The sequence below is a fragment of the Bufo bufo genome, chromosome 5, assembly GCF_905171765.1.
Source record: "Bufo bufo chromosome 5, aBufBuf1.1, whole genome shotgun sequence".
NCBI classification, from domain to species: domain Eukaryota; kingdom Metazoa; phylum Chordata; class Amphibia; order Anura; family Bufonidae; genus Bufo; species Bufo bufo.
Genome location: NC_053393.1, coordinates 117,560,791 through 117,691,395, shown reverse-complemented (window position 1 = coordinate 117,691,395; position 130,605 = coordinate 117,560,791). Strand labels below are relative to the sequence as shown.

The following is a 130,605-nucleotide window of genomic DNA, read 5'->3' as shown; positions in this document are numbered from 1 at the left end:
ACACACCGGATCTCAGTCCCGGGACCGCGCTCCCAGCCCGCATGCGCAATAAAGGGCTGCTGTAGCCTGTAGCGCGATCCCGGCTACGCATGCACCCGCCAGCCTTACATACTAGCGCAGTTACAGAAGATGCCGGGCGCATGCGCAGTAGCGAAACTGAAGCCGGCTGAGTGTACGAGCCGGAGCCGGGATCGCGCTACAGGCTACAGCAGCCCTTTACTGCGCATGCGGGCTGGGAGCGCGGTCCCGGCACTGAGATCCGGCTTGTCAATAAAGGCGGCGGGAGGCGTGGAGAGCAGCATTGGAGACACCTAGGCCGCTGCCCCCTTGACTTCAAACCTGACTTGAAGCACGGGGCAGCGACTGAATAAAACATCGATTTCTCAAGGAGGCTAAATGCGGCTAAACGAAGAAAAAGTGCATTAGGAAACTACTATGCAGCACTATAAGGTACTACATACTAGTACATACTTTGCACAAGTTTATTATTTACAACTTAAAGGGAACCTGTCACCAAAAAAATCGCTTATTAAGCTGTTAATATTTTTAACAGCTTAATAAGCGATTTCTTTGGTGACAGGTTCCCTTTAAGTTGTAAATAATAAACTTGTGCAAAGTATGTACTAGTATGTATACTACTATCTAATAATCCTTATCTATCACTTGACACTTCACTAACTTACTGGGGAGTCGGGGACAGTCAGGACTCCTCTCCACTCCAGACTTTTTCTTTTTACTGTGGCAGACTGCTGGCAGTGCAGAAAAGAATCCATTCACTTCTGGCCTACTGGGCATGGGCAGTTAGGCACACTGGGCACGGGTGGGCAGGCAGGCTCCCGCTCTTCACATTCAAAATAGGCAGCGGGCGGCAGCGTGACGTCACTCACTCCGTCACGCCGCACGCACATGCTCCTCCCACTTTAGAAGCAGGCGGAGCAGGCGAGTGACGTCGGGAGAGGTGAGTGACGTCGGGAGACAAGGAGGCGGAGCACATGACCTGACTACTCCTTGGCTTCCCAATCCCCAGCCAGGCCCGAGCCGCGGACCGCCCGCCCACGCCCCGCCCACTACACCAGGCGGGCGGGCGGGCCTGGCTGCCAGTGCCTTAGTGTGTAAAAAAAAAAAAAAAAAAAAAAAAAAATTTATGCGGTCCGGACGGGCCCCCAGTGGCGTAGGGCCCCATAGCCACTGCTATGGTTGCTATGGCGATCCCTACGCCACTGGTTCATTGTGTAAACCCTAAACATATAAATTACACTTTTAAATTACATTTGCAGACTAATTCAATAAGTATTATGCATTTTTGTACTTCCCACCTTTTATGCAAATTAAAATAAGAGAGTCATATCTTACTTGTGTGACCAGAGAAGAGTCATATTTTCAAGCTCTGACTCATCTCAGGTTAATTTGCATATGTATCAAACCGTTTTTGTTTTTTTTTACACAATAAAAGCACACAGAGCTATGGGGACTGGGTATTGCAGATGTGCTAGTGGCCATCTAGCAACCCATGACCTCAGATCTATACACAAAATCCCAGTGACAGGTTCCCTTTAAGGGGTTAATCCCCATTTGTTTGAATAGGCATGAGTTTGTCAGTTCTATCAGACATCAGTTATTTTTGACATGATAAAAAAATCCTACATGCTAAAAAATCTGATCACAACTGACAGATAATAATAATAAATTAAAAAAAAACTACAGAGTTTGACATGTACAGCACTGACTGGATAATGGTTGTGTGAATACTCCCAATTTAAATGGTAACCCCCAGCTGTCCATTAATTCATATTTCCAGGATAAACAGTTTAAAGATGATCTAGATTTTATGAAGAATGAAAAAAACAGACATGTTAGGTGATTCAAAAGGTCCTCCTCGACATACATCCTGAAGACCACTGGGTGGCAGTCTCAAGCTGCTGGGAGTATCTGCACAGATGTCAATGCATTGCAATTTTACCTTATTCTTGGAATGTTGGATATAAAAATAAAAAAATCTATGTTAAGATATACACGCAGATCCGGAGGCTGCACTACTGAGGTATTAAGATGCCACCAGGTTCAGTAGTGTCATCAAAACCTTGTGTGAATTCTAAGCACCAACTGGCTTAAGCCTTAGGGCTCATGCACACGAACGTGGTTTGGTTCTGCAGCAGAGCCGCATTTTTTGTGGCTCAGATGCGGATCCATTCACTTCAATGGGCCCGCAAAAGATGTGGACAGCACTCAGTGTTCTGTCCGCATCAGTTGCTCCATTCCATGGCCCCGCAAAAAAAATATAACATGTCCTATTTTTGTCCGCGCTTTGTGGACAAGAAGAGGCAGTTAAATTTAAGGCTGTCCGTGCTGTTCCGCAAACTGCGGAACACCATCCGTGTTTTGCTGATCCGCGATTTACGGACCGCAAAACACACAACGGCCCCATTGAAATGAATGTGTCCACATTCAATCTGCAAAAAATGCAGATCGGATGTGGACCAGAAATACGATTGTGTGAATGGAGCCTTAGGGGGGTCATTTATTAAGACCAGCATTTTAGACACTGGGGTTAATAAGCCCTGCGTTAGATACGCCAAAGTTATGTAGAGGTGCCAGCCTCTACATAACTTTGGCGGATCCACCGCCGGTCTAAAATCTACACCAGCTTCGTTGCTGGCGTAGATATAGAATATTTTCTACACCTAAGCAAGGTGTAGAAAATGATAAATGACACAGGCCTGGCAGGGACCAAGCCACGCCCCTTTCCACACCATCTCTCCCCCCCACCTTTTTTTTTTTGACCTGTCATGTGCGGGGGGGAAAGACTCAGATTGTGGTGCAAATAACCTTTGTGCTGCAATCTGCGACAGATATATATGGTGTATATCCGTTAGTAAATTACCCCCTTAGTGTGTATCCGGTTCAATATATCATTCATATAAGCCTGCAAAAGTTCAGAAGTCCTTTTACTTCTAAAATATTCATGGCAAGAGCAGGAAAATCATCATGATTATAAATTATACAGTCGGGTCCATAAATATTGGGACATCGACACAATTCTAAATTTTTTGGCTCTATACACCACCACAAAGGATTTGAAATGAAACGAACAAGATGTTTTAACTGCAGACTGTCAGCTTCAATTTGAGGGTATTTACATCCAAATCAGGTGAACGGTGTAGGAATTACAACAGTTTGCATATGTGCCTCCCACTTGTTAAGGGACCAAAAGTAATGGGACCATTGGCTTCTCAGCTGTTCCATGGCCAGGTGTGTGTTATTCCCTTATCATCCCAATTACAATGAGCAGATAAAAGGTCCAGAGTTCATTTCAAGTGTGCTATTTGCATTTGGAATCTGTTGCTGTCAACTCTCAAGATGAGATCCAAAAGGCTGTCACTATCAGTGAATCAAGCCATCATTAGGCTGAAAAAACAAAACAAACCTATCAGAGAGATAGCAAAAACATTAGGCGTGGCCAAAACAACTGTTTGGAACATTCTTAAAAAGAAGGAACGCACCGGTGAGCTCAGCAACACTAAAAGACCCGGAAGACCACGGAAAAAAACTGTGGTGGATGACCGAAGAATTCTTTCCCTGGTGAAGAAAACACCCTTCACAACAGTTGGCCAGATCAAGAACACTCTCCAGGAGGTAGGTGTATGTGTGTCAAAGTCAACAATCAAGTGAAGACTTCACCAGAGTGAATACAGAGGGTTCACCACAAGATGTAAACCATTGGTGAGACTCAAAAACAAGAAGGCCAGATTAGTTTGCCAAACGACATCGAACAAAAGAATTGTGGGTGGCCACTGAGGAAGAAACTAGTTGTTTCGAAACACGTTTGGTGTGGATATATGCTGTAGGAATTACCAAGCTGTACACAGTCAATGGAATTTGTTTGAGGAAATTTTCCAGCTGGAGCAGCAATATAGCCGAAACCAACACTGCAAACTATCGTGAGACTGGTGCATGAAAATCGACCAGCTGAACAGCGATTGCAGTCTGCTCCCCCGCCACCACTGATAAGTGAAACTGCTGAACTTTTGGAGGAGAGGGTGGTAGCTTCCAATATCTAATACACGGACATAGAGGTGAGTCCACTGTACCGCTGATGCGGGACGCCGCACAGGAAGATATCGGTACGTAACACTCCCTCTTATATCTACCTACATATAGGCTGGTTATTTGATCCATACAGGATTTCATCCAGAAGGAATTCCTTTGATGTCTGTTTAGCCTTGCACATATTACCAGAGACATTGGGTCATAGTATACCACTGCTGAACTCTATGACATTGGGATATCATTTACTAAGATTGGTCCTCACTGACTGTTTGGATGTCTCAAGCAACCTAATCTTCACATTGCTATATTGTTGCAGGTCCTAGTACACACATTGCGATCTGCATTGCCTGCAACTTTAGGATTGTACATGTTGCAGGTCTCGCTATACATTTTGCATTGCCTAGCATACTAGGCCTTTATATGTAATATACATGCTATTTGCCCATCAATACTAGGACCGTTTAGGTTTGTATTTTATTGTAACATTTTATATTTTATTGACCACATAATAAATTGCTTTCTGCCTAGTCCATAGTTTGAGTGCCCACTCACAATTCTTTTGTTCTCAATTCTATTTATACTGGCAGGGTGAGCCAGGTCAGTTGGTTGCACCTATATCCATATATTGTCAGACCTTGAGTCGGCCCTTTTTTTGGATCCACGACATCTTAAAAAAAAAAAAAAGCCTTCACAGTTCTGGAACAACATCCTATGGACAGATGAGACCAAGATCAACTTGTACCAGAGTGATGGGAAGAGAAGAGTATGGCGAAGGAAAGGAACTGCTCATGATCCTAAGCATACCACCTCATCAGTGAAGCATGGCGGTGGTAGTGTCATGGCGTGGGCATGTATGGCTGCCAATGGAACTGGTTCTCTTGTATTTATTGATGATGTGACTGCTGACAAAAGCAGCAGGATGAATTCTGAAGTGTTTCGGGCAATATTATCTGCTCATATTCAGCCAAATGCTTCAGAACTCATTGTCCATCTGCACTGTGAAGCGCCGTCCAATGACCCAAAGCATACTGCAAAAGCAACCAAAGAGTTTAAGGCTGCGTTCACACGGGCGAGATTTCCGCGCGGGTGCAATGCGGTAGGTGAACGTATTGCCCCCGCACTGAATCCCAACCCATTCATTTCAATGGGGCTGTTCAGATGAGCAGTGATTTTCACGCATCACTTGTGCGTTGCGTGAAAATCACAGCATTCTCTATATTCTGCGTTTTTCACACAACGCAGGCCCCTTAGAATTGAATGGGGTTGCGTGAAAATCGCAAGCATCCCAAAGCAAGTGCGGATGCGGTGCGATTTTCACACACGGTTGCTAGGAGACGATCGGGATGGAGACCCGATCATTATTATTTTCCCTTATAACATGGTTATAAGGGAAAATAGCAGCATTCTGAATACAGAATGCATAGTAAAACAGCGCTGGAGGGGTTAAAAAAATTAAATAATTTAACTCGCCTTAGTCCACTTGATTGCGCAGACTAGCATCTCCTTCTGTCTCCTTTGCTGAACAGGACCTGTGGTGAGCATTCATTACATGAACAGGACCTTTGGTGACGTCACTATGGTCATCACATGATCTTTTACCATGGTGATAGATCATGTGATGACCAGAGTGACGTCACCAAAGGTCCTCTTCATGTAATGAATGCTCACCACAGGTCCTGTTCAGCAAAGGAGACAGAAGGAGATGCCGGTCTGCGTGATCAAGTGGACTAAGGCGAGTTAAATTTTTTTTATATTTTTTGTAACCCCTCTAGGGTTGTTTTACTATGCATTCTGTATTCAGAATGCTATTATTTTCCCTTATAATCATGTTATAAGGGAAAATAATACAATCTACACAACACTGATCCCAAACCCGAACTTCTGTGAAGAAGTTCGGGTTTGGGTAGCAAACATGTGAGATTTTTCTCACGCGAGTGCAAAACGCATTACAATGTTTTGCACTCGCGTGGAAAAATTGCCGGTGTTCCCGCAACGCTCGTGTGAACCCAGCCTAAGGGAAAGAAGTGGAATGTTATGCAATGGCCAAGTCAATCACCTGACCTGAATCCGATTGAGCATGCATTTCACTTGCTGAAGACAAAACTGAAAGGAAAATACCCCAAGAACAAGCAGGAACTGAAGACAGTTGCAGTAGAGGCCTGGCCGAGCATCACCAGGGATAAAACCCAGCGTCTGGTGATGTCTATGCGTTCCAGACTTCAGGCTGTAATTGACTGCAAAGGATTTGCAACCAAGTATTAAAAGTAAAAGTTTGATTTATTATTATTATTCTGTCCCATTACTTTTGGTCCCTTAACAAGTAGGATGCATATATGCAAACTGTTGTAATTCCTACACCGTTCACCTGATTTGGATGTAAATACCCTCAAATTAAAGCTGACAGTCTGCAGTTAAAGCACATCTTGTTCGTTTCATTTCAAATCCATTCTGGTGGTGTATAGAGCCAAAAATACATATGTATATAGTTCTATGAATTTAGAAGTATGGACGAATGTCCCATCTGCTTTACTACAAGATCACTACGCCAGCACTCATGGGAAAGTACGGAGCAGGTTAGTCCCCCACTGAATGCAGGGGAAGGTGGACCAGAAGGATAAACAGCAGGGGGCGCTACCATTGTGGTGGTGTATAGAGCCAAAAATGTTAGAATTGTGTCCATGTCCCAATATTTATGGACCTGACTATAAATAACGCTATTCATGACACTAGCATTTCTGTAGGAATTTTTCCTTTTTACTTTCATGCAATATAAAAGTCGATTTACATGCTGACATTCTCTATAAACACAACCTCTTCATGCAATGTTTCTGAAGGACACACCCCCTTCCTTAATGAAAAGTTATTTTAGTGTATTTTTCTGATCCCTTTATTTTATGGGTGAATTCTTACATCGGTTTTGTAAATTAGTACTACAATTGAAGAAAGGCGGTGTGTCCTCACGAAACATTGCGTGACGAGGGTGCGTTAATTCTTAAAGAAATGCCAGTGTCGCGAGTAGCCGAATTCACAACTAAGGCTACATTCACACGACCTTATGTGTTTTGGCATCCGTATTGCATCTGTTTGGTTTTTTTTTTGCGGATCCATTGTAACAACGCCTATCCTTTTCCGCAAAACGGACAAGAATAGGACATGTTCTATTTTTTTGCGGGGCTACGGTGTGCTGTCTGCATTTTTTGAGGACTCATTGAAATGAATGGGTCCGCATCCTATCTGCAAAAAACACGGAATGGAAATTAAGTTTGTGTGCATGTAGCCGAATGATGATTATTTGCCTGATTTGGCCATGATCGATTCAAATCTCTTCACACAATGCTCATCATATAAGATCTCCATGCACCTGACAGATGCTGAGGCACGGTATTAGACATCCTCTGTGGTGTAGCCTCGGCATGAAATAGATTTAAAAAAAATTATAAAAAAAATGTATTGCAAAAGGCCGAGATCTGATCACTTCAGTTAGGGACACAATCTAAGGACTCCACACGACCATTGTCACTTTGCAGGATGCACACGGACTGCATACGTATTCTGGGGATCAGCAATTTTCAAAAGGACCTATTGTAAAAATGCCTTTTGTCTGCAAAACGGATAAGAATAGGTCTGCCACATGCCACATGCTTGCAGGCGGCACATGGACGACATCCGTGCACTGTCAGACCCTTAGTAGAAATGAATGGATCGGTGTGTGATCCGTAAAAAATGCGGATTGGACACGGACCCAAAATACGGTTGTGTGCTTGAGGCCTAATACAGAGGGAGCAGTGGCATGTAAGTTACCCTCCACCGGTAACTTCAATGGGATAAACGGCTGTAATTACACTGCACCACTGCTACAATGGAGATGACGTGCGGGTAAAGATCTAAACGCATGCAGTGCTCACATGAAGGTAGTTTACAGCCCCTTATAATAGCTGAACGGCGGGGGTGCTGGGAGTAAGGCTGGGTTCACACGGGCGTTGCGGGAAAATGTGCGGGTGCGTTGTCTGAACACCCGCGATTTTTCCGCGCGAGTGCAAAACATTGTAATGCGTTTTGCACTTGCGTGAGAAAAATCGCGCATGTTTGGTACCCGGTGTTCTGTAGATTGTATTATTTTCCCTTATAACTATGTTATAAGGGGAAATAATACATTCTGAATACAGAATGCATAGTAAACTAGCGCTGGAGGGGTTAAAAAAAAAAAATTCAAAATTTAACTCCGCTTAGTCCACTTGATCGCGATGCCGGCATCTCGTCTGTCTTCATCTTAGCTCTGTGGAGCAACAGGACCTGTGGTGACGTCATTCCGGTCATCACATGATCCATCACCATGGTAAAAGATCATGTGATGGATCATGTGATGACCGGAGTGACGTCACCAAAGGTCCTTTACCTGTAATTAATGCTCACCACAGGTCCTGTTCAGCAAAGGAGACAGAAGGAGATGCCGACATCGCGATCAAGTGGACTAAGGCGAGTTAAATAATTTTTTTTTTTTTTTTAACCCCTCCAGCGCTAGTTTACTAGGCATTCTGTATTCAGAATGCTATTTTTTTCCCTTATAACCATGTTATAAGGGAAAATAATAATGATCGGGTCTCCATCCCGATAGTCTCCTAGCAACAGTGCGTGAAAATCGCACCGCATCCGCACTTGCTTGCGGATGCTTGCGATTTTCACACAACCCCATTCACTTCTATGGGGCCTGTGTTGCGTGGAAAACGCAGAATATAGAGCATGCTGCGATTTTCACGCAACGCACAAGTGATGTGTGAAAATCACAGCTCATCTGAACAGCCCCATTGAAATGAATGGGTCGGGATTCAGTGCGGGTGCAATACGTTCACCTACCGCATTGCACCCGCGCGGAAATCTCGCCCGTGTGAGCGCAGCCTAAAGCCCGCAATTATCTGATATTGATAATCTATTCTGAGGATGTCATCAATATCTAGCCTGGACAGTAAAACGTAAGAAATGACATTTTGAAAGCTAAAAAAAACACAATTTTTGAAATTTTTTTTTATTCATCAAAACTGAACAGCAACAGGCACGTATTAAAATGAGTATGGCAAAGCCGTGTACAAATGGCTTTACGCTTAAGCCGTCTCCCAAAAAATGTCTGTTGCAACAAACTGTAAACAGATGATAAACAGTCTTTAACAGCAATACCAAGGAAAATACAAATCAGCTAAAAAAGCACCAGATTTTTTTCATTTTTTTTTTTTTCTCTAGATAACAGTTGTGCTCACTATACTTAAAACAAATTACAAAATAATGGAATGTTTAAAGTTTAAAATTAGTCCTGCAACTGGTCCTAAAAACAACTTATACAACTAAATCCCACAAAACTAGTTCACAAAATAAACAAAACCCAGAGGGGAAATAAAGAAAAACTAAAAACATGACACGTTTGGTCACTTAGCTTTGTGCATAGATTAAGGCATTTTAGCAATTCATTACATTTCACTCATCCTTTATCTGTGACAAGTAGATGGACTGGTGAGCTGGGCACATCTTTGCTTTTGCTGACCTACAACTCCCACTATCTGTACAGGCCTGTTAGGCTAGGTCTACACGACGACAGGTGTCGCGCGACACATAGGGCACAACTACACTGCGACATGGGTCGCGCAACATTTTTTATAATGGTAGTCTATGGTTTTGCACTGCGACGCGACAGTCGCAGAAAAATCCATCTTGAATGTTTTTTTTGCAACTGTCGTGTAGCAGTCGCAGCGCAACACCATAGACTACCATTATAAAAAATGTGCCGTGCGACAAATGTCGTCGTGTAGACCTAGCCTTAAACGTCAGGAAATTTGTCGTCCAGCGAAAGGTTTGGTGTGCGGCTTTCCAAACCCATGGTATAGTCCGGTAACCAATCGCATGCACACACTCACACGCGGTTCATTCCAGTCACTCACACGCACACTGCAGCAAAAAAGGCATTTGTACCCTTGTCCGAACCAAAAAAAAATAAAAAAATTCCCTTCCCTCTTTTATTTCAGACTGGCAAATACCCTGAGCTGAATATGGTGTTTACATTAATTCCACCTTTTTCCGTGCAGTTCAAGTGTTCAGTAGTGGAAAATGGTAATTAAAAAAACAAAAAAACAGCATGCAAAGCATTTCACTATAGCTTAGCAGAACAAATCGGGACAGTGTCCTTGCATTCTGCCTTAAAAAAAAAAAAAAAAAAAAATTGCTGCCAAATCTTCCAGCCATTAAGGAGTTGGAGTCTTGGCTGTATGCTACTGAAAATATTGCAAAACGTGGAAAGTTCCCAAACGAAGTTATGTGGTGGTGTGAGGGAGAGGAAGGATTGCAGTCAACATTTGTTCTTCTTAAATAACCATACAAAAAAAATTAAAATAAATAAAAAAGATCCAGTTAGTGGCTCCTTCACAACCATGCTTAAAGGCAAGTGTCAGTCAGTATATTCAGTGGATTTGTAAACAGCATTTCTTGCCGAGGCAGCAGAGCAGTGCGGGCACTTCACATTTCCAAACGAGAAGTCAACACAAAGTCCTTTAATCTGGCAAATTCCCACCAGTAGCTGGAAAAAATATCTTCCAATTAGAATAAATTTTGAGACGGAGAAGTTTCCTTTAACAGAAAAAATAAAATTAAAATAAAAATGTAAAAAAAAAAAAAACACCAAACCTGTGGCACATGAAAAGCTTCCTGCAGTTTTCAGTCAGTCGTTGCTGTGCTTTGCATATTCAAGCTTTCATTGAAAAGAACAAAACCAACTGAGGTATGTGCATATTGCTCTATGTTCAGGCTGGGTATAAAAAAAATGAAAAGAAAAAAAAAGAAGAAAATAAAAAAATTGGAGCAAGTTAAAGGAGAATTGGAGAGAAATAATGCTGGCATTAGTTTTTTTTTTTTTTTACGTAACCTTGGCAATCAGGAGAAATTCTGGCACCAAGACCCTTTTCTGATCACTTGCTAAAAAATACCACTAATGAGCCGTTGTGATGCATACTCTAGGTTCATGGTGTGCAGTCTTCCTGAGGTTAAAAAAAAATAAAAATACATGTATAGGTCAGTCATCAAAGGCAGGGTCGGCCTCTTCACTACTGGACCGCTCCTGCAGCATTCCCTTCCAGCTGGCTTTATTCAGTCCCACGTGGCCCAGCATGGTCTGCGACAGCCTTGTGTTGCTGAATCGGGCCCACTCCACAAACAACGGCTCCACCAGGTAGGTGATGAACCCTGAAGAGACAAGGAAGCGCCATGAGAAACACTGGAGGAAATGCAGTTGTAGTGTAGACACCAGAGATTCTGGGTTCCTTCAGCTACATTTATAGGAACCTGTCGGCATCTTTTGTCATGTTAAACTACAGTGAAACCAAACATGTTCCCCATGAAACTCAGCAGTCCCGTTTTGGTGATACATAACTTTTGCAAATGTGGTCCATGGACACTGTGAACCCACCAATATTTGTTTGATTGACATCTCCCTTCCCAAAAATGATTTTGGCGCTAGGAGAATTCAAGCTAAGATGGGTGCCTTCACAATGTTGACTTTGCTCTGAGATGCCCTAATAACTCCATAGATCAGGGATCAGCAACCTCCGTCACTCCAGCTGTTATAAAAACTACACCTCCCAGCGTGCTCCATTCACTTTTATGGGAGATTAATGAACAGCCAAGCAAGTGTGCATTTTGGGAGTTGTAGTCTCACAGCAGCTGGAGTGCCGAAGGTTGTTGACCCCTGCCATAGACCATATCTACATAAAGAGAGGTACCTTTTCGTTACTGTTTGATTACACGTAACAAGACCTACAGCACAGTGTTAGGCCGAGTTCACACGAACGTGTGTGACCCGTGCCTGTGCTGCGGCCCGCAAATAGCGGGCCGCAATGCACGATCGCCGGCCGTAGGTCAGCCGCATCGGATCGCGGACCCATTCACTTTAATGGGTCCGCGATCCGGCCGTTCCGCTAAAAGATAGGACTTGTTCTATCTTTTAGAGGAACGGAAGTACGGGACGTAACCCCACGGAGGCACTCCTTAGTGCTTCCAAGGGGTCCCGTCCCGTGCGGCCGTTCCGCGATTCCGGATTAGCGGACCCATTGAAGTGAATGGGTCCGCATCCGTGATGCGGAATTCACACGGAACTGTGGCCGTGTATTGCGGCCCGCGATTTGCGGGCCGCAATACGGCCACAGATCACACACGTTCGTGGGAACTTAGCCTTATTACGGTAACATGGTTGCCGACATGTTCCCTTTAACAAATTAAGTGAAGGCGGCATCATCTACACAACGAGATTACTGATGAGGGCTAGAGCCATACGGCGACAAAAAGAGTACAACTATATTGTGACATGTGTCGCGTGACATTTTTTGCAATGATAGTAAATGGTGTCGCACTGCGACAGGCGACAGTTGCACAAAAATCCAACTTGTGGCGCGACTTTTGTGCAACAAGAAGTCGCACAACACCTGTCGCCGTGAAGCCCTAGCCTAAGGCCTCATGCATACAACTGTGTCTGTATTACAGTCCACAAACCAAGGATCTGCAAAATATGGACACCTTCCATGTGCATTCCTCATTCCTATCGCCAGAAAAAGCTATTCTCAACGGCAATACGGACAAGAACAGAACATGTTCTACAACTTGTGGAGCAGACATATGGATGCGGACAGCACACGGATGACATTCGTGTGTGTTTTTTTTTCTTGTGTGGATCCATAAAAATGAACGGGTCTGTGTGCGATCCGCAAAAAATGCAGATGACACAGAGATGGAAAACATGGTCGTGTGCATGACGCTATAGTCAACAACATGGAAAGTTACTACAACAGAGAGAAGATAAACATAGAGGAGACAGATGTGCCAATATTATCACGGTGGCGAATGCTAGATAGAACTTTCCTCCAATTTACACCGCCTCATGGTTGGCTTTTTTTTATTTTTTATACAAGTATACAACTAGCAGTGATGAGCAACATCATGACCCTGGCTCATCCTTACCAATCTGGATGTTGGAGATGTTTGATGTGTTCCGATCGCACAGAGGACTGATCTCCAGATTACATTTCCTCTCCACATCCCCTAAGAAAGAAAGACAAAAATCTTTTATAATTTCTCATTCATCCACACAGTAACATAACAGATCAGAAAATACACATTGCTGAGCAGTCATGTACTTGGTGAGATCACCAACCAAGCATTGTTAGGGGGAAGGAGTCCTGTCTGAAACTATCCACTTAATGCCACCTAGGTATTCATGGCAGGTCATGGAGTTTGGAACTACTTTCTGGCATGGGAATGGAGACAAACATACTATTGCCAAGGATTAGATACACAGTCCTGTTGCAGGTGACAGTCCTATCCTCCATGTTTTCCTGCAGACATTATCCACTAGCAAGTCAATATGTGTGGACCAATGCTCATCAAACATTACAGCTCAAATCATATATGTACTAGATGGTCTAGGCAGGGTGCTGAATCTCCTTCAAGAGACCAGTCCTGTATGGAGACTTACTGGCAAAGCTCCATGGGAAACAAATATGCCAAGAGGTCTCTCCCAAGTTAGAGAATCATCTTGCTAGTGCCACCTCTGGGAAGTTGCCCCCTATTAGTCAAAATCCAACTTTTCAAAAAGCATTGGGATTTGACAAAGGGATACAGCCAGGCCAGATATCTATCCATAGACAGCTGTTTTGGGTGCTTGCCCCTCGTCAGTACAGAGCGGGATTCTGGCTGCCTCAGTGCAATGCCTTGAATGTGGCTTAGGCAAGGTACTGAATCTCCTTAAAAAGAGACCAGTCCTGTATGGAGACTTACTGGAAGTGCTCCATGGTATGAAGATGAATTGGCAATGCTCCATGGGAAACCAATATGCAAAGAGATATCTCCCAAGGAAGAGAACCATCTCACTAGTGCCACCTCTTTGAAGTGGCTCCCTATGAGTGGGATCGTACCCAGCCGACCAGAATCCTACTCTGTACTGACAAACTGACACCCCTAAACAGCTGTCTACAGCTTGGCTATATTCCCTTGTCAAATCCCAAGGTTTGTTGGAAAGTTGGATTTTGACTTATAGGGAGCCACTTACAAGTGGCGCTAGCGAGATGGTTCTCTTTGTATACTAGACAGTCTGAAAGACTTTCATGGAAAATTACACTGGTAAGCTTGTTTTGTCATTGGACTCTCCCACTGGAGTACAACTTTAACTTTGCAAAACAAACGCATTGAGGGACATTTACCAAGACCTTTACACCACTACTGTGGTGTAAAAATGCACCATAATTTGTGACTTTTTGAGCTTCTCTGCACTTTTCTGAAAGGCGGAGAAAAGAAGGCGGGGCTTTGTGCCACCCGCCGTATTTACTACAACTTTCACCAGAAGATGGCGGACGTTAAAGCTGAAGTCTACGCCAGCCTGTAGCTAACGTAGACTTCAGTTTTTGGTGCATCTGCCTCTTAATAAAGTAGGCACATCTCACACCAGTGCACGGGGATCAAGATCAAGACTGGGGTATGGGTATGTCTTGATAAATGTCCATCACTGTCTCTGGACCATCTGACTAAAATGAGGACCACTTCTAATTATACAGCTACTGGACACTGAGGCAGGAGGTGCTGGGGATGTGGAGAAGGGAGGACAAAAAGGAGCTTCACAACAAGAAGCTGTTACACCTAATCTGTGGGGTACATGGTAGCAATCAATTCCGCTCTCACTGAAATCAAAGCTCTGTCCCTGAAATATATTGACAATACTAAGTCCTCCCGAGAGAAAGATGTTCTTTATATCCACTTTCTGCTCTGGATAATAGACAAGTCCTGACCTGGGACCTATCTTCCCCTATAAGCCGAGCAGGATATTTGTAAATTGTTTTTCAAAACCTCTTTATGTCATATTTTGCTTTAACCCTTGGCTTACCTTGGTAGAAGAATTCTTCTGTCACTTTCTCACTCCATTGCTTGCTGAGCTCCCAAGTCCGGCACGGGTTACAGATGTCTGCACACTTTAAAGCCATCTACGATAAAGAAAGCGTCATTAAAATGCGCCACGCGTACCCGGTCGGTATATAATAACGTGAGGATTCTATGCTGGTAAAGAGAGTGAACGTGTCATGTGTGGTCATACCTGCAGAATAAAATGGCGATGCCCAGCATTTTCCAGACATAAGTCGCCCCGATCCAGGTGGGTTCTGAACTGCGACAGGTATTCATTTTGTCGACTGATGTCTGTAGCAAGAATAATAGATCCTAACTGGCTTTCCATGTGTAGCCTAAAACACAAAAAAAAAAAACTGCTTCATATACAGTGTATATAGAAAAGGAATCATTCAATGGATGAGCAAGACTATGACCACATTGCATTATTCGGGTATCTATCCTGGAAACCCAACCATTCACAGCCTAATCCGGCACAGAGATGTCGTATGTGTGTGCTTCTGGTACTGCAGCTTAGCCATAGAAACCTGTGCACCTACCACTACAGACATGGCTGAGACTGGATATGCGGTGCAGGGGTGTCCTTCCTTGTACTGTGGTAAATGAAGGATAAGCAGCACTACATATCCCAGCATGGGAACAAGAAAGGTACCATTAATGAGGGTGGTGGTATTCGTAGATAGAGATCCTGGCCATGGGTCCCGTCATGAGGGAAGCATATAGAAATCCGGTCTTTTATTAAACCAGCCGCATAACTACAGCGACGTTTCGACCACCTCTGGTCTTTATCAAGCAGTGATGATAAAGACCAGAGGTGGTCGAAACGTCGCTGTAGTTATGCTGCTGGTTTAATAAAAGACCAGATTTTTTTCACTTTTGGGAGGAGTGCTGCGGATTTCTATATGCTTCCTTGTACTGTGGATAGTACAGTTACAATTTAGAGGTTCTAAGGGGGTCATTTATCACTCAATCACTCAGAAATACGCCTATACGGTTAGTTGCGCTGCAATCTGCAACTTCTTCCCGGTTGCGCTAGGTCTAAAATAGCGGGTGTAGCATGGGCGGGGAGGGAGACCAGCCAGTAGGCCCGTCTCAGTTACCATTTTCTACGACTGTTTTAAGGATGCTGGCTTACAATTAGACTGGCGCTGGATACGCCAAAGTTATGCAGAGGCCGGCTCCTTTACACAAGTCTAGCGGATCCACCGCCAGATATAGGGGTTATTAAGGCCGGCATCTAAAACGCCAGTCTTAATAAATTACCTCCTAAGTATCTATATTACAGTTCCAAGCACTCACAAGATACACATCATCGAGGTAGATGGAGAAATTCCTATCCTATCTCCGCAGAAAAAACGAGGGGAAAAAAAATAAAATAAAAATCTTCCATCCAAACAGATGCAGCATCCGACACTGTGAAAACATCACTTCCTTATTGTTTCCTATGGGAGCATGTGTAACAGCTTTGCAAATATTTCTGCAGGGAGGAGATCCGTGAAAGTAACACAACATAGTCAGACTAGATCTTCCATCCAAGCAGATGATGTGTCTGGTCGGCACCGAGAGAAAACATCATATCCCTACTGATTCCTATGGTAGGCGGCATGCTATAATGTAAACAGCCTAGTAGACCAACGCACTGCAGTAGCACTGAGAAATATACAATTCTGAAACGTGTTCACTAAAGGGAATCTGTCACCATGGGCGGACTGGTAACTTAAAGTGGCCTTGGAAAAAAACTAAAAAGTGGTCCCATAATGTAAGCAGGTCCAAACGGATAGAAGCAGGGAAGTAGGCAGTGCCAACGCAAGCAGGGGAGGTCAGCAGTACCATTGTGCAGCACAAAATACCGCCCCAGCAGAACTAAATACCACACTGCAGCACAAAATACTGCCGCAGAAGCTGTCCCTCTGTGGTGGCCATCAACGGCTACACGTTCTGTCCTAAGATATGGAGCCATCGGCAACCATGCCCCACTTCAGGATTCAACTGTATTACCATCCTGAAGACAACCATGCAATTCAATTTAGGAGGACATCTGCAGCTGCCGACCGGGTACACAAGTAGCTGATACTCCCAGTGTTAATTACCACTGAAAGCATCAGATCAACATGTACTTGGCCAGCGGCAGTAATGACATCGGCCTGCCGGGGAATTTCCCTGTATGGTCTGGCCAGTCCACCTCCCTCTGTCACCACGATTTTGGACTATTATCTGAGGTAATACATGTGGAGTACGGATACCCATTTTTTATATTTTCCTATTGCCCCTCCTTCCCTTGCGGTCAGCACTAAAATACAGTCCGGACTGCTGTGCTAACATCAAGGAGAGGATTCGTATGCACATGCACAGCAGTCCTGACCATGTATTCCAGCGCAGCTCTGAGCGCTGACAGCAGTGGAACGAGGGGACAGTAGGAAAAGAAGAAACAATGATCTGGGCTCCTTATCTGTAGTACTACTTATTTATTCCAGTAGATAATAGAGCGAGAACATAGCGACAGATTCCCTGTTATACACACACAATAATGCAAGCCTACAAAATAGGAGGCATTTCTAGATATAACATACCTTTCCTCCAAAGCCAAGTGTGCAAACAAACCAGACTCTCGCAATAAGCCCACTGCCGACCTCCAGTGGTGGTTTTCTAATACTGAGGTATTCTAAACAGACGAGAGCGGAAAAAATGTAAGCGGAGCTGGCGACAGATCACCATGAGAGTATATATACCGTATAGTATATCCACCAGCACTAACTAAGAAATGTCCACATGATCTCAGGTACACCGGATGCTTCCAAACATGGGGTTGTATTACTATACAATGAATAGGGCGTTTTAAATGAAGTATTACTGCAATAAAACTGATTTTTTTTTGTGTGTGTTTTGTATTTCATGTACATTTCACATTCCTCTCTGGTAGTGCCCCCTGCTGTTTATACTTCTGCATTCAGAGGTGGACTAACATGTTGAAGTAGATGAGATGCTCTAGGCACCTTTCATTCTTTCACCCCTACATCTAAATTCCTAGAACTGTACAGCTAAGCTTGTCTTCAGACACTGGAGAAGGATATTGTGGGGGCATTATATACCATATGTATCTCTGGGGCTATATGTGAGGAACTATGCTGTATGCGGGGGATGAAGGTGTTAACAAGAGCCAATTGCTTGATGAGCTGCTGCCCACCTACAGAAAAGGAAGAAAGTACTTCATGAATCCCCCTCCTGGCTCATAAAAAAAGGCATGAAAACACTGCAGTGAAATGCTGTGTGTGACCCAAGCTAAGGTTTAAGGTTTCATTCACAAACAAAATTTGCTCTGGTGTTTATTTCCCATATCACATTCGTTTATGGCTTGTTTTCAGACCAATCTGCAAAAATCTCCAGTAGTCAAAAAAGCTGGTGTGCCCTGCACTGCATATTTACCATAGACTTTCCACCAACATCTGGAGCTGACGTTTAGGCTACTTTCACACTTGCGTTCAGAGAGGATCCGTCTGCTATCTGCTCAGACGGATCCGCTCCTATAATGCAGACGTTTGGATCCGTTCAGAACGGATCCGTCTGCATTATAGTTTAGAAAAAGTGTGAAAGTAGTTCAGACGGATCCGTCCTGACTTTACATTGAAAGTCAATGGGGGACGGATCAGTTTGAAAATTGAGCCATATTGTGTCAACTTCAAACGGATCCGTCCCCATTGACTTACATTGTAAGTCTGGACGGATCCGTTTGCCTCCGCACGGCCAGGCGGACACCCGAACGCTGCAAGCAGCGTTCGGGTGTCCGCTTGCTGAGCGGAGCGGAGGCTGAACGCTGCCAGACTGATGCATTCTGAGCGGATCCGCATCCACTCAGAATGCATTAGGGCTGGACGGATGCGTTCGGGGCCGCTTGCGAGAGCCTTCAAACGGAACTCACAAGTGGAGCCCCGAACGTTAGTGTGAAAGTAGCCTTATTCTGAGAACCCCCACCCAAAATAAAAATCACAAAAAAGGGTGCAGAAAAACACCACTATAAATCCACTCTAAGACTGGTGTTGCAGCCCCAGACGTTGCATGGAAGTCTGAGAAAAATTTAATGCAGGAAAAACAGGCTTTTTTGTGTTGCCTTTTTTACCCTTAATGGTGTTTTTAATGGCGTGGTAGCATACTCTGGGTCTAGCGTTTTTCTCCCATAGATGTCCCTTTTTTATTGTGGCTTAAAAAAATAAATCCTGTGCACTGGCATTTTTTTTTTATTGTTTTTGCATGACAGATTATGACTATGTTGTGCCATTCCTTTATTATTCCTACTAGGTATTACTAATGAATTGCTAGCGGTTTGCACTTAAGTTCCAGCTGGTTGTTACCAGTTACGAGTCTGCGACTATTCAATCAGGTCAGTGCTGCCACCGCCAGACTGTCAGGGACACATCCCCAACCGGTAACACCCATTTGGAACTTTATTGCAAACTGCCAGAAATTCATTTATAACTTCTAGCAGGAATAATAAAAGGAATGGCACATGAAAAAGTCATAAGAATAAATGCACCAGAATTGTTATTACATGGGGGATGCAAGTAGTGACTAAGACATGTCAGGAGAGGTGACCGGTCCAATTTAACCCCTGTGTTTTCTTTCACGAACATACATTGGAGGCAAAAATCTACCTACTGCCTATTTTTACCATTTGTTTCTAGGTTTAGTTTTTCTTGTTTTAAGTTCAAATTGCCACCAATTTTTTCAAAAATCAAGGTTTATCAATCAAGTAGAAATGTGTCTACGTACCTTGTATAAAGTTGCTAAGTAGTGGTTTGTTTTTATTAAAAAAGACTGATTCACACCGGGATGGTCCAGATCATGTGTTGCAGCTGCGAGTAAACCCAACAGGACATCCCATGGAGTGAGAGACTTGGCAAGCTGGAAAAGAAGTCATGACAGATATAACATACAGGTGCTGGGGGACAGGAGAGGGCACCAACGTTGTGCTGACATCTCCAGAGCAAGAACAGGTACTGTATTTTCTCCATTCGGTCATTACCTAAGGGAAAGCAAATTACAAGAGACCCTGCAACTATTCTAGAATTTCCAACTGTCTTAGTCGTGGTATAGTCTCTGCCTTAGGCCTCTTTCAGACGGGCGTTGTGGGAAAATGTGCGGGTGCGTTACGGGAACACCCACGATTTTTCCGCGCGAGTGCAAAACATTGTAATGCGTTTTGCACCCGCGTGAGAAAAATCACGCATGTTTGGGTCACAGAAGTTCGGGCTTGGGATCGGTGTTCTGTAGATTGAATTATTTTCCCTTATAACATGGTTATAAGGGAAAATAATAGCATTCTGAATACAGAATGCATAGTAAAACAGCGCTGGAGGGGTTAAAAAAAATAAAATATTAACTCACCTTAGTCCACTTGATCGCGTAGCCCGGCATCTTCTTCTGTCTTCATCTTAGCTGAACAGGACCTGTGGTGACGTCATTCCGGTCATCACATGATCCATCACCATGGTAAAAGATCATGTGATGACCGGAGTGCCGTCACCACAGGTCCTATTGCTGCACAGAGATCAGATGAAGACAGAAGGAGATGCCGGGCTACGCGATCAAGTGGACTAAGGTGAGTTAATTTTATTTTTTATTTTTTTAACCCCTCCAGCGCTGTTTTACTATGCATTCTGTATTCAGAATGCTATTATTTTCCCTTATAACCATGTTATAAGGGAAAATAATAATGATCGGGTCTCCATCCCAATAGGCTCCTAGCAACCGTGCGTGAAAATCGCACCGCATCCGCACTTGCTTGCGGATGCTTGCGATTTTCACGCAACCCCATTCACTTCTATGGGGTCTGCGTTGCATGAATAACGCAGAATATAGAGCATGCTGCGATTTTCACGCAACGCACAAGTGATGCGTGAAAATCACCGCTCGTGTGCACAGCCCCATAGAAATGAATGGGTCGGTATTCAGTGCGGGTGCAATGCGTTCAACTCACGCATCGCATCTGCGCGGAATACTCGCCCGTGTAAAAGGGGCCTATGGGCTCGTTCACACGACCGTTTGTGTCCCGTGCCCGTGCTGTGAACCGCAAATTGCGGTCCGCAATGCACGGGCAACTTCTGTGGGGCAGCAGGCGCATGGGGATCGCAGACCCATTCACTTGAATGGGTCCGCGGTCCCTCCGTTCCGCGAAAAGATAGAGCACGTTCTATCTTTTTGCGGTGTGGAGGCACGGAACGGAACCCCAGAACCTCCGTAGTGTTCCGTTCCGCATCTCTGGATTTGCAGACTCATGAAAATAAATGGGTCCGCATCCATGATGCGGAATGACAACGGAACAAAGCCTGTGTATTGCGGATTTGCAAATGTGGTCCGCAATACGGGAATGGGACACCAACGGTGGGGGATTTTTTGGCAAGCCCCATTCTACAAAAATGAAGCATACTTACCCGTTCCCTGCTCTTAGGTCCCAGATCCTTCGCTTAGGTCTCCCGCTCTCCACATCAGCTTAGATACCGCTGCAGCCAATTACTAGCTGCAGCAGCGACCAGCCCCCCTTGTGTCACGTAAACTGTTGACAAGTTGCTGCCAGTGATTCGCTGCAGCGGCATCAAAGCGGACGGGGAGATCGGTGGGCCTAAGCAAGGCAGGACCCATCAGCGGACTTGCCAACGCCCCCCCCCCCCCCCCCCCCCTCTAACCCCTTTAAACAACACAAGCCTGTTTTAGTTTCCCCCTTCCCTTTGGTTGTGATTATCTAATTTCCATAGAGAGCACAAGAGCCCATTCCAAGATAGGAACAGTCATGAATGAACACCTAATAGTTTTAATGGAGAAATGGTCCTGAATGAAAGGTCTTAACCCTATAGGAGCTGGTAACCCTGCGAATGACCTAATGTGAATGGTTCCCACAATCCCTGCGATTTCAGTACAGTGGTGACCATTTATTAAGGGCATGAGCGGGGACAACAGCTCCTAAACCCCATAAGAGAGGTCAGAGGATGAATAAACCAGAAACCTGCTTTTATTATGTAGTGGCTGAAAACCAATTCCTCTAAAGCAATGAACCATCTCCAAGAAGCAGACATTGCTCCAGGTGCACCACACGCTCCTTACCTTGGGTTCTTTTAAATAACAGTACATGGCCTGAGTCACATCAGCAGCGTGCACTGCATTGTGATATGGGTTCTGACTGTGGTAGTCTTCTTGAACCATAACTAGGGAGAAAGTGGGAAAAGAAATCATAAAAAACACTATCATTTGCTTTCCGTACAGTCTAAGTACATTACAATTCCCTTAATCCAGCATTCACAGAACCGCTTCAATTTCTAGACTATTGAAGGTTTCATAAATGTCAAAGGACAGCACATGGCCTCATTGAATTCTATACGTGTATTCAGACTTCTGCAGGAAAACAGGAGCGTGCACCACTTTGGCCCATTCTCTACAATGGATCTGTGAAAACAGTGGGCTGCACACAGATGCAATCAATATGTGGTCAGTTTTTCACAGATCCACTGCATAGAAAATTTCTAAAAAGTTTATTACATTCTCTCCCCCCCCCCCCCCCATGAACAGACACATAAAAAAAAAAAAAATAAAAAAAAAAAATCAACCACAACCATCTCTGACCTTTGCAAAACCACTAAAACTGATGCAATACAGTTTTTGGTCAATGGGCAGTCTTTGGCATCCAGTACACAAAAAAAGTTTCATATTGCTCATCTAAAAGGACCCAAATGGGGTAAGAAGTTCCAATTACCTTAAGACCAGAGACTGGCTGCACGGTCACGTGATAGAGGCGGGATTGTATGTAGGTGACTAGAAACACTGGCTGCGGGCATTTTTATAATATCAAAGTAATAAATAGGCCGCGCTGACTAGACAGTGTCAACTGGTAGATGTCGCATCAAATGATATCCCCAACTGTATATCTGCCGCTATTAGTTAGAACCTCGTCCGGTGTCAATCCAGACTGATCAACCTGGTAATTGATCAGCTTACCTAGATGTATTACAAGGGATGGTGACTTGCCGGTAGCGGACCAGGTCAGTCCGCTACCGGCAAGTCACCATCCCTTGTAATACATCTAGGTAAGCTGATCAATTACCAGGTTGATCAGTCTGGATTGACACCGGACGAGGTTCTAACTAATAGCGGCAGATATACAGTTGGGGATATAATTTAATGCGACATCTACCAGTTGACACTGTCTAGTCAGCGCGGCCTATTTATTACTTTGGTTTCTTTGATTCGTTTTTTCCAGGGTTTAGGCAATTTATTCCCTGTCATAGACCAGCAGCGACACACTCATCTGAGTGTTATTCAGTGCATTTAACACTACACTCTGTTCTATTTAACAAGGCAGCGCGGGTTTCCCTTGATTGTTTGTTCAATTTTTATAATATCTCCTGTTAGTTTAAGCTTTTTGAAGCCTCCTGCCCCACTGTATGAAAGCTTGGACAGTGTCACAAGATGTGTAATATAACATAACGGACAGCCACCGGATAACCATATGGTATCCACTGTGAGCTCTGTAACTTACCTAAAAACCTACGCAGTTTCACCATATCCAAGTGGAAGTGATCTATTAGACCATTATGACTCAACAGGTGAAAGGTGAGGGTAACCAGACTGTTTCCTGGAAGGAAAAACAACCAGATTATTGTGTGGATCTGAGTTTAATGGCTCATATGTTAACCCCCAAAAAAACTCTGAAACCGATATCTTACCATTCGTCAATCTATCAAAAAGAAATATATCAAAGTTCCAGTTCCCAACTTTTTCCAGCATACACTGAAAAGAAGAAAATAAAAGTTATCCTTCTGAGAGGCAGAACATCAGCAGAAAGACATCACTGGAAGAGGAGTGAGGAAGAGCACTCAGTGGAGGAGGGATGAAGGGCAGCCAGCACAAGGTAGAGGAGGGATGAAGAGCCCCCAGTGGGGGGGGGAGATGAAGAGCAGCCAGAAGAGAGTGGAGGAAGAGGGATGAAGAGCAGCTAGCAGGGAGTGGAGGAGGAGGGATGAAGAGCACCCAGTGGAGGGAGGAGGAGGGATGAAGAGAACCCAGTGGAGGGAGGAGGAGGGATGAAGAGAACCCAGTGGAGGGAGGAGGAGGGATGAAGAGAACCCAGTGGAGGGAGGAGGAGGGATGAAGAGAACCCAGTGGAGGGAGGAGGAGGGATGAAGAGAACCCAGTGGAGAGTGAACAAGGGATGAAGAGCAGCAGGCAGAGAGTGGAGGAGGGATGAAGGGCACCTAGCAGAGAATGGAGGTGGGATGAAGAGCAGCCAGTGGAGTGTGGAGGAGGGATGAAGAGCAGCCAGTGGAGAGTGGAGGAGGGATGAAGGGCAGCCAGCGGAGAGTGCAGGAGGGATGAAGAGCAGCCAGTGGAGAGTAACATATAATTCAGCTAGCAGCAGGGGCAGGGATGTGACTACTATGTGCAGGAATTGTATATCTTTGGTGGAGGCTGTGTGTACATACCTTGGCTTGTCCATTGTAATCATCATCCAAGATGTACAATGAATTCTGTGCAGCGACACCCCGGAAAAATCGGGAAGACCTTAGGTACCGTTGAAAACTTAACAGCCTCCGGATGTTTCTTGCAGACAAGGAGATTTCAATTTCTGAATGTGCTACGAATAAGAACGTTATAAGGTCAGATCAGACACAGGCATCAGGAATACAATCCATTTAGACCGTTTGAGCACCACTCCTTTCAGTTCATGGGCTAGCAAATTTCAATTGCCAATAAAACGTACTTATCCATCTATATGTGCTATTAGTAATGACGGCGTGTGCCAAGACATTTACACCCGGCATCAACCCTTTTGGGTTATTTTGATCTCAGATGCGTTCCTATCAGTTATGTGCCCGGTCCAGCACTTCAATTATTTTCGTTGTTCTGCTGAACAACAGAAATAAATATCGGTGGTGTGAACGTGCCCTACCGTCAGCTTCTCCAACATACAGTTAAGGAGTAAAATGGCCTGAACAGGCATCTATGACACTTGTACAGGCGTTAATGCGATCTCGGCCTGCACCTATAGGGTGGTGGCACTTTCTCCTCTTGTCCTGGTGCCCAACTTGTCATCAAAGATATTCTGGAGAAGTAAGAGTTCTTCGCTATTCCTGATATTGCTATAGTACTCTTAATGGTCTAGAAATCTCCTGGCCAGGTGGACACCAAGACAGTAGGAGGAAAGGTCTCAATAGGCGCAGCATCTGCAGGGTTAGTAGTATATTTTGTAAAAAGCTGACGATAGAACTACAATTCTGACTGACCTACCTCGCCTTAGCTGTGCCACGAAGTAAGGGTGCTGTAACATGGGCAAGTTAAATTTCCTCTAGGGTTTATTGAGGAAACAGGTACCTGGGATTTACATACAAATGCATAGTCATATGAGTGTAAGTGCTAGGTACCAGCATTATCTGCAACTCACAAGACTGTGGGTATGTGGGATTATAACCATGGGTTGTCCTCTCTGTGTAAGCCCAACCGACATTCACAACTGACAAGTCTGAGCATGGCACTGCCAAGTAATGTACCACACCATGGTCAGGAGTCACGCTGATGGACTCCCCTAAACTGAAATAGGGCTGGGTGATGACAGAATAAAATAATCTTAATTATTCACGTCTGCAGACTGGAGCCTGCACTGCACCAGATGGGTCTTATTAATACAGGGTCCATCTGCAGACACGATGGTACAATACAGGGTCCATCTACAGACATGATAGCATAGTATAGGGTCCATATGTGGAAATGATAGTAAAGTGTAATGGTCGTCAGCACACTATACATGTACACACAAAGCTCATTAACCGGTAGTCACACTAGGATACATGACCAGACACTGGTAGGCACCCATCAGATCCTCTGCAGTGAGCCGTGCTTAATAGAGAAAGTGTGAGATCCCTATATATTATATACAGGACCACTGACCGTACATTCCAGCTGAGAACAGTGATTGGCTGCTGTGGTCATATGCCATATCCAGGCACATCACTGACTATTGTGACATGCTGAGATTTCGCACTTCACCGCTACTAGAGTGTTTTAATAGGATAGGAAACCTTTCAATAGCTATTTGTACTCCCAAAATACAACTGTTAAGATATGGATATGATATTAAAATGCGTCTTTCATTTTATGTTTAGCTGTTAACATAATTTCACATATAGAATTAAAAAGGGCAGTCTCGCTAAGGCTAGGTTCACACCACCGTTTAGTTTTCTGTTCTTTTGATCTGTCAGACCAAAGAATGAGATATGTATTTTTTTTTATGGGAGAAAGTCCTCGACAAAGAACTTTTTTCCCCGCTCAAAAATAACTAATCAGCTGTTCCCTGCAGTCTATGGAGCCAGAACTAGAACTCTGGATGTAACAGGGAGCCGGAGGCTGCAGGAACAGCTAATTGGTGGGGGACAGGTCCTCAATATCAGGGAAAACCCCATTAAAATATAAGATAAGACAACAAGAGATAAGTCTAAGCAAACTTTTAATGTTTGTTAGATTTTCCTCTAAAGGGGAATCTGCCAGCAGTTTTGACTGGGTGAAATGCTGACAGCACTAGTTGGGGCCAGTGAGAGCAGTACATACAATCTGTGGAGCTTTTATTATTTTTAGTAGGAATATGAAGTTTTATGAATACGAATTTTTGCTATATACGGCTCCGACATGTGCCCAGGAAGGGGAGCCTCACTATAAAGCTGCTTTACAACCCTACCCTCTTCTGAGTGACCTCCCAGTTGGATGCTACAGCCATCACTCAGGGCAGAAGGAAGGGATTTTACACTGAAACTCCCCTTCTTGGGCACCTGCAAGAACATAGTCTGGCAGAATAAAACCTCATATTCTCTCTACTCCTGTGTTTGTTCTGTTCTCCCTACCTAATGCTGTCAGCAGTTTAGTATTGTCAAAACTGCTGACAGATGAGACATGACATCAAAAATACTTACAGTGCAAAATACGAAAATCAATGTAAGGATGAGAGCCTCGTCTTTCTGATTCAAACCCAGCTCTGCTTCTTACTCTGACATCTCCTGCAATAAAGATAATAAACGGTCACTGGGGTACCACATCATGCCGGTTAATACAAGACACCCACCCATCAGCATCTTATACAATTCCAAAGTTTCCAAACATGCAACTGCATGCTCTTATAGAGTCAGAGTAAAACTATAGCCTGCGCAAACCAGGTCAAAGCATGTGCTAAGCATTCAGATGAGCCTGAGCTACATGTCCCCACAGTATAATGGTACAGGGTGCCAAAACAGATTCACTTCCATTCATTATCACTAGTGCCTGCAGGAATGCTGACAAACAGGAGAGTCTGCAGAGTGTACAAGGAATGGCCGCTTTCAGCAGGTCAGCTTACGTTCCCACTTAAAAAAAAAAAATGGCGTATGGTCCGACTAGCAATTACTTACTTGCACTCAGCTGTTTGAAAATTACACATGAGCCTATCAAAATACCAAAACTCAGTATTAACACATAATAAAGTGAAATCGTGGATTAACCATTGCAGGCTGTCTGTCAAGTTTATTACAAGTTAAAACTGAAAAATGCAATAATTGACAATGTTTGTATTACACATGCACATGTCACACTGATAGCGGTGACATAAGGAGATGCAAACACAGCGCTAAGTGACAGCTAACTAATGCGGGGCTATCGGATATAGTCGAGAAGCTTGTCTACAAACACACCTTTAATGGTTTGCCAGAGATCCTATAATTGGACATTTATAGGTGGTCGGCTGTCAGATATTACTCCCGCATCGGCAGGTTCATCGGACGTTTGTCTAATATTAAGGCCTGATTCTTCATAAATGTGAATGTTGGAGTAGACAAAGCATGCATCTGCACTTCTAAGTGTAACAATGGTAACCCACTGCCAAACATTTCCGATAGCGCTTTGGGGAGCAAAAGATCGGGGATACTGAGATCCAACAAGTCTGATCCTAGCTTTCTCCCAATGGAAGGTATCTGGCTGCTCCATACACATTAAGCAAGATTACTGTACAAATTCAGCCAATAAGGAATGATGAGATGTTACAGCTTTGAGGCCTGCAGAATTGTCAATGCAGCTGTTGGCACCACAATACAGACTGTACCCAGGATAACTAAATTAACAAAGGAACTAGTAGAACTAACTTTTCAACAAACTTTGCAATAATCAGTAGTGTAGGGTCTGTACATGAGAAATAACCGTATTTCTGGCCACTATGACTTGTATCTGGCATTTTTTAGCAGTTTTCCCCTGTGCATGCCAAATGTCTAGTGTGCAGTTCTTCCAGACATGATGAATGGAGACAAGATTCAATCCACTGCACACAGAAAGTAGAGGAGACTTTGCTTCCTAACCTTCTCTTACTCACTCAGAATCAGCCCCAGGATCATGGAGGACATTACAGACAAGGACTGACCTGTATGGTTGTCAATAAAGCACTTGGACTGAGATATAAAACTTCCTATTTAGCTGAAGCACGCCCTTTGCTGTCTCTCCTGGAGTTGTGTCTTACTTTTCTCCTATTCCCTCCTCCCCCTCCCCTCAGACTTGTAGTGATATGTGTAATATGATCCTTCTTTGACCTGGGGAGGGGAGTAATCAGCTGATAACTTGAGAACTGGTAATTTTTTTCTGATAAAACATGTTACAAAGATTCTTGTGGTCACATACTACTGATTCATGCAAAGTTGTGTGAAACGTTAATGACCATTTAAAAAAAAAAGAAAAGTTGATTACTGCTGTTCACTTATCCATTTTTGTTATCCAAGTCACAATTACAGATAAACACAGTCCAATTAAATTAATAAACAGCTACATTTAACAGAGCAGGAAGAAAAAGTAAGTGAACCATTGAATTTGAACCCCGTTTAACAGCAATCACCCCCCACCAAACATTTCCTACAGCTGCACATAACATTTGCACAATGTTCAGGAGGAAACTTGGACCATTTCTCCAAATGTGTTTCAGTTCTCCAATGTTGCTGGGATGCTTAGGCTTCATTTGATCGGGGCTTTAGGCCACTTTGCCTCGGCAAGCTCTCAATTAACCATTTTTTTGCTCATTGAAGGTTTTATTGAGTTTGGTTTATGATCACTCATTGTCTACTTGTTAGGAGCACCAGAATGCCCTGCTGGTCTTCATAATGTTTCAAGCTTTCCCATCAACTCAACAGCTTTCCCCTTCTGCAGTCCTGGAAAATGTATGAGGGGAGAGGAAAAAAAAAAAAAAAAAAAGAAGAGGTGTGCCGAAGCTTTTGGAGTCCTCTCAATGTAATGCACTCATGTAGAGCTTTCGAAAGGGAAATTAACAGCACCCATTCTGTCTGACAGAAGACTGACCTACCGAATCCCATGCAGGCAGCACCACTCATCTGTACTGAAAACGGATGACACTGCACCGGTAAGATTTCTGGTGAATCGCGCTACAACGTGAAAACATGAGCAGTGTGTGGGACGGGCTAAGTTACTAAAATATGATTGCTCAACAAGTAAGACCCAGAAGAGGGACTGAGCGATATTTACACATACAGAATAGAGTTTCAGAGAATCTTCTTCTGTGGCATTGGTGTCATCACCCACAGTTGAGGATGCCAGTGCAGACAGAAGGGGCAGATGGTGCAGGAGCAAACACATGGGTCATATAGGCCTACGTGAGATTTCAGCCGCTGGGTTTCTGACGTCAGGAGCGGAATACATGTGGTTTTTCCGCTTGGTTTCTTGTGCAGATTTTAAATTTAATAGCATGTCAATTAGGTTTGCGGCTTTAGCTGCAAATTTCACCCTTTTCAATGGAAGGGTGAGATCTGCGGCAAAACCGCATCAAAACCATACCAAAAACCGCCGTTCGACATTGCAGATTTTGGTGCAGATATGCTGCAGAAATGTTACAGAAATCCGCACGGAAATTTGTGCGGCTCTTATGTGCGTTCACCGGCATTCGTGTCTCATTTGAGCTACTGCTCCCCCAAAGAAAGGGAAGCAAGTCCTCCAAACAGCAATGCCCCCATCCCCAACCAGGGATTATTAGAGACATTGGTTCCCTGCACTGTCTACACTTGGCAATTACCAACGACCATACCAAAACACCAGCCCAGATGTGGTGCATCCTCTTCACCACGCTCGGTTGATCCTTACCAGGGTTGCCTCGGAATGTTAAGACTGTTCCTTATATTTTAAGCCATATTGATCATTATCACTTATTTGTATGTGGCGCTATGTTTTAACTAGATTAGTAAGAGTTACATTTTAAGCTCCCTCATTACTTCTCTAACTGGTAGTGGGATCGCCATTATCCATCAGCGCTCGGCTATTTTCGGCGGCCCCATAGAAATGAATGGAGGGCGGTTGCGCAGTGCACCCTCCGTTCATATCCCCGCTCCATTCTCATTGTAGGTGCAGGTCCAAGAGGTGGAACCCGCACCTGTCAGACAATGGGGGCATATCCTAGCAATATGCCCCCATTGTCTGTGATGGGAATACCCCTTTAAAAGGGGTTTTTCTATGAATAATGAACTAGCCTGCATTGCCTATTGAAGGATTCAAATTAACCTGCAGCTCACAGTTCTGGTCCCTCCTGCTGGGTCCTGTTCCTCATTCTTTCAGTCCTTGGCCGGGACAGGGCATGATCACCTGCGCCAAGCGACACACCATCACTAAAGCCAGTCATTGGCTAGAGCGGAGCAGGTGGCCATGTCTACGTCCCGGCTGGGAGAAAAGAAGCTGGAGGAGCGGGAACCAACGTACAGGACCTGAGTGGCGGAGAGCAGGTAAGTATGAAGCTTTCAATAGGTGATGCCGCCTAGGGGGCTTCAATTATTAGTTCATTATTCCCAGAAAATCGCATTAAACCGAACATCTACCTTTAACATTACACAGTTCTTAGCCCAATATTCTGGACCAACACATTACTGTATATTCACATAGACCCAAGCCCCTTTTTCTAATACAGAACTTCAGATGTTCTGCATAGACAGAGATAAAGACTCACATTTCGGCCGCAACTGGTGGGAGTTTCCTTCTTTTACAGTTTCATTATAAAAAGCAACATAAAGCAGTACGTAGTAAGCTGCCCCGAGTCATACAGGAGCATTCTGGCCGCCTGTAGTAAAGCGTAAAAAACAACAAAGAAGCCCTAACAGCTACAAACATACAGTATATGAAATGAACCAGCAAAGATATTCCCTTGAGATCTGTACTGAAACGTACCAGAAAATTAAAACTGAAGCACAAGGGTGTTAAAAGCTGCCAACTTCTCATTACGCAATTCTTCCCAGACCGTAGTAAATGTTATGACCCAAAAAAAAGGTTTGGAAGCATAAACCTTAAAAGGACTTAGTTCCTGCTAGGATGCCCATAGACTTCATCGACTAGTAGTCTTGGCGATTGTGAAGTCTAAAATCACTTTCAGACAGTGCACGTGATCATCATCGCCTGAAATTGTAAAAAAAAAGTTGGCAGGCAAGTTGATAAAACAACACAACACTCGCCTGTTAGATGTCCTGCTGCTATAGTGCTCCCCAATGGTATTTTCTTACTTGGCTTCAGCAGTGACGTGCCTGTCTACCCATGTGACCACTGCAGCCAATCACTGGCTTAAGTAGCGTATTGCATGAAAATGCTGAAGCGGTCAGGTGGGTAGATGGACATGTCATCTCTGCAACCAAGTAAATAAAGCCCAGAGGTGAGCGACGCGGAGGTGCAGTGTTGGGAACGGCTGGGGATTAACTGGTAAAAATACCTTTTTTTTTTTGTATCACATTGCCTGCCTTTGCCCAATTTTTATGATCTCAGAAAAACCCTTAAAATAGCACAGTAATGTTTATTCCCTGCCCTGATTGGGTACTTTCACACTAGCGTTGTTCTTTTCCGGCATAGAGTTCAGTCCTAGGGGCTCAATACCGGAAAAGAACTGATCAGTTTTATCCTGCATTCTGAATGGAGAGTAATCCGTTCAGGATGCATCAGGATGTCTTCAGTTCAGTCTTTTTGACTGATCAGGCAAAAGATAAAACTGCAGCATGCTACGGTTTTATCTCCGGCCAAACAAACTGAAGACTTGCCTGAATGCCGGATCCGGCATTTTCTTCCCATAGGAATCAGTGGCGTCGACAGGGGGGAAGGCAGAGGGGGCCACGGCCCCCCCTACATCACGCTGTGCCCCCCCCAACTAAAATGCCCCCCCTAAGTGAGCCGCCGCAGTCGGTCACAGGGAGATGAGCGCTTCCATTGCGCTCATCTCCATAGTCATCTGCCTGTACGGCATACATATTAGGACATCGTCAGACAGACATCAGCCAAAACTCCGTCGTCCCACAGACATCAGCCAAAACTCCGTCGTCAGACAGACATCAGCCAAAACTCCGTCGTCCCACAGACATCAGCCAAAACTCCGTCGTCCCACAGACATCACCTTCTTATAGTGCACAGGAAGCCGCATCATCACAGTAATATGCTTAATTACTAAGTAATCAACACCTGGCCTCTCAAGAGGGAGGGCAGGGATTACAGTCAGGCGGGACCTCTTCAATGATGTAAGGTGCATATGTGAACATACATAAACCAATAAGAACAAATCAAAATACGAAAATACAATAAGCAAGAGTGGTTCATTACAAAAATACGCTCATATCTATTTTTTCATTTAGTCCCAGCGGACCCAATGCATCCGTGCGTAGGATCCATATAGTTTCTCTTCTCAGAAGCTCCCTTTCTCTGTCACCATCTCTTTCAGTGCGGTTAACTACTTCAAGGCCAGCAAAAGTCAGCACATTGGGATTTCCACTATGTGCCTTATTCACATGATCTATTAACCGCGGAACACCCTTTCCTGTTTTTAAGGAGTTTAGGTGTTCGCGGAATCTTTCAAATAAGCAGCGGATAGTTTTTCCGATGTAGAAGCGTCCGCATCTACATAAAATTATATAAACCACAAATTTGCTGCGGCAGGTAATAAGTAGAAAAACCCTATGTTCTATCCCTGCAAAAGAGATCACTTGTAGTTGGGAATTGAAGCTGCAGAAGGAACAGTTTCTGCAACTCCTATTCCCTTTTGGTCTCTGTTCAGACAGCCATGTGAGACGTTTTTTCCTGAAATGGCTAGTTACCACTTGATCGCGTATAGTATGGCATCTTCTAAACGCTATCACTGGTTTTATATCTTTCAATTGTTTTAGGGAATCGTCCCTCACTAGGATACTCCAATTTTTCTTTATGACCTGTTTTATCTTATCGGCCATAGGACTGAATTTAAAGGAAAAGGCGAAGGGTGGGGGCCCTTTTATTGAGGGTTTACCCTCCCTTACTTCTGTCTGATGTACTTGTGACGCTTTTGTCATAGCTTGATTCAACAAGTCTGGGGGATACCCTCTACGTCTCAGCCTAGCGCGCAGATCCTGCGCCTGTTTATCATAACTCATTGAGGTGGTATTTATACGTGCAAGTCTTCTGAATTGGCCATATGGCACTGATTGTTTTACTGTGCTTGGGTGATAGCTGGAGAAATGGAGGAGGGAGTTGGCGGCGGTCGGCTTGCGAAAACCTTCCGTCACCAACTCCCCCTCCACCACTGATACCACTACATCCAGAAACTCGATTTTATTGCCCCCAAACTGGTAAGTAAATCGCATGTTCATGTCATTCTGTGTATTCAAGTAATCCACGAAAGCCCGGAAATGTGCCTCGTCGCTGGACCATATGATGAAAACATCATCCACGAATCTGTAATAGGCATGCATATATTTCAGAAATGGATTAAAACTCGAGTACACAAAACGGTCTTCGAACCGGGCCAGGTACAGATTGGCAAAAGTACACGCCACTGGGGTCCCCATCGCGGTACCGACCCTTTGTTTATACCAGGAATCTCCGAACATAAAGGCATTGTTAGTGAGAATTAGTTTCAGGCCTTCCGTGATGAACATCTTGAAGTCCTCACTTCTATCTGTGTTCTGTAGGACTTCCATCACTGCCTCAATGCCCTTATCCTGAGGGATCCGGGTATAGAGACTCTCCACATCGAGGGACACGAGTCGGAACTCCTCCTGCCACTGAATATCGGTCAGTGACCGGAGGAGGTCCGACGTGTCCCTCAAATGTGAGGGTATAATCTTAACGATAGGTCTCAACAGCCAGTCTATGTACCTGGACACCGGTTCGGTCACTGACCCAGTCCCGGAGACAATAGGTCGCCCAGGGGGCTGGGTCAGTGACTTGTGTATTTTAGGCAAAAAATACCAGGTGGGCCGTCTCGGAAAAATCGGAAGCAGTTTTTCTGCCTGCTGGCGTGGTACTACATTTTTCTCTACGTATGTATGTAAAAACCTCTCACTGATAACTGATTAAGGCTACTTTCACACTTGCGTTCGGGGTTCCGCTTGTGAGTTCCGTTTGAAGGCTCTCACAAGCGCCCCCTAAAGCGTCCGTCCAGCCCCAATGCATTCTGAGTGGATGCGGATCCGCTCAGAATGCATCAGTCTGGCAGCGTTCAGCCTCCGTTCCGCTCAGCAGGCGGACACCCGAACGCAGCTTGCAGCGTTCGGGTGTCCGCCTGGCCGTGCGGAGCCAAACGGATCCGTCCAGACTTACAAATGTAAGTCAATGGGGACGGATCCGTTTGAAGTTGACACAATATGGTGCAATTTTCAAACGGATCCGTCCCCCATTGACTTTCAATGCAAAGTCTGGACGGATCCGTTCAGAACGGATACCATCGTTTGCATTATAGGAGCGGATCCGTCTGTGCAGACACCAGACGGATCCGCTCCGAACGCAAGTGTGAAAGTAGCCTAAGTAAATGTTTTTCTGCAGGACTAGAGACACTTGTATAAGTGACGGGAATGGATAGTCAATAGCTCAAGACTGAAGCTGTAAACCATTTGAAAAACTGCTGTCATTCAGCTAAGGCTATAAAACCTTGTAAACTCAGATTGTTAGCTTAAACTTTAAACATGACTATAGGATTCTACTAGGGAAATCATGTTTTACAATAAATGCCCCTTCCTGGATCCTCAGCAGAAGATCAGCACAAAGGAGAAGGCAGCAGCTTCCTAGCCAGTAGTTCTGTGGTAATGACATGTATGTTGCCTTTCTTTCCTTCAAGGAATGTATAAAATACATTCGCATATTAAATACAGAGGAGTCGGGAGTACCAAAAACATTTTCTGTCGGAGTTCTACTACAAAGCCAAAATCAGGAATGGATTCTATAGAGGGGGAAAAAAAAAAAAAAAAAAAAACTACAATGGAAACATGTATATGTCTAATAAGCACTGCGTGAAAGTTGCCAAATAGATACAAGAAGGGGATAGGGGAAAAGGGATGCAATGAGTTGCCATTTCTTTTAGCAACACATAAAAAAAAATGGCCAGTGTTCACATATGAAGTGACTACATGTATGACAAATCCAGCATCCCAGGATATGAACGACAACACGAGGACACAGCCAGTACAGTGCAGTCATCTGGATAACACTTCATTTTAATACATGCTTACCTAGCATACGAATGTACAAAGCGGTTTGGTCAGAGCTGTCATACGAAATAGCCCCACGTCTCTGAAAACATGAAAAACAGAAGAAAAATTAAGTAGAGGTCTCCATAAAAAAAAAAAAAACATTTAAACAATGTCAAATATAAAATGCAGCAAGAGGTGATGTAAAGTAAACCCGTCACCGCGAACATGCGGTGCAATCGAAAAGGCAGGAGGTCACAGAGCAGGAGGGGCCGAGCAGTTAATTTTTCTGACTGAAAACTTGTTTTTTGCCACCAAAACAGCCCCTTTCAGATAAATGGAACTGATTTTTCGGTCGCTGACATTTCTGCCCAAAAAAACTAAAAAATCTTACTTATGAAGGCACCCTTACTATTCTGTGGGACTACAACTTGTCACTTATTCATTGAAATGCACATTAATTCTGGGCTTAGGAGTCCAGTAGGAGGTCCTTACTGATCAATCACTGAGTAAGACCTCCTACTGGACTCTAAAGTCCAGAACGAGCAGGTATATATATCAATCCTCCTGCTCTAGAATATGATGACCGTAGATTGCACTGCATGTTCATGGTGACAAGTTTGCTTTAAAGGCTATGGACACCTTCAGGGCAATTTTTATTTTTGCATTTCAATCATTTTGGGCTAAAAATAGTTTTTTTTTTTCATTTTCAGCAGTTTTTGAGATACAGGGGTTAAATTACTGTCAGCTAATGGCTCATGTGAAACCCATCTCTGATCTCCTGACCTCAAAAACACATTATCAGTTTGATAAAAGTTTAGCTATACTATTTAGGAGGTCAGAAGATCAGAGATAAGGCTTCACATGAGCTGTCAAAACAGACAGATTTTTAACCCCTGTATCTCAAAAACTGCTGAAAATTTTTAATAAAGAACAATTGTAAAAATTATTCAATCAATGATTCAAAAAAAAATTGCTTGAAAGTCTTCATAGCCTTCTAAGGGTTTATTTCTTTGGACTTGACAAATCCAAAAAAAAAAAAACAATATAGTAAAGATGGTCAAATGAATATGAAAGCTGTCGGTCAAGTGCTCGTCCAGCTGACAGCTACTCTTCCTTCCCAATCAACCTCTCCATAAAAAGGCACGCCAAGTTTGCCCAGTGGCCGTCCTTTGCCATCTTCCCATACAGAGATAAAGATTATAATATAATATTTTTCCCTTCTTCCCCAGTTCATCACATATGTATAGTCCCTACATTCCGACAAATACCAGTCTTATCGGAGCCAGCGCGGCATTACGCAATCTCCTACTGGAAGGGGATGAACCATCAAGGTCTTCTTGGAAGAAATGTAACAAGACCGGAGATAACAGAAATTTCTGTCGCCATCTGGACGTTTGTAACATCTCAAACAACAAATATTTTTCAGCATTCATTTCTGATATGTTCAGGAACGTACAGCCCGCTATAGTGTGCCGCTGTGATCAAGTACAGAGCACAGAATTGTTCAGAAATCATGACAATTTATAGCCACAATTTAAATGTCATCTTTGCCCTGGAGACAAACTCATCTCCCATCCGCCATGATATTACTCCTGTGATACGGAGAAAGTTACCCTGTACGGCACTTTATGGCTACATGCACATGGTGCATAATATGTATGCATAGTACAGTTCTAGCTAAATAGATGGAATTTTCAAGATCTCATGTCCACCAGTAAAATTTCTGCATGGAAAACGACCTGTGGTGCGGATTTTGAAATCTACAGTATGTCAATTATTTGTTCAGATTTCACCCTTTGCAATGTAGTAGGCCTCAGTCACACAGTCAGCGTTTGGTCAGTGATTGCCATCAGCGATTTTGAGCCCAAACCAGGTGTGGCTCTAAACACAGAACAGGAGCAGATCTTTCCCTTATGTCCGTCGAGGCTGCAATCTTGGTTTTGGCTCACAATCACTGACGTGTGAATGAGGCTTTACTCCGAGTCTTCTACCCAAAAAACATGAGCGTAATATGCATTGTGTGCGTATTACTGTCCCATTCTGAATGCGGTTTGCAGCAAACCGTGTGCACAATGTAGACAAGTATTCAGAATAAAGGGGTTGGCCAGTTTGTAGTAACTTTTAGAAATGTGCTAGAACCAGCACTATAGTCAACTAATAGGCTGGAACAGGAGCATCTGCTCTGCGGTCTCCCTTCTATGCAGCATGGAGGTTCAAAGGCCATCATCCAATGCCAAACGAAAAGTCATACTTACTGTAAGTACTAGCTAGCTCGGGAAGGTGGAGGGCATTGCTAGTCAGCTACATGGTAAGGCCTCATGCACCAGACCATATGAATTTTGTGGTCTGCAAAATACAGATGTCGTCTGTGTCGCATCCGCTTTATTTCTGCAGTCAATGGGTCCATATTTTGCGGTCAAGTATAGGACATACGTTTTCAAATACAGCAGGCACTCCTCATCTGGTTATATCGGGTAATCAAGGGTTGATAAAATATTATTTATTATCACAATATTATAAAATAATTTCAACAACAGTGGTTTAAAACAGCAATCTAAACAATAAAATTGACTACAATATAAAATACAAAAATATATAAAAAAAAAATATATATATATATATAATGGTTTGTAGAATCAATGTTTATAATGGTGATTATTGATAATTATTAATTAATTACCAATAATTACCATTATAAACATTGATGCTGCAAACCATTTTTTATATTTTTGTATGTAAGGCTACTTTCACACTAGCGTTCGGGGCTCCGCTCGTGAGCTCCGTTTGAAGGCTCTCACAAGCGACCCTGAACGGATCCGTAGAGCCCCAATGCATTCTGAGTGGATGCGGATCCGCTCAGAATGCATCAGTCTGGCACTGTTTGGCCTCCATTCCGCTCAGCAGGCGGACACCCGAACGCAGCTTGCAGCGTTCGGGTGTCCGCCTGGCCGTGCAGAGCCAAACGGATCCATCCAGACTTACAATGTAAGTCAATGGGGACGGATCCGTTTGACGTTGACACAATATGGTGCAATTGCAAACGGATCCGTCCCCCATTGACTTTCAATGTAAAGTCTGGACGGATCCGTCTGACTAAGGCCTCTTTCACACTTGCGTTGTCCGGATCCGGCGTGTACTCCACTTGCCGGAATTACACTCCGGATCCGGAAAAACGCAAGTGTACTGAAAGCATTTGAAGACGGAACCGTCTTCCAAATGCTTTCAGTGTTACTATGGCACCCAGGACGCTATTAAAGTCCTGGTTGCCATAGTAGGAGCGGGGAGCGGGGGAGCGGTATACTTACAGTCCGTGCGGCTCCCGGGGCGCTCCAGAATGACGTCAGAGCGCCCCATGCGCATGGATGACGTGATCCATGCGATCACGTGATCCATGCGCTTGGGGCGCCCTGACGTCACTCTGGAGCGCCCGGGGAGCTGCACGGACGGTAAGTACACTGCTCCCCCGCTCCCCGCTACACTTACCATGGCTGTCAGGACTTTAGCGTCCCGGCAGCCATGGTAACCACTCTGAAAAAGTTAAATGTCGGCTCCGGCAATGCGCCGAAACGACGTTTAGCTTAAGGCCGGATCCGGATCAATGCCTTCCAATGGGCATTAATTCCGGATCCGGCCTTGCGGCAAGTGTTCCGGATTTTTGGCCGGAGCAAAAAGCGCAGCATGCTGCGGTATTTTCTCCGGCCAACAAACGTTCCGTACCGGAACTGAAGACATCCTGATGCATCCTGAACGGATTACTCTCTATTCAGAATGCATTAGGATAATCCTGATCAGGATTCTTCCGGCATAGAGCCCCGACGACGGAACTCTATGCCGGAAGACAATAACGCAGGTGTGAAAGAGCACTAACTTTCACACTTAGAATTTTTTCTGAACTATAATGCAGACGGATCCGTTCTGAACGCAAGTGTGAAAGTAGCCTTATATTGTAGTAAATTTTATTGTTTAGATTGCTGTTTTAAACCACTGTTGAAATTATTTTATAATATTGTGATAATAAATAATATTTTATCAGCCCTTGATTACCCGATATAGCCAGTTGAGGAGTGCCTGCTGTACTTGAAAACGTATATTACACTAATCTGTGATTGGCTGAAATCACCATCAAGCAAGAGCACCCGTCCTTTGATACCAGGAAAGTGAGCCGCTATATTTTTTAACGAAGTATAGGACATATTCTAACATACGGAACGGACCCATGTATGCAGAAAGCATACAGATCGTCAATAAGTCCACAACATGGGGATCATGGACCCATTGAAGACAATGGGTCGGCAAAAAAGACAGCACACAGACCCCAAAACGGATACTGTCATGTGCATGAGGCCCAAGTATGACTTTTCATTTGGAACTGGAAATGCCCTCTGAGCCGTCACAATCATGCATGAGTCTTAAAAGGAGTTTTCCGGGATTTTAATATTGATGACCTATCCTCAGCATAGGTCGGGTATCCGACATCGGTGCCGGACCCCCACTGATCTGATATTGATGACCTATCCTGAGGATAGGTTATCAATATTATAATCCCAGAAGACCCCTTTAATGTGGTTTCTAGCATCCATCCTTATCCTATATGGTCTGTTCTAACATGGTGCAATACATGAGGAGCATGTGGTTAAAACAGAACTACTACCACAAGACACGGAAACGTGTACGTGTCGTGGTATATGGCAGTGACTCTCCCTCCCTTGCCAATGAGAACACATGCATGCCAAGCCGAGTGTGGGAGTCTGGAGCGATGGCGGTGACCCGAGCGGAAGTTTGGCTGAAGTCTACAGCCAGCCCAATTCAATTACAGCTAGAATTTTCCTATTGGACCATTCTACAATGCAGCCTGTTGAGCCACTAGTGATCGACACCTGAAAAGGAAGATTTTATCATTTATTGGTTTTAATGGTCATAACGCCAAGCCATGTCCATATCTCCACTCCGGAACCTCTCCATAAGCCAACAAGGCATAAAAATGTTGGAAGAGGCAGCAAATTTAGAGGTCTGTGCAGATCCAGACCTGGTCTGGAGGACTTGTACTGCATATGGACCATACAGATGAATGGTCATCCATGGACTGCACATTTCCCCCGCAGCAGCTGCTGCTGTAAGTGACAAAATCAGATGACAACAGCTGTTTGTCAGGGTCTTGGAAGCTGGACAGAAAATAACAAACATATTTTTACAAATTGTTATCTTTAAAAAAAAAAAAAAAGGCTGCTCTGAGGGGTCAGTAAAAAAATAAAAAATAAAAAATTATATATATTTTTTTTTTTTTTTTTTTTATTATCTCCTCCCCTGCAGAGGCCTACCTGTGCTGCTGACCCCCATCTCCTATTATGTCGGTGTTGTACGTTTCCCTGGGTTCCTTCCACAACATGTCCCTATACTGTAGCTCAGCTGCCTTCAGTTACTAAACTGTGACAGCTTATGTCTACAAGGCTGCAACGTGCCAACTGGTGTCACAGAGAAGCGGCCATGTAAACATATTCCATTACAGGATTTCACCATCTGGCATAACCTTGCTGCCATTATACGAGCACCTTGGGGCAGGTAATATAATAAAACGGACCCCACGTCCTGCAGCGCTCTACAACTACACAGCCTGTGCACACGGGACGTCTTCCTCATCATAGGGGCTCTTTCCTACCTTAGAAGTGATCCACTGGATCAGTATCACAGCTAGAGACCAGAGTAATGCAATTCCCATCGAATGGTAGCCTGTTCTGGTACCTCGGGCAGCAGGACCAGGACCTCTGGGCAGGAGAAGTGACGAGCTATTTGTGACATTAAACAGAAGGGCTCCCGGTGATCTGAGCCTCAAGCAGCTGCACTAACACTGCCGTCACCTGATGACTGGGGGCACCGCCACCTCACAGCGCTGCGCCCAGGCTGCCAGCAACAGGGGGCTGAACGCTTCACACCCCAAATATAACACTAGCTGAAAAACCTGCTCCTTCTGTTCCTCCTCAACGACACTTGTCATTTTATTTCCAAAGGTTTGTACTGATTAATGTATTATATATATATATATATATATATATATATATAAAATTTGTTCTGATTGGTGGGACCCTGGACATTAGGGAAGGATCCACATGGGATTAAGGTCATCCCTAGGTGGTTTATGCTACTAGTTTTGGCGGGAATTTTTCCCGCATTTTTTACTATTGCCGTGTCCGGGCAGATTGCCTGGGATGGCAACATGGTTTTGATTGGGTCGCCACAGTCTGGGTAATTCTGCCCTGCGGTGGCAACCCTTATTTTATTGGCTGATATTTTAAGCCAATGGATATCTTTGTTTGTGTTGTCAAGACTGTGATTGGCTGGTCGGGTTGAGCTGGTGCGGATAAATATGTGGGTGCAGGTGAAGCTGGAGTCCGTTACCTCATCTGTGAAGGAAGAAGCATCGCTGCCCCCCCCCCCTTCCCGATCGGCTGTCGTTTTTAATTTTATTTTTAAGCTGGGGTATGAGTTGTTTGATAAGCTGCAATTTTTGAGCTTGAGCTTATGGCCGAGCTCGTGCTTTTTTGTATATGAGGTCAAATGAATGTTTAAATTGAGTTGGTAATGTTAAATTATCAATTTATAATGAGCTTGAGCTTATGGCTGAGCTCGTGTTTTTGAGTTCAATGGAATTTTTTTTTGAGTTGTTAATGTTAATTTATTAATTTAGTAAAAAATATTTTCCAATCAAATTGACTGGTTTCAGTGTTTTTATTGATATGATTAGGAATATGTTAAGTGGGGTATGGCCTTTCATCCCATTAGATCTCCAAGTCCCTGACATAGACACAGATTCCAGATGCCTGCAGACACCACTAGAGGAAGCCATTTTATCTGTAGCTCCATTAGGGCTCATTCACACAACCGTATGGTTGCCGTGCCTATGTTGCGGACTGCAAATACCAGTCTGCAATACACGGGCACTGGCCATGTGAATCCCGTATTGCGGTGCGGACCCACTGGTGTGAATGGGTCAGTGATCTGGAAAATACGGCAAAAGACAGGGCATGTCCTATCTTTTGCAGTGCGGAAGCACAGACCCGAAATCCCACGGAAGCGCTTCCAAGTGTTTCTGTGGGCTTCCGATCCGTGCCTCCGCTCTGCAAAGATAGGACACATCCAAATCATCTGCTGCATTTGGCTACTTTCACACTGGCGTTTTGAATTCAGTTTGTGAGATCCGTTTCAGGGATCTCACAAACGGTTCAAAACGGATCAGTTCAGCCCCAATGCATTCTGAATGGATAAGGATCCGTTCAGAATGCATCAGTTTGGCTCCGTTCCGCCTCCATTCCGCTCTGGAGGCGGACGCCAAAACACTGCTTGCAGCATTTTGGTATCCGCTTGGCGATGCGGAGCCAAACGGATCCATCCTGACTTACAATGTAAGTCAATGGGGACGGATCCATTTTCACTGACACAATATGGTGCAATTGAAAACGGATCCGTCCCCCATTGACTTTCAATGCAAGTCAGGACGGATCCGTTTTGACTTTGTATTATTCTTGTCTAACGGATCCGTTCTGAATGGATACAAGCGTTTGCATTATAGGTGCGGATCAGTCTGTGCAGATACCAGATGGATCCGCACCTAACGCAGGTGTGAAAGTAGCCTTTCATGGATTGCGGACCCACTCAAGTCGATAGGTTTGCGGTCCGCAATACAGGCACAGAGGCCTTACGGTCGTGTGAATGGGCCCTATTAGGATCAGAAGAATGAGAATAACGGAATCGCAGGATCTATCAGGTGACGGTCCTGCTGGACCCCACCGACTATAACGGAGTCTGTCAGGTTGACCTGTGTTCAGCATATTACCAGACAAAATAGCGTGGCATGCTGCATTGTTTTGTCCCATATTATTGATGAAATCAAGAACAGGGGTCACTAATGCAGCTTCCAGTGGAGATGTGAACACGGCCTAAGGCCCGTTTCACACTTGCATTGTTGGTTTCCGATTTTGAGATCTGGCAGTTTTTGTCTCCATTCATTGGAAATGGGGACAAAATTGATCAGTATGCATTCCGTTCCGTTTTTGGCGGTTTTGTGTCTGGTCTACAAAATGGAATAAACAGTTTTGTTTTTTTCTTGTTTTTTTTTTTTAGCTAATCTGGCACCCACTGACTTACAATGATTTTCTAACCCTCCCCCTCTCCAATTTCCTTCTCCACTGTCGAAAGAGAGATACAGCTACCGGTATATATTTCTATGAATTCAGAAGCAGGGAAGAATAAGCGAGCGGTGCCAGATGAGGACACCAGCACTGAGGAGAACATCTGTCCACCACTAAACGTAGGAGAAGGCGGACCACAACACATGAGAAACAGTAGGGAGCACTAACTCAGAGGAAAATGTAAAGTACATAAAAACTGAATATTTTATTGCACGATTACTTCCTTCTAAATGCTCTATTCACTGCGGGTTAACTGAGGCATCAACTTCAAATCTGCAAAGCAGTCATCCCGTGGGTGGGATTGCGGCAGCCCGTGGCCATATAAGTTTGTGGGTTAACCAGTATTCACACAACTGTGCTTTTTTGTGTGCGCTTCCGGGTCTGTGCAGCTGCAACGTGCGGATCACGGACCCACAGAAGTCAATCGGTCCGCGGGATGCACACGGTGGGTGTCCATGTTTTGCAGATCTGCGATTTGCAGTCTGAAAAACAGATATGGTCATGTGACTGCACCCCTATCTTCAAATTTGAGGCGCACTCACTTAAAGAGGACCTTTCACCAGGCTACATGTATTGAAATTATTAACTTACAGTGCGGCCCCCAGTGAGGTCTTTCCACTTTTTTTTTTTCTTCAAAGGATCCCCCTTTCGTCCACTGTGGGGCCCGTTTGTTTTGGCGCCTCATATGCTAATGAGGCAATTCGGTTTAAGTAGGCGGTAACTTGAATTTGTCCTGGGCACGGTTATGTTCTCCCTGGCTGCGAGCGCATCCAATCAGAGGCCCCGCTCTTAGCCAGGGAGAAGGAGCTCAAGTTCTCGCAAGAATCACAGCACCTTCTCTCGCGAGAACTTGAGCGCCTTCTCCCTGGCTAAGAGCGGGGCCTCTGATTGGATGCGCTCGCAGCCAGGGAGAACATAACCGTGCCCAGGACAAATTCAAGTCCCCGTCTAGTTGAACCTAATTAGCATATGAGGCGCCAAAACAAATGGGGACCACAGCGGATGGTTCTTTGAAAAAAAAAAAACGGAAAGACATCACTGGGGGCCGCACTGTAAGGTAATATAACTATTTCAATACATGTATCCTGGTGAAAGGTCCTCTAAGTAAATGTGGGCCAGTGTGCAAAGCTGGAGACGTATCCCAACTAGTTGCAGATAAAGGGAGATCACCGAAGTGGGAGGAAAAAAAAAAAAAACACCACGGACTGACTGGGACTCCCTCCCTGTCACAAGCACACCTGTCAGTCTTGGCACCAGTCTCTATCCATGTACAGAAGGTTTAACCCTGCGTGTAGATCACTTGTCCAAATTAGGCTACCCTCATCTGCATTGACACCAGTGCTCGTAAGTTAGGAATCCAAACAGACAGAAATAGCTTCACTGCAGTGACCAGCATACAGACACCGTAATCTTCAAGAGAAGGACCACGGGGCGTGGCCTGGGCGTCTGCAGAGATGGCAGCGTAAGTGCCGAGCTCCGTCGCCTCAGCAGCATATGGGGAAGAAACTACACCCCAAGCATCCCAAAAGCGCTCCGGTTGCGCATCTAGTGAACACAACACTGGACGCTTACCTTTCCCGGACTTCAGCGCCTTCATCCACAGCTTGCGGCCTGCTTCCGCTCCCGACCCTCGGGGAGTGCAGAGCCGCGGCAGCGCGCGCGCGCTCTCAGCCCCGAGGTGTATCGCGCGGGGACTCTCAGGGGATTGCCCTTCCCTTCTTATCTCCAACTGCACAGGAATTTGTGACCAAGCTTCCTAGGTACACTGGAGGGGACCCTGTGGAATCGGTCATTAGGCCACGTATTCAAGCCTGCCAAGCCGCCATCATGCCACGTAAAACAGCAGCCAAGCAACTTAAACAGACCGCTACTCCATCACAGCGGCGCAGAGACTGGACTGATCCCCCAAGTGATTCTACATAATCAGCACAACATCGGTCGAGAATTGAAGGTGACAACACCAATTGGGATCAACTATCAGACTCAATAGAGGATGGAGAGGAAGGAACGCCACAGTCCTCACAGGCTTCTATACTACTCCAGACTCTGTAGCACTTGCCTACTAAAGAAGACTTTAAGGCACTAATAGCGGAGGTGAGAAGTACATGAACTACATGCAAATCTGAAATATCCTCACTCAGACAAGATTTTAAGCAAATGTCTGCCGGCATAGGTTCTATAGAAAAACAGATCATGATGACACTTGCAGATGTGTCGTCTATCTACAATCTATCATTACCTCTCAGAGAAAATACCCGTCATTTGGAAGATTTACATAATAGAGGGCGTAGAAACAATATACGAATCAGAGGCATGCCTGAATCTGAAGCAGACGAAAACCTACAAGACATGCTGACAGAACTTTCAATGCCATACTGGGTGTCCAACCACCACAAGTTATTAAGCTAGATCGAGCCCATAGGGCACTATGCCCCAAAACCTCTGCCACGAGACATGATCTGCTGCGTGCATGATTTTCAGTTGAAAGAACGTATCATGGCCAAAGCTAGTCTATTGAGGTCCATAGACTTTTATGGCAATACCGTTCAACTATACCAAAACCTCTCCTGGCTTACGCTTCGGAAAAGGAGAACACTACAACCTCTACTCAATCGCCTAAGAGAGAAGAAGATACCATACAGATGGAGATTCCCCTTTGCATTGATGGCTTCAAAAAATGGCAAGACATCTGCTCTGCGCACACATGCAGACCTCCAAGCTTTTTGTTCCGCTTTGGACATTGCTGTTCCTTCGATAGTCAACTGGGAAGTCCCTGAACCGCAACCTGCTCCGGAAGAAGAGGCAAAGGTCGCCCCTGCAGGATGAACAGTCTAACCTTGGACCCCAAGATGCACCCTCGTGAGCAGCTTAATAATACCCACTGCACGTCTCCTGTTCAGAGGTCCACTACAGAGCCACGTCTCCACTGTTAGAGAAAATGTTTAGTTGCTACAACTGTTTGTTATTTTTCTCTTCTGATTCTTTCACTTTTTCCTTTATTTTCTTGTTATCTCAGCGTTCCATTTTTGAGGATACTCAGTCACGCCCCTGTGCAGGGGATTAGTATTTTTACCCCCTCTCTTTTTTGTAGATGAGGGATGGATGCAGGGTGTTTTTGTACTAGTATGTTACACTTCACTGACCCCTATCTGGGCACCTTTGCCCGATGATTGGAAAACTTTGTGATTTTTTGTCATATATATGCAGTCTTATGTCTCTTTCCCCCTCCTTTTGTATTTCCCTTCTCTTTCATATCTTAGGCTACTTTCACACTTGCGTTGTTCTTTTCCGGCATAGAGTTCCGTCACAGGGGCTCTATACCGGAAAAGAACTGATCAGGTATGTCCCCATGCATTCTGAATGGAGAGTAATCCGTTCAGTTTGCATCAGGATGTCTTCAGTTCAGTCGTTTTGACTGATCAGGCAAAAGAGAAATCCGTAGCATGCTACGGTTTTATCTCCGGCTAAAAAAACTGAAGACTTGCCTGAATGCCGGATCAGGCATTTTTTCCCATAGGAATGTATTAGTGCCGGATCCGGCATTCAGAATACCGGAATGCCGGATCCGTCCTTCCGGTATGCGCATGCGCAGACTGAAAAAAAGGTGAAAAAATAAATGCCGGATCCGTTTTTGCCGGATGACACCGGAAAGACGGATCCGGCATTTCAATGCATTTTTTCGACTGATCAGGCATTTTTAAGACTGATCAGGATCCTGATCAGTCTTACTAATGCCATCAGTTAGCATACATTTTGCCTGATCCGGCAGGCAGTTCCGGCGACGGAACTGCTTGCCGGATCTCTCTGCCGCAAGTGTGAAAGTAGCCTAAGCACTCAGAGTCTATTCTGCACACATTAAAGACTTTTGAGGACACCCTTGGTCGTGGCTTTCCTGGAGAATCACTGGGCGAGTATGCCATAGCAAGTATAACACCCTGTACATATATACAAGATGATTACATTTATCTCGTTGAATGTAAAGGGCAAATTCTAATACTAAAAATAAGATTGACACTTAATTAATGATGCGCATAAAAAGCGAATGTACTCTTCCTCCAGGAGACCCATTTTGACCAAGATGGCTCCTTCAAATTTGCGTTGAGGTCATTCCCTCGAGTGTACTCTGCAACAACGGGCAGAAAGACTGCTGGAGTAGCTATCCTTTTGTCTACTAGCTGCCCATTGCAAGTGGAAACCTGTGTTTCTGATGTAAATGGCAGATATGTTATCCTTAACCACTCTCAATGGTAATCCACTTCTACTGTGTAACCTATATGCTCCAAACTCAGCCCAAAGCCCTTTTCTAAACAAGTTATTCTTGAAACTTTCCCACCATCTTCCAGCAGCAGTGATTATTGGAGGGGATTTTAATATCTCTTATTCTGAATTCGAGTTAGACTGTCTCCCAGTGAGACTACACTCTCACAGTGCAGAATTTCGCGTCTCTTTAGACGCCTGATCCGAAGGTTTTCATTATATGATCTATGGAGGATAAACTCACATCGAGATCATATACTTTTATTTCCCATTCACATCGCACACATACTCGTATAGAATACTTTTTGGCTAATATTCCAACCCTCCGAATGCCAAGTGAGGCAGAAGTGGGACACATTACATGGTCAGATCATGCCCCAATTTCCATTTCCATTAAGACCTCTGGACACCACACTAAAGTATAGTCACTGGCGACTAAATGAGACCTTTCTTACCAAGCCACTACTTAGACAAGTACTCCAAGACACTCTTTCAGACTATTTTACTATTCGGGTACTTTCACACTTGCGGCAGAGGATTCCGGCAGGCAGTTCCGTTGACATGGAACATAGCGCAGCCCGGCATCTCCTTCTGTCTTCATCTTAGCTGTGTGCAGGAACAGGACCTGTGGTGACGTCACTCCGGTCATCACATGATCCATCACATGATCTTTTACCATGGTGATGGATCATGCGATGGACCATGTGATGACCGGAGTGACGTCACCACAGGTCCTGGTCCTACAATCAGCAAAGAACGAGACAGAAGGAGATGCCGGGCTGCGCGAGTAAGTGGATTAAGGAGAGTTAAATTATTTTTTTTAACCCCTCCAGCGCTATTTTACTATGCATTCAGAATGCTATTATTTTACCTTATAACCATGTTATAAGGGAAAATAATACAATCTACAGAACACCGATCCCAAGCCCTTACTTCTGTGAAGAAGTTCGGGTTTGGGTACCAAACACGCGCGATTTTTCTCACGAGAGTGCAAAAATGTTTTGCACTCGTGCGGAAAAATCGCGCGTGTGAAAGAGGCCTAACTTCCATTTCAGATGGAAGGACAAAACCCTAAGCAATTTGGGAGTGAAATTAACCCCGACGTATACCACTTTATATACCCAAAATTTCCCAACTACATTCCAAGAACTTAAGGCTCTTATGAATAGATGGATGTCCTTGCCCATATCTCTATTAGGTCGTATAGCAGCGGTGAAAATGTCTATTTTGGCCAAACTATTGTATCTGTTGTAAACTTTGCCGTTCCCTATACCTGGCAAAGAGTTGAGAACTCTTCAATCCTCTATATTACGATTTATATGGAATGGGAGAAGACATCGAATAGCATGCGCTACCCTCACAGCTCTTAAAACACAAGGAGGCTTAGCGGCTCCAGATATCATTGGGCTACACATCTCAGACGATTGCCAGCATGGTCCAACCTCTATGCTTACTCTAGATGGATGGAAATTGAAGATCTGTGGATAGAACCTGTACATCCCAACTCCCTCATATGGTCTCCGATACCAGCTACACTAATACCAAAACTCTTGGGACCAATGTCTTTCACATACAGTATCTGGCAAAGGTGTAAACAGCGTTTTCCCCTGGCTTCTGAGAAATCATCTATGACCTCCTTCTTACTTAATCCACTTTTTCCGATGGGTATGCAGGTCTCCTTTAGACCTAGGTTCTCCAACAAGATATTTTGCTTTGCAGACATAGTAGATCATAGAACTTTACAATTATTGCCGTTTGAGAGCCTACGATCCTCTTTCCAACTTCCAGATATCAACATTTCCAAATACAGCATTTGCTCACTAGCTTATTTAACTCCTGACAAATATCCACCCCTACAGCATTTGAGAGGGTTTGCAAGCTATCGGATACAACTAGGGGACTCATATCTGAAATTTAAGTTATTCTATCATCCCTCAACTACCAAATATTCATATATGTTATGAATATTCCAAGTTGGAAACAATTCTTGATCGCACTGTTCGTGGAATGGAGGAGGTTTTGGAATAGAACAGCATTGACTTCCTCTTGCATTACTCAGAGAGAACTCATACAAGGTACTGATGTTTTGGTACCACACCCCGCAACTACTGAGACACCTTAACCCTACTGTCTCGGATAGGTGCTGGAGATGTGGAACGGGTGTGGGATCTCACATACCTATTTTCTGGGAGTGTCCTCTGATATGTCCTTTTTGGACGTCAGTACAAGACATCCTCTTTCAACTTCTAAACATTAGATTCCCGCTTGATCCTTTTTTCTATCAATTGAATATGCCTCCGAGGACATTGAAAAAACTTTTGCTCCTGGCTCTACATGTGCTGACAGAAGCTAGGCGCCTTATAGAGAGTTTTTGGAAAACGACTACTCCAACCACCCAAGTTGACCTTATTGCTAGTGTCATGGAGGTTAGGAAAATGGAACACCTATCAGCTATCCCAACTAACAAGATCGATAAGTTTGATAAAATTTGGCAATTATGGGATGAATACTTCGACTCACGAGCATAGAGATTTCCTGCATTTATTCCTGATCCCTTCCCTTTTTGTGCCTTGTCCTGTGTTGGTCCCCCCTCTTTTTTTCTTATATAGAGTTATTGTATAATCTTATAGAATTAACGGTTCTACTGTATAATTTGACATGTATATCAAGCTGATATTACTGCTTGTAATGTAATTGCTTAATCTTCAGAATTAGCATTGTTTATTTTCTGCTTTTCTAATTCATGTAAAAATAAAAAAAAAGGAAAATAAATGACAGTACAACTGTTTTCTCTTTTGCAAACAATACTTTAATAAAAAAAAAAAAAGAAGGACCACCACCTCACCCTGACCCATACAAGACCGGGAAATGGGCTGATACAGACAAAATGGAGGATCACCCAATGCAGACCATCATCATCTGAAAAGTCCACCCTGCTTAAAATCTTCATCCGATAGACTAAATATCGTTCCTTGGAAGAACATTCCCAAATCATCTTTTCACCTGGTGTCACTGAAAACTTATGGTCTGTAATAGTTAGGCCCCTTTCACACGGGCGTGTCCGGATGCGTCCCGATGCATTGCGGCAAACCCGCGCGAGTAGGAACGCAATTGCAGTCAGTTTTGACTGTGATTGCGTTCCGAAGTTCAGTTTTTATTGCGCGGGTGCAATGTGTTTTGCACGCACGTGATAAAAAACCGACTGTGGTACCCAGACCCGAACTTCTTTACAGAAGTTCAGGTTTGGGTTAGTTGTAGTGTAGATTGTATTATTTCCCTTATAACCATGTTATAAAGGGGAAATGATACATTCTGAATACAGAATGCATAGTACAATAGGGCTAGAGGGGGTTAAAAAACTAAAATAAAAATATTTTTTTTTTAACTCACCTTAATCCACTTGTTCGCGCAGCCGGCATCTCTTCTGTCTTCATCTGTGCTGTGAGCAATAGGACCTTTGATGACGTCACTGCGTTCATCACATGATCCATCACCATGGTGATGGATCATGTGATGAGCGTAGTGACGTCATCAAAAGGTCCTATTGCTCACAGATGAAGACAGAAGGAGATGCCGGGCTGCGCGAACAAGTGGATTAAGGCTACTTTCACACTAGCGTTCGGAGCGGATCCGTCTGATGTTTCATCAGACGGATCCGGTCCGATAATGCAGACGTTCAGAACGGATCCGTCTGCATTATAACTTAGAAAATTTTCTAAGTCTGAAAGTAGCCTGAGCGGATCCGTTCAGCCTTTACATTGAAAGTCAATGGGGAACGGATCCGCTTGAAGATTGAGCCATATGGTGTCATCTTCAAGCGGATCCGTCCCCATTGACTTACATTGTAAGTCTGGACGGATCCGCTCGCCTCCGCACGGCCAGGCGGACACCCGAACGCTGCAAGCAGCATTCAGGTGTCCGCTCACTGAGCGGAGCGGAGGCTGAGCGCTGGCAGGCGGATGCATTCTCAGTGGATCCGCCTCCACTGAGAATGCATTAGGGCCAGACGGATGCGTTCGGGGCCGCTCGTGAGCCCCTTCAAACGGAGCTCACGAGCGGAGCCCCGAACGCTAGTGTGAAAGTAGCCCAAGACGAGTTAAATATATTTTTTTAACCCCTCCAGCCCTATTGTACTATGCATTCTGTATTCAGAATGCTATTATTTTCCCTTATAACCATGTTATAAGGGGAAATAATAATGATCGGGTCACCATCCCGATAGTCACCTAGCAACCGTGCGTGAAAATCACACCGCATCCGCACTTGCTTGTGGATGCTTGCGATTTTCATGCAACCCCATTCATTTCTATGGGGCCTGCGTTACGTGAAAAAAAACGCACAAAGAGGAGCATGCTGCGATTTTCACGCAACGCACAAGTGATGCGTGAAAATGACCGCTCGTGTGCACAGCCCCATAGAAATGAATGGGTCAGGATTCAGTGCGGGTGCAATGCGTTCAACTCACGCATCGCATCCGCGCGGAATACTCGCACGTGTGAAAGGGGCCTTAGGATGACTGTAAAAGGGTAATACGGACTAAACCACGTAAGGCTGCGCCTGTGTCCTGCTATCTGAACAGTAAAATATGGGAGCGCTAGGATTTGCAGATTTCTACAAATACACGCCAATCCGGAAACAGAATTCTGATATTATGGACCGTGTCTATTGTGAATGGTGGATCCTGTGTTGTCTCTACAGGTGTGATATCTGTCATTGTAATCTTGCCTGTGATAATAGGATGACTACTAAAACAGGAATTATCAGCCTGTTTTTAGGTTTAGTGACTGGTGCGAAAACAGTAGGATTTTAGGAGGTTCTATAATATGCGAAATAGACTGATGGACGCAGACAGCAAACAGATGTCATTCCTGTGCTGTCCGCATCCATATGTCCATTCTGAAAATTATAGAACATGTCCTATTCAGGTCCACAAAACGCGGTCCACAGACCTAATGAATTTAACGGGTCCGCAGGAAAATGCGGATGGTCGTGTGCATGTAGTCTAATAAAAATATCCATGGCTACACAGCGGAATGGAGACTGAACTGACGCATTCTGAGCGGATCCTTTTCCATTCAGAATGCATTAGAATGCAAACCGCCCTGAACGGATCTCACAAAGGGAAAGCCAAAGCGGCAGTGTGAAAGTAGCCTTACAATGACAGATGATATCACACAGGATCCACCGTTCACAGCTCATCTCCTCCTCCCTGTACAATGACCTCTACACAGATCACAGAGCATTCCTAGAAAACTCTATACAATCAGTGAGCCCCCTCCAGTCTATTGTGTCTGGGGTCCATGTGGCTGCTGTAAAGGGCGATTCACACAGGGGCGTTTTATTTCCTGTACAATCTCTGGCTGGAGAACATGACTATTGTGTGGTCTATTTGCACAATGAGAGGAGAATACACAATGAGCTGTACGGCACATTACGTCTTTGTCCTATAAATGCCCATTAGTGTTGGCGCCATGCGGGTCAATGAATGGTTAATGTGGACAGTAGTCTACACACCTATCAGATTGTAATGTTTGCCCTAAGTCATGGGGTGAAACAATAGGAAGTGGCCTGTGACGACCTTGAGCATACAACCATGTGTTCACTGCACTAAGTCTACAGCGCTTGTTTACCCTCACCAGCCGGAGAGCAGTAGGCACGGCAGGACGTCTTACAACCAGGGCCAACAGGGCATCTACAATGGATCCCTATACAAATCAACTTCATCACTAAAATGAAAGACCGCCATATAGTCATTGAACAGTAATGCACACATTCGGGACAAACCTTCCTTTCTATTGTACATTTATACAAAAGTCAAAAGTGAAAACTAAAGCTGGTCAATCCTGCCAGGCAACCACAACCACCAACAAGCCCTGCCCCCCACAACCACCAACAAGCCCTGCCCCCCACAACCACCAACAAGCCCTGCCCCCCACAACCACCAACAAACCCTGCCCCCCACAACCACCAACAAACCCTGCCCCCCACAACCACCAACAAACCCTGCCCCCCACAACCAGCAACAAACCCTGCCCCCCACAACCACCAACAAACCCTGCCAGGCAACCACAACCAACAGGCTAAGCATCTGACATACATAATAGTCTACCGACTAAGCCCCAATAACAGATGTTGGGTAAGATGAGGATCGGAGAGTTGGATTTCAACATGCCCAATTCTTTTTATCCCATTCAGACTCGATCGAGTGATCTGATGTGTACGGCCAACTGGAGTCAATGGAAACAATACACCACTGTGACTCGTAGACATGCCCAATTTAGGCCCCTTGCAGACGAGCGTATTAGGATTAGGTCCAGATGCGTTGCGGATGCATTCAGTGAAAAATGCGCGATTTCGCAAGCAAGTTCATTCAGCTTGGTCTGCGATCGCGTTCAGTTGTTATCTCGCGGGTGCAATGCGATTTAATGCGTTTTGCACGAGTCATAAAAAACAATGTTTACAAACAACATCTCTTAGCAACCATCCGTGAAAAACGCATCGCATCCGCACTCTATTTTCATGCAGCCCCATTCACTTCTATGTGGCCAGCATTGCGTGAAAAATCGCAGAATATAGATTATAGAACATGCTGCGATTTTCATGCAACGCACAAGTGATGCGTGAAAACCAAACACTCATGTACACAGACCCATTGAAATGAATAGGTCCAGATTCTGTGCTGGCGCAATGCGTTCGCATCAAGCATTGTACCCGCGCGGAATACTCTCTTGTCTGAAAGGGGCCTTAAAGAGAAGCCAGGGGGGCTCACCATATGTCTGGCTTCTGTCGCCCCCTGCAATTAGCTGTAATCATCTGAGGGAGCCAGGGCGGCTGCAGGAGAAAATGTAGCATTAAATGTCACCCATTATGTATGAACCAGGTACAGCAGAGCATTACACAGTGCACTGGTCTATTCTGGCACACACAGGGAGACCCTAAACAAAGTACCCCCTAAATGCAGGCCATAGGCCCCAATGGGTCACAAAATCTCACAAGAAAATCCAAAGAACTACAAATTTAGCCTCAGCTATGGTCAGTTTTCATGACTTAAAGGGGTTATCCCATCTTAGACAATGGGGGCATATCGCTAGGATATGCCCCCATTGTCTGATAGGTGCGGGTCCCACCTCTGGGACCCGCACCTACAACGAGAACGGAGCCGGGGAGAGTTGTGGCTGGAGGACCCCGGGTTTCCCAGGGTCCGTCCACCACCAGGCACAGCTCCCCGCCTCTCCCATTGAAGTGAATGCGAGCGCACCGCGCATGCGCGGCCAACGCTCCCATTCATTTCTATGGGGACGACGGAAATAGTCGAGCCAGCGCTCGGCTATTTTCAGTGGCTCCATAGAAATGAACGGAGGGCGGCTGCGCATGCGCAGTGCGCCCTCCTCCACTTTCTCCGCTCCATTCTCCTTGTAGGTGCGGGTCCCAGCGGTGGGACCCGCACCTATCAGACAATGGGGGCATATCTTAGCGATATGCCCCCATTGTCTAAGATGGGATAACCCCTTTAAGAAGAATAAGAAAAAGGGTAAAAACCAGAACAATGCGAGTGTAACAACAACGTTGGTCTCTAATGTATTACTGTGTATCACTACCATAATCAGAAGTCTTAGGCCTCTTGCACACGATCATATGGCTTTTTCAGTATTTTGCGGTCTGTAAAAAACGGATCCGCAAAAAATACGGATGACGTCCGTGTGCATTCCGTTTTTTGCGGAACGGAACAGCTGGCCCCTGATAGAACAGTCCTATCCTTGTCCATTATGCAGACAATAATAGGACATGTTCTATCTTTGAACGGAAAAATGGAAAAAAAGAAACAGTAGGCATACGGAGTACCTTCCATTTTTTTTTGTGTGGATCCATTGAAATAAATGGTTTCGTATACAGAACTTAAAAAAACGGAACGGAGCGAAAAAAAAAAAAAAAAAAGTTCATGTGCAAGAGGCCTTAAAATGAATTCTTAACATTGTCAAATGTACCAGCCTGTACCGAAGCAGACTTCGGATTCTGGTTTTAAAATGCTTTTTTTAAAAAAAAAATTTAAGGCCTCATGCACACGACCGTTTTTCAGGTCCGCATCCGAGCCGCAGTTTTTGCGGCTCGGGTGCGGACCCATTCACTTTAATGGGGCCGCAAAAGATGCGGACAGCACTCCGTGTGCTGTCCGCATCAGTTGCTCCGTTCCGAGGCCCCGCAAAAAAAATATAGCATGTCCTATTCTTGTCCGTTTTGCAACAAGAATAGGCATTTCTACAATGGGCCGCCTGTTCCGTTCGGCAAATTGCGGAAGGCACACGGGCGGCTTCCGTTTTTTTGTGGATCCGCGGTTTGCGGACCGCAAAAAACGGCACAGTCGTGTGCATGTAGCCTAGTTGTAGAATCGAAGGCCAAAATTATTCACCAAAGTCAACTTAACGAATTTTGTCTCAGTGAAGCACATACATTTTAATGCTGTACGGAGACATATAAACTATGTTACTAAGGCCGGGGGGAAAAAAAAAAAAAAAATCTGTCCATCCAGTTCAGCCTGTTATCCTGCAAGTTGATCCAGAGGAAGGCAAAAAAACAACAAAAAAAAAAAAAAAAACACACACAACACATGTGAGGTAGAAGCTTCTAAGAATAGATATAGCCAGTGGCAGTTGAAGGGTGGAACTGAGCATGTATGTCCACCTCAGTAGGTGGACGTGCACATTACCATACAGATTTAACACCGGGGGCTCCATTATAATGATAAAGACTCTCTCACAACTGGAGCATCTTTTTATGCAGAATTTTATTACAACAACATTTAATGGTGGCACAACCCCTTTAAAACCCTTCCATGTAAGAAGTCTGCGGCATGCTAGAGCAGGGAACACGGAACGCTTCCTGCACACGCACAAACACATTAAGCAGAAATCTGGCAAGTACAAGGAGTGCTTGCCTAATATGCTGGATGTTGAGAAAGACATTGCCTGAAATGGAAAATCCCCCGGCTACAAAGCCGAGGAGCACGGCCCAATGGCACACTTCTTGCACTGGGGATTTTCCAGGTGGTGATAGCGGACGGTAATGCCCACAGACAGAACGCGAGCACTTCTCTGGTCTGTAGGCAATGAGGGTACCAGAACTGACAAGCAAGCAGATCACAGAAAGCTTCCACAAGTGCCACTCTCTGGACTGGAGGGTTGGGTGTGGTGTTATTTCAGACCTTGTTCAGACAAGTGCCACTCTCGCCCACAAGCAGTACCTGGCATTGCAGCTCAGCAGTGAGCAAAGTACAGCGGCCCTTAGGCTACTTTCACACTAGTGTTCGGGGCTCCGCTTGCGAGCTCCGTTTGAAGGCTCTCACAAGCGGCCCCGAACGGATCCGTCCAGCCCTAATGCATTCTGAGTGGAGGCGGATCCGCTCAGAATGCATCAGTCTGGCACCGTTTGTCCTCCGCTCCGCTCAGCAGGCGGACACCTGAACGCAGCTTGCAGCATTCGGGTGTCCGCCTGGCCGTGCGGAGGCAAACGGATCCGTCCAGACTTACAATGTAAGTCAATGGGGACGGATCCGTTTGAAGATGACACAATATGGCTCAATTTTCAAACGGATCCGTCCCCCATTGACTTTCAATGTAAAGTCAAAACGGATCCGTTTGCATTATCATGAACAAAAAAAAAAAATATATTATTATTTTTTTTTTTTTTTGTTCAAGGTAATGCAAACTGATCCGTTCTGAACGGATCTAAGCATTTGCATTATAGGAGCGGATCCGTCTGTGCAGATACCAGACGGACCCGCTCTGAAAGCAAGTGTGAAAGTAGCCTTAATCTGACCAACTCACATTGATGGCATACCCCAGGTATAGGATAGGAGTGACCAGGCCGTATAACCCATTCAAAAGACGTCCAAATGCCTCTGGTAGCGGGGGTGATTGGGGTGGCAAGCCAAGCTATTTTTCTCACCCCTGCCATCACAGTCTTCAGATAAATAGGGGCCTTAGGACATTAATATTAATATCATTTCTAAATTCCTATGAAAGTAAAAATGCAACGAGCTATGCATGTAGTAAATTCCATTATACAATATTAATATCAAACTTAATTTTTTTCGGTCCAGAATTGGCACATTTCTACCAAACTCACCTCCAGCCAAGTTTGATAGTGATGGCCAAGCCTCAGGAAAGGTCATCAATAAGTCTGACTCCCAGCACCTCTGCCGATTAGCTGTGCTCAGGTGAGGTCGGTGATGCCACGTTCACCGGTTCCATGGCCTAGGCCCGGCCCAGTCCCATTCAAGTGAACGGGCCTGGGCAGCAATACCAAACACAGCCACTATGCAATGCATGGCGCTGTGTTTGGAGAGGCCGCTGCACTACCCGATGCGCCAGTCTCTTCAAACAGCCGATTGTCAGGCCAGAAGTCAGACTCCCACCAATCAGATATTGATGACCTATCTGAGGCCATCAATATCAAAATACGGGACAACCCCTTTAATGGGTTAAATGCGAAAGTTTGTGTGTCCCATTCGACAGGTTTGTTTAGTAAGGGAACAGGAGATATTTGCACTAGTAATATACACAATTGTGGCTTTCTTATCAAATATTTATTTTGTCGCCGAAATAAAAACGCACGCTTGCCCTTTTTCTTAAAGGGGTTGACAGGAATAATTAAAAATCTAGTTACAAACCCCCCAAGTTAAAGTAACCCCTTCATCTGCACATTTCTTTGTGCACAATTCTTTCCTCTTTGCAAATATCAGAAGGGGTTTCAATGAATGATCATTCTTGTGATTGCTCCCTGAAAGCCCTCCACTCATATAGTACCCTACAGTAGCACATCCTCAGTGTATCTGGGGTGAGGTGCCCAAATAACAGATGCGATTACTAGTTTGCAGGTTGATCGCTGGTTAGGTATATACTGGGCAATGATCGGGAATGAACATTCGGCAATCATTGGTCTGGGTGGGCTCCGTATAGAAAACAATTTACAAACAATGGAATAAAAGCACAATCAGAAGTCAGACTGAAAACCACAGCTATTCACTTCAATGGAGCATGTAAATCCCCCAAAATTGTTCTTACAGCCGAAATGATAGCAGCAGTAATATTCTACTGACAAAAAAGGGAAGTTCTACTTTAAAAGGGCTTTTCCACCATGACAGCATAAGGCCTTATTCACACGTCAGTGATTTCCATCACCCTACAATGCAGTATGGTTACCGTCTTGTGTCTGGAATTGCTTTTTGCCAGATACATTCTCTTAGATTGCAATCTGTGCTCAGAATGGCATCTCTCAAGGCCAGAGACTGCGGGACCTGCCAAAATCCTGCCCCCGATTGCCTCACAGACGGTCAGCCGGTGCAAGTGTCCAAAAAACTCCCCTGCATTGAGGCTGTCCATACAGTGGACACCTCCGTGACCAACGTGTACTGGTCGGTCCTGCAGTCCAGGCACTCCCTGCCAGAGCAACATGGCAATCCTGGCCGCGACAACCGCTGCCTAAGGCCTCTTTCACATGAAAAGATGCAGATTGTGTTCGGATTTGTTCAGGATAAAAAAAAAAAAAAAAATATTATATATATATATATATATATATATATATATATATATATATATATTTTAATAATAATAATAATAATAATAATAATCTTGCATGCAAGTTCAGTCAGTTTTTTCTGAAATTGCGCTCAGCGTTTAAGTTTTTTCAAGCGGATGCATTTTTCACACGCGTGAAAAAAAAAAAAATATATATAAAAAATAAAAATCTGAAGAATGACAAATTACAGCTCCTAGCAACCATTAGTGAAGAACGCATTGCATCCAGATGCCTTGTGTTTTTCACGCAAGACTCTTTCACTTCTATGGAGCCAGGGATGAGTGAAAAAATACCACACACAATATAGAACATGCTGCGATTTTCACGTAAAGCGAAGATGATGCGTGAAAACTGAATGGGTCACACTTTTCTTAAACTTTTCTGGTATTGAGTTCTGTCCTAGGGGCTCAATACCGGGGAAAAACGCAGACCTTTAAAAATGTGAATAAGATAAATACCGGATCCTTTTTTCCGGATGACACCGGCGAGACTTATTGCAATACATTTCTGTGAGACGGATCTGCATCCGGATCAGTCTACAAATGGTATCCGTTTGCATACAGATTGCCGGATCCGGCAGACAGTTCCGGCGACAGAACTGCCTGCCAGGATCCAACAACGCAAGTGTGAAAGGACCCTCAGTATTCAGTCCTGATGCTATGCGTTTGCTTCCCGCATCGCAAACAGACAGAAAACTCGCTCGCGTGAAAGAGGCCTAACAGTGCAGCCACCAAACCAAACTGGGTCACAGAGTGACTTTCAAATTACTGCGATCTCTGAATCGCAAAAAAAAAAAAAAATACACCGCTGGATTCTATGCGATTCTGGGGGTCGAGGCAACTTGTGAGTCGTGGTGCAACCTCATGCAGTTCAGTCACTATGCTGCTACACAGAGGTGTCGCTTGCACCCGCGCCAGCTCACACTGCCCAAATGAAAAAGGAGGACTGGTTCACACAGCCAACATCATGAATGAGCTTTTCTCCAAGGGACATCTACCAACTTGTATCGCCTTCCTTTTGTGAACAGCGTAGTGCATAGCGAGACTTGCGTAGGGCACACAAGTAACCAGCGCGCATACTATTGTAATGATGAGCCCCGCAGATTATTGTAAACCATTCTGGGTAGGATGCCAAGCGGGCTGAGGGTGACTGACGCACTTTTATTATTTCTGCGACAATAGACTGAAACTGGAGAAGAAAACATTGAGGAGCAGGGGATTACAGCTCCGCACCGAGCACTAACCGGCAGCATTAACTCATCTGCGTCCAGAGAGAGGGGTTAGACAGCCTTCTGAAGCTCAGGCCGAGAGCACATGAAAATAAGAAGCATATGCTGGAATTTGGCATCTGCTTAAAACCATTGGAAGGCGGACAACTTAACTATTAGAGCGAGGAGTCTGCAGTCAGCAACGCAAGATCTCAGCAAATGGCATCTTAGAAAAAAGGCGACCGTTTGTTGGCCAGAAAACATTGACTAAAAACTATAAAACAAAATAAAACGTGCCAATAAAAGGTTTAGTAGCTACACACACATTCTCTGTCCCCTCACCTGAAAGGGTTAGCTACATGTCCAACATCTGCCAGGACCCCAACCTTTACACAACCACGTCCTCATCCCCCTTGGAAATTCCTCTCCACCCATAGGACCTCTCTGTGGACATATTCTGTATTTTTGCGGAACGGACATACGGATGCAGAAAGCACACGGATCATAGATGTGCTTTCTGCAAGAGCAGAATTATGATGCAAGCCATATTTTGCAACTTTTTAAGCTTCGACACTTTTGAAAAGTGGGCGGGACTTAGTACAGACCACCGGATTTACTATAAACTTACATCATTCGTAACTGCCCCTCCATTCAAATCTATGGGACTGCCGGAGATAGTCAAGAGCTTTACTCATCAGTCCCTTGCACAATGAATGGAGCAGTGGTCACCCATGAGCACTACTGCTCCATTCGCACATGGAACACTGGGGCCCCATTCTCATGATTGCTGGGAATACCAGCAGTCGCACCCCCATGTCATGAGATGCAAGGGGGCCAGTTTACCGCTGCAGCCAGTCGTTGGTTGCAGCAGCATTAAATCGGATGTTTTATATTCTTGGAGCAGATCAAGGCAGCGGCTGAGAGGAGGGGAAAAAGGGAGTCAGTAGCAGGAAAGTAGGGCACCCTCTGAAGATCTGACCACGTTTGGGGAGGTGGGGGCCTCCTGAAAAGTCAGCAAAGATGAACAACCCCTTAAAAGGGAGTCCATCAGCAGTTCTGACCATGCTGAATTGCTGCCAGCACTAGAAAAAGGCCAGTGAGAGCAAAACTAATATACCCTTTGTGCATTTTTTTTATTATTAGGGTAGGAATTAGAGAGTCACTATGGAGGTGCTCTCTGCACTGATCTGCTTTACAGCCCCTCCGGTCTCCTCTGCGATAGCTGTAACAGCTGTAACAGGGAGCCAGTACAGCAGTCTCTGAGGACAGTGCACTTCACAGTGATGCTCTAATTCCTGGGCACTTGCAGGAACAGAACCTGGTGAAGCGATGGTTTTTCAGGCAGATTTAAATCCGTTTAGGGTTTTGTTTCTTCCCGCAAGGATACAGCCAGTTTTTGATGCGTTTCTCATGCGCGTGAAGAAAAACCTGAAGAATAAAACTGAACATCTCCCAGCAAGCAGCATTGAAAAACGCATTGTATCTGGATCATTTCAGTTTTTCAAGCGAACCCCATTCACTTCTATGGGGCCAGGGCTGCATGAAAAACACACAATATAGAACAAGCTGCGATTTTTCCTGAACGCAGAGATGATCAGCGATACACGACACTCGCATGCACAGACCCATTGGAACGAATGCAGCAGGATTCACTCTGGATGCTCGGTTCACGCCACACATCGTATCTGGACGGAAAACTCAGTCCTGTGAAAGAGACCTAATCAAGGGTCTGTGCACCCAGAGTGTCGTTTAGCACTGATCATCCTCGTGTTCGGGAGAAAATCGCAGCATGGTCTATATCGTGCGTTTTTTGGGCTCATGCACACGACCGTTGTTTGTTTCTGCGTGCGTTCCGCCGATTTTAGCGCATCTGATGCGGACCCATTCATTTCATCCGCGTCAGTTTTTTGTAGAATCAGTTGCCAGGTGACCAGCATATATACCAGTATTCTGGGTGGGGGATATTAAAATTACACCTTGACGGTCCGCCAAAAAAAAAAAAAAAAAAAAAAAAAAAACTGAAGACACACAGAAACCCAACAGATCCCGAATTTGCGGACCGCTAAAAAAAAAAAAAAAAAAATGGAAGGCACCCAGACACAAAGCGTTTTTCACTGATGGATGCTAGAAGATGTGGATTGTTGTTCTAAAAAACTGAAACGCTGAAAGTAATCGCAGAGAAAACGGATCATTATTTTCCTGAACAGACTTATTCAGTATCAGTGAAAGAAGCCTAAAAATTCATATTCAAACTACTGCTGATCATAAAAGCTCTGCAAAAGATCTGTTTGTTCTGCCCTTTGAGGCCCCTACCTAGTGCGTCAGCATTTCTGCTTGGCCAATTTACGGACAGACTCCCTTTAATTCAGAAAGTAATGGTGATAAGAAATCCGATTTTTCACAGTATGTATGTGAACAGGAGTGTAAAGCAAAATCCAAACTAACACCGCCACAACGGTGACAGATTTAGGTCTATAGCACGCGAATAAGCCTAGCCTCAAACATGTGGCCGCGCAATCCAGCAGAGGAAAAGTTCTCTCGCCGAATATTGCTATTAGACACCGAAGCCCTTTGACTATAATGGGTACTGGTGGGGATCTGGCTGCTCCCCGGCATTTATGCCGGGATTCAGTCGAACAAAAACTGTTGTGCGCAGAAATATTAGTCCAGCCGAATCCCATGTCGGGGAACGAATCCCATTACAGTCTATGGGGTCCGCCGAGCGCGCGGCACTAACCGGCTGTGCCAGATCCGGAGAACTCTGGCAGGCTGTTTCTCTGACGACACAGCCTGCCAGATTGCTCTGCCGCACGTGTGTAAGAAGCCTAAGAGATATGGCAGTTCAGCTTTCCAAATTTTTTCTTTTTTATTAAATAAACTGAAAGCAAATGTCTTCCTGGAATATTTTATATGCTCCAGATGACAGAAAACATATTTTTCTCAGAAGTTTTCCAGCTTTAGACCAGAAAATCTACATGAAGCTGATCAAGTAAACCCAAGAAGTCCTGAAAGTAAACAGAGGTCCTGGATGAACTCCTTCCTTATATAACGAGACTACCGAGCTGGACGTGCAGCATTGTACGATAAGGCACTTTTTTATATAGTTCCAGGAACCAAGTACAGATACAATTTTTAGCATCAACTTCCAAGGATTTCAATGTAGAGATTACCTTGTGGGACTTCCATGTTTTTTGAAGAGCTACGCAGATTGAAGCATTATTTTTGTATGGAAAAAAAATCTGTCTAATTTGTATTTTATTAAAAGGGGATGTCTGGGCTTTTAATCTTGATGACCTATCCTCAGGATAGGTAATCAATATCCAATCGGCGGTGTGACCGATCGGCTGTATAAAGGGGCCGGCTCAGGCGGCGCAATGACATCATCGCGCCGCCTGACCCGGGCAGCACACAGCAGGGACACAGGCCGAAAGAGCCTGCATCACATCGCTGCTGATGGAGGTAAGTATTACCCTAAGTTCACACTTGTTCTTGAGCTTCTTTGGGGCGTTTTGTCGCGCGTTTGCAGCCATAGGACACTGCTGTCAAGCGCGTAATACGCGCGTTGACTATGGACAAAAACGCGCACTATGGGGGCATCTGACAATTCTTACAGCCCAATTTTTTTTGGGGGTGGCACTCTGGGGGCATTTCTTACTGGCACATTATGGGGGGGGGGGGGCCACCATGGGGGAGAGGAGCACTATGGGGGCATCTGGGGGGTCTAAAGGGGCTTTTTTTATTGACACATTATGGGGCACTATAGGGGAGAACGGCACTATGGGGCATCTGGTGGCACTATAGGGGCATTATTTGGGGGCACTATGGGGAAGTGGGGGCTCTAAAGGGGCCTTTTTTCTTATTGGCACATTATTGGGGGCATTATGGCATCTGGTGGCACTAAGGGGGCATTTTTTACTGGCACTATAGGGGAGAGCGGCACTATGGGGCATTATTTGGGGGCACTATGGGGGAGTTGAGCACTATTGGGGCATTTTTTACTGGCATATTTTGGGGGACACTATGGGAAAGGGCGAGAGGAGCACTATGAGGGCATTTACTGGGGCACTATATAGGGGTATTTTATACTGGCATACATTATGGGGACATTAGCTCAACTGCGGGCACTAAGCAGGGGTATTTCATGTACTGTCATATTATAGGGAGAATTATTACTACTAAGGGTCTATGAGGAACATGATTACTAGTATGGGTACTACAGGGGCATTATTACTACTAAGTGTGCTCTGGCAGAGAATTATTTCTATTGGTGGGATTTTGGGGAGCACTTACTTTGGGGGGCACCCTGGCACAGTACCAGCTTAGCACAATAATTTTTGGGGGACATTATCTTTATACTATTAGTGTCTGGGCGCAGTTATTTTTTTAGAGCACTGTGTGCCAATAATTGTTGAAGGGGGCACTATCTGTGTGGCAGTAGTATTTCCAGGGGGACTGTTTCTGCAGTATAGTATTGGGGGTGGCAGGAAAGGGTGTTCAGAAGATGATGGAAATGTGGGAAACTAATGTCTGTTTGTTAATCTCTGCAGAGATGGGAGAAGGCTGAAAAATCATCATGGCGGTCTGGTCTGAATGGAGAAGATAAAGAAAGAGAACGTCTACAACAAAAGGGGACATCACAGGATATAAGAGGTATGGGGCGCTATGTAGGAGAGGAGATGCTCCGGCTCCTCCTCCTGCCATTTGCAGAAGGAGGATTCAGAGCTGGGTGAGGACAACGAAAGGGGGCAGCAGGCCACGGGCGGGTGACAGATGGTGGGGGGAACCACAGGCAATGAGCAGGATCAGGGGAGGGAGGAGAGCGGAGGAGCTTCCTGGCTGTAGCTTGTTGTATAAGCAGGCAGTGCAGCCAGGACAGACCCTCCCCTCTCCGTATGATATGTAGAGACAGGCCTCAACTATAGAATTTCAGCTGTACAGTGTACAGTTTGTTGGGCGTGGCCTATTATATGTAGGAGGGGCTTTTAATAATGGGCAGTGCTTTTAATAATGGGCGGACCCCCCTAGACAAAATTCCTGGGTGCTCCCCTGGGCAGCACCAATAATCAGCCATTAGTAGGGACCACAGTGTTTGGCCAAGCACTGCAGCCTCTTCCTCAGCCTGTGACATCACATTCATTGGTCACATGGAATTAGCGCAGCTTAAGGCCTCATGCACACGACCGTTGTTGGGTTCCGTGTCCGTTGTTCCGTTTTCCGTGATTTTCTGCGGACCCATTGACTTTCAATGGGTCCGTTGAAAACTCGGAAAATTCACCGTTTGTCATCCGCGTCCGTGATCTGCGTTTCCAGTCCGTCAAAAAAATAGGACCTGTCCTATTTTTTTTTTCACGGACAACGGTTCGCGGACCCATTCAAGTCAATGGGTCCGTGAAAAAACACGGAGGCACACAAGATTGTCATCCGCATCCGTGATCCGTGTCAGTTTTTTTTCCCTATAATTTACAAGGCAAACTTGACTTAGATTTTTTTTTCACTTTTCATGTCTTGTGATCCTCCAAAAATCAGGGAAGACACGAAAAAAAAAAAAAAATGGACACAGATCACGGAACCCCGCGATCCGCCCGTTCCGCAAAAAGATAGAACATGTCCTATTTTTTTGCGGAACGGAAGTATGGTCCGTGCGGCCGTTCCGCTATTCTGGATTTGCGGACCCATTGAAGTGAATGGGTCCACATCCGTGATGCGGAATGCACACGGAACTGTGGCCGTGTATTGCGGCCCGCAATACGGCCACGGATCACACACGTTCGTGTGAACTAGGCCTAAGTGAGCCGCCATACCCCGCACAGCCACTAGTGCTGAAACGATTACTCGATTAAATTGAGTAATTCGACACAAAAAAAATCCTCCATGCAAATTTTGGGCATCGAAGATTCCTTTGTGTCATGTGACCACGGAGCGGGAGTGAAGCGCTTGCTATTACTCCCGCTCCGCTTGGAATACTCACCTTTCCAGCAGGGGGCCTCCGGACACTTCACAGCACGTCCATGGTTCCGGGCTGCACTAACCTCCTGGGAGGGGGGGGGGGGATGGAGCAGATGGCACTGGGGGGGGGGGGAGAGGAACAGAGCTGATGGCACTGGGGGGGGGGGGGGGGGGGGGGGACTGATGCACTTGGGCTGATTGCACAGTGGGGAACGAAGGGTGTTGGGGACTAATGGCAGGGGGTCTTATGAGTTTTTATAAAGGAAAACAAACAAACAAAGTCTATTAATTCACTTTTTCTTATTAGATTACTCGATTAATCGTAAAAAAAATAATCGATAGAATACTCGATGACTAAAATAATCGTTTACTGCAGCCCTAACAGCGACTATACAATGTTCGGCGCTGTGCCCCTATAAAGAGCTGCTTATGCCACCCTCTACTCCCAAAATCCCAGGTTACCAGACATCACCGCTGGGCCGGGCATGCGCAGGCCGATCCCCAACTGTGGCCAGCTTCATCACTGATCGGACTGCCATGGCGCAGCCTGGCGGTGATGTGTGGCGGTGTGGGATTTTGGGAGCAGTGAGTGGCATAAGCAGGGTTACAGAAAGCCAGGGAAGGAAGTTATTGACCAGTAACCCTGACGGGCGCCTGGGCAATAAGAGCCTTCCATGGGCACTTGCAGATCTCTTCAAACTCCTTTTTCTTTTCCCCCACATCACAGCCACATTTTATTATTGTGAGGAAAATGGCTGACTGATTCCCCTTCACACAGTGCCATGATTATCCTGTAAATGACAGCTGCCCACAGAGTACCAGCACAACAACATCCTGTCTGCTCACATCTGCTGGCCTAAGGAAAGTTTTTGTTAAAAAAAAAAATATATATATATATATATATATATATATATATATATATATATATATATATAAGAAGCTGTTAGGGAGAGGCCGCCTGGCTCCTGCAGTACAGGTACAGAGCAGCTACAACATAAAACGTGTCCAGAAAGCCAGCAGAATTATTTGGCACTGTCAAAGCATTACACAGAGATTAGTAAAGCCAGCTCCCAGGGCTGCGCATTTTATTTTTTCAATCAACCATGGCTGGGTTTTATTGTAATACAAGGTCACTGCAATTACAAAAAGTAGAGAATGATCAGATAAGGCCAGAATATAGCGGTACTGTGCAGTTAGTGCTCATTCAGACCAACGATTTCCGGTCTGGGTGCTGGCCGAGTGTAAAACAGACAGAACCCACACTTAAAATTGATCATTAAATTTTTATTTTTTTTCGATTTTGATGACATTCTCTGGATAGGTCATCAGTAGCTGATTGGTGGGGGTCCGACACCTGGGACCCCCGCCTATCAGCTGTTTGAGAAGGCACCAACGCTGGATTCTCCGTGCTAACAGCACCGTACACTTCGCATCGCATTCACCTCAATGGGGCTGAGCTGCGCCTAGGCCACGTGACCGATGAACGTAATGTCTGATGGCCTAGACCGGCTGTGGTGAAACTACAACTCCCAGCATGCCCCATTCATTTCTGTGGAGTTCTGAGAACAGCCAAGCATCTTGGGAGTTGTAGTTTTACCACAGCTGGAGTGCCAGAGGTTAGCCATCACAGCCTTAGACTAAACTTAGAGAAGGCGCCACTGAAAGTGCAGGCATCTTCTCAGACAGCTGATCGGCGGGGGGGGGGGGGGGGGGGGGGGGGGCCCCACCTATCAGATACTGATGACTTATCCAGATATTAAAGTCTTGGAAAACACCATTACAAGGGGTTATCCCATGACTATTGTAAAAAAATTAAAATCAGACATCATATAGCACATGCCAATCTCACAAGCTAGAACCAGCCCTGTACCTCACATGGATCCAGAGATCTCCCCATTCATTGCTCTGCGAGATTTATATCAAGCTGACAGCTCAGGGGGCGTGTCTCAGCTCTCCCTAGCCCAGCTCAGGGGGCGTGTCTCAGCTCTCCCTAGCCCAGCTCAGGGGGCGTGTCTCAGCTCTCCCTAGCCCAGCTCAGGGGGCGTGTCTCAGCTCTCCCTAGCCCAGCTCAGGGGGGCGTGTCTCAGCTCTCCCTAGCCCAGCTCAGGGGGGCGTGTCTCAGCTCTCCCTAGCCCAGCTCAGGGGGGCGTGTCTCAGCTCTCCCTAGCCCAGCTCAGGGGGGCGTGTCTCAGCTCTCCCTAGCCCAGCTCAGAGGGGCGTGTCTCAGCTCTCCCTAGCCCAGCTCAGGGGGCGGGTCTCAGCTCTCCCTAGCCCAGCTCAGGGGGCGTGTCTCAGCTCTCCCTAGCCCAGCTCAGGGGGCGTGTCTCAGCTCTCCCTAGCCCAGCTCAGGGGGCGTGTCTCAGCTCTCCCTAGCCCAGCTCAGGGGGCGTGTCTCAGCTCGACCCTAGCCCAGCTCAGGGGGCGTGTCTCAGCTCGACCCTAGCCCAGCTCAGGGGGCGTGTCTCAGCTCTCCCTAGCCCAGCTCAGGGGGCGTGTCTCAGCTCTCCCTAGCCCAGCTCAGGGGGCGTGTCTCAGCTCTCCCTAGCCCAGCTCAGGGGGCGTGTCTCAGCTCTCCCTAGCCCAGCTCAGGGGGCGTGTCTCAGCTCTCCCTAGCCCAGCTCAGGGGGCGTGTCTCAGCTCTCCCTAGCCCAGCTCAGGGGGCGTGTCTCAGCTCTCCCTAGCCCAGCTCAGGGGGCGTGTCTCAGCTCTCCCTAGCACAGCTCAGGGGGCTGTTGAGGATGAAACTGAGCATGTGCGGCCATCTCAGTGAGCAGGTCAAAGAAGAAAAACCAAAACAGCAGGTGGCGCTATACAGATACATTTTATTTAATAACTCAGTAGCTGTGATAGATAGTGCTGGTTTGAAAACTATAGATTATTTTTCGTGGGTCAACCTCTTTAACGTCAATGGGGCAACTCACATTACAGCTGGGGGATTAATCTAATTCATTTGCCTTTTCAGTGCCTGCTGAGATATATTTTTATTTAATTGAATAATCAATTTTGGATTCTGAAGCACAGTATCAGCGCAGCCTGTATACGCTTCAGGAGTGAAGAGACCTCGCACAGGCTGTGCCGATACAGCGCTCCAGATCACTGTGGAAGCCCATCACTGATGCCGGGCCGTAGCCTCTGTAACAGCCAGGTGGGATATAACTCCGATGTCAGTCACTTAACTTTCTAGATTCTCTGGTCAGTGGCAACCTGGAAATTTAAGCAGTTACACAAAGGCTCCCTGTCAACATCAGTGAAGACCATCTCAGGGCGCTGATGCATTGCCATGAAAGCCGGGGGCCTAACAAAGAGCCCTTAGGCCTGCCATAACTGTACGTCTATTACACTGTGCCACAGACACAGCCTAAATCGACCGACTGTCAGGGTTAGGGCTCATGCACATGACGTATGCATTTTGCAGTCCACAAAACACGGATCCGCAAAAAATACAGATGATGTGCAATCCTTATTTTACGGAACTGAACACCTGGCCCCTAATAGAACAGTCCTATCCTTGTCCGTAATGCGGACTGTAATAGGAAATGTTCCATTTTTTTTGCAGAACGGACAAACGGAAATGGAATGCACACAGAATAACTTCCGGTGGTTTTTGTGTGGACCTATTGAAACAAACGGTTCCACATACAAACCGCAAAAAAAAAAAAGAACAAATAAAAATATAATGAAATATGTTCGCCTGCCCTTACAGCTATAGTCCTGACCCCTCTAAAATAAATAAATGTTAAATCAGTAAAGCCTGTATTACACTGCCTGATTTTTCAGCATATAAATCGCTACGTTCGTTCACGATCTGGCAGTGTAATACTGCCGCCGACTGTCCGATGAACGAGCAAACGGTTGATCATCAGGCAATCCAAATCTTTTGACATATTAAAAAATAATAGTTTGCAGGCAGCTGACAGAGGTGTCTAATAACGATCTGCCGCCGACAAACCACTATACAGCATGGGGACGAGTAATGGCTTAGCGACCGCTCCTCCCCATGCTGCGGAGGAGATCGCTGCATGTAATAGCAGCGGTCTCCTCCGCTAGCGAGCAGGCAATTGCTGGGAGGGAATGCTTCCTTTCCAACAATCGTCTGCCACATCAGGCTATCTAATACAGCCTTTAGCTCCATGTACCCCAAGATGGTACCAATAAAACCACATCACAACCGCAGCATTTTTCCCTCCCACGGATAAAAATTGGGACATAACAGGTTAAGGGGTATACCTTTTACAATTGCGCCAATCCTTCTAAAAATGAAAATCTGCCTTCTAAAATAGTCGTTATTTAAAATAAAAAATAAAAAAGCCTGCCCTTTTAGGTCTACAGCTCCTATAGAGATCAATGTGTCTCAATACGGACTACAAATAAAGATGCTGTATTATGATCCTTAAAGGGGTTGTCCGAATGTTCAGATACTGATGACCTAACCTCAGGATAGGTTATCAATATATGATCAGTGAGGGTCAGAATCCCAGCAGCCCGGCTCAGTGACCCCTTCTTAGGCCAGTGACGTCACATTCATGGTTCATATGGTCTAGGCACAGCTCAGTCCCATTCAAATGAATGGGGCTGAACTGAAAAACCAAGCACAGCCGCTACCAAGCACCGTCTTCTTCTTTCCTCAGTGTATAGTGCTCAATGAACAGAGGAGCTGCAGGGTTTTAGCAGACCCTGATCACCTCTGCATGTCCCCTGTATCTGGGGCTTCACTGGATGGACCGTGCAAAATGCAAAAATCAGAATAAAAACCGTTGGTGTCCCCCAGATTTCTTTTATGGACCTCTTGGGGGCCATATTATGTGCAAAAAAAAAAAAAAAAAAATTTATAATAATAATAATAATAATAATAATAATAATAAATAATGCAAAAAAACACCCACGACAACTGAAATAGTCACCTTGTCCATGTGAAACTATACATATTATATACTAAAAACAACCAGCGTAAAAGAGGGAAATATTTTTTTAATAATTTATTTTGGTGGCCATTTGCAGATTATGGAAGAACGCTAATAATTATTATAGTTCAACAATAAACAAATAAAATAAAATAAAAGTTGCAACGGTTGCAAACTACCACGTACGTGCACCGAGTCCCAAAAAAAGGCCTGGTCATTAAGGGGTTAATATTTCACAATTACCATTATTTTTCACTTGCACCAATTTGAGAATTAACAGCGCAATAAGCTATTCCTTTGCATCCTGAAGTTGTCCTTGTGGTCACTGCTTTGCCACCAACTGAAGCTGGTGTAGAAGGGTTGTTCTCGGCTATTAAAGTAATTCGATTTCAGGGAGAGATTAGGGTCATGAGTACTCACATGAGTACTCACATAGAGCACTAAGAGTGCTCATAAACGCCTAAGCGTCAATCCACTGTGCACACTAGATAAGATAAAGGTTAGCATGTCCAAACACCTCCCAGTGAACCCCAAGGCCCTAAAAGTTAAACTGGTATAGCAAGACAAGGCAGAATGCAAGAGGACTCCCTATCCTAACTGCTAGACAAAGCATAGGAAGGACCTCAAAGGGAGCCTGCAATAGTACACCATGGCTGCCAAACCTGGATAAACCTGTTGTGACTTCAGCCTATCCAACTGGACATCTCCTCAAATTGACATATCTGAGCTACCTTAGACTTCCATTCTTGTAAGGAAGGGGGCTGTGTGTCAAGCCAATGCAAGGGGATGAGGGCCTTTGCTGCTGCAATGAGGTGGATCGAAGGTTCTTTTTTTGAGGGATTATACTGCTTGGTAGAACCGGCGAAGACAATCATATCTAAAGTGAGCTGGAAGTCTGGTGTAGAAAGCAGTCTAATCACATCCCGCCCTCCATCCCAGTATGGTTTAATCAAAGAGCAGGACCACCAAATGTGAGATAGCGAGTCCACCTCTCCAGCACGGTTTTGAAGCAGATAAGCTTCTCACGAGTCTTATGCCACCTAGATAAAAGTGTGAAGTGGTTCTGTTGGAGACTCACACATGGTGAAAAACCATGAGATGATGACAAGATTCTTCTGGTCTCCTGCTCCGTCTACACCGTATTGAGCTCTTTTTCCCTAGTCCAACAGATATGGTGGCTTGAAGTCCCTCCCTTCGCCCCCCAGCAGTGAATACAGAGCAGAAACCCTCCAGTGTTTTATTATTGGTGTGACGATACGTTTTTCAAAGGTCGTACGTAAGTGGTCTCCAAAATGTGTGTTTTGTGACACACTGTGTAGAGATGGGCAGAGGTCAAGAAGACAGAAGAGGATTCCCTAAGGGAGTACCTATACAGAAGGGGGCTGCTCATCTCCCAGGAAGCCACCCAATTTAAATGAGAGAAAAAGACGCCCATACCTCTGAATAGACACCCATCGGAACCTGTAAAAAGTCTGGGAGTAAGCTAGCCGGCATCAGAGGGGATGGAGACAGGGCCAATTTATTATAAAATGTCAGCCATGTTGCACACAGCTGAGCAAGGGATCAAAGTCCTCTATTAAATATAGATGCCAAAGATGTCTTTGGAACAGAGGGCCCACACTAAGCACACAGCGCAGCAACATCAGGTTGTCTCCTTGGTTCTACCAGCTCTAGCCACCTACTTAATAGCATGATAATACATAGCTGTCAGGTAGACTTAGACCTCCCGACTCCGGGTCATGATGCTATAGGGGATGCGGGGCCTCCCACACCCCCAGAAATCCAGAGAACATCTTTTTGATGTCAGAGAAAAACCTAGTTGGTATATAAATAGGGGCCATCTATATGTAGTATTTTAGGTAAAACAAACATTTTTTTTCGACCCATCAACTGGATTTTGATGCAGGGAGACCAGGAGCTGCGGCGGAGGGAGCTGGAACCCAGTGTCGGGTATCAAGTAAGGGCTCATACACAGGCCCGTATGTTTTGCAGTCTGCAAATCTAAGATCTGCAAAACATGGATCCCAGCCGTGTGCATGTTGTCATTTTTTTTCACTTCAATAGAAAGGTCTTATCCTTGTCCACAATCTTTTTGGTGGAACAGCGGAATAGACGTGCAGATGCGGACAGCGCATGGGGTGCTGTCTGCAACTTTTGCAGCCCCATTGAAATGAATGGGTCGTCTGGCCGTGTGCATGAGCCCTTAGTATGATTCCCATCATGGGTCCAGCCACGCTAAAGGAGTCTGCCTGAAAGGCCCCTTAAAGAGAGTCCATGAACAGTTCTGACCATGCTAAACTGCTGACAGCACTAGACAGAAGCTGGGGAGAACAGTACAAACAAACCTTTTGTGGAGTAGTGTGAATATGAAGTTATATTCTGCGCCTGAGGCGGTACTTCGCCATGTTCTGTAGGTTGCTGCTTCACAGATGCTCTGAGTGACAGCTGTTATATCCAACCAGGAGACCACTGCACTTGTCACTCAGCGCAGAGGCCGCCCTTCACAGCGAAGCTCCGTCTACTAGTCACTTGCAGGAGCAGAATCTGGCAGAATAAAAGTTCATATTCACATTACTCCCGATAATAAAAGCTCCACAAAAAGCATGTGTGTACTGCTCTCCTCAGACTCTACCTAGTGCCGTCAGCAGTTTAACAAGCACAAAACTGCTGACAGAACCCCAGTAAGACTTGAGCAAAAATATGATATCGCAAAAAAATATTAATTTTATTGCAGTCACCCGGTATCCACTGACAAGTATAATTAGTATAGCTTTGCCAACCAAGTGTAAGATAAAATATAAGAAAAATATAAGTTGGTGGTATTTAAACAGGTTTGTAAAACCAGGACCAACATCACCGTCCCAGCTCTACACAGGCAAATGATGGCTATACAAATACAGCAATAATTCCTAGATACTGAATAAATATCTTCTCATGGGGCCTGCCAGGCAGTGTGCCAGGTTACAATGACATGTATACAGCAAAAGGCACATATCCGGGAGGACACCTGCGGAGCAGGATCACAAGACAAGGCTACACTGGCTCTCCATAAACACATCCCATAGCAAGAAGTCCCCAGAGGCCAATAGAGAGGGGGAGATAGAAAACCATCCATTTCCAATTAAATAATGTTGAAAAGGGGTTTTCCAGAACATCAATATTAGAGGGGTTCTCCGCTTTTGCTATATTGATGACCTATCCTCAGGATAGATCATCAATATCAGATGGCGGTGGGGCTGGCACCACTGCCGATCAGCTGTTTGAAGAGAACGCAGTGCCCGTCCTATTCACTTGAACAGGGAGGAGCCGTCCCATTGAAGTGAATAGGATGGCGTCGTTGTGATTACACTGCTCACCGCAGCGCTCGTACAAGCGTCTTCTCCTCAAACAGCTGATCATCAGTGGTGCTGGGAGTCGGGCCCCCACTGATCTGATACTGATGACCGAGGATAGATCATCAATATATATATATATATTAATATATATATATATATATATATATATATAGCAAAAGCAGACAGGCCCTTTAATGAAGTATCTTTCGGATAGGACTCTGTGGTGTGGTGAAACTACGACTCCCAGCATGCTCTATTCATTTATATGTTGAGTTCTGAGAACAGCCAAGCAAGTGTACATCTTGGGAGTTGTAGTTTTACCACAGCTGGAGTGCCGAAGGTTAGCCACCACAGATCAGTGAGGGTCCTACAGCCGGCATCCACGCCGATCAGCTGTTGGTAGGAGCCGCGGCAACCGGAGCTAAGGCTACCTGCACATGGGTGCGGACTGTCTTGCAGAAATTCCACAAGTTTCCTTGCAGATTTCTGTGCGCTTCCGCTTTTTCAGTGTTTCACGGATCAGTTGTTCCGTTTTTTTGTTTCCGTTTCGTTTTTCCGTATGGCATATACAGTAATTACATAGAAAAAAATTGGGCTGGGCATAACATTTTCAATAGATGGTACCGCAAAAACGGAACGGATACGGAAAACATCCGGATGCATTTCCGTATGTGTTCCGTTTTTTTTTTTTTTTTGGCAGACCCATTGACTTGAATAGAGCCGCGAAACGTGATTTGAGGGCAATAATAGGACATGTTCTATCTTTCAACGGAATGGAAAAACAGAAATACGGAAACGGAATGCATACGGAGTACATTCAGGTTTTTTTGCGGAACCATTGAAATGAATGGTTCCCTATACGGAAAGCAAAAAACGGCCCTTAAACGAAAAAAAAACAAAAAAAAAAACGGTCAGCTGTGCTTTTTCTGCACGAGAATTTGTGCGGGAAAAACCAAGTATAATCCAGTAGGAGTGCAGGAAGCCGAAAGCCAAGTACACAGTAGTGGCCATGCTGAGCTGCGGTCATCGCCACGGGACTACTGGAGATGGCGTGCAAGCACTTGGTAATTCTGGCAGTCCCACTGAAGGGAGCAGCAGCACGAAAGCTCAACCTGCTAATTTCAGAAGGACTGGTGGGGTGAGGGGGGTCTCATTCTTGTGACTGGTGGGGTGCGGGGGTCTCATTCTTGTGACTGGTGGGGTGCGGGGGTCTCATTCTTGTGACTGGTGGGGTGCGGGGGTCTCATTCTTGTAACTGGTGGGGTGCGGGGGTCTCATTCTTGTAACTGGTGGGGTGCGGGGGTCTCATTCTTGTAACTGGTGGGGTGCGGGGGTCTCATTCTTGTAACTGGTGGGGTGCGGAGGTCTCATTCTTGTAACTGGTGGGGTGCGGGGGTCTCATTCTTGTAACTGGTAGAGATTCGGAATGAGCAAATTTATTCTAATGAATTGATTTGTCTCATTAGCAAGAATTCTTCACCTGTGAGGGGCTGTCCGCGCAGGTGACGAAGCGCCCACCTGTCGCTTGATTGACATGACAAGACATCTCGCCCGTCCCTGACAATCTCACGCTTTTGAGTAGCAGCGCTAGCGCAGACGCCCTGCTTCTGGAGCAGCCACTGCGCATGCGCCACTACATCTACAGGGTCACGCACCGCTATCGGAAGTGTAGCGGAACATGTGCAGTGGCTGCTCCAGCACTTGCGCCACAAGGACTGGCGAGATGTCCAGAACGGTCAATCAAGCAGAGGGTGGACGCTTCGTCACCTGCGCGGACAGCCCCTCACAAGTGAAGAATTCTTGCTAATGAGACAAATCAATTCACTCATCCCTAGTGGAGAGCGCGTCAGTCAGACCCCCACCCATCTCACAGTTATCCACTATCCTGGGGAAAGGCGATAATTTGTCACAACCGGAATACCCCTTTAAATAATACCAATGATATATTGATGGATAATAAAACTCTTTTAGCACATATCTGCCACTCCACACCAGTCTCCTAGAAGTTCTCAAGCCTCACAGAAGTGAACATGTGGAAGCGTATAACCGTTCGAGATGTCGTACCGCTAATGGATGGCAGCTTAAAAAAAATGCCTAGAGGATTTGCGGCTAACACATTAGTTTGTGAATGGCAGGATAAGCCGCTCATGGCCGAATTAGAGAAGCATCTGGTCCAGCAACTATTCTGCGCTACGTCACCGGCCGTACCATGTACAGATTAATGACCTATCCTCGGGACAGGCCATGAATATCTGATCAGTGAGGGTCCGACTCTTGGTACCCCCACTGTTTGAAGAGGACGCAGCGCCCGTGCGAGCACGACTTCCTCTTCAAGATTGCACTGTGCATCGTCTCAGTGGCTCATTGTAATTACAAACGCTTGCTCCAGTTAATTGAAGGGGACGACCACTTGTAATTACACTGCGCAGCTGCTTCAAGTGAGGCGACACGCAGTGTAATCTTGAAGAGGAAGCAGCGCTCATATGAACGTCGCCTCTGCTTCAAACAGCTGGTGACGGGAGTCCGACCTCTACCGATCAGATATGGATTACCTATCCTGGGGACAGGTCATCAATATGTACTGGCTGTACAACCCCCTTAATAAACTTCTAGTAGCAATAACTGAGGAACAGAACAAGAGTAATAAGAATAGATGCGCCAGAATTGATATTACATGGGGCATCCAAGTAGTTACTAAAACAGACATGTCAGGAGAGGTTAGAGTTAGGCCTCTTTCCCACGGGTCCGCAATACACGGATGCCGTTCCGTGTGCATTCCGCATCACGGATGCGGACCCATTCACTTCAATGGGTCCGCAAATCGGGAGATGCGGAATGGAACGGAACGGAACCACTACGGAGTGCTTCCGTGGGGTTTCGTCCCGTACTTCCGTTCCACAAAAAGATAGGACATGTCCTATCTTTTTTGCGGAACGGCCAGATTGTGGACCCATTCAAGTGAATGGGTCCGCAATCTGCTGAGGCTGCCCCAAGGACTGTGCTCGTGCATTGCGGCCCGCATTTTGCGGGCCGCAGCACGACCACGGGGCACACACGCCCGTGGGAAAGAGGCATTACTCTTAAATAAATAAAACACAGAAAAACAAAAACCTTGAGGATATTCCTAACCTGGGACCAATTATGTATTGGACATCGGCTCAAAAATAACAGAAAGTAGAATGTATTCCATCACTTTTAATTACCGTAGTGCAGATCTCCCTGTATTTATTGGAGGCCATTTGGCCCCAGGAGAGGTAAAATGTAGTGTGGGCTCAGCATGCATGAGGAACCTGCATCACCTGAATTTAATGGAGGCTAATCGGATCCAAAAAAAAAAAGGCAACATTAAGCAAAGGTTCATGTCCTAAAGAGATCGCCTTGCTGGGGCGGACAGGAACAAACGTATTTGCCAAGAATCTCACATTTATATAATGAGCATAGCATTAGTACATTTTCTATATCGAGTATGGCACCATTTCATATATTCTGTGTTTGCAGAACGCTGTTGCATTGTGTTTTTTTTTTTGCTTTCAGCCATGGCGACGTGCACCTGCGCACTAGCATGCATATATATAGAACTTCAGCTGGAAAGAAAATGGTCCCCTATACACACACCGGCGTCCTGCCTAACACTGTGGGTCAAGGCTGTGCCAACAAAACACCTCTGACCACATGACGCATGGACTCCACAAGACCTCTGGAGGTGTCCTGTGGAATCTTGAACCAAATACAGATCCTTTAACCCCCTAGAGACCATCAAAAATAAAATAAAAAATCATTTTTTTTTTTTTTTTTTAACAATAGTCACTAATGGCATTTATCATGTAGAGAAAGGGGTTGTCCAGATGTTAATATTGATGACCTATTGTCAGGATAGGTCATCAATATCCAATTTGCGGGGGTCCGGCAGCCCCAGTTGATCAACTGTTTGAAGAGGAGGCGGCGCTCCATGCGAGACCCCTGCCGATCAGATATTGATGACCTATCATGACGATAGGTCATCATTATTAATGGTTGACAACCCCTTTAATTCAAGGCACTTACTAATGTATTGCGATTCACCATATTGCCCCCTTTTCTGGCTTAATTCATTTTTCCCATCACATTATACACTGCTTGTTTCCATTGTTATGACCACCCTGCAATCCAGCAGCGGTGGTCGTGCTTGCACTCTATAGGAAAAAGCGCCGGGCCCATGGAAGCGCACACAGGCACACATATGCAGCAGTATCCTCACGGTAGGGGTGGTCATAACCCACGGAAACGAGCCGATGGAAAAAACGAATCATGAACATCTTCACAGATGAAAAAAGGTGACCACACTGTCACAAAGACGGACGTGTGAATGAGGCCTAATACAGTACACCCCACCCCTAGACAGGGAGATAATCAACGTTATTCACTGGTTTTAATGTTATGGCTGTATATGCGGGTCTGTCTGGTTTCGTCCCTTTATATAAAACACTCAAGCTCCGTACCGTGGAATTCCTATTGTCTGCTGATGACATCAATGGGATCAGCGCAGTCATACAGACGAAGAAAGGTACAAAAACGCGTAGAGACAGGGAGGGGGGGATGCGGCGCTTTATCACATTTCTGCCAACATCTTGCTCTCTCCATACTTGATGTTTTTAATTTACAATAAAAGAGGGATATTAAAATAGAGCTTGCGTCAGCAATCAAGACAAATCTGTATCAGAGACACCGGCTTCCTCCCCCACAATGATGTACTTCAGCTTATTAATTATACATTTTACCGCATGCATTTGCCCATTATATGAGCGCTTTTACTTCTCCGACTCCTGCTCATCCCTGTTTACCCAGAATATTACAAGCCGCAACCAATCAGGAGCAGGAAGGGCACATGGAAGTGGCACAGCTATTTGGTGCCAAGGGGAAAATCAGCTTCCCCTGCCAATTTGCACCTTCACAACATGACGGCTGATGTCACTGCTGCCTCTTGGACATTTCGGAGTGATAAAGTGCTCAGACCTGTGCACTCTGGTCTGCTTTCTTGAGATGATGGTAGACTATTGCTGACTAGTTGCTTCTGCCCCACCATTCAGAGGGCAGCCATTTTCACACTGCCTGCGCCATGCGTGCTGCTGCCCAGACTGAGTACAGCCTCCCGCCTCTCCTGTGCCTTTCTTCTGTAGCTTGGACCAGCATCTATTTTCCCATAATCCTGCTGACAATTTTTAATGATCTATACAAGACAAGGGCTACACCCGAGTTTGGTAAATCCAGTACTCGGTTCCGGAAGTGGAGCAGAATTAGGGTCCATTCACACGTCCGTTGTTTCTTTCCTGATCTGTTCCGTTTTTTGCGGAACAGATCTGGACCAGTTCTGTACCCATTCATTTTCAATGGGTCCTGAAAAAAAAAAATATGACATTGATCTGTCCGATTTTTTTCAGGACCCATTGAAAATGAATGGGTACAGAACTGGTCCAGATCTGTTCCGCAAAAAACGGAACAGATCAGGAAAGAAACAACGGACGTGTGAATGGACCCTTATTCTGTTGCAAGATCCGAAAAAATTGGAGGGGAACATTTATTAAGACCGGCGTTTTACATAACTTCAGCGGATCCTGCGCCGACTTACATTTAGACCATTTTCCACACCTAAAACAAGAGTAGAAAATGCGTTGCCTGAGAAAACCGCTGCATCTTCTATATTCTGCGTTTTTCCCGCAGCTCTGGCCCCATAGAAGTGAATGGGGCTTGGATGAAAAACGCATTGCATCTGGATGTAACCGTTTTTCACTGATGGTTGCTAGGAGATGTGGTTTGTAAATCCTCAGGGTTTTTTTCACAGAAAAAACACATCAAAACTGATTGCACCCGCATGGAAAAAACTGAAACACTGCACGCAATTGCAGACCGAACTGACTAAACTTGCTTGCGAAATGGTGCGAGTTTCACTGAACGCATCCTGACACAATCCGTATAGTTGGTGTGAAAGGGGCCTTAGTCTTGCATATGACCATGTGCATTTTGCGCCCCACACATTTCTGATCTGCAAAACATAGATGTTGGCCATGTGCGTCCCGCATTTTACCGTCCCATGATAAAAAATGCCTATTTGTGTCCGCCAAAACGGACAGGAATAGAACAGGTTCTCTTTTTTGCAGGATGGCAGAACGGGTGCGGACTGCACATGGTGTACCGTCTGCTTTTCTTGCAGTCCCATTGAAACAAATGGGTCTGCATCTAATCTGCAAAAAAATACGGATCGGATGTAGACCAAAAATACTGTCCTGTGCATGGGGCCTTAAAGCGGTTTCCAGGATTTTGATCGATCTGATCTGCGGGGATCCAACACCCCACACTCCCGCCAATCAGCAGCTGTGGAATTAGGCAATGAAACTACAAAACTACAGAGTTTTGTCCTTTGTGTGGTGGACGGGGCAAGTAACTGCAGCGCTACTCCTATCCTCCCGACGATAGACCACAAACATCACATCCCTGGAGAAGCCAAACCTGGCATACCATACTCGCCTGTTCCCCGGCTCTCTTCAGTGGTCCTTCAGTCAACTTTTGGCGGATAGGCCACTGGCCCATTCACTTCTGTGTATCTGTGTGGCCGTTAGAACGTGTCCTATTCTGGTCTGCAGTGTGGATGAGAAGGGAGCGAGAACAAAAAGGGGATGCACATGGAAGGCATCTGTATTTTGCGGACCGGTTGTTCGTGGACTGAAATCTGGGCACGGCCGTGTGCATGAGGTCCTAACCAAGCATCTGACAAACATTTCCAATCTAGGTCTCCATCTGGAATTACCTGATAAACTGCAATTTGACAAGAGTGAGGGTGGAAGAGGCGATCAGCTGGCAGGACTTGCTTACACATGCATTGGTTCTCTTCTTGGAAACGACAACAGTTACAAAAATTTCCAAAAGGACACGCAAGTACTTGTATGGAGATTTTACAAACCTCAGTTTATTTTTTTTCTCTTCTCCAAACACATGGCACCTTCTGTACTTAGACATCTTAGACACCTTGGGACAACAAGGAGACACTTTACAAGGCTCCATGTTTGTAAAGCCTCATGCACACGACCGTTCCGTTTTTAGCGGTCCGCAAAAAACAGAAGCCGCCCGTGTGCCTTTCGCAATTTGCGGAACGGAACGGGCGGCCCATTGTAGAAATGCCTATTCTTGTCCGCAAAATGGACAAGAATAGGACATGCTATTTTTTTTTTGCAGGGCCATGGAACGGAGCAACAGATGCGGACACCACACGGAGTGATGTCCGCATCTTTTGCAGCCCCATTGAAGTGAATGGGTCCGCACCCGAGCCGCAAAAAAAGCGGCTCGGATGCAGACCACAACAACGGTCATGTGCATGAGGCCTAAAGGTGCTTTCCAAGAGGTTTTTAAAAACTCCCAAATAGAAAGGGGTTTTACCACCTTTAATACATCCAGCCGCTCCCACGTCGCTGCTCTAGTCCTCACTGGGTCTGTGTCTGTCACGTGAACGAAAAACGGTTTGCTACCAGCTCAGCAAGGATCTGAGAGGTGGCGCCGGAGGAACATGATATTTAAAAGGGGAATGTTTTTAGTTTTTGTTATTTTATACAGTGCCCTGTTCTCTGGACAACTATTAAAAAATAAATAAAAAATAATCCCTTTAGGTTAGGGCTTGTTCACACAGTGGGGCGCATTTACTCCGATCAGTTTTTTTTACTCCCGGTCTTGCGCTGCTGTAAGGTATGCACCTCCTCATAAATTAGGCGCATCTATGGCAGTCCTTACACCTGGTGAAATTTTTTTTTTTTAGAATAATATATATATATGAGAAGGTGTGTCCAAACTTTTGGTCTGTAGTGTGTGTGTGTGTATATATATATATATATATATATATATATATATATATATAAATAAAAATCCAGCGGGAGCACCACCAGGAGTCGGGTGCAAAATCCACAAGGGCAGCGGCAATACCCCAACAATACGGTTTGAAAGATACAGGACTGCACTCCAGATAAAAGTGAAAAATCAGTGGAGCTTTATTCACCCATAACTTTGGCAACTTTGCGATGTTTCGGCTCACAAGAGCCTTCTTCCAGCCTCTTGTGAGCCGAAACGTCGCAAAGTTGCCAAAGTTATGGGTGAATAAAGCTCCACTGATTTTTCACTTTTATCTGGAGTGCAGTCCTGTCTCTTTCAAACTAATTTGACAAAGGCTCCATTGAGAGGGCTGAAATGCTGCATTGCGTTTGGGTGTGAATAAAATATCACCTATTTTCTACCACAAGACCGGAGTGCTGCTATATATATATATATATATATATATATATATATATATATACACACATACACACAGTACAGACCAAAAGTTTGGACACACCTTCTCATTCAAAGAGTTTTCTTTATTTTCATGACTATGAAAATTGTAGATTCACACTGAAGGCATCAAAACTATGAATTAACACATGTGGAATTATATACATAACAAACAAGTGTGAAACAACTGAAAATATGTCATATTCTAGGTTCTTCAAAGTAGCCACCTTTTGCTTTGATTACTGCTTTGCACACTCTTGGCATTCTCTTGATGAGCTTCAAGAGGTAGTCCCCTAAAATGGTTTTCACTTCACAGGTGTGCCCTGTCAGGTTTAATAAGTGGGATTTCTTGCCTTATAAATGGGTTTGGGATCATCAGTGGCGTTGAGGAGAAGTCAGGTGGATACACAGCTGATAGTCCTACTGAATAGACTGTTAGAATTTGTATTATGGCAAGAAAAAGCAGCTAAGTAAAGAAAAACGAGTGGCCATCATTACTTTAACAAATGAAGGTCAGTCAGTCAGCCGAAAAATTGGGAAAACTTTGAAAGTAAGGGCTATTTGACCATGAAGTGATGAGGTGCTGCGCCAGATGACCTGGCCTCCACAGTCACCAGACCTGAACCCAGTCGAGATGGTTTGGGGTGAGCTGGACCGCAGAGTGAAGGCAAAATGGGCCAACAAGTGCTAAGCATCTCTGGGAACTCCTTCAAGACTGTTGGAAGACCATTTCAGGGGACTACCTTTTGAAGCTCATCAAGAGAATGCCAAGAGTGTGCAAAGCAGTAATCAAAGCAAAAGGTGGCTACTTTGAAGAACCTAGAATATGACATATTTTCAGTTGTTTCACACTTGTTTGTTATGTATATAATTCCACATGTGTTAATTCATAGTTTTGATGCCTTCATAGTCATGAAAATAAAGAAAACTCTTTGAATGAGAAGGTGTGTCCAAACTTTTGGTCTGTACTGAGAAATATATATATATATATATATATATATATATATATATATATATTATTTTTTTCCAGCCTGACCGGTGTCGTTTTTCACAGACATGTATGCCTGCTTCCAGGTGTAAAATGTTAGTAAATTCACTGGGGCCAGAGTCTCGCTCCATCTCTATCCTACCTGCCTGGTAAACATGGAGATAGAGAGAAAAAAAAAAAACGGCAGTGCGACGGAAAAAAAAAAAAAATAGTAGCAAGTCCCTTAAATGACCACGTGTTTTTAGTGTTCAGATTCTTCGGCAAAAAGAACCTCCCACTGTTAATGGTCCAAGCTGGGAAAAAATAAAAAATAAATAAATCATGGCCTGTTCTATCTTCGTCCCTTTTTTCCGCAAGACTCATTCATATGTGGGGAAAAAAAACACCCACCTACAGACTCCATCTGTGTACGCTTCATTCAGAACAGAAAAATTGCCAATTGTCCATCTGAATGAGGAATACTAACTTTCCAAAATATTTCCCATGTGGAAAAGTGTTCCTGTACAATCCATAAATGGATTATTTATCTAGAAATGAAAGGGGCAAGAAGGAACCGCCGATGGTGCTGGGAGACTATGGCTACGTGCGGTCACACACCACACCCACGTGTCAACTGCTGCTGCTTGTTTACCACTATACCGGTATGAGAGGAACTTAAATGACTGTTTACTGAGACAGCAGAGCGGTGTAACACTACACACACCACCATCCTCATCTGTCTCTGATCCCCAGGGGGGCCACAGCAGTCATCAAGGTCACAAATCCAGTAAATCAACAGCCAAAATAATTAGGGCCAGGCCTCATCAGGCGGAAAAATCATGCAACGACTTTTCAATTTGAAATCCAAAGCGGCCGCATGTGTGGCCTAACCCTTAGGCCTCATGTGCAAAATTGTAGGCCCATCACTAAGGCTCAGTTCACACTTTTGTTCTTTCTTATCAGATTACTATTGCTTTTTGATGCACTATTTTAACCAGTTCAGAAAAACTAAAAAAAACTTAAACCAAAGAGATCCGTTATAAAATAACTTGTCACAGATCTATTCTAGCTGTTGAAAGAACAGAAGCGGAGTCTCCCCATGAATTACTTGTATGAAGGACATAAAGCTCACTGAGGGAGAAGAAAAAAAAAAAAGTCTCTCCCAAGATTCAAACCTGGGATCTTTACATAGAAGATCAACCACTTAGCATAGTATTATTACATGGATGGAAAAGGATAGTTTTTCTATGCTTAGAAAGCCAACACATATTACTGGTGTCTTTATAGTCATATATTGTGCCTGTGAATAAAGTAGCTTTCTAAGCATAACTCAATGTGGTAAAGCTATAGTAAGTAGAGCATATGATAGGTAGATGCTAGGACACAGCTCTGCCCTCAGCATACTGATGTCTAGCCCTGTCAATCTAGGGGAGAGAGAGTGTGCAGAGCACAGGGGGTGTCACAAAGCAGTGCTCCAAGGGTTCCGCCCCGCCTCCTGGTGCTCCAACTTGCTCATTTGCATATGAATAAAAACAGAAGAAAGGTATCGTTTTAATTAGCACGATGAGCCCTACCAGGCTGTATGCCAGATTTAACAGGGTTGATCATTCCGACAGAGCCTCTTTAGAGGTATGTTCACACTGTGTCTTTGGAAAATGGTAATTATTTGTTATGGATTCCACACCAAAATTCCACTGGCAGCCGTGAGGAATCCGTTTCTCATTGTTTACAATAGGAGGTCACAGTTTAAGTTTTAAGCCACTACTGCATGAACGCCAGTAGGACCTCCCATTGAGAACAATGGAAGGCAGATTCTGCACGGCCACCCAACAACTTTTCGCTACAGGATCCGTGCCAAATAGTGACCCGCAAGAGGCACTGTGTGAGCAGGGCCTAATATAACCGTTTTCCTCTTTCATATAACATACCTGTGTAGCCCTAGGGTTCTGTTCACTCTAGAGTAAGGCCCTTATGCACAGGACCGTTCCGTTTTTTTGCGGTCCGCAAAACACGGAAGCCGCCCGTGTGCCTTCCGCAATTTGCGGAACAGAACAGGCGGCCCATTGTAGAAATTCCTATTCTTGTCCGCAAAACGGACAAGAGTAGGACACATTATATTTTTTTTTGCGGGGCTACGTAACGGAGCAACGGATGCGGACAGCACACGGAGTGCTGTCCGCATCTTTTGCGGCCCCGTTGAAGTGAATGGGTCCGCATCTGAGCCGCAAAAACTGTGGCTCGTATGCGGACCAGAACAACAGTCGCGTGCATGAAGCCTAAGGCTTCCATTTTCACAGGATCCATGATGCATTCTACTGTTTTTTTTTTGTTTACCATACAGCACCAGCAAAGTGTATGAGACTAGACAGATGTCACGTACACTGCTTTTTTCCTTATGTGCGAAAAATGACTTGCTTTTGCAGATTTTTGAAGCCTGCAGTCTGTCAAATTTTTTTTGCATTTTTTATGTGCGGATTTCACCCTTTTCAATAGAAGTGTGAGGCTACTTTCACACTCGCGTTTGGTGCGGATCCATCATAGATCTGCACAGACGGATCCATTCAGATAATACAACCGTTTTGGTGTCCGCCTCCAAAGCGGAATGGTGACTGATCGGAGGCAAACCGAGGTATTCTGAGCGGATCCTTTTCCATTCAGAATGCATTAGGGCAAAACTGATCCGTTCAGGGCTCTCACAAGCGGTCCAAAACGGATCTCAGAAACGGAAAGCCAAAACGCCAGTGTGAAAGTAGCCTGAGATCTGCAACAAAACTGCATTGAAAAAAAAATTTCAAATACCAAAAAATAAAAAAAAAACATGATAAACAGTGAGGATTTATTTGCAGTTTTGGTGCAGACAAATCCACACTGTGAGGAGCGATCCTTAAAGGTTTTGTCAGAGTTAAAATACTTACCCTGATCTGCTGTGGTGCCAGTCTTCGCACCATCGTCATCGCTCCTTCCTCTTCTGCAGGGTGAAGCGACGTATTGTTGCAGCTGCAGCGGTGGCGTCCTGAAGCAGCCAATCATTGGTTTCAGTGGTCTTGGGCTGTAAACACTAAGGCCTCTTTCACACGGGCGTTGCGGGAAAATGTGCGGGTGCGTTGCGGGAACAGCCGCGATTTTTCCGCGCGAGTGCAAAACATTGTAATGCGTTTTGCACTCGCATGATAAAAATCGCGCATGTTTGGTACCCAAACCCGAACTTCTTCACAGAAGTTCGGGCTTGGGATCGGTGTTCTGTAGATTGTATTATTTTCCCTTATAACATGGTTATAAGGGAAAATAATAGCATTCTGAATACAGAATGCATAGTAAAATAGCGCAGGAGGGGTTAAAAAAAAAATATTATAATAATTTAACTCCCCTTAATCCACTTGATCACGCTGCCGACATCTCATTCTGTCTCCTTCTTTGCTGATTGTAGGTACAGGACCTGTGGTGACGTCACTCCGGTCATCACATGGTCCATCACCATGGTAAAAGATCATGTGATGACCGGAGTGACGTCACCATAGGTCCTGTTCCTACAATCAGCAAAGAAGGAGACAGAAGGAGATGCCGGCAGTGGACTAAGGTGAGTTAAATTTTAATTTTTTTAACCCCTCCAGCGCTATTTTACTATGCATTCTGTATTCAGAATGCTATTATTTCCCCTTATAACCATGTTATAAGGGGAAATAATAATGATCGGGTCTCCATCCCGATCGTCTCCTTGCAACCGTGCGTGAAAATCGCACCGCATCCGCACTTGCTTGCGGATGCTTGCGATTTTCACGCAACCCCATTCACTTCTATGGGGCATGCTCCGATTTTCACGCAACGCACAAGTGATGCGTGAAAATCACCGCTCATGTGCACAGCCCCATAGAAATGAAAGGGTCAGGATTCAGTGCAGGTGCAATGCGTTCAACTCACACATCGCATCCGTGCGGAATACTCGCCCGTGTGAAAGGGGCCTAAGGCCAGCGATTGGCTGCAGTAGTACACAGGAAATCACCATAGCGGCCACAGTAATGCAGCCCGAGGTAGAGGAAGAAGCGGGAGCGCTGCATTGGAGGGTGCTGGTGAAGTCGAGGCAAGTTATTTTATTATTTTACCAGCCCCACAGATTAGGATAGCAATATTTTAACTCTGATAACCCCTAAAGGGGTTCTCCAGGAATACCGTTTTTTTTTTTTTTTTGTGAGCATGCCTTTGAAAATAGAAGAAGATTTATGCTTACCTGCTCCATCCAGTGGCCGGAGGCCGCACATCACTGCTGAAGCCAGTCATTGGCTGCAGCAGAGCACATAACCATGTCCATGCAGTAAGCCGGGGACTGGAACATTGACACAGCGGAGGCCACCTAGAGGAGCGGCAGGGAGCAGGCAAGTATGAAACTTCTGTTCATGGAGGCAGACTGAGGGCGCCCGCTTTAAAAATAAAAAATAAATATTTAAAAATCAGTATTCCTTTAAGATGGCAACACACATTAGATGGTCACTCAATCCCGCTGAAAGTGGAAGGTTCCACCACTATTCATTTTAGGTCTACAGAATAAAGTTCCATTCACATGACCATATTTTTGGTCCGCATCCGATCCACATTTTTTGTGGACCCATTGATTTCAATGGGGCGGCAAAATATGCAGACAGCACACTGTGTTCAATCGGCATCCGTACGTCCGTTCCAAGGCCCCGCAAAAAATAAAACGTGTCCTATACTTGTCCATTTTACGGACAAGAATAGCCATTACTAACATAGTCCGTAAAAGTGCGGGACGCACACAGCCGGTATACGTGTTTTGAGGATCCGCAATTTGGGGACTGCAAAACAGATCTGGACGCTGAAAGAAAGGATTTCCTACGGTGGGGTCTCCTCTGATTACAAACAAGAAATATACAGATAATTCACCGCCATGTGATCGAGAGCGAAGATTAATGTTTTTTCCCTTGTCGCAACTTGACTCGTCTGCCCCAAAATTGGCATTAGATCTTACGAGGAATAAAGAAAGCTTTATGAAGCACTTCCCCGCCGGATTCAATAACAGTTAGCAGTAAAAAACAAACAAACGCCAACATGGCAGCAAACACGTGAATCCAGGACCACTCCACACCGACTTACGTGCTAAGTGATTAAAATGTTAAACTGTAACCAAGGATTGTGAGAGAAGAGTACAGCTGAACAAACAGCCCCAGCAAAAGGCAGGACACGAGTAAAGGCATGTTCACATGGGGGTCATTTATCTAACACTGGCTTTTTACGCTCGTCACGGAGTAGGCGCAGTCGGTGTGCCGTGCCCTGACTGGGGTAGTTTTTACTCCACTTTTACACATAAATGTTATTAAATTTGCTGTGGCACGACGCCCGAGCCCGACCTGCCCCCCTCCCCCACTCCTAAGTGGCGAGGACAGCATAAAAACGACCTTGTTATAATATTTTTTTTTATCTTTTAAGCCACAAAAATGGGTCTTGCGACTTTATGTAACAAACTGGCGTAGGCTTCTTAATACCTTGGAGTTCTTATGTTTTTTGGATTCTGCACCCAAACACCACACTGAAAACGCTTGGAAATTATCTCCATTGATTTCAATGGGAAGACCACTTGGAAGTTGACACAGCGCTGTTCCCCCCCCCCATTAGTGATTTTAAAACCAATCAGTGGAAAAAAAAAAAAAGTTAACATTTTCGGTGTGGATGTCGGAGCCGCATCCAACCTTCCCATTGATATGGTCAGGTTCAAAGACCACATAAAAAACCGTATAAGAGAATGCAACTAAAACCAGTGTCGGGATAAAAACCTGTGCGGTTGTTTGGATGAATTTTCCACAGATCTGACCCTTGCATTAAAGGGTTTCTGTCACCTGAAAAATGGGTATTAAGCTGGCGGACATTAGCGATGGGCTAATGTCAGCTGAACATAACTATATTAGTGCCATCTCACTGCCTGCCGCCGTTATTGAGAAAAACTAACTTATATAATATGCTAATTAGCCTCTAGGTGAAGGGGGGGGGGGGGGGGGGGCGTTGCCTCTGCTCCTAGAGGCTCCGTTCTCCCACCTCTGGCCACGCCCTGCTACACTAGATTGACAGGGGCAGGCATCGTTGGTCTCCTACCTCCGGCCCTCTCTGCAGTTTAAATCTGGGCGCGGGCGCAGGCGCAATGAGGAAGCTGGCAGCCGGCGAGCACCCTTCACTCACTGTGCCTGCGTCTAATACTGTGGCACCTGAGGGGTTAACTGCCGCGGATCGCAGCGCCCTGTCATATAGGTCGGGTTCCGGCTATGTGATTCTGCGGCCGGCACCCGCCTCCTGTATTTGTATTAAAGGTTACTTACCTTCATTGGTGGCGCCCTCACCCCCCTCCCAACCCCAACCACCCCATTATTAAAGTCATTGGTAGCAGTAGCCACAGGGTCCCCTCCCCTCCTCATTCATGGCAGTGGCAGCTTCTGATCAGAGCCCCATCAGTGAAGTTGCGACGCTCCGATCGGTTTCCATGGCAGCCAGGACGCTACTGAAGCCCTGGCTGCCATGATAATCTCCCTGCTGCTGTGTGCACTATGTACAGGGCAGCAGGGAGAGTGTGAAGTCCTATTCACCCTGATAGAGCTCTATTAGGGTGAATAGGACAAGGGATTAGAAGATCCCAGGTTCTAGCCCCTAAGGGGCTAATGGTTATTAAATAAAAAGTTAAATAAAAAGTAAAAAAAAAAATATATATATAATAATATTAAGTTTAAGTTTAAATCACCCCCTTTCCCAATTTTACATTTAAAATAAACAATAAACATAACATATGGCCACGCCCAAAAAAGTGCAAACTATTAAAATATAACAAAAATATCTCCTATGCAGTGATCGCCGTAACAGAATAAAAAAAAAAAAAAAAAAAATCGCGCTATTCACCATTTTTTTGTCGCCTTGTCCCCCCAAAAAAATTTGATCAGACTGTTCGATTATGGGCCGGACGTTCCATAAAATGCGTAATGCACGCTGCTTTTTTTGGCGTTTTATTTTTTTGCGTGGTATTGAATATCGCAAGACTTTATGGTATAGAAATCGAATTAAAATTTTGCTATCACAACAACCCTATTAAGTACAGACATAGGCCTCATGCACAGGACCGCAGTTTTTGCAGCTCGGGTGCGGACCAATTCACTTCAATGTGGCCGCAAAAAACGGAACGGTCGTGTGCATGAGGCCATATGCTGAGGGTGTATTCATATGTAGCGCCTGAAGTGCATACCACAGTTTTCGGTGCTGTTGTAGTTTTACAGGCGAGTCCTGTGTGCGGCTCGTGCCTGTATTGTGGCCTGTGAACAGCGGGTCCAAAATATACGGGCACTGGCCGTGTTCGCACCGTATCACAGATGCGGATCCATTGACTTGAATGGGTCCGCAATTTGGAAGATACAGAATGGAAGGCCACAGAAGAACTACTGAGTGCTTCCGTGGCATTTCGGTCCATGCGGCTGGATCACAGACCCATTCAAGTTGAATGGGTCTGCATCTGTGCCGCCCATGCCGTGCGGCCCCCAATGCACGGAATGAGCCCTAAGGGTGCCCGCACATGTTTCAGGTTGCGTGCGGATAAAAACGCAGCGTAGTACAGTACCGGGAATGAGATTACACAGGCCTGATGCACACTTTGCTTTTTCGTCCTGTGCGGAAATTAATCCGCCGTATGGATTTCGAAATCTGCAGCAAGTCAATTCTTGATGCAGTTCTTCTTTGACGGATTTCATCCTTTTCAACACAAGGATGAGATCTGAGGCAAAACCGCATCAAATCTGCCGCAAAAACCCCAAGCAACACATGGGGCCTCATTTATCAAAACTGTCAACAGGAAAACTGACTTAGTTGCCCATAGCAAGCAATCAGAGCTCGCCTTTCAGTTTTTTCAAAACACTAAGAAATGAAAGGTGAGCGCGGATTGGTTGCTATGGGCAACTAAGACAGTTTTGATAAATGAGGCCCATAGTTTCTGTTGCGGATTTGGTGTGGAATTTCTGCAAGACAGCCCGCACCCGTGCGCAGGTAGTCTCAGGCTGAATGCACGCAGCCGTGTTCCGCGGCCGAGAGCGGTCCGTGGTATGCCGGGCTGGATTCCTGTTCAGAGCAGGAGCGCACAGCGTCATAGCAACCAATAACGCCGTGCGCTCCTGCTCTGAACAGGAATCCAGCCCGGCATACCATGGACCGCTCTGGGCCACGGAACAGGGCCTTAGGCTGGGTTCACACATGACTGATTAGCTACGGATTTTCTGTTCTTCATTTTCGCGCGGCAAACCTGCAGCGTGGTACAGCACCAGCAAAGCGAACGGGTAAGATTTATCCAAACTGGTGTAAAACTGCCTTAGTTGCCCCTAGTAACCAATCAGATTCTACCTTTCACTATTCAGAGCTCCTTTGGAAAATGAAAGGTGGAATCTGATTGGTTGCTATGGGCAACTAAGCCAGTTCTACTTTACACCAGTTTTGATAAGTCTCCCCCAATGAGTTTTAGCAATTCTCAGTCACACGTAACAGAAAAAAATCTGCAGCAGGACGGAGGAAGAACCCAATTTATGGCGCGGCGTGTCTCATAGATTAGGCGTTTTCTCCGGCAGTCCAGCCTGGAGTGAAATTCTACTCACAGGTTTCCGACAACTTCTAGGCTAGGGCGACACGCAAGTTGTACGACATTTCTTAGAACGCATTTCAATGTTGTCGCAATGCGATCCATCCAATTCAGATTTTCCTGCGACTGCTGCTTCACGGTTGCAGCATGTCACATTGTGACACCACCGAAATACATGATATGAAATGTCGCCATGTAGCCATACCCATTTGTGTCACCACGTAGCTCCAGCCTTAGGGCTCATGCACATGACCGTATGCATTTAGCGGTCTGCAAAAAAAACGGATCCACAAGAACTACGGATGACTTCTGTGCGCATTCCATATTTTGCGGAACGGAACAGCTGGCCCCTCATAGAACAGTCCTATCCTTATCCGTTATGTGGACAATATTAGGACATGTTCTATTTGTTTGCGGAAATACAGACATACGAAAACGGAATGCACACGGAGTAACTTCCATTATCTTTTTGTGGACCCATTGACATGAATGGTTCCCCGTACGGTCCGCAAAAAAAAAAACAGAACGGCACGGAAAGAAAATACGTTTGTGTACATGAGCCCTTATGGCTAAAACTGGTGTAAAGGGTTGCGAATTTGTCAGGACTGACCCCGGAGGCGAGGACGGCGTAAAAATGCACGTGCAACAAAATACTGACGTACAGGCATTTACAAAGTTGCAAAACGGGGGTCTTGCAAATTTTTTATGCCAAAAACTGGCATAAAACCCGTATTTCTTCGCCATCTGTTCTAGGAAAAGCTGGGTTCCATTACTCCTCCCATATGAGCGGTCACTCGGCTTTCTCTACGATCGGCCACAGCGAGGGCTCTAGGAAAGCCCAGCGGTCACACAGCTTTCCGGGAAACAGAGAATTTACTACCTGGCAGATATGAGACTACTGAGGAGCTGCACAAAAGGCAATTTTCTTTCCGTTTTAGGCTACTTTCACACTTGCGGCAGAGTGATCCGGCAAAACGCGTGCCAACTGATGGCATTAGTAAGACTGATCAGTCCAAAAAAATGCATTGAAATGTCGGGTCCGTCTTTTCGGTGTCATCCAGAAAAACGGATCCGGCAGTTATTTTTTTCACCTTTTATCCGGTCTGCGCATTTTGAATGCCGGATCCGCCACTAATACATTCCTATGGGGAAAAAAAAAAAATGCCTGATCCGGCATTCAGGCAAGTCTTCAGTTTTTTGGGGCCGGAGATAAAACCGTAGCATGCTGCGGTATTATCTCCGTCCTGATCAGTCAAAAAGACTGAACTGAAGACATCCTGAACGGATTGCTCTCCATTCAGAAAGCAGGGGATATGCCTGATCAGTTCTTCTCCGGTATTGAGCCCCTGGGGCTGATCGTTCTCCGGGGGTCACAAAGCCATGCACTATGGTCACAAGGAATTGCATGAAAGGACAAGCGGATAAGGCGGCAGAGCCCTGGCGGATCTTACCTGAGAGAGCTGCCTGGGGTTAGGACATCCGAACAAGGCAGAGCTGGAGCTGAAGCTGATGGCACCGCGGCGGCTCAGGACATGCTTGGGCACCGGTCTGTCCAGGGGCAGCACCGGCAGCTGGTAACATACTTCCATTGAACAAATGCCTCAGGGGGGAGGGGAGGGGGGAACTCACCGAAATCAGGACAAGCGGACAAGACACGGAATAACAGGGTGACGGGAGCAGAGTCACAAGGAGGAGGAATCACAGGGGCCCCACCAATGTCTCTGCCATCACAGCCTCATCAGCATCCATTCACTGGGACCCAAGGCATGCTGAGGGGCCACTCCTGCAGTAATGAATGGACCCCCTCCTCTGCACACAGGTCTCTAGGCTGAAGTCTATATACACAGGGCTCCTCAGATGGAACAGCGCTGTGGCCCTTCGGGGCCCCTGATGACAGTAGCCGGGCTCCCAGGAGCAGCCCGGGGCTGGCACTGATGCGAGGAGCTGGTCGGATCCGGGCGGCAGCTTGCTCTTCTCCTCCCTCCGTGCGGGCTCAGCATTCCCATCTTCACCACCGCCGCCGCCGGGTCACAGCTGCATCTCCCCGGCTGTGGGCGAGATAACAGGCCGCGATGGGGCCTCCCCGGGATCACCGCTTCTCTGCTAGCCCGGAGCGGGGAGGGAGGGCGGCAGTCGCCTCCCGCAAATCAGGGGCTGTCTGTGCGGGGAGCAGGGAGGCTTTGTGTGCAGCAGATGCCCGCAGTCACGATGAGCAGACTGCCCACCTGCATCCCCCCTCTGCCGGCGTCTCCTGCGCTGCCCCGAACAAAGGAGGAGGAGGAAAGGAGAAAAAAAAAAATCCGTCCCCGGGGATCACGCCTCTCAGCAGGTGCCCATACCGCCGGCTGCCGCGGCCACCACACTACAGGCTGCCTTCCAGGGGGCTGAAAGGACACTTGATGACATCAGGGTCATGTGACCGGGCTTACGTCATCGCACACACGTGACTTCTAAGGAGGCGGCAGAATTGAATGGCAGAATGTGCTTGGCTTTGTAGTTCTCCGGCAGCTGGCACACAAGGGCAGAGGTTTCCTGCAGTACAATACATCAGCAGCAGTGCCCAGATTTATTTGGGTCATTTAGATTAACCCCTTAAGGACCAGGCCATTTTTTTGCAAATCTGACCAGTGTTTAACTTTAAAACGCTTTGACTTACCCAGGCCGTTCTGAGATAGTTTTTTCCTCACATATTGTACTTCATGACACTGGTAAAATGGAGTCCAAAAAATTCTGTTTTATTTATAAAAAAATACCAAATTTACCAAAAATTTATAATACATAGTAATACCTCCAAAAATAGTTATTACTTTACATTCCCCATATGTCTACTTCACGTTTGGATCATTTTGGGAAAGACATTTTATTTTTGGGGGACGTTAGAAGGCTTAGGCCTCTTTCACACTTGCGTTGTTGGGATCCGGCATGCACTTCCGTTGCCGGAGGTGCCCGCCGGATCCGGAAAAACGCAAGTGTACTGAAAGCATTTGAAGACGGAACCGTCTTCCAAATGCTTTCAGTGTTACTATGGCACCCAGGACACTATTAAAGTCCTGGTTGCCATAGTAGGAGCAGGGGAGCGGTATACTTACAGTCCGTGCGGCTCCCGGGGCGCTCCAGAATGACGTCAGAGCGCCCCATGCGCATGGATGACGTGATCCATGCGCTTGGGACGCCCTGACGTCACTCTGGAGCGCCCGGGGAGCCGCACGGACGGTAAGTACACTGCTCCCCGCTACACTTTACCATGGCTGCCAGGACTTTAGCGTCCCGGCAGCCATGGTAACCATTCAGAAAAAGCTAAATGTCAGCTCCGGCAATGCGCCGAAACGACGTTTAGCTTAAGGCCGGACCCGGATCAATGCCTTCCAATGGGCATTAATTCCGGATCCGGCCTTGCGGCAAGTGTTCCGGATTTCTGGCCGGAGCAAAAAGCGCAGCATGCTGCTATATTTTCTCCGGCCAACAAACGTTCCGTTCCAGAACTGAAGACATCCTGATGCATCCTGAACGGATTTCTCTCCATTCAGAATGCATTGGGATAATCCTGATCAGGATTCTTCCAGCATAGAGTCCCGACAACGGAACTCTATGCGGAAGAAAAGAACGCAAGTGTGAAAGAGCCCTTAGAAGTTTAGAAGCAAATCTTGAAATTTTTCAGAAATTTTCCAAAACCCACTTTTTAAGGACCAGTTCAGGTCTGAAGTCACTTTGTGAGGCTTACATAATAGAAACCACCCAAAAATGACCCCATTTAGAAAACTACACCCCTCAAGGTATTTAAAACTGATTTTACAAGCGTCGTGAACCCTTTAGGTGTTCCACAAGAGTTATTGGCAAATGGGGATGAAATTTAAGAATTTCAATTTTTGGGCAAATTTTCAATTTTAATAATTTTTTTCCAGTAACAAAGCAAGGGTTAGCAGCCAAACAAGACTCAATTGTCATGGTCTTACCTGCTTGCTGCTCTCCTTCGTTTGACATGTGCTGGCGACCATCTTGGTTTCTGGGTTTCTTGTAGCCTTCCACCCTGCGGCTCCTCCTTCCCCTGGGAGGAGCTGGATGCCTAGCTCATATATATAGGAGGTCTGTGGCTTCAGTTCCTTGCTTGGTCCTCTTGTGTTCACATGCTTTTAAGACTGCTGCTGCTTCTGGTTCCTGATCCTGGCTTCGTCTGACTACCCTGCTGGTTCCTGATCCTGGCTTCGTCTGACTACCCTGCTGGTTCCTGATCCTGGCTTCGTCTGACTACCCTTCTGGTTCCTGACCTCTGGCTTCGCAAAGACTCTGCTCGGTTTCACCATCCGTTTGGACTTTTGCTTTACAGCTTTATTTTCAATAAAGCCTTCTTATTTTCACTTATCTCTTGTTGCACGTCTGGTTCATGGTTCCGTGACATCAATATGTATTGCCCTGATTCTGTAGTTTGCAGAAACACCCCCTATGTGGTCGTAAACTACTGTACGGGCACACGGCAGGGCGTAGAGGGAAAGGTGCGCCGTATGATTTTTGGAAGGCAGATTTTGCTGGACTGGTTTATTTACACCATGTCCCATTTGAAGCCCCCCTGACGCACCCCTAGAGTAGAAACTCCCCAAAAATGACCCCATTTTGGAAACTACGGGATTAGGTGGCAGTTTTCTTGGGACTATTTTTATGGTACATATGATTTTTGGTTGCTCTATATTACATTTTTGTGAGGCAAGGTTACAAAAAATTTAAATTCTGAAATTTCATCTCCATTTGCCAATAACTCTTGTTGAACACCTAAAGTGTTAACAAAGTTTGTAAAATCAGTTTTGAATACCTTGAGGGGTGTAGTTTCTTAGATGGGGTCACTTTTATGGAGTTTCTACTCTAGGGGTGCATCAGGGGGGCTTCAAATGGGACATGGTGTCAAAAAACCAGTCCAACAAAATCTGCCTTCCAAAAACCATATGGTGTTCCTTTCCTGCCGTGTGCCCGTACAGCATTTTACGACCACATATGGGGTGTTTCTGAAAACTACAGAATCAGGGCAATAAATATAGAGTTTTGTTTGACTGTTAACCCTTGCTTTGTTAATGGAAAAAAATAGATTAAAATGGAAAATTTGGCAAAAAATAGCTGTTTTAGCACCATTTTTATTTTTTTGACTGTGTTCATTTGAGGGGTTAGGTCATGTGTTATTTTTATAGAGCAGATTCTTACGGACGCGGCAATACCTAATATGTCTACTTTTTAAAACTTTCAGTTTTTATTGATTTTTCAACATAAGAAAATCAGACAGTAAATATGTCATTTGCATAAGCCAGAACAATGTTAAGATTTGCAAGTACAACTTTGACATTTATATTGTGATGTTACATATTTAAGCCAACAAAAGAATACCAGCTAAGGCTACTTTCACACTAGCGTTCGGAGCGGATCCGTCTGATGTTTCATCAGACGGATCCGCTCAGATAATGCAGACGTTCGCATCCGTTCAGAACGGATGCGTCTGCATTGAAACTTAGAAAATTTTCTAAGTGTGAAAGTTGTCTGAGCGGATCCGTTCAGACTTTACATTGAAAGTCAATGGGGAACGGATCCGCTTGAAGATTGAGCCATATTGTGTCATCTTCAAGCGGATCCGTCCCCATTGACTTACATTGTAAGTGTGGACGGATCCGCTCGCCTCCGCACGGCCAGGCGGACACCCGAACGCTGCAAGCAGCGTTCAGGTGTCCGCTCACTGAGCGGAGCGGAGGCTGAACGCTGGCAGGCGGATGCATTCTCAGTGGATCCGCCTCCATTGAGAATGAATTGGGGCCAGACGGATGCGTTCGGGGCCGCTCGTGAGCCCCTTCAAACGGTGCGCACGAGCGGACACCCGAACGCTAGTGTGAAAGTAGCCTAATAAATGTCACTTGTATAATCCAGCAACTATCACTTAATATATGTTAAGCATATTGATGACATATACAACAAATTGTAACATAGTCAATTCAAGAACAAGACTAATAGATTGAATCCAGAACTTGTGATCCATTTCTAAGATATATTTTATTCTATACTTTAGTGTACCGCTATATATGCTTACCCTATACTGTAATCCATCCACCGTCCTCCATCCACCGCTCTCTCCCGCCATGTATGTATACCACAGTATCAGTCCCTACAGAGCTACAGAGTGAATCTTAACTGCAAACGGGCAAGAGTTCCACAATTCCCAATATGTCTACTTTTTAAAATTTATTTAGGTTTTACACTTTAATATTCTTTTTTAAACAAAAAAAATAATTTTTTTGTCACCTTACATCACAAAAAGTGTAATAGCAAGCGATCGAAAAGTCATATGCACCCCAAAATAGTGTATATGTGGCCAAATAGAATTAAAATTGGGGAAGGGGATTATAAATTTAGTACTCCATGGAAGTGTGGTACTCCCTGAATCAACCGTCAATGCAGAGGCCCGGATGATCGGGGCACTTGTCACACTGAGTGGTGGTGTCCTTCCGTATCCCCCTCCTGTGACACACTCTGCACTTTTTTTGGGACCGTCCCTTCTTTCCAGTATGGAGGACCAGGTACTCCGGCCTGCTCTTTCCCGGTCAGAAAAGATCAGGGCCTCGAGGACTGCCTCATAGAACTGCAGGAATTTCCCTGTGTTGCTAGCGCTCTGGGACAGCACAAAAGAGTTGTACAAGGCAACCTGCACCAAGTAGACCTCAACTTTTTTGTACTATGCCCGGATTTTGCACATGGCGTTATATGGCTTGAGGATTTGATCAGAGAGATCAACTCCTCCCATATACCGATTGTAGTCCACAATACAATCGGGCTTGAGGACCGTTGCCGCAGGACCTCGCACCTGACCAGCAACAGGTTTCCACTGGTAAGGGCACGGGTCTCACCCCTGGGGATAGGTACCTGGAGGGGGTTGGTAGGGAGGCCGCGTTGATTTTTCCGCACGGTCCCACAAGCGGACGTGGATCTGGCAGCGAGGGACTGGAACAAGGGGATACTAGTATAAAAGTTATCCACGTACAGGTGGTAACCCTTATCTAGCAGTGTGTGCATAAGGTCCCACACAAGTTTCCCGCTAACACCCAGAGTGGGGGGACATTCTGGGGGTTGAATACGGGAATCTCGCCCCTCGTACACATGAAACTTGTAAGTGTACCCTGAGGTACTCTCACAAAGTTTGTACAGCTTCACGCCATACTCGCCCGCTTAGAGGGAACATACTGATGGAAAATGAGTCTCCCCTTGAAAGCAATGAGAGACTCATCAACAGCGACCTCCCTTCCAGGTACATAGGCCTCCAAAAATTTGGCCCCAAAGTGATCGATGACCGGCCTGATTTTGTACAGGCGGTCATAGGCAGGATCACCTTGGGGGGGACATGCTGCATTATCTGCATAATGCAGGCATTTCCTAATGGCCTCAAAACGGGAGCGTGTCATGGCCGTACTGTAAAGTGGGGTCTGGTAGAGGATGTCCCCACTCCAGTACAGCCTGACACTGTTTTTTTTTGACTAGGTTCATGTGCAGCATAGGCCCCAAAACGTCCTCATCTCGGCTGCACTGACCGGAGTCCAGCCACCGGCCCTAGCCAAAAAGAAGCCCGGGTGTTGAGCAATGAACTGTTGGGCGAACAAGTTTGTTTGCTCCACCATCAGATTCACAAAGTGGTCACTGAAAAAAAAACGAAAAAAGTCATATTCAGTGAAGCCCACTGTGGGAATCTGGATTCCTGGTTGGCCTACAAAGTCAGGAATCACGGGCTCAAAATCCTCTGGGGTGCACCAGACAAGTTCACTGGTAGGGGGCTCAGGTGGACTTATCTGGTGTGCTGGAAAACTAGTACTAGGGCGGCTCATACTAGTGTGGGCCACAGGGTCCCTAGCATGGCGGTTCCCTTGCTCCGCCTGGCGGCATCTCCGCCGCCTTGGGGGCTCATCATCATTAGATGATGAGGAGGACGCGGATGACAAGAGGAAAGTGGGGTCATCCTCGTCCTCACTGGGGCGCTTGGAGTCGGAGGCAAGCTGGGCGTATGCCTCCTCGGCTGAGAATGTCTGGCGGGCCATAGGGGATTGTGTGTGTGTGATTTTTTTTTTTTTACAATGGGACTCAACTCAGGTGACGGATGCCGCTGTATGTCATCCGTCTGAGGCATCCGCTTAAGGGGACTTTCACACTAGCGTTTTTCTTTTCCGGCATAGAGTTCCGTCCTAGGGGCTCAATACTGGAAAAGAACTGATCAGTTTTATCCTAATGCATTCTGAATGGAGAGCAATCCGTTCAGGATGTCTTCAGTTCAGTCTTTTTGACTGTTCAAGACGGAGATAATACCGCAGCATGCTACGGTTTTATCTCCGGCCAAAAAAACTGAAGACTTACCTGAATGCCGGATCCGGCATTTTTTTCCATAGGAATGTATTAGTGCCGGATCCGGCATTCAAAATACCGGAAGGACAGATGCACAGACAGAGAAAAAATAAATGCCGGCAGGGCCGCTGATAGAAATCATGGGGCCCCGTACAGCATACATGACGGGGCCCCCTTCAGCTCCACCCCCTGATCCCTCCTTCAGCCACACCCCTGGCCCCGCCCTTGGCTCCTCCCCAGACGCCGCCTTCTGTAAGCCCTGTAAGGCTTCATTCAGACGTCCGGATGCGTTTTGCGGATCCGATCCATCTATCAGTGGATCCGTAAAAATCATGCGGACGTCTGAATGGAGCTTTACAGGGGGTTGATCAATGACAGGGGGGTAATCAATGACAGGGGGGTGATCAGGGAGTCTATATGGGGTGATCACCACAGTCATTGATCACGCCCCTGTAAGGCTTCATTCAGACGTCCGGATGCGTTTTGCGGATCCGATCCATCTATCAGTGGATCCGTAAAAATCATGCGGACGTCTGAATGGAGCTTTACAGGGGGTTGATCAATGACAGGGGGGTAATCAATGACAGGGGGGTGATCAGGGAGTCTATATGGGGTGATCACCACAGTCATTGATCACGCCCCTGTAAGGCTTCATTCAGACGTCCGGATGCGTTTTGCGGATCCGATCCATCTATCAGTGGATCCGTAAAAATCATGCGGACATCTGAATGGAGCTTTACAGGGGGGTGATCAATGACAGGGGGGTAATCAATGACAGGGGGGTGATCAGGGAGTCTATATGGGGTGATCAGGGGTGATCAGGGGCTAATAAGGGGTTAATAAGTGACGGGGGGGGGGGTGTAGTGTAGTGTAGTGGTGCTTGGTGCTACTTTACAGAGCTACCTGTGTCCTCTGGTGGTCGATCCAAACAAAGGGGACCACCAGAGGACCAGGTAGCAGGTATATTAGACGCTGTTATCAAAACAGCGTCTAATATACCTGTTAGGGGTTAAAAAAAACACATCTCCAGCCTGCCAGCGAACGATCGCCGCTGGCAGGCTGGAGATCAACTCTCTTACCTTCCGTTCCTGTGAGCGCGCGCGCCTGTGTGCGCGCGTTCACAGGAAATCCCGGCTCACGCGAGATGACGCGTATATGCGTCGCTGAGTGCAGGGCTGCCACCTCCGGAACGCGAATCTGCGTACAGCGGTCCGGAGGTGGTTAATTGGTTATGTCGAGGCTGCCCGGGCCCCCCTGCCAGCCGGGCCCGGTACAACTGGGCCAGCTGTACTGGCCTATCAGCGGCCCTGAATGCCGGATTAGTTTTGCCAGATGACTCCGGAAAGACGGATCCGGCATTTCAATGCATTTTTCTGACTGATCAGGATCCTCATCAGTCTTACTAATGCCATAAGTTGGCATACGTTTTGCCGGATCACTCTGCCTAGTAGCCTAAGACAGAAACGTGATGTGAACTGAGCCTAAGTCCTCTTTCACACGGGGCGAGTTTTCTGCGCAGGTGTAATGTGTGAGGTGAACGCATTGCACCCGCACTGAATCTGGACCCATTCATTTCTATGGGGATGTACACATGAGCAATGTTTTTCACGCATCACTTGTGTGTTGCGTGAAAATTGCAGCATGTTCTATATTCTTCGTTTTTCACGCAACGCAGGCCCCATAGAAATGATTGGGGCTGCGTGAAAATCACATCCGCTAGCAAGTGCAGATGCAGTGCAATTTTCACGCATGGTTGCTAGGAGACGAGGGATGAGCGACCCGGGACCCCATTTACTTTATTATAACATGGTTATAATAGACAATAATAGCATTCTTTAATACAGAATGCTTAGTATAATGTCAATTGAGGGTTAAAAAATAATAAAAACATCCTCTTCTTTGTTCTTCTTGAAAGACCTGCAAAAGGACCTTCACTGACGCCACGTGGGGAGCGCGGTGACGTCAGAGCAGGTCCTGCTGAATGAAGTTGAAGAACCATAAAGTTCCATTGCAAAAAAGAAGAAAATGTATATTTTTTTTTGCAGGACTGTGCAGGATACAAGAACATGATGTGCTGCGTTTTTGTATCCTTTTTTGCCTAACTTACACATCAAATGGAGGCATAAAACGTGGTGAACCCAGCCTTAACGTGCAGGTATACGGTTTTGTTTTTTTAACAGTGGAACTCAACTCTGGTGAGGGATGCCATTGTATGTCATTCATCTAAGGCAGGCATCCTCAAACTGCGGCCCTCCAACTGTTGTAAAACTACAACTCCCACAATGCCCTGCTGTAGGCTGATACCTGTAGGCTGTTCGGGCATGCTGGGAGTTGTGGTTTTGCAACAGCTGGAGGGCCGCAGTTTGAGGATGCCTGGTCTAAGGCATCCCTTTAGCAGCTTAAGCCACGCCTCTAACTCCGCCCAGTGTTTTTCTATACGCACCCAATTCTGCTTCATCCACTTTGTGCCCCCACACAGTAGTTATAGTCCTCCGTACCCCCTACATAGTAGTTATGGCCCCTTAGTTTTACTCCATAGTGTCCCCAGACACAGCAAAATGCCCCCTCACGATAGCACTGTTTGCGGTCCCCTTGGTGCCCACCTTTCAAAACTGTAGCCCTCTTAGTGCTTACCTTACAATAGTCTAGCCCCCTCAGTTCCGATCTGACAATGATGTAGACCCCTTAGTGCCCACCTTATAATAGTGTAGCCCCCTTAGTGCCTACTTGACAATATTGTAACCCCCTTAGTTAGTGCCCATCTTACAATAGTGTAACCCCCTTAGTGCCCACTTGACAATAATGTAGACCCCATACATAGTGCCCACCTTATAATAGTGTAACTCCCTTAGTTAATGCCCACCTTACAGTAGTGTAGCCCCCTTACGTGGTGCCCACTAACTTTCTTCATTGTATCTAGTGTGAGATTGAGAAACAGCTCTTATTGTTTGAACACTGTGTGTGGATTAAAGGGAACCTGTCACCTCCAAAACACATATAAAACCCACATCATTACCGTACAGTAGCCCCCAGTGTGTTCACCATGATGTTTTTCATTCTTCCATCGGTTGCTGCATACTGTAAAAAAAACGCATTTTTAATCACCCTTCTCGCTATCTTCAGAGTCCGCTTGAAGTCAAGGAGGCAATGGCCTCCTTGCTTCAAGTAAAAATATGCCCGCCCCTTACCCGTCCTCTTCACTTTGATTGACATCCTGCCTAGAGGCTGGGATCGCGCAAGTCTCGGGCATGCCCGGTGCGCTCCATGTTTCTGCGCGATCCCACAGTCAGCTTTGTTCTCACTGTGCATGCGCCGGCCATTTCAAGTGTGCGCACATGCCCGGCGTTTCTTGTCCGCAGCGTCAGCGTGATTACTGGCTTCAGGCGCAGGAGAACGCAAGCCAGTGGTCACGCTTCGCCCCCGACCTCACCAGCATCAGGCACAAATATTATATTACCTCAAAAGAAATGCCAGGTGAGGGGAAAGGCGGTATCCAGCTATGCCGGATACGGGGAAATTCAGCAGGCTATTCCGGCAGAGGAGATAGTTATAACGTTTGTGTGAAACAAGCCTTAAAATCTTCAGCACCTCAATCAACGCTGAACATTTTGTTTGGGCTGATGGTTTTCTGTAATACTACCTAACATATGTGCTTTGTAAGGCCTGGGCTCATGGGCGTCGCAGTCGCTAACGGACCAGGAGCCTGAGGGGGCCCAAACACCCTTGTGCCATATAAGAAGACACTGGTATTATAGAAAGTGCATGGTGGTCAAGTTACACCTCTGGCTGGAGGGAAGGGGTTAGGTCAAGAATTTGGCATGGGGGGGGGTGCTGTTTAAATTTTTGCCTCAGGCAGCACAAAAGCTAGGGGGTCATTTCCTATCCAGAAATACACCTATATTAGGAATATTTCAGGTGCAGATTGTGGGGCAAAATCGGTGACTTCTCTCACTCATGCCAGGTCTAAACGTGGGCATGGCGTAAGTGCGGAAGGCCCGTCTCATTTGCCAATTTCTACGCTTATTTCAGGGGTAGAAAATGGTCTAAATGTAAGACAGCAAGGAAGCTGTCTGACATAGAAACCGCTAATACGCCGGTCTTAATAAATGTACCCCTATGTGCTTCCCTGCCCCCTGGCCACAAAACACTGAGGGAAGAGGGACCCAAGCTGAACTCTTGCACCAGGGTCCATGAGCCTTTAGCTACGCCCCTGTCTGGTAATAATGTCTTTTATGGCATATGTTATGTCTGAAAAGATGTCTGGTTATTTTACATTATATTGAAATTACTACAATTACAATGCAGTATAAAAAGGGACAAAAATTATAAAAAATATAACTTACATGAAATAAATGATGAATAAATGGTAAATAAAAATCCAACAATGCCAAAATTCCCCGCTGTGTGCAACTTCCTGCTCCAGTTCTCAGCATGGCAGGAAATTCCGCCCAGCCAATCACTGGCTGCAGCGATGACCTACTTCAGCCCAGGCTCGGACTGGCCCAACAGGGAGGCGGGGGATTCCTCGGTGGGCCCCCAGTCTCCTGTGCCCAGAGATAAGATGGAGGAGTAATTATTTCTCCTTTCTCAGGAGAGGTAATTATTGTAGCCACTAGGTGGCAGTATCGCACAGTGATGCAGCCTCCTACTGGTGTACATTGTACAGGAGGCCCCGCAGTATCTTCTAGACTTCTGGGGCTGCTGGCTGTAAAGGAGGAGAGAAGGTGTCTGCCTCCTCCTGCCCTCCCTGCTGTCAGGAAACTGTGGCTGCTGGAGAGAAGGACTCCTCTGCGGTGCTGGGCTGATTTCTCAGGTGTGTGACAGTAGTGTGCCCTAAGGGGAAAATGGGGGATTTGTTTATAGCAGACACAGATCTATGAATGTCTGCTGTTCTCTGCAGAGTTCAGTGTGGCATTAGGGGGACTCTGCCTTAGGCCCCGCCCAATGCCTCTGCTTTAGGTGCATCCCCATAAGTGCCCCAGCTCCAGATGCCACCGCAATGCCCCACTCTAAAAGCACCCCTAATATTGCCTCTTCTCCAGTTGCCCCTTAATACCTCTGCTCCAGGATCCCCACTATTACCCTGCCTCAGATGACCCTAATGCCTCTACTTTAGGTGCACCCCCATTAGTGCCCCAGCTCCAGATGTCCCCACTCTAAATGCACCGCTAATATTGCCTCTTCTCCAGTTACCCCTGCTCCAGGATCCCCATTATTACCCTGCCTCAGGTGACCCTAATGCCTCTGTTTCAGTTATGAACCTCCGTTTGTGCCCTTTGCTCACGTTGCAAATAGCTTTGTTAAAGGGGTTGTCCGGGTTCAGAGCTGACCTATAAAGCTCTGCTCCTGGCCATAACTCCTATCCGTATGGGCACCTCTCGATGGTAGAGATACCCATACACAGGAACCTAGAAAACACTGGTGACCATCGGATGCCCTAAAGGTAATGATAGGGCAGAGACAACCGTTCCTTCCCTGGTGAAAGAACCAGCGTCTCGCTGAGACCTAGTAAACAACCAGGAGGGGGGAATACCAAACACAACAATCGGAACACCTAACTTCTGAGGATGATAGATGAACAGGACTTCAACAAGAACCACACTCCAGATATTCCAAAACCAAATGAAGCTATCCAGACCAAGGAGTGATGGGTAAAGTCAGACTAAATAGGGGGAGGCAAAGGTCACATGATCCACACCTGAACAGGAGGTGTGGACATATCAGCAACACACATACAAAGTGAAACCAAAAGAGGCTGTCAGATCACTCATGTGCAGCTAGTCTTTCAGACCTTCTAACACCTGTCACAGGTGTGACAGCTGCATGTGTCTTGTTTATGACTAACTTAAAGGGCTTCTGTCACCCCACTAAAGTCATTTTTTTTTTTTTGGGCTAGTTAAATTACTTATATTGCGATATATGAAAATATAATCGTCTTACTTACTTTGATTCAGCAGTTTCTTCTAAAAACGAAGTTTTATAATATGTAAATTAGGTCTCTACCAGCAAGTAGGGCGGCTACTTGCTGGTAGCAGCTGCAGAAAACCACCCCCTCGTCGTGTTGATTGACAGGGCCAGCCGGGATCTCCTCCTCCGGCCAGCCCTGTCGGCATTTCAAAAATCGCGCGCCTGTTTTCATTCGGCGCAGGCGCGCTGAGATGAGGAGGCTCGCCTCCTCAGCACTCCCTCAGTGCGCCTGCGCCGATGATGTCTTCTATTTCGGTGATGTCATCGGCGCAGGCGCACTGAGGGAGTTCTGAGGAGGCGAGCCTCCTCATCTCAGCGCGCCTGCGCCGAATTAACACAGGCGCGTGATTTTTGAAATGCCGACAGGGCCAGCCGGAGGAGGAGATCGCGGCTGGCCCTGTCAATCAACACGACGAGGGGGCGGTTTTCTGCAGCTGCTACCAGCAAGTAGCCGCCCTACTTGCTGGTAGAGACCTAATTTACATATTATAAAACTTCGTTTTTAGAAGAAACTGCTGAATCAAAGTAAGTAAGACGATTATATTTTCATATATCGCAATATAAGTAATTTAACTAGCCCGTGCTGCCGGCCCCTAATAGAACAGTCCTTTCCTTGTCTGCAGTGTCATACCTCTAATAGAGGCAGACCACGCAGCTGCTATGGGGCATGTAGGGGAAGGGGGCCTGGCTGTGGAGGAAATGCCCCACCCCCTTATTACCATTAGTACAACAGCTCTGGTCTAAAGTACTTGCCAGGGGCTCTGGCTCCTCCTCCCAGCTCCCCTCACTGCTTCTCCTCAGCAGGCTGTGCTCTGGCTTCCTGCCTCCTCCCAGCAAGGCCCCGATCGTACCATGAGGAGATGCCTCTAGCAGCAGCCTGCACATGTCCTCAGGGGCTGCACTGCTGAGGAGAGGTCCGTTTTTCAGAACGAATGACTGAGTAAATGTATATATGTGTGTGTGTTCTATATGTACAGTATATATGATGTTTGTGTGTCTGTATATATGTATATATATATATATATATATATATATATATACACATACACACAGATGTAGCAGAGTTAACACACACATGATGAGTTTTCACATTTAGTAGTGTTGAGTGAACTTGTGTTTCAAGTTCAGCATTCAAGTTTTGGGTTTTCTAAAAATCCCGTTATGGATTCCGGTACCATGGACTACAACGGAATTCTATGACGGCATCCACCACGGATGCCTATAAGAGGCTTTCCGTATTGCATGCCGTCATAGCAGAATCCATAACGGAGTTCTTAGATAACCCGAACCTTGTACGCCAAACTTGAAAATACAAGTTCACTCAATACTAGTTATAACTGTAACTGTTAAAGTGGTTGTCATATTCCCTTCTTCCCCCACTCAGCCCCTTTGAGTGCTCCAATGCTCTTCCTTGCCCTGCTCTGAATTGCGCAGGGCAAGGGCTTTTTCTGCAGAACCTGTGACGTCACTGAATCTCCAGAAAAATTCTCCAGATTCAGCGCAGGGCAAGGGAAATGCTCCGATGCTCATGTCACAGGGGCTGAGTGGGGGAAGAAGGGGATAAGTCCGGGGTTCATCTCTGAACCAGGACAAAATAAAGCCATCTGATCGCTGCACTTTGATGCCGTATTAGTCTTCATTCACATCTCTGGTGACCGGCATCTGGTAGAGCAGGGGTCAGCTACCTTCGGCACTCCAGGTGTGGTGCAACTGCAACTCCCAGCCTGCACACTTGCTTGGCTGTTCTCAGAACTCCCATGGAAGTGAGTGGAGCATGCTGGGAGTTGTAGTTTCACAATAGCTGGAGTACTGGAGGTTGCTGATCCCTGTGGTAGAGAACATCCTGCTAGAGTTCACTAATCCACCACTGCTGGTGTCTGCCCTTCACGAGTAGAACAGTTTTTGTCAGGCCGAAACCCTGCTGGTAGTCTGCCATAGTCTATGGCGGGAAAGCTCAACCTGCAGCCCTCCAGCTGTTGCAAAACTACAACTCCCAGCATGCCTTAATAGCTTTAGGTTGTCCAGGCATGCTGGGAGTTTTGCAACAGCTGGAGGGTGCTGGTTGGGCATCCCTGGTGAACGGCAGAATCTAGCAATGTTGGATCCAGTCAACTCCGGCAGGATGTTCTCTGTCGGAACAGCCTGCCGGATACAGTCACCTGAGATATGAATGAAGCCTTAGGCCGGGTTCACATCACTGTTCCTTTTTCCGTTCTTCTGATCCGTCAGAAGGAGAGATAAGATAAATAAACAAAACACAGATCCTGTATTTTAAGCATCCGTTATGCTCAGTTACGCACATTTTGCATCCTCTTTAGCCATTTCCATCTGATATCTGTTTTTTTATGCAAAAAAAAGTTCTACACAATGTATATTTTTTTCTTACTTTCTAAAATAACATATCTCAGACGGAAATGGCTAAAATGGATGCAAAATTAATGCAACGGCACTAATACATTCCTATGGGGAAAAATGCCGGATCCGGCATTCAGGCAAGACTTCAGTTTTTTTCGCCGGAGATAAAACCGTAGCATGCTGCGGTTTTCTCTTTTACCTGATCAGTCAAAAATACTGAACTGAAGACATCCTGATGCATCCTGAACGGATTGCTCTCCATTCAGAATGCATGGGGATATGCCTGATCAGTTCTTTTCCGGTATAGAGCCCCTAGGACGGAACTCAGTGCCGGAAAATAAAAACGCTAGTGTGAAAGTCCCCTAACAGTAATGTGAACGCAGGCTTGGACAGTAGGGCTATATAGTACATTATACCTACTAATGTCACCCCTTGTGTACATGTTGTTTCATAAGCACCCCCCAGTAGTAATGTGTAATGTAGAACCAATGTACCTACAGTTCATGGGTGAGGGAGTGGAGGGGCTGGGGTAGAAGGTTGGCGGGACCAGGGATGGGTAGTCAGCGGGGCTTGAAAAGGACCATGGGGGCCCAATTCAGATTCCTACTATGGGGCCCAATAAATTCTATGTACGCCCCTGCTTGTCTGTAATGCCGACAATAATAGGACATGTTCTATAATTTTGCCGAACGGACATACAGACACGGAATGCACATGGAGTCATTTCCGTTTTTTTGCAGCCCCGTTGAAGTGAATGGTTTCACATACAGGCCACAAAAATAAATAAATAAATGGTAAAGACATGGAAAAAATGATAAGTTTGTGTGCAGGAGCCCTAAGGTGGGCCCCCAGAATCAGTTACACTGGTGGGCCCTATGTACACCAGTCCGACACTGCCTCAGGCCATGACTGCCTGAGCAGCACTAGAAAGGTGGAGCGCAGAGGGGACCTGGGCACCATTGGAATGGCAGCAGTAGGTAAATATAAGCTAGTTTATTTTATTTTTCTTTATCATTGGGCAGCATTTCTAATGTTCTGGAATAACCCTAAGGGTCCATTCACACGTCCGTTGATTCTTTCCTGATCTGTTCTGTTTTTTTGCGGAACAGATCTGGACCAGATCTGTACCCATTCATTTTCAATGGGTCCTGAAAAAAAATCAGACATTGAGCTGTCCGATTTTTTTCAGGACCCATTGAAAATGAATGGGTACAGATCTGGTCCAGATCTGTTCCGAAAAAAACGGAACAGATCAGGAAAGAAACAACGGACGTGTGAATGGACCCTTAGAGGGGATTATGGGACTAAAAGAAAAACATAACGTCTTCCGTTCAAAGCCACTTTCATCTATTGGTTGTGCTTGGTATTCTAGGTCAGTGCCATTCAAGTGAACAGGGATAAGCTGCAATACCTGCTTATGGACAAGAATGGCGCTGTTTCTGAAAATAATTAACCATGTGTTTTTTAATTAATGCAAGCTATTTATTGCTTACTTATAAGTACCCCAAAAGCAGATTTGTACCTATGGCTGACCTGTTACATGTGCGCTTGGCAGGTGAAGGCATCTGTGATGGTCCAATGTTCATATGTTCCTGCATTGCTGAGAAAAATGATGTTTTAGTATTTGCAAATGAGCCTCTAGGAGCAACGGGGGCATTGAATGGGTAAGAATGGGACCGCGATCCGCAAGATAGAGCTGAAGTTAAGACATGTCCTATCCTTTGCAAAGCGGAGGCACGGATTGGAAGCCCACGGAAACACTACAAAGCACTTCTGTGGGATATGTCTTATGTTTGCCGTATCTTGCAGATCGCAGAACCTGTTCTAGTCAACGGGTCCGCATCCGCAGCACGGAGCGTACACAGCCAGTTCCTGTGCAGCAGACCGCTTTATGTTCATGGGCATGAGCCCTAGCTATAATGAGGACTGGCGGAGATCCGGCTGCAACTCGGCAAATATGGCCGGAAAAAAAAACGCTGCTGCGCTGCGCGTGGATCTCAAACTCCAGTGTGAAACTAGCCTTACAAACAAAATCTATTTTCTATGGGAAGCTTTAGAAGGAAGGAACTGTGTTTCGCGACCGCACAGACTTTCTTAGCGTCCACAGACAGGAATTACCCATTTATGATCATATAACTGAAGCCCTTCAGTGGTTGCTCCATGCTTGTAGTTTTCTGCAGTTTGTAGATATCTTTGCTGATGACAGATAAGAATACCTGAATTCCCCAACACTTGTTGAGACCTGCTAGATCTTGCTGTAATTGACCAATAAACCGTGCGGGATTGGGAAGCCTCTTATAAAAAAAGCAGCAAGATCTAACAGGTCTCCTTCCCCTCGCTTCTTTGGTCATTGTAGATACTTGGACTTCACTTGGACAGATGCCCACCCAAAGAATTTAAGGGCTTATGCACACGAACGTATTTTCTTTCCGTGTCTGTTTAGTTTTTTATTAAAAAAACGGAAGGTACTCCGTGTGCATTTTGTTTCTGTATGTCCGTATTTCCGTTCTGCAAAAAAATAGAAAGTTCTATTATTGTCCACATTACAGACAAGAATAGAACTGTTCTATTAGGGGCTAGCTGTTCTGTTCCGCAAAATACGGAATGTACCCGGACGTCATCCGTATTTTTTACAGTCGTGTGCATGAGCCCTAACGCTGGGTTCAGACCTGAGCGTTTTACAGCGCGTTCCTACGCGCTGTAAAACGCTCAACAAGGAGAAACCAATGCTTCCCTATCGGCATGGTTCTCACCTGGGCGTTTTATAGCGCGTACGATCGCGCTGTAAAACGCCCGACGCCCCAAGAAGTTCAGGAGCTTCTTTGGGGCGTAGTGTCGCGCGTTCCCGTACATAGACTTCCGGGAACGCGCGACTATGGGCGTTGCTTATTGCCGGAGCCGTGTCTGTAAACGCGCGATACAATCGCGCATACAGAGCGCTCCTTCGGTACACTCAGGTCTGAACCCAGCGTAAGTGTACCTGTCATGCAAATCATGAGCTGTAAACATAGGCACTGACTCCATAGATGTGTGGGTGTATCAAGCTGGCCTGTAAAAAGGCTTTATAGTGATAAACCTTACAAAAACTGAAAATGAATATAAAAAATGCAAAAAAAAATCACATAGTACATGACAATCTATTTCTAACACAGCTAGAACCAGCCCTGTACCACACATGGATCCAGAGATTTCCCCATTCATTGCTCTGCGAGATTTATATCAAGCTGACAGCTCAGGGGATGTGTCCTTTCTCAAGGGGGGGTGTCCTTTAAGGCCCATTCACATTGCCGTATGAACAGGTCCGCAAAATTGCGGAACAAGTGTGGACCCGTTAATTTCAAAAGATGCGGACAGCACACTATGTGCGGTCCGCATCCAGAGTTCCGTTCCGCGGCCCCGCAAAAAAAGATAGAACATGTCCTATTCTTGTCCGCAATTGCCGGCTATGTGCGGTCCGCAAACTGCGGAAAGCACACGGGCCGGCATCTGTGTTTTGCGATCCGGCTCGTCTGCATGAGCCCTAAGGTGTAGCTATGCTGTAGCTCCCTTTTGTAAGGGCTCGTTCACACGACCGTATGTCTTTTTCTGTGTTTTGCGGGCCATTTTTAACGGATCAGTTTTTCCGGGTTTTTTTTCAGTAGTGTTTCCGGTTCCATTCTGTTTTTCCGTTCCGTTTTTCCGTATGGCATATACAGTATGCAGTAATTACATATACAAAATTTGACTGGGCATAACATTTTCAATAGATGGTTCAGCAAAAACGGAACGGATACGGAAGACATATGGATGCATTTCCGTATGTGTTCTGTTTTTTTATGTGTTCCGACTCATTGACTTGAATGGAGCCACGGAACGTGATTTGCAGGCAATAATAGGACATGTTCTATCTTTCAACGGAACGGAAATACGGAAACGGAATGCATACGGAGTACATTCCTTTTTTTGCGGAACCATTGAAATGAATGGTTCCGTATACAGAACGCAAAAAATGGCTTGTATAAGAAACGCAAAAAACGTTTGTGTGAACGAGCCCTAAAAGGCTGCCTTTACACGCGGCAGATTTCATAGCAGAAAATTCCATGACTGAAAATCAGATCCATTCACCTTAATGGCGCTTGCAGAAATCCATGTGCCTGCCATGAATGGAACTGATTTTCAGTCCTGGAATTCTCTGCCCCAAAATCTGCCGCATGTGAAGGCACCCTGACTGTCACAGTAGATACAGATGGTGGCAATGTAACGCCCCACTAGGGGGCATTACCACTCTTTTTGCCCCATCACTATCTCTTATGGTTGATCTTGTGTCATCATATGTACTTATTTCAGATCCTGCACAATGTATATTTATATTTCCGTGCAAATTATATGTTGACATGTAATGTGCCTGGTTCACCAGCAGAAGGCGGAACCTATGGCAGAGCTAGTTTACATAGAATGGAACTTGTCTGTCCATTCTAGCCCTCTCTAGAGAGGGAGGAGTTTAGTTAGTGAAGGTCAGTTATGCCTTCCTCTCCTTGGGGACAGGTGGAAGTGTAGAGGATCCCCTCCTTGGGGAAGGAGCAGGCCCTCTTCCCTGCCAGGCGAGCCTGCAGAAGACAGAGTAGCTTACCCCCTGTCAGCATAGCAGACCTGAAAGAGTACAGATGTAGCAGAGCTGATTGTGTTTGCCTGCCGGAAATTAATGCCAAAACCTGCTGATAACCAAGATAAAGTTGGAAGATTGTTTCCTGATTAAGTTTTTTCAAGTAAAGCTGTTAACTACTTCAATATGAGTCTGGACTCAATTTATTCTACAAATCCCTCAACTATTCACCCTATCATCACTGCTGCGGACGACCACGCTTAGGAGCACTGTGACAAGTACAAAGCCGCACCTAAAGGAACACTATAGGTAACCCTTATACCACTCTGGCATTCCTACACCTGGGTTCCACCATCACCTTCTACATAGGGGGACTTAGTCCCTCGTTGCTGAAATGCAACTGGCGTCACGACAAAAACTATAAAAACTCACATACCACCTTAGAAGAGACCCCTAGCGTGGGACATGCCCGCTGTAGCAGTATTTACTCACATTATCTGTCACATGTGACAATCCAGCACCTGCATCTCCCAGGAGTGCATTGCATCAGCTCTTCCTAAGGGCTCACGCACACAAATGTTGTGTGGGTCCGCATCCGAGCTGCATTTTTTTGTGTATCGGATGCGGACCCATTCCATTCAACGGGGACGCAAAAGATGCGAAAAGCATTCCGTGTGCTGGCCGCATCAGTTGCTCTGTCCCGTGGCAGCGCAAATTTTTTTTTATATAGAACATGTCCTATTCTTGTCCGTTTTTCGGACCAGAATAGCAATTCTATCATGGGCTTCCTGTTCCGTTGCGCAAATTGCGGAACGCACACGGACGGCATCCATGTTTTGCTATCACACAGTCGTGTGCATGAGCCCTAACACCCACCTCTCCTGCATAGAAACTAGTCCTTCACACACAGTCCCAATAATTCCACTAGTAAATGCAGTACAATTTCCTTTCTAAAGGCTGTAAATGGGGTTGACTGGCCCTGTGACATATTTGCTAGGTGGGGCTGCTGCAGACAGACAAGAGAGAGGAGGTGAAAAGCAGCCCCGGAGAGACAGCCAGCAAAGATTAAAGAGAGACAGAGCCTTATACCAGCTTCTGAGGAAGCAAGTGAGAGAACTTATTGGAATGTATAGCAGCCACCAAGAGAAGCTGCTTAACACAGGCTATGAAGATAATGGGGGGAATCTATCAAAACTGGTGTAAAGTAAAATTAGTTCTACTAACAACCAATCAGATTCCACCTTTCATTTTTCAGAGCTCCTTTGGAAAATGGAAGGTGGAATCTGATTGGTCTCTATGGACAACTAAGACAGTTCTACTTTACACCAGATAAATCTCCCCCAATGACTTTCTAAAACTCTGGGCTTCCAGCACATTTATCTGAGGAGCTTCATGGACTTTTGGCAGCAATTAGTCCCCGTTTACCTGCCTTGCAACCATCACCACCGTACCTCCAACACCAAGGGCACCCCACCTTACATCAGGCAGGCAACCGCAAAACAAGGGCCCCTCCCTTCACTGTGCAGCGGCCCAGGAAGAGCTGGAGAAGGACCACCAATGTGAGTACTACTACCACCATCCGCGCCGTGGCTTCCACTCCCATCAAGCCTCCCCTGTGGGACAGCTGCAGATATACACTTAGGCCTCTTGCACACAAACGTTTTTTTTTTTTCCGTCTACGTTCCGTATACGGAACCATTCATTTCAATGGATCCGCAAAAAAAACTGAAGGTACTCCGTACGCCTTCCGTTTCCGTTTTTCCGTTCCGTTCAAAGATAGAACATGTCCTATTATTGTCCGCATAGTGGACAAGGATAGGACTGTTCTATCAGGGGCCAGCTGTTTCGGTCCGCAAAAAAAACGGAATGCACATGGACGTCATCCGTATTTTTTGCGGACCTCAAAATACAAAAAAAAAGCCATACGGTCGTGTGCAAGAGGCTTTATGGAACAGATTTATCAAACTGGTGTAAAGGAAAACTGGCTTAGCAACCAATCAGATTCCACCTTTCAAAGTAGCTCTGAAAAATGAAAGGTGGAATCTGATTGGTTAAGAGGGGCAGGAGGCGCTACCAGAGAGGAAATGATGCAAAGTACGACACATTTTGGCGCATTTTTGTCGCACATTCGGTTGCAAAGGGGATTTGCAGCCGAATCTGCAACTTTTCCCCGCTCACAGCAAGGGAGCTGGTGTAGATTTAAGCGAGTAGCACGCCCAGCGCCTAAGTTATGTAGAGCCCGGCGCCTCTACATAACTTAGGCGCATTAAGCGCCAGCGAACATAGACTAAAACCGGCGTCTAAATCGCTGGTCTTAGTAAATGTCCCCCTAACTATTTTTATTGCATGCATATTGCAATTTCATTTGAAATGCTCTATTCGTAATACTTTTTGTGGGGCAGTTTTCTAGAATTAGAAAAAAGTGTGTTTTTTTTTTGTTTGTTTTCGGACCAGCCGCTCTTATCTATAGGATATATATGTCTGGTATTGCAAATCTTCAAGTGAATGGGACTGAGCTGAACCAAACACAACCTATAGATCAAAGAGACGCTGTTTCTGGGAAACCTTTTAACCCTAAAATATAACTGGTCATAGCTTTGCTTGTTGTTGTGCCGAATGTAGTGAAAACAGGCCTAAGTGACATCAAGATACCTCCTGTGCCACTTATCACTGGAGAAACACGCCAGGCGGTATTCCACTTTTATATTTTGTATACTGTAGGTTAAGTGACACCCAGTAAACATGCACGACCTGTCCACGCTGTCCTGGAAGGTCATTTTGAACTGCTATTGTTATGCTACCAAACAAGAGGAATAAGCTTCTGTATACAGACTGAATACAGCTCTATTCACATTATGTGTTTAGTCTCCATCAGATGTATAATGTAATTGTAATTAACGTACCTAACCACCATCCTGTCTGTCTCTCCACTCAGTAGCCACTGCATCAGTCTGTGCAATGGTGCTGGGGAAGATGAGGAGCAATGGATGTGACATCACATGGCCTTTCCTTTAAAGGGGTCATGCCATGATTTATGTGCGGTGGCCGGGTTTGGGGTGGCCCCAACACTACGTTGGGTCACCCAGACACCATTGAAGTGTCATCACGTGTTGCTGCTCTCCGTAAGGGGTGGTAAGGCATGCTGCACCCCAATGGGAAATAAGTCTAGAGAGTCAGGGTCTGCAGTAAACCAGTGTGCTTCTTTACTAGAGGAATTCAGGTGCAAAACAATACAGGCGAGGCATAGAGCTGGCTTTTCCAGTCTCCTCCCCGGCAGAAGAAGGGTTTGATGCTGAGGAAAGGCCTGAGCTAGCTGTTCTCTCTCTCTCTCTCTCTCTCTCTCTCTCTCTGGAGGTCCACAGTCTGTGGCTCAGTAGTCCGGCTGGCTCCTTGGTCACAGGGCTATTGACCCATGGTCTGCTGCTTAGCATCCCCATCTCAGCGTCTTCTTCTGATCACCCATGCAGACTGGCAGAGTCTCCTTTTCTATGCAGTGACACCTAACTGTAGAAGACAAGGGGCTATGGCTGCTCTCCTTATATACAGTTTCAGGCTGAACTAGAACTATCTGGTGGGTGGAGTAGAGAGACACAACCCAAACAGATACAAAGTTGCAACTTTCGTATTTCATAGTCTTGCATTAGAACTTCAATCATACCTAATAACAATAATAAAGTCTTCAGACATAATAACAGAGCTAAACTAGACATCCAAAAGATCAGTCTGTTTGGTTTTGGTGGTAAGTCTGGCTTTCTCTCTCTAAAACATACTCTTCTTTAAATATTATGACAACTGTGAAAAACTACCAGTTTCTCATTATTAGCTAGAAAGTCCCAAACATTATCAGTACTCATTAACCCTCTCTAAAGTTCTGTGGAAATGAACAGGATATAAAGTATATCACAACAAACATATAAAATGCAGTTATACAGTATTAAACAGTATAAATTGGTGCAAGTTAACCCTTTGAAGTAAAATAAAGTAAGGAGTTCATGACTTTGCATAGGGGCAAATGTCCAGACTTCAAGTGATCCAGGGCACTACACATGTAAACAATTAAAATCATATATCATATACACTGCGTGCAGAATTATTAGGCAAATGAGTATTTTGACCACATCATCCTCTTTATGCATGTTGTCTTACTCCAAGCTGTATAGGCTCGAAAGCCTACTACCAATTAAGTATATTAGGTGATGTGCATCTCTGTAATGAGAAGGGGTGTGGTCTAATGACATCAACACCCTATATTAGGTGTGCATAATTATTAGGCAACTTCCTTTCCTTTGGCAAAATGGGTCAAAAGAAGGACTTGACAGGCTCAGAAAAGTCAAAAATAGTGAGATATCTTGCAGAGGGATGCAGCACTCTTAAAATTGCAAAGCTTCTGAAGCGTGATCATCGAACAATCAAGCGTTTCATTCAAAATAGTCAACAGGGTCGCAAGAAGCGTGTGGAAAAACCAAGGCGCAAAATAACTGCCAATGAACTGAGAAAAGTCAAGCGTGCAGCTGCCAAGATGCCACTTGCCACCAGTTTGGCCATATTTCAGAGCTGCAACATCACTGGAGTGCCCAAAAGCACAAGGTGTGCAATACTCAGAGACATGGCCAAGGTAAGAAAGGCTGAAAGACGACCACCACTGAACAAGACACACAAGCTGAAACGTCAAGACTGGGCCAAGAAATATCTCAAGACTGATTTTTCTAAGGTTTTATGGACTGATGAAATGAGAGTGAGTCTTGATGGGCCAGATGGATGGGCCCGTGGCTGGATTGGTAAAGGGCAGAGAGCTCCAGTCCGACTCAGACGCCAGCAAGGTGGAGGTGGAGTACTGGTTTGGGCTGGTATCATCAAAGATGAGCTTGTGGGGCCTTTTCGGGTTGAGGATGGAGTCAAGCTCAACTCCCAGTCCTACTGCCAGTTTCTGGAAGACACCTTCTTCAAGCAGTGGTACAGAAAGAAGTCTGCATCCTTCAAGAAAAACATGATTTTCATGCAGGACAATGCTCCATCACACGCGTCCAAGTACTCCACAGCGTGGCTGGCAAGAAAGGGTATAAAAGAAGAAAATCTAATGACATGGCCTCCTTGTTCACCTGATCTGAACCCCATTGAGAACCTGTGGTCCATCATCAATTGTGAGATTTACAAGGAGGGAAAACAGTACACCTCTCTGAACAGTGTCTGGGAGGCTGTGGTTGCTGCTGCACGCAATGTTGATGGTGAACAGATCAAAACACTGACAGAATCCATGGATGGCAGGCTTTTGAGTGTCCTTGCAAAGAAAGGTGGCTATATTGGTCACTGATTTGTTTTTGTTTTGTTTTTGAATGTCAGAAATATATATTTGTGAATGTTGAGATGTTATATTGGTTTCACTGGTAAAAATAAATAATTGAAATGGGTATATATTTGTTTTTTGTTAAGTTGCCTAATAATTATGCACAGTAATAGTCACCTGCACACACAGATATCCCCCTAAAATAGCTAAAACTAAAAACAAACTAAAAACTACTTCCAAAAATATTCAGCTTTGATATTAATGAGTTTTTTGGGTTCATTGAGAACATGGTTGTTGTTCAATAATAAAATTAATCCTCAAAAATACAACTTGCCTAATAATTCTGCACTCCCTGTAGTACATGACAATCTCTTTCTAGAACCAGCCCTGTACCTCACTCCCCATTCATTGTTCCAATTGTTCTGCTAAATTATCTTCAGACTAGCAGCTCAGAGGGTGTGCCCCTTCTGCTGCAGCTCTCTCCCTGTAACTGCCACAGCTCCTAACAGAACATATGGCTGATGAAACTGATGGCGTGCAACCACCTCAGGGAGGTAGACAAGAAATAAGAAAAATAACAAACATGCAATTAATTACATGCAATTGCAAAAGTATTAAGATCTAGGTGCTGGTTTGAAAAATGTATAATGTGTTTTTGTGTTTTTGCACAACCCCTTTAAAAGTTGCTATGCCGTCCAGCCAAGCATTGGTTGGCTTATCATAGACTTGAGACACCGAACCATTCAGCATCCAGTCAGAGGCAGGGTATTTAAACCAGGCACTAACACTGCACTTGTGCCTGAGCTGAAGACTTGGTCTTTGAAGGGATATTCCGGTTGTTTTAAAGGATAACTGTCACATTTAGACCCTAATTTCAATTTTCATATATGTAGTTACTAATAACATGATATTCCAGAATCAGTTACTATTAGACTGACTTACCCCATATTTAATAAGATTCAGCCTTTAGCAACCAGTCTGCATAAAACTGCAATTTCCCACCTGCCCTCACTAGCCAGTAACAATAGGCCCCCAAAAGTGTCAGTAACCAGAGCCCTCCCCCCTAAAGGGTTAATCTCCTGCAGCACAAAGGGGTCCTCTTACCACATGTTGCTTTCATTTATACACTGAGCAGATGGCAGATCTCCCTTCCCTGTTGTGCGCTGCTTCACCTCTGCATTCTTCAGCTCTGCTGAGTGTGGGAGCATCTGCCAAGCGCAGGGACAAGGAGAAGTGCACACAGCCCAGGCACTGTTATCAGCTGCTGGGGAGGACCTGGCTTTAATCATTTATTTACAGTCCCTGGTTGTCAGTAATCTGACCTTGCACACTGCGTGCTCCGTCTATCAACAGATAGACGGACCATGCCTAGCAACCCTATTTGAAAGGGACACTGACAGGGCCAATAAGCATATTGAGGTATATATATGGCAGTACAGGTCTTATAATGGGTATTACAATCATCTAGGTATCCCCCCTGTCCACATTATACATACAGTAAACTTAAGTTTTATAACCTGCTCCAACGGTCTTCAATCTGCCCAAGGGGCGGCGTTTCACCTCTCTTGCACCCAGCCAGCCTCCCCCAACTGCCGCTTTGAAGCGCCGCCCAGCTCATGAATATTCAGTTTGCTGGGCGGCTTCTGCGGTCCCGCTCTGAAGCGCTGCGCTTAACAGTGCCCTGCGCATGCGCCGGATCTTGTGAAGTCCGGTACAGTAAGCGCCGCCCAGCTCATCAATATTCACTTCGCTGGGCGGCGCTTACTGTCCCCGACTTCACAAGATCCGGCGCATGCGCAGGGCACTGTTAAGCGCAGCACTTCAGAGCGGGGACCGCAGAAGCCGCCCAGCAAACTGAATATTCATGAGCTGGGCGGCGCTTCAAAGTGGCAGTTGGGGGAGGCTGGCTGGGCGCAAGAGAGGTGAAACGCCGCCCCTTGGGCAGATTGAAGACCGTTGGAGCAGGTTATAAAACTTAAGTTTACTGTATGTATAATGTGGACAGGGGGGATACCTAGATGATTGTAATACCCATTATAAGACCTGTACTGCCATATACAGTCAGGTCCATAAATTTTGGGACATCGACACAATTCTAACATTTTTGGCTCTATACACCACCACAATGGATTTGAAATGAAACAAACAAGATGTGCTTTAACTGCAGACTGTCATCTTTAATTGATGGTATTTACATTCAAATCAGGTGAACGGTGTAAGAATTACAACAGTTTGCATATGTGCCTCCCACTTGTTAAGGAACCAAAAGTAATGGGACAATTGGCTTCTCAGCTGTTCCATGGCCAGGTCTGTGTTATTCCCTCATTATCCCAATTACAATGAGCAAATAAAAGGTCCAGAGTTCATTTCAAGTGTGTTAATTGCATTTGGAATCTGTTGCTGTCAACTCTCAAGATGAGATCCTAAGAGCTGTCACTATCAGTGAAGCAAGCCATCATTAGGCTGAAAAAAAAAGAAAAAAACATCAGAGAGATAGCAAAAACATTAGGCATGGCCAAAACAACTGTTTGGAACATTCTTGAAAAGAAAGAACGCACCGGTAAGCTCAGCAACACCAAAAGACCCGGAGGATCATGGAAAACAACTGTGGTGGATGACCGAAGAATTCTTTTCCTGGTGAAGAAAACACCCTTCACAACAGTTGGCCAGATCAAGAACACTCTCCAGGAGGTAGGTGTATGTGTGTCAAAGTCAACAATCAAGAGAAGACATCACCAGAGTGAATACAGATGGTTAACCACAAGATGTAAACCATTGGTAAGCCTCAAAAACAGGAAGGCCAGATTAGAGTTTGCCAAACGACATCTAAAAAAGCCTTCACAGTTCTGGAACAACATCCTATGGACAGATGAGACCAAGATCAACTTGTACCAGAGTGATGGGAAAAGAAGAGTATGGAGAAGGAAAGGAACTGCTCATGATCCTAAGCATGCCACCTTATCAGTGAAGCATGGTGGTGGTAGTTTCATGGCGTGGGCTTGTTTGGCTGTCAATGGAACTGGTTCTCTTGTATTAATTGATGATGTGACTGCTGACAAAAGTAGCAGGATGAATTCTGAAGTGTTTCGGACAATATTATCTGCTCATATTCAGCCAGATCCTACAGAACTCATTGGACAGCGCTTCACAGTGCAGATGGACAATGACCCAAAGCATACTGCAAAAGCAACCAAAGAGTTTTTTAAGGGAAAGAAGTGGTATGTTATGCAATGGCCAAGTCAATCACCTGACCTGAATCCGATTCAGCATGCATTTTACTTGCTGAAGACAAAACTGAAGGGAAAATGCCCCAAGAACAAGCAGGAACTGAAGACAATTGCAGTAGAAGCCTGGCAGAGCATCACCAGGGATGAAACCCAGCGTCTGGTGATGTCTATGCGTTCCAGACTTCAGACTGTAATTGACTGCAAAGGATTTGCAACCAAGCATTAAAAAGTGAAAGTTTGATTTATGATTATTATTCTGTCCCATTACTTTTGGTCGCTTAACAAGTGGGAGGCACATATGCAAACTGTTGTAATTCCTGCATCGTTCACCTGATTTGGATGTAAATACCCTCAAATTAAAGCTGACAGTCTGCAGTTAAAGCACATCTTGTTTGTTTCATTTCCTAGCAACCCTATTTTAAAGGGACACTGACAGGGCCAATAAGCATATTGAGGTATATATATGGCAGTACAGGTCTTATAATGGGTATTACAATCATCTAGGTATCCCCCCTGTCCACATTATACATACAGTAAACTTAAGTTTTATAACCTGCTCCAACGGTCTTCAATCTGCCCAAGGGGCGGCGTTTCACCTCTCTTGCACCCAGCCAGCCTCCCCCAACTGCCGCTTTGAAGCGCCGCCCAGCTCATGAATATTCAGTTTGCTGGGCGGCTTCTGCGGTCCCGCTCTGAAGCGCTGCGCTTAACAGTGCCCTGCGCATGCGCCGGATCTTGTGAAGTCCGGTACAGTAAGCGCCGCCCAGCTCATCAATATTCACTTCGCTGGGCGGCGCTTACTGTCCCCGACTTCACAAGATCCGGCGCATGCGCAGGGCACTGTTAAGCGCAGCACTTCAGAGCGGGGACCGCAGAAGCCGCCCAGCAAACTGAATATTCATGAGCTGGGCGGCGCTTCAAAGTGGCAGTTGGGGGAGGCTGGCTGGGCGCAAGAGAGGTGAAACGCCGCCCCTTGGGCAGATTGAAGACCGTTGGAGCAGGTTATAAAACTTAAGTTTACTGTATGTATAATGTGGACAGGGGGGATACCTAGATGATTGTAATACCCATTATAAGACCTGTACTGCCATATACAGTCAGGTCCATAAATTTTGGGACATCGACACAATTCTAACATTTTTGGCTCTATACACCACCACAATGGATTTGAAATGAAACAAACAAGATGTGCTTTAACTGCAGACTGTCATCTTTAATTGATGGTATTTACATTCAAATCAGGTGAACGGTGTAAGAATTACAACAGTTTGCATATGTGCCTCCCACTTGTTAAGGAACCAAAAGTAATGGGACAATTGGCTTCTCAGCTGTTCCATGGCCAGGTGTGTCTTATTCCCTCATTATCCCAATTACAATGAGCAAATAAAAGGTCCAGAGTTCATTTCAAGTGTGTTAATTGCATTTGGAATCTGTTGCTGTCAACTCTCAAGATGAGATCCTAAGAGCTGTCACTATCAGTGAAGCAAGCCATCATTAGGCTGAAAAAAAAAAGAAAAAAACATCAGAGAGATAGCAAAAACATTAGGCATGGCCAAAACAACTGTTTGGAACATTCTTGAAAAGAAAGAACGCACCGGTAAGCTCAGCAACACCAAAAGACCCGGAGGAAAACAACTGTGGTGGATGACCGAAGAATTCTTTTCCTGGTGAAGAAAACACCCTTCACAACAGTTGGCCAGATCAAGAACACTCTCCAGGAGGTAGGTGTATGTGTGTCAAAGTCAACAATCAAGAGAAGACATCACCAGAGTGAATACAGAGGGTTCACCACAAGATGTAAACCATTGGTAAGCCTCAAAAACAGGAAGGCCAGATTAGAGTTTGCCAAACGACATCTAAAAAAGCCTTCACAGTTCTGGAACAACATCCTATGGACAGATGAGAACAAGATCAACTTGTACCAGAGTGATGGGAAGAGAAGAGTATGGAGAAGGAAAGGAACTGCTCATGATCCTAAGCATGCCACCTTATCAGTGAAGCATGGTGGTGGTAGTTTCATGGCGTGGGCTTGTATGGCTGTCAATGGAACTGGTTCTCTTGTATTAATTGATGATGTGACTGCTGACAAAAGTAGCAGGATGAATTCTGAAGTGTTTCGGACAATATTATCTGCTCATATTCAGCCAGATCCTACAGAACTCATTGGACAGCGCTTCACAGTGCAGATGGACAATGACCCAAAGCATACTGCAAAAGCAACCAAAGAGTTTTTTAAGGGAAAGAAGTGGTATGTTATGCAATGGCCAAGTCAATCACCTGACCTGAATCCGATTCAGCATGCATTTTACTTGCTGAAGACAAAACTGAAGGGAAAATGCCCCAAGAACAAGCAGGAACTGAAGACAGTTGCAGTAGAAGCCTGGCAGAGCATCACCAGGGATGAAACCCAGCGTCTGGTGATGTCTATGCGTTCCAGACTTCAGACTGTAATTGACTGCAAAGGATTTGCAACCAAGCATTAAAAAGTGAAAGTTTGATTTATGATTATTATTCTGTCCCATTACTTTTGGTCGCTTAACAAGTGGGAGGCACATATGCAAACTGTTGTAATTCCTACACCGTTCACCTGATTTGGATGTAAATACCCTCAAATTAAAGCTGACAGTTTGCAGTTAAAGCACATCTTGTTTGTTTCATTTCAAATCCTTTGTGGTGGTGTATAGAGCCAAAAATGTTAGAATTGTGTCGATGTCCCAATATTTATGGACCTGACTGTATATACCTCAATATGCTTATTGGCCCTGTCAGTGTCCCTTTAAGGTTTCATTCACAAACAAATTTGCTCTGGTGTTTATTTCCCATATCACATTCGTTTATGGCTTGTTTTCAGACCAATCTGCAAAAATCTTCGGTAGTCAAAAAAAGCTTGTGTGCCCTGCACTGCATATTTACCATATACTTTCCACCAACATCTGGAGCTGACGTTAAGCACAGGTAAAATAGGCAGTACAGGAAACAAAAATTTGGAATTAAGGGGTAATTGAATACACAGTGAAAAGTTGAAATAGGGCCACCAAGGTGATATTAATCACCACAATCCAATACTCCAAAAAATATATATACGACAGTTATCCTTTAAGTTATCTCCTTTCCACAGGATAGGGGATTACTATTATATCGGTGGGGGTCCTACTGTTGGGACCCCTACTGATCACGAGAACAGGGTCCCGTACCCCCTGCAGCCCCACAAAAATTAACGGAGCGGGCGGTCGCACATGCGGGCAGCCACTCCATTAATTTCTATGGGAAATACAGAGATAGCAAAGCAATATACTCAGCTATCTCTGGAACTCCCTTTGAAATTAATGAAGTGGCCAGTGCTTCATTTCAGGGGGGCTAAAGGTGGTACGGAGCCCCCGTTATCGTGATCCCTGTTTTAGGACCCCCAACAATCTAATAATAATCCCCTATCCTGTGGATAGGGGATAACGTTAAACAACTGAAACACCCCTTGAAGCCTCAATGTATTAATCTTGGTTAGTTCCACTGATTAAGTGCTAATGATTTGGCTGCATCTGAGCACTCTAGGTTTTGACCTCATCTTGTTCTACTGAATAACCTCTTGTCTGCTGATTTGGCTACATCTCTACCCTCCTGGTTTTGACTTTGGCTAGCTTGATTATTCTATCTGTTTTCCTTTGGTGATCTGGATATGTAACACCCCAGAGTTGTGTTACTACACTCCTCCACCCCGCTACTATCTTCTAGGAGCCGTTATATTGTCATCTAATGTGATTTTGATTATGTATTCACAAATGTGCATGTAAAACCTATATTAAATACCATGTTTTACAGGTCAATCAGCAGGTGGCAGCATCGTTGGTAGAGATAGTTTTAATGTTATGGTCGTTCTATTCTGCCCCCCTGCTGAAGAGAAGTGGAGGTTTCCAGCTTCCTGCACCAAGGGAGGAAAAAAAACAGTTAGAACCAGTTCTAGTTGGCCCCTGTATAGGGAAGACAGCAAGGACCAAGTCTCAGTCTGAGACTTGATCAAATTCCCAGTCTGAGCTCTGCAGCTCAACTGGATGAAAAGAAAGCAGAAACTGCAGGCAACCTCCAGAATTCCAGGAAGAAAACATCCCCTGAGAAATCACCTGTGAGTAAAGTCCAGAGACCTAGTAGAAGCCATATTCCTCTTCAGCTAGTCAGTCCCCACAAAGCAGAAGACAAAGAGAAGTTCAGAAGCTAAATCCCTGCCCCAGTTACATTGCTACTAAGCAGACGTCTTATCCTGCAAGCTCCTGATTTATAGTGCAGAAGATTTATTCCTGCCAACCATTGCCAAAACCTGCTGGGACCCAATACCAAAGCTGTATACTGCTTGGATGAAAGTTATTTTCAGTAAAGAAAAGTTTGAACTTCATCTAAAGGTCTGGACATAATTTCTGCTGCAAAATTCCTCTATTACTCCTACTATCACTACACTCAAATTTATTGCAAGTGAGCCAGGAGTCCGGCCGTACCCAGGTAGGAGACACAGTTGACACAATTATCACCACCTATAGAGACATTATATGCCATTACACCACTCTGGCATTCCTAACCTGGGGCGTGAGTTATAACACCTTGGGAGGGCCCTGTGATAGTACCCTGTGCACGCTGCAATTGGCGTCACAAACAAACTATAGATTATTAAAGGGATTCTGTCACCTCCTTTTACGATTTTAAGCTGGCACCATCGCTATGTTGACTAAAGTAGCTTATTTCCAGGACTCCTCTTTTTACTTTATTTCGTTTAGTAGTTTTGATGTAAAAGCGATTTTTATGTTATGCTAATTAGGGTCCAAGGTGCCCAGGGGCATTTTTCTCACTCTCCGGTGCCCAGTGACGCCCCCCTGCAGTGCCCAAGACAGCCTCCTGATAGTCAAAACACCTCCCACAGCCCGGCAAACGGTTCCGCCCCCTCCGCACGTCATAATCTACTTTATACATATGCCCCGTCCTCATTCCTGTCTGCAGCCAGAAAACTCGCGCAGGCGCAGTACCGCCTGCGGCCTGCGCGATCATCAACGTCCTGAGGGCAACAGCGCTCAGGTCACATCACTGGGCTCGGCGCATGCCCAGTGAGACTTTTGAGGCTGTTTCCCTCAGGAGGTTGATGATCGCGCAGGCGCAGGCCGCAGGCGGTACTGTGCCTGCGCGAGTTTTCTGGCCGCAGACAGGAAGGAGGACGGGGCATATCTATAAGGTAGATTATGACGTGCGGAGGGGGCGGAACCGTTTGCCGGGCTGTGGGAGGTGTTTTGACTATCAGGAGGCGTTCTTGGGCACTGCAGGGGGGCGTCACTGGGCACCGGAGAGGGAAAAAAAACGCCCCTCTGGGCACCTTGGACCCTAATTAGCATAACATAAAAATCGCTTTTACATCAAAACTACTAAACAAAATAAAGTAAAAAGAAGAGTCCTGGAAATAAGCTACTTTAGTCAACATAGCGATGGTGCCAGCTTAAAATGGTAAAAGAAGGTGACAGAATCCCTTTAACTATCCATATCCTGACCCACTGCATAAGCGGCGTCAGTGTACCCGTTCCTGGTCACTGCAGATAGGTCTGCAAACTAGCACCGGTTTTCTGTCACTTTACTCCACCAATGACACCTGGGTGATTTAAGGTTATTTGCCATGCTGCACCTCTACAGTACTAGCAAATTTAAAACAGTGGTAAGTCTAAGTGCAATTAGCGGTAAACCAGGTCCTTTACCTGTGGCAGTTAGGCCTCTGTCCCAGATTTGCTCCGGATGCGTCGCGTGTGCATTGCGGGAAACCCGCGCGAGTGCGCACGCAATTTCAGTCAGTTTTGACTGTGATTGCGTTGTGTTGTTCAGTTTTTATCGCGCGGGTGCAATGCGTTTTGCACGCGCGTGATAAAAAACTGAATGTGGTACCCCGACCCGAACCCGGACTTCTTCACTGAAGTTCAGGTTTGGGTTTGGTGTTCTGTAGATTTTATTATTTTCCCTTATAACATGGTTATAAGGGAAAATAGAAGAAGAAGAAGAAAAGAAGAAGAAGATCCCTTTATTGTCCCTCAGTGGGGAAATTTTGGCATAACAGCAGCAATCACATTCACAACAGGAGCAAAAATAAGAGTAATTAGAAATTAAAGAGTAAAATACAAGAAAAACATAACACAGAATTTACTTAAAAAATTCACTACTGGGTTTCTGGGAACAGTGGTGGTTATAAATCCTAACCACTGCTGGGAGGAAGGACCTCCGATAAGGTTCCTTCGTGCACTTAGGATGCAGCAGTCTGTCACTGAAGGAGCTCTCCAGCTCCACAACAGCTTTGTGCATGGGGTGGGAGACATTGTCTAACAGTGATGCTAATTTTGCTATAGTTCTTCTGTCACCCACCTCCTGCACTGGATCAAGGGGACAATCTAGGACAGAGCTGGCCTTCTTAATGAGTTTATCTAATCTCTGTCTCTCAGCCACAGATAAGCTGCTCCCCCAACAAACCACACCATAGAATATGGCCAATGCCACCACTGAGTCAAAGAAGATCTTTAGGAGCGTCCCCTATCTTCATTTAGCAGGACCTGCGCTGATGTCACCAAAGGTCCTTTTGCAGGTCCTGATAAAAGAAGAAGAAAGAAGACGATGCCGGCTGCGCGAACAAGAGGATGAGGTGAGTTAATTATTATTATTTTTTTAACCCCTCAAGCCACATTATAGTAAGTAACCATGTTATAAGGGAAAATAATACAGTGAATTTACTTTAATGGGGTCCAGGGTTGCTCATCCCTATCATCTCCTAGCAACCATGCGTGAAAATCACACCGCATCCGCACTTGCTTGCGGATGCTTGCGATTTTCATGCAGCCCCATTCATTTCCATGGGGCCTGCATTGCGTGAAAAATGCAGAATATAGATCATGCTGCGATTTTCATGCAACACACAAGTGATGCGTAAAAATCACAGCTCATCTGCACAGCCCCATTGAAGTGAATGGGTCCGGATTCAGTGCGGGTGCAATGCGTTCACCTCACGCATTGCACCCGCGCGGAAAACTCGCCAAGTGAAAGGGGCCTTAGTGCACGTATAATATAAACCTTAGGGCTGATTCACACGACCGTATGAATGAGTCTGCATTTCTTTCGCAATTTTGCGGAATGGGTGCGGACCCATTCATTTCAATGGGGCCGCAAAAGATGTGGACAGCACACTGTTTGCTGTCTGCATCTGTAGTTCCGTTTCGCGGCCCCGCAAACTGCATGCGTTTTCAGATTTTTTTTTAGGCGCACCAAAAATGCAGTACAGCCTTGAGGTGTGGAACACACACTCAGGTTTTTTGATGCAGTTTTAGGTATAGATCATAAAAGGGCAGAAAGTGTTAAGGAAACTTAAAAAAACTGAACATGTGGCAGCACCCTTAGGCTTCACATTTCCGTGTCAGTATTAAGTACATGAAAAAAGTGTTATTTAAACCGTGAAGATGTCCGTGAAGCATCTGTGGATGGTCCGTTTTTCTGTTTTTACCCTATGTGTGTTATCTTTAATCCACGGACCCTGCTCAGCTAAAAATGGATTTCAAGAGCATTTCCTATCTGTCTTCCATGAAAATCGGGCGCACCACAGATGCCTTCCGCGTTGTGTCCGTGATTTTCATGGAGCCATAGGCGTCAGTGCCAGCGTCAGCTGCTATGAGCATTTCTATCAATACAGATGGAAGCACTCATTGCTGTCATTTCACTTAAGCAGTACCCCTCAGGTGGGCCCTCTGAGTCACATGAGGCCGGCTGCTGCAGAACTTCAGACACGCCCCCTCTTCACTCCGTTCAGCAGAGCAGCAGGTTACCTTGCCAGCTTTAGACACGCAGAGTTTGTCAGTGAATCTGCACTGTGACTGTCTCTTCTCTGCGGGACAGGAGGGGGGGGGGGGGGAGCTCTTCGAGCTGCTGCTGGATGCTGCTTCATGCTATTTAGTTGTTTCAATGCTTCATTATGCAGGTTTGCCTCCACGTCACCTGCCCCCCCCCCCATATCCTGTCCTATCTCATCCTCATGGATCCCCTTTCCTCCCTCATGTATCCAGAGCTCCTGTTCCACCCTCCAATCTCCTGTTGCTGCCCTGCACCTGCTCCTGCCACCAAGTTTTGCATGAATCCCCCTCAGAGCCCCTTCCACCTACTTGCTGTGTTTAC

At 45.6% G+C, this 130,605-nt stretch overlaps 1 protein-coding gene across 4 annotated transcripts; it reads right to left on the bottom strand.

Moving 5' to 3' along the window:
• Nucleotides 1-9,800: 9,800 nt before the first annotated feature.
• PDE7A (phosphodiesterase 7A) lies at nt 9,801-95,326 on the bottom strand. Of its 4 annotated transcripts, none has more exons than XR_005779099.1 (14): nt 94,124-95,326; nt 35,451-35,511; nt 26,910-26,993; nt 24,432-24,583; nt 23,676-23,739; nt 23,489-23,584; nt 22,060-22,160; nt 19,732-19,863; nt 17,538-17,629; nt 15,158-15,302; nt 14,951-15,047; nt 13,036-13,116; nt 10,714-11,268; nt 9,801-10,606 (listed from the first exon to the last, which is right to left on the bottom strand). XR_005779099.1 is itself a non-coding variant. In XM_040432775.1 (14 exons), exons 3-14 carry the CDS (start codon nt 35,455-35,457, stop codon nt 11,099-11,101), a joined length of 1,221 nt encoding a protein of 406 aa, XP_040288709.1. In that variant the 5' UTR covers nt 35,458-35,511; nt 94,124-94,243; nt 94,302-95,326; the 3' UTR covers nt 9,801-11,098. The 4 variants fall into 4 exon arrangements, 3 of the variants coding, with proteins under 3 accessions (XP_040288709.1, XP_040288708.1, XP_040288710.1); XM_040432775.1 differs by having other exon boundaries at nt 9,801-11,268; nt 94,124-94,243; nt 94,302-95,326; XM_040432774.1 differs by having other exon boundaries at nt 9,801-11,268.
• Nucleotides 95,327-130,605: the final 35,279 nt, after the last annotated feature.

What these genes read in the sequence shown, in the direction of transcription:
- PDE7A (XM_040432774.1), bottom strand. Translation starts at nt 94,261, where the DNA reads ATGGAAGTATGTTACCAGCTGCCGGTGCTGCCCCTGGACAGACCGGTG. An exon ending in GAAACTGCGTAGGTTTTTAG is followed by an intron (nt 22,161 to 23,488) that starts GTAAGTTACAGA and finishes CTTTCTCCCTAG; the next exon opens with TTATGGTTCAAGAAGACTAC. An exon ending in CATCTCCAACATCCAGATTG is followed by an intron (nt 11,269 to 13,035) that starts GTAAGGATGAGC and finishes TTGTCTCTTCAG; the next exon opens with GGTTCATCACCTACCTGGTG.